At 41.9% G+C, this 132,500-nt stretch overlaps 1 protein-coding gene across 1 annotated transcript; it reads left to right on the top strand.

The window, feature by feature from the left end:
* Positions 1-23,565: 23,565 nt before the first annotated feature.
* Positions 23,566-122,374, top strand: LOC128685202 (mucin-2-like). The gene is made up of 7 exons (XM_070085767.1): positions 23,566-23,615; positions 23,839-24,014; positions 24,465-24,541; positions 104,255-104,454; positions 114,384-114,521; positions 116,100-116,193; positions 118,177-122,374. The coding sequence occupies exons 1-7, from the start codon at positions 23,566-23,568 to the stop codon at positions 120,856-120,858; spliced, it is 3,417 nt and encodes a 1,138-aa protein (XP_069941868.1). The 3' UTR covers positions 120,859-122,374.
* The last annotated feature ends 10,126 nt before the right edge of the window (positions 122,375-132,500 follow it).

Below are 132,500 nucleotides of genomic sequence, written 5' to 3'. Positions count from 1 at the left end.
CCTCGCTGCAACATTCATCACCCACGCTTCACACCCATATAAGAGCGTTGGTAAAACTATACTCTCATACATTCCCCTCTTTGCCTCCAAGGACAAAGTTCTTTGTCTCCACAGACTCCTAAGTGCACCACTCACTCTTTTTCCCTCATCAATTATATGATTCACCTCATCTTTCATAGACCCATCCGCTGACACGTCCACTCCCAAATATCTGAATACGTTCACCTCCTCCATACTCTCTCCCTCCAGTCTGATATTCAATCTTTCATCACCTAATCTTTTTGTTAACCTCATAACCTTACTCTTTCCTGAATTCACCTTTAATTTTCTTCTTTTGCACACCCTACCAAATTCATCCACCAATCTCTGCAACTTCTCTTCAGAATCTCCCAAGAGCACAGTGTCATCAGCAAAGAGCAGCTGTGACAACTCCCACTTTGTGTGTGATTCTTTATCTTTTAACTCCACGCCTCTTGCCAAGACCCTCGCATTTACTTCTCTTACAACCCCATCTATAAATATATTAAACAACCACGGTGACATCACACATCCTTGTCTAAGGCCTACTTTTACTGGGAAAAAATTTCCCTCTTTCCTACATACTCTAACTTGAGCCTCACTATCCTCGTAAAAGCTCTTCACTGCTTTCAGTAACCTACCTCCTACACCATACACTTGCAACATCTGCCACATTGCCCCGCTATCCACCCTGTCATACGCCTTTTCCAAATCCATAAATGCCACAAAGACCTCTTTAGCCTTATCTAAATACTGTTCACTTATATGTTTCACTGTAAACACCTGGTCCACACACCCCCTACCTTTCCTAAAGCCTCCTTGTTCATCGGCTATCCTATTCTCCGTCTTACTCTTAATTCTTTCAATTATAACTCTACCATACACTTTACCAGGTACACTCAACAGACTTATCCCCCTATAATTTTTGCACTCTCTTTTATCCCCTTTGCCTTTATACAAAGGAACTATGCATGCTCTCTGCCAATCCCTAGGTACCTTACCCTCTTCCATACATTTATTAAATAATTGCACCAACCACTCCAAAACTATATCCCCACCTGCTTTTAACATTTCTATCTTTATCCCATCAATCCCGGCTGCCTTACCCCCTTTCATTTTACCTACTGCCTCACGAACTTCCCCCACACTCACAACTGGCTCTTCCTCACTCCTACAAGATGTTATTCCTCCTTGCCCTATACACGAAATCACAGCTTCCCTATCTTCATCAACATTTAACAATTCCTCAAAATATTCCCTCCATCTTCCCAATACCTCTAACTCTCCATTTAATAACTCTCCTCTCCTATTTTTAACTGACAAATCCATTTGTTCTCTAGGCTTTCTTAACTTGTTAATCTCACTCCAAAACTTTTTCTTATTTTCAACAAAATTTGTTGATAACATCTCACCCACTCTCTCATTTGCTCTCTTTTTATATTGCTTCACCACTCTCTTAACCTCTCTCTTTTTCTCCATATACTCTTCCCTCCTTGCATCACTTCTACTTTGTAAAAACTTCTCATATGCTAACTTTTTCTCCCTTACTAATCTCTTTACATCATCATTCCACCAATCGCTCCTCTTCCCTCCTGCACCCACTTTCCTGTAACCACAAACTTCTGCTGAACACTCTAACACTACATTTTTAATCCTACCCCATACCTCTTCGACCCCATTGCCTATGCTCTCATTTGCCCATCTATCCTCCAATAGCTGTTTATATCTTACCCTAACTGCCTCCTCTTTTAGTTTATAAACCTTCACCTCTCTCTTCCCTGATGCTTCTATTCTCCTTGTATCCCATCTACCTTTTACTCTCAGTGTAGCTACAACTAGAAAGTGATCTGATATATCTGTGGCCCCTCTATAAACATGTACATCCTGAAGTCTACTCAGCAGTCTTTTATATACCAATACATAATCCAACAAACTACTGTCATTTCGCCCTACATCATATCTTGTATACTTATTTATCCTCTTTTTCTTAAAATATGTATTACCTATAACTAAACCCCTTTCTATACAAAGTTCAATCAAAGGGCTCCCATTATCATTTACACCTGGCACCCCAAACTTACCTACCACACCCTCTCTAAAAGTTTCTCCTACTTTAGCATTCAGATCCCCTACCACAATTACTCTCTCACTTGGTTCAAAGGCTCCTATACATTCACTTAACATCTCCCAAAATCTCTCTCTCTCCTCTGCATTCCTCTCTTCTCCAGGTGCATACACGCTTATTATGACCCACTTCTCGCATCCAACCTTTACTTTAATCCCCATTATTCTTGAATTTACACATTCATATTCTCTTTTCTCCTTCCATAACTGATCATTTAACATTACTGCTACCCCTTCCTTTGCTCTAACTCTCTCAGATACTCCAGATTTAATCCCATTTATTTCCCCCCACTGAAACTCTCCTACCCCCTTCAGCTTTGTTTCGCTTAGAGCCAGGACATCCAACTTCTTTTCATTCAAAACATCAGCAATCATCTGTTTCTTGTCATCTGCACTACATCCACGCACATTTAAGCAACCCAGTTTTATAAAGTTTTTCTTCTTCTCTTTTTAAGTAAATGTATACAGGAGAAGGGGTTACTAGCCCATTGCTCCCGGCATTTTAGTCGCCTCATACGACACGCATGGCTTACGGAGGAAAGATTCTTTTCCACTTCCCCATGGACAATAGAAGAAATAAAAAAGGACAAGAGCTATTTAGAAAAAGGAGAAAAACCTAGATGTATGTATATATATATATATATGCATGTGCGTGTCTGTGAAGTGTGACCAAAGTGTAAGTAGGAGTAGCAAGATATCCCTGTTATCTAGCGTGTTTATGAGACAGAAAAAGAAACCAGCAATCCTACCATCATGCAAAACTGTTACAGGTTTTTGTTTCACAGTCATCTGGCAGGACGGTAGTACTTCCCTGGGTGGTTGCTGTCTACCAACCTACTACCTACGATATATATATATATATATATATATATATATATATATATTTTTTTTTTTATTATCACACTGGCCGATTCCCACCAAGGCAAGGTGGCCCAAAAAAGAAAAACTTTCACCATCATTCACTCCATCACTGTCTTGCCAGAAGGGTGCTTTACACTACAGTTTTTAAACTGCAACATTAACACCCCTCCTTCAGAGTGCAGGCACTGTACTTCCCATCTCCAGGACTCAAGTCCGGCCTGCCGGTTTCCCTGAATCCCTTCATAAATGTTACTTTGCTCACACTCCAACAGCACGTCAAGTATTAAAAACCATTTGTCTCCATTCACTCCTATCAAACACGCTCACGCATGCCTGCTGGAAGTCCAAGCCCCTCGCACACAAAACCTCCTTTACCCCCTCCCTCCAACCCTTCCTAGGCCGACCCCTACCCCGCCTTCCTTCCACTACAGACTGATACACTCTTGAAGTTATTCTGTTTCGCTCCATTCTCTCTACATGTCCGAACCACCTCAACAACCCTTCCTCAGCCCTCTGGACAACAGTTTTGGTAATCCCGCACCTCCTCCTAACTTCCAAACTACGAATTCTCTGCATTATATTCACACCACACATTGCCCTCAGACATGACATCTCCACTGCCTCCAGCCTTCTCCTCGCTGCAACATTCATCACCCATGCTTCACACCCATATAAGAGCATTGGTAAAACTATACTCTCATACATTCCCCTCTTTGCCTCCAAGGACAAAGTTCTCTGTCTCCACAGACTCCTAAGTGCACCACTCACTCTTTTTCCCTCATCAATTCTATGATTCACCTCATCTTTCATAGACCCATCCGCTGACACGTCCACTCCCAAATATCTGAATACGTTCACCTCCTCCATACTCTCTCCCTCCAATCTGATATTCAATCTTTCATCACCTAATCTTTTTGTTATCCTCATAACCTTACTCTTTCCTGTATTCACCTTTAATTTTCTTCTATTGCACACCCTACCAAATTCATCCACCAATCTCTGCAGCTTCTCTTCAGAATCTCCCAAGAGCACAGTGTCATCAGCAAAGAGCAGCTGTGACAACTCCCACCCTGTGTGTGATTCATTATCTTTTAACTCCACGCCTCTTGCCAAGACCCTCGCATTTACTTCTCTTACAACCCCATCTATAAATATATTAAACAACCACGGTGACATCACACATCCTTGTCTAAGGCCTACTTTTACTGGGAAAAAATTTCCCTCTTTTCTACATACTCTAACTTGAGCCTCACTATCCTCGTAAAAACTCTTCACTGCTTTCAGTAACCTACCTCCTACACCATACACTTGCAACATCTGCCACATTGCCCCCCTATCCACCCTGTCATACGCCTTTTCCAAATCCATAAATGCCACAAAGACCTCTTTAGCCTTATCTAAATACTGTTCACTTATATGTTTCACTGTAAACACCTGGTCCACACACCCCCTACCTTTCCTAAAGCCTCCTTGTTCATCTGCTATCCTATTCTCCGTCTTACTCTTAATTCTTTCAATTATAACTCTACCATACACTTTACCAGGTACACTCAACAGACTTATCCCCCTATAATTTTTGCACTCTCTTTTATCCCCTTTGCCTTTATACAAAGGAACTATGCATGCTCTCTGCCAATCCCTAGGTACCTTACCCTCTTCCATACATTTATTAAATAATTGCACCAACCACTCCAAAACTATATCCCCACCTGCTTTTAACATTTCTATCTTTATCCCATCAATCCCGGCTGCCTTACCCCCTTTCATTTTACCTACTGCCTCACGAACTTCCCCCACACTCACAACTGGCTCTTCCTCACTCCTACAAGATGTTATTCCTCCTTGCCCTATACACGAAATCACAGCTTCCCTATCTTCATCAACATTTAACAATTCCTCAAAATATTCCCTCCATCTTCCCAATACCTCTAACTCTCCATTTAATAACTCTCCTCTCCTATTTTTAACTGACAAATCCATTTGTTCTCTAGGCTTCCTTAACTTGTTAATCTCACTCCAAAACTTTTTCTTATTTTCAACAAAATTTGTTGATAACAGCTCACCCACTCTCTCATTTGCTCTCTTTTTACATTGCTTCACCACTCTCTTAACCTCTCTCTTTTTCTCCATATACTCTTCCCTCCTTGCATCACTTCTACTTTGTAAAAACTTCTCATATGCTAACTTTTTCTCCCTTACTACTCTCTTTACATCATCATTCCACCAATCGCTCCTCTTCCCTTCTGCACCCACTTTCCTGTAACCACAAACTTCTGCTGAACACTCTAACACTACATTTTTAAACCTACCCCATTCCTCTTCGACCCCATTGCCTATGCTCTCATTAGCCCATCTATCCTCCAATAGCTGTTTATATAATATATATATATATATATATATATACATATATATATATATATATATATATATATATATATATATATATATATATATATATATAATGTATATATATATATATATATATATATATATATATATATATATATATATATATATATATATATATATATATATATGAATGGTACGTGCATAGCATGTGTAGTGTATAGCGGTGTGTCGTTGATAGTGGGGGCTGTGCACAGAACATTGTGGTGTATAGTGACTTGTCCTGAGAGGGAATGAGTGCTTTACTCCGCCTCATTACACACCTTCCACTCCTCTCTTTCTTCCACCGCCCACCACAAGGACGGGAGACCCCTCTCCTTCCCCCACCACCATGTGCCATTTTCCCTTCAGCCCGGGCTTACCACACAGTTTGAGGTATGGCAGATGATGAAGCCAGCCAGCCACAAAACCAGGGAAACAATGCACCCAACAATGAAAGAAGAGGCACATGTGGAGAGTTTCGAGCACGCAACAGGGATGGCAGCATTCGTGCACACAATGGGTGTGCGGGATTACATACGCCCCCAGCAGAGAGCAGCCCACAGCCTCCACAGGCAAATGACAATTCCAATGGCAACCTCGTCACTTGCGATAACCTTCTGTTGGCATTCAAATCCACTGCTAGCAGTACACTATCCCACATCCCTAAAGTGGCTTGCCCATATGCAGCAGTGAAATTCACAGACCTTCTTAAGTGGGTGAATGGAGGTTCCACCAACTTAGAAGCCCGAGGCACCATCCATGCATGGCGCAACCTACTCTTGTTCGGCAATGTCTGTCTTGCAGTTCCTGAAAGACGAGGCAAACTGCTAACCACGTCAGTTGTCAAGGCAGTGCGCAACTACCCAAGAATGGATAATTGTGTCCCTCTGCCCCATCATCGCAGGAATCAAAGAGGTAGACCCAAGAAAAGTCCCAATGAAAACGAGAAAATTTGTGCACAGGTGAGCAAAAAAATCGAAGAAGGTAACACAGTGGGAGCAATAAGAATAATTACAAGTGACGACACTGTAGCCCCCAAGGACGAGACCACGGCCCAAGCACTAAGAGACAAGCATCTAACGAGGGACACCATAGCCATCAGCGACAACCCTGAGGAAGACCCCATCACTGAACAATTAATTCTGCCAGAATCGGAAGTCTATAAGGCGATCGTGTCATTTCCAGCAGGATCTGCAGGAGGTTACACTGGAATTCGACCTCAGCACCTCAAAGAGATGGTTAATAAAGTACTCGGTGAATTTGCATCAATTTTTCTCACCGAGTTAACAACTTTCGTCAACAATTGCCTGCCTGGCTGGGCGAATATATATATATATATATATATATATATATATATATATATATATATATATATATATATATATATATATATATATATATATATATATATATATATATAAATATTCGTGCCGAATATGTAAAACTGGTCAATTAGCAAGAACTCATTTAAAATTAAGCCCTTTCTAAAATTTTCTCTTATACGTTTAAAGATATATTTTTTTCATTAATGTTGATGTAAAAATTTATAATTTAGCACCAGAAGAATCTTAGAAAACTTACCTAACCTTATTATAACAAGAACAATTTATTTTAGCCTAACCCAACCAAATATATTTTAGATTTGTTTACAATAATTTAATACTAAACAAACACAGTGAAATATATTTTTTCCGTTAGGTTCAGAATGATTTTGGCGAAATTATTGCATACACAAATTTTCGCTTATCCTATATGGCAAGATGAGCGTTGCTATTTAAGCCAAGATCGCAAGTTCTGCCTATTCGGCACGACATATAATATAAATATATATATATATATATATATATATATATATATATATATATATATATATGTCGTGCCGAATATGTAAAACTGGTCAATTAGCAATAACTCATTTAAAATTAAGTCCTTTCTAAAAAATTCTCTTATACGTTTAAAGATATATTTTTTTCATTAATGTTGCTGTAAAAATTTATAATTTTGCACCAAAAGGAACTTAGAAAACTTACCTAACCTTATTATAACAAGGGCAATTTATTTTAGCCTAACCCAACTAAATATATTTTAGATTTGTTTACAATAATTTAATACTAAACAAACACACTGAAATATATTTTTTTCGTTAGGTTCAGAATGATTTTGGCGAAATTATTGCATACGCAAATTTTCACTTGTACTATATGGCAAGATGAGCGTTGCTATTTAAGCCAAGATCGCAAGTTCTGCCTATTCGGCACGACATATATATATATATATATATATATATATATATATATATATATATATATATATATATATATATAGGGAGGAACCACCTCTAGAACTGTCCTGGGGACCCTCATCCTCAGAGAAAAGAATAAACTTGCTTCAGGGAAAACTCAAGGTTTTCCCTGAAGCTATTTGAGAATTTTCTCCTACCACCTCCTATATTTCAAGTATGTTTTGTTTAAAGACATTGGCCAAACATTCACAAAAATACAACAGAAAGTAAAACAACATAGGTAACTCATAGCTACATCTCAAATACTTCGTCCAGCTCCCCTGCGGTGGGCCACATGCCCAGAATGCTGCAGGCATTTCCTCTCTGGATCACAACACTGAGTCTCTGAAAGAGGAAGCTGGTCGCCCTGTGGTCCTTGGTTTCTATGATGAGCTTTTCACCCAGCTCTTTGAGGAACTTTGGAGCACACTTGCCCCATGCTCCAAGGGTCTCCGACCCTATTGGAATGAAGATATAACATGAGGGAAGGTCTTCATATTTTCGGATCTTCTGGGTCTCCCTGTGGCTGGCAGCTCCACCCACTTCCACTATGGAGTATGGCAAATAGGTGTCTGCCAATGTTGCGGCACAGGTGTAGTCCCAGGCAATCTGCTTTACATCCTTCCAGGGTAGCATAGTGGCTCCATCAGGATGCTTTTGACTTCCATCAGACCTCTGTGCTTGGGGTTCCGGTTGAGTTGGGCAACGGGCTGTGGCGAGGCTTCTCTTTATGATGTTATTGACCTCCTCATGTCTGGAATACTTCCCTTCTGCTGTGTGACACACGAGACCATGAAGTCCGAATTGATTAGCTGTCGCCCTGCCGCATATACACCTATGTTCGGTGAGGATGGGGGCGGCTAGGCGAAGAGCAACACCAATCCGAATGGCCTGTGGGTCGAGACGGGTGCCCAGGGAGGAAATGGGAACAGCTAACAAGAAAATCTTCTGAGTGTAGTGCCTTCACTGCCAGGAGACGAGCTTTGTCCTTTCCTGAAGCATTGGAGAGCATTGTGTTGGCGATTTTTTCCATGATCGGTTTGTCCCAGTGGTACTGTTTGTGCTCTTTGGGAGGAGCTGGTCTACTGGAGGAGTCTGTAAGGGTGTCCCACCGAATCGCTGCTTCAGTAAACATGGGGTCTTGAGCTCCTACCACGTCTCTCAAGCGTTCAGGAACTATCTTCTTGACTAATGCACTGGAAGCCAAACACGAAGACAGAAAAGCAGGTTAAGCAACATGTGTTGCTTTGCACACCCCTTTACCTCCCAGTCACACTTGGAGGGTTGCCTGATCCCATTGCTGATCCTCTAGTGACAGGTTCAGTACCTTCTTAAAAGTTGATCTCATGTGTGCGTCATATTCATTGAGTGTTGAGTTGTCAAAAGAGGGTGCACACCTCAGGAAGTAAGTGAGTCTTGGCATAGTAAGACACCTTGTGAGGAGATACAGAGCATCATGGGCATCACGATCGCTTATTCTCTCCTCCATTCTCATCAGGCCATTCAATTTGTCCCTGAGGACAGTGTCGATGGCCTGGTGACCCAGCGGTGCTCCCAAGAGGGTACTGTTGGACTGAGTGCTAGTAGAGACTTCCGGGAAGATTCTTTGCACAGCACTGATTATTTCCTGGTTTGCTGTGATGATTTCACACTTGGAGGGATTGAGGATGAGTCCCAAGTCTTCTCCCTGTGTTTTCACCAGTTGTAGGTCCCCCACCAGGGACTCTTCAGTACCTGCCAGAGTGCCATCATCCAAGTACTAGATATTGAGCTCACTGTGTAGGCTGGAAGTTAGTTCTCTTACTGCCAAGCAGAAGAGAAGTGGAGCGAGTGGGTCACCCTACTGAACACCCTCTGATGATTGAATTTCATGTTCTCCAAACAAAAGAATTGAGGGTTTGCTGTAGCCGGCTGAAATGAAGGGAAAAAGACTGGGGAACCAATCCCGAACAGCTGGCAAGACAGCATCTCTCTTCACCATATTAAAGGCATTTCTAAAATTAAGTTTGACTATGGCCTTGTCTTCTGGTAGGTCCCTGATGTAGGCCCTTGCCGCATGAGCTGCGGCTTCACTGCCTTGAGAGACCCCAAAGCCCAGTTGGCGTGGCTGGAGTAAAGTGGCAGCTTCTAGGCGAATGTTTCTTACTGCTGCTTTGGCAACGAGACGGCAAAGAGTGTTTCCAACCACAATGGGTCTGATTCCCCCATCCCTCTTCTTCAAACCACATAGTGAGGCTCCAAAAAAGAATGGTTTAATTTCTTCTGGGATTCGCCCAGCCAGGCAATTGTTGACGAAAGTCGTTAACTCGGTGAGAAGAATTGATGAAGACACCGAGTACTAGATTTACCATCTCTTTGAGGTGCTGAGGTCGAATTCCAGTGTAACCTCCTGCAGATCATGCTGGAAATGACACGATCGCCTTATAGACTTCCGATTCTGGCAAAATTTATTGTTCAGTAAAGGGGTCTTCCTCAGGGTTGTCGTTGATGGCTATGGTGTCCCTGGTTGGATGCTTGTCTCTTAGTGCTTGGGCCGTGGTCTCATCTTTGGGAGCTACAGTGTCGTCACTTGTAATTATCCTTATTGCTCCCACTGTGTTACCTTCTTTGATTTTTTTGCTCACCTGTGCACAAATTTTCTCGTTTTCAGTGGGACTTTTCTTGGGTCTACCTCTTTGATTCCTGCGATGATGGGGCAGAGGGACACAATTATCCATTCTTGGGTAGTTGCGCACTGCCTTGATAACTGACGTGGTTAGCAGTTTGCCTCGTCTTTCAGGAACTGCAAGACAGACATTGCCGAACAAGAGTAGGTTCCGCCATGCTTGGATGGTGCCTCGAGCTTCTAAGTTGGTGGAACCTCCATTCACCCACTTAAGAAGGTCTGTGAATTTCACTGCTGCATATGGGCAAGCCACTTTAGGGATGTGGGATAGTGTACTGCTAGCAGTGGATTTGAATGCCAACAGAAGGTTGTGGCAAGTGACGAGGTTGCCATTGGAATTGTCATCTGCCTGTGGAGGCTGTGGGCTGCTCTCTGCTGGGGGCATATGTGATCTCGCACACCCATTGTGTGCACGAATGCGGCCATCCCTGTTTGCGTGATCGAAACTCTCCGCACACCTGACATGTGCCTCTTCTTTCATTGTTGGGTACATTGTTTCCCTGGTTTTGTGGCTGGCTGGCTTCATCATCTGCCATACCTGAAACTGTGTGGTAAGCCCAGGCTGAAGGGAAAATGGTGCATGGCACATACCGCATGTGGTTCATGGTGGTGGTGGGGGAGGAGAGGGGTCTCCCGTCCTTGTGGTGGGTGGTGGAAGAAAGGGAGGAGTGGAAAATGTGTGATGAGGCGAAGTAGGGTACTCACTCCCTCCCAGGACAAGTCACTATACACCACAATGCTCTGTGCACATGTTACTATACACCACTCTGCTCTGTGCACAGCCCCCACTATCAACGACACAATGCTCTAGTTCGTAGCCTTAATTTGCTGAATCATCGCCATCTTTCATCCCATGCGTACGTATGGTAAATCCCTTCTACCGGCGCCACTGCCCTACCCACTATCATTTTACACAAAATTCCCACCCTTACTTTTCCAGGTTCCCTAGCTAACACTAATGCACGTAACACCTTTTTATATTCCTTCAACTCTGCTCCCCCCGTACCATCTCCTCAGTTGATCGTGTATCCTCTCTAGCTGCCCCTCCCCTCCATCCTCCTGCATGCATCACTTCCTTCTTAATGTACACACAACAACCCTAACCCACCCTTACGTACCGGTAATGTCACTACCTTCCTTTGCAACCATTTGCCTCCAGTACCCCACAAGAGTTTAAACACCATTCTGAGAATACTAGTGATCGCCATTCCTGTCAACGGCAACAGTGCCAATACAAACCAGACTTCACTATATAATATGTTGATCACAATCGCCCTTTGTATAAGTGTTAAATGGTAAGGTCACAGCATTCCTAAGCATTGTTGCTCCCGTTCCACCATCCTATTCGAATTTGCCTCTCTTGCTTTTCTCAGGTCAGCCTCATAGAGAACACCATAGATTTTCAGACTGGCAGCCTGCTGCTGAACGACATCACATCCCCAAGCCACCCTCCCTGACCATTCTCCCAGCCCCATGATCATCGACTTCTCCAAGTTTGCTTTCATCCCTGTAGCTTCCCCACACATGCGCACGACCTCCCCCAATGCCCCTAACCTCGTCTCCTCACACACCAGAATACTTGTTTTGTCCACATAACCTACCAAACCAGGCCAAAGCTGCCCCTCACCAACCCCTTCTCCATTTCCTATACGATCCTCCACCATCCTATAAAAGGGGTCCTGAACACATGCAAACAATAGTTGTAACATAGGGCATCCTGCCTAAGATCACGCCCTATGTTGACTGCCTCCCCCATGCACCCGTTTATTTACACCTACGCTCTCACTCCCCAGTACAATGTTTTTACCCACCGCACAATTTCTTCCCCGAATTGATGAATTTTCATCAGACTTCCCCTGTCTGATGAAAATATTCCACAATGCTTCCCTTTCCACCCTGTCATATGCTCCCTGCCAATCCAATGTCAACAACCCCCCTTTCCCCTCCTCCATTTTTTTCCACAAACCTCTTAATGATTTCATTTCCTGTGACCATTGACACCCGACAACCTGAATTGAGACTCAGACACCACCCTCCCCACAGCACATTTAAGCCTGTTTCCCAGAACTTTCACAAACAACTTATAATCAGCACAGAGCAACGAAATGGCTTGGTAATCCCTAAGGGTACTCTGCTGTTTTCCCTTTGGGACCAACACCACCATCGCCGTTGACTACGTGTCTCCCATCTTACCTCCTTCTTTCATTGCATTCATTAACTAAACCAGAAATCCCCTCAGCAGCCTCAAATGTTGCACAAAAATCACACGGTAAACCATCACTCCTGGGCACCTTTCTCTTACTCATTTCCATAAGTGCTTTCCATATCTCCTGTTCTTCAATGAACCCCCTTCCCCCCAGTGTCTTTCGATCACTCCTTCCCACTTTACATGGCTCGTACCCACACACTAGCATTAGATCCTCCCCTTCCACCCCACGACTTTTCCAATACCCCTCATACCATCTATCTGCATACACACTCATCCCCTTTGTGTCCCTTAATACCTGACATTCTTGAAATCTCCCCACCGAAGATGTGACTTCTATGCCCGGGATTGCAGCTTCTGGCCTCCCAGCATGCAAGCCGACGGCCTGTCCCCCCATAGAACCTCCTCCATCCCCGCCAGCACCTGCACTGCTGCAAAACCCTCCTGCAACTCCCTTATCCTCCCCTTCAACATTTGTATATCCTATACTGAATAATTCCCCGCCACTGCCCTACTCCCACATAACATCCCAATAATCTATCTTATAAGTATTTTGTTAGGCCAAACCACAATTGATTAATTTGCTTACCCTCCCTCATGTAAAATTAACGGATCCTTACTTTTGCCACACTATCCCACCATCCCACCACATACTCCACAGTCCTCCCCTCTGCAAGCAGCTGTTCCCATAACACTGCAAAACCTTCCAGTCCCTCCTCATCCCCCAGAACCCTCGTATTCAGCTTCCAATAACTTCCATGCCTATACACCAATGCCGCCCACCCCACCTTCACCATTACAGCCCTATGATCAGAATACGCCATCTCAATATTCTTAAAAGATTCGACCATTACCCTCTGCAATAGATATAATCTGTCTAATCATGCCGCATATCCCCGCCATACAGAAGTATGTGCCACCTCCCACAGCCCTCCCCCAAATGCATCCCTTAACTGGATATCCCTAAAAAAGCCCCCTATGACTGTAGAAAAATACCCTGCCCCCCTGGGCTCCACATCTGCCCTCTTGATAACACAATTCCAGTACCCCCCCCCAAATTGCCATGGACAGTAACGTGCATAGGAAGTACACAAGTTCTTCAAGCACAAAATCCATCTTTACTTTCGCATCACTTTCAGCTGGCCTATATACACATACGAAGGCGACTCTCTCACCCATTCACCAACCTTCCACATGCATGACCCACCTCCTCCCTCACTCCTATGCAAAACAACTGGGCCTGCCTCCCTGATCAACACCCCTACTCCCCTTTTCAACTGATCAGATGGCAACACAAATGCCTGATATCAACTCGTCACTAATTCACGACCAATCTTAAAGTTGTGTTCCTGTACAAATGCTACATCCACGTTATATCTGTTCAAAAACATTCTAAACCATTCACGTTTCACGCCTTCACACAACACATTTATATTTATAGTTACACACCTGAGGCCGGCTTAAGGTTTCCATCCCCACTGCCTCTCACCACTTTTCCCATTCCGAACAGTCCCCTAGGCACTACCTTTGCCACTCTCTCTCCACACTCCTTCCCAACCTTTCCCCCACAACCTGCTGGTGTTGCCCTCCATGAGGGTCTCCTCATTTCTCATGTCCCTATGTCTTCTTCCCTGTCCTTTGCACCGGCGTCAGAACATCGTCTGAATCTGACACCGCCGCCCTTTTCCTTGTTATGACCTCCTCCTCCATGGCATTTTCCTGAGAGGCCACACAATGGATTTCCACCTCCACCATCCTGTATTCCACTTCACATTCCTCTGTGGCATTAGCACAGGCCACTGCAGGCACCACTTGGTCCTCCCTCCTCTCACACACTACTTCCTCCACCTCAACCCAGTCACTTGCCCCATGTGACCCTCCTCCTCGTTAGGCTGTAACATAGTCCTCAACACCCTCGCAAGCTCCGCCTCTATAACCGTCACCTGGGTGCACACTTGCACCTACTCACTCATCATCTGTACTGATGTTAGGCTGGTTAACCCTTGGGGCTCAAAGCCCTCACCCGTTTCCATGGGTGTAACCTCCACCTCCTTACTCCAATAACGACCATGCCCTCCATCTTGACTTTAGTCTTCCTCTGGCACCTCACGCCTATTAGCAGGCGCTCCTCCTCTTGCCGGTTCAGGAGTACATTTCTGCTTTCCACACTCTGTTGCCATATGTTCATATGCTCCACACAGGTGGCACATACGCCTCTGCCTGGCATACACCACCATTACCTGTGTTTTAAACTCCTTAAGGTAGGCATATGAGGGTATAGAGTGTCTCGATGTCATTTTAAGGTTAAAGGTGCCTTCTGTTAATCCCACGTAGGCCCTTGTCACCCACTTTCCTGGTTGGTCCATATGAACAGTCCCATATTTGTCGAATACACGTTGGATGTCTGCTTCATCCACTTCAAATGGCACGTTGCGAATCTTGACCCACGTGTAATGTTGCGAATCTTGACCCACGTGTAATGTTGCGAATCTTGACCCATGCGCAATGTTGCGAATCTTGACCCACGTGTAATGACGCGATACATCTGTCAGCTTGACCTTCACTGCCCATGTCACGTCAACACAGACCCAGCAAAGCTAGGTGTTTTACCTCAATTCGAGGACATACAGTGGAGTGGGTGCCTCTGTGTTAATTTCATTCTATTCCCCATTTGGTGAACTAGCCTCCACGAGCAGTATTTTATACTATTGTGACCACAAACGAGTGGTAGTGAATCAATAATGACACTGCGACTAGCCGAGGATTCGAACCCATGTTGTTTTGGCCCGCCTCATGGTGAGCAAAAATCACATGACGCTCTAACCCAACATATGTCCTCAGATCAAGGGAAAACACCTAGCTCTGCTGGGTGCTCGGCTCTTGTAGGATTGCGTGGTCCTGTGGGTTAGAGCGTCATGTGTGAGTTTTGCTCACCACGAAGCGGGCCAAAACGACATGGGTTAGAATCCTCAGCTTGTCGCAGTGTTGTTATTGATTCAATACCACTCGTTCGTGGTTACAGTAATGTATATACTGCTTGTGAAGGCTTGTATGCCAAACGGGGATTATAATGAAATTACCCCAGAGGCACCCCCACCACCATATGTCCTCGGTTCATTTGTCCTGTGGTTCAGTGGGTTAGACCAACATGTGATTTTCGCCCACCACAAGGCTGGCAAAAACGACATGGGATCGAATCCTCGATTCCATGTTAATATATATATATATATATATATATATATATATATATATATATATATATATATATATATATATATATATATATATATATATACAAGGAATTCGCGAGAGCATGCGAAATATACACAAACACTGATCTCTGGCTGAAGGAGACTCGAACCTACGAACCTTAGGACAAGGTACGCAGTGCTTTACCAATCTACCCACACTGGACCAATACCTTGGCGTGTAGCATGCGCTACACGTTTGATCCAAGGCATCCAGCTTTCAGGGAGAAGGCTTACAGCTTTTCATCTCATCCCCTGCATGCATCAGCCTTACTAGAGATTTGAACAATGCAAGGAATTCGCGAGAGCATGCGAAATATACACAAACACTGATCTCTGGCTGAAGGAGACTCGAACCTACGAACCTTAGGACAAGGTACGCAGTGCTTTACCAATCTACCCACACTGGACCAATACCTTGGCGTGTAGAATGCGCTACACGTTTGATCCAAGGCAGCCAGCTTTCAGGGAGAAGGCTTACAGCTTTTCATCTCATCCCCTGCATGCATCAGCCTTACTAGAGATTTGAACAATGCAAGGAATTCGCGAGAGCATGCGAAATATACACAAATACTGATCTCTGGCTGAAGGAGACTCGAACCTACGAACCTTAGGACAAGGTACGCAGTGCTGTACCAATCTACCCACACTGGACTAATACCTTGGTGTGTAGCATTCGCTACACGTTTGATCCAAGGCAGCCAGCTTTCAGGGAGAAGGCTTACAACTTTTCATCTCATCCCCTGCATGCATCAGCCTTACTAGAGATTTGAACAATGCAAGGAATTCGCGAGAGCATGCGAAATATACACAAACACTGATTTCTGGCTGAAGGAGACTCGAACCTACGAACCTTAGGACAAGGTACGCAGTGCTTTACCAATCTACCCACACTGGACCAATACCTTGGCGTGTAGCATGCGCTACACGTTTGATCCAAGGCAGCCAGCTTTCAGGGAGAAGGCTTACAGCTTTTCATCTCATCCCCTGCATGCATCAGCCTTACTAGAGTCTCCTTCAGCCAGAGATCAGTGTTTATATATATATATATATATATATATATATATATATATATATATATATATATATATATATATATATATATATATATATATACATATATATATATTTATATATATATATATATATATATATATATATATATATATATATATATATATATATATATATATATATATATATTTTATATATATATATTAACAAGTCGGCCGTCTCTCACCGAGGCAGGGTGACCCAAAAAAGAACGAAAATCCCCATAAAGAAAATACTTTCATCATCATTCAACACTTTCACCTCACTCACACATAATCACTGTTTTTGCAGAGGTGCTCAGAACACAACAGTTTAGAAGCATATACGTATAAAGATACACAACATATCCCTCCAAACTGCTAATATCCCGAACCCCTCCTTTAGAGTGCAGGCATTGTACTTCCCATTTCCAGGACTCAAGTCTGGCTATATAAAATTAACTGGTTTCCCTGAATCCCTTCACTAAATATTACACTGCTCACATTCCACAAGATCGTCAGGCCCCAAATACCATTCGTGTCCATTCACTCCTATCGAACACGGTCATGCACGCCTGCTGGAAGTCCAAGCCGATCGCCCACAAAACCTCCTTTACCCCATCCTTCCAACCTTTTCGAGGACGACCCCTACCCCGCCTTCCTTTCCCTACAGATTTACATGCTCTCCATGTCATTCTACTTTGACCCATTCTCTCTAAATGACCAAACCACCTCAACAACCCCTCTTCTGCCCTCTGACTAATACTTTTATTAACTCCACACTTTCTCCTAATTTCTACACTCCGAATTTTCTGCATAATATTTACACCACACATTGCCCTTAGACAGGACATCTCCACTGCCTCCAACCGTCTCCTCGCTGCTGCATTCACAACCCAAGTTTCACACCCATATAAGAGTGTTGGTACTACAATACTTTCATACATTCCCTTCTTTACCTCCATAGATAACGTTTTTTTGTCTCCACATATACCTCAACACACCACTCACCTTTTTTCCCTCATCAATTCTATGATTAACCTCATCCTTCAAAAATCCATCCGCCAACACGTCACCTCCCAAGTATCTGAAAACATTCACTTCTTCCATACTCCTCCTCCCCAATTTGATATCCAATTTTTCTTTATTTAAATCATTTGATACCCTCATCACCTTACTCTTTTCCATGTTCACTTTCAACTTTCTACCTTTACACACACTCCCAAACTCATCCACTAACCATTGCAATTTTTCTTTAGAATCTCCCATAAGCACAGTATCATCAGCAAAAAGCAACTGTGTCAATTCCCATTTTGTATTTGATTCCCCATAATTTAATTCCGCCCGTCTCCTGAACACCCTAGCATTTACTTCTTTTACAACCCCATTTATAAATATATTAAACCGCAATGGTGACATTAGACATCCCTGTCTAAGATCTACTTTTGCTGGGAAGTAGTCTCCCTCTCTTCTACACACCCTAACCTGAGCCTCACTATCCTCATAAAAACTCTTTACAGCATTTAGTAACTTACCACCTATTCCATATACTTGCAACATCTGCCACATTGCTCCCCTATCCACTCTATCATATGCCTTTTCTAAATCCATAAATGCAATAAAAACTTCCTACCTTTATCTAAATACTGTTCACATATATGCTTCAATGCAAACACTTGATCCACACATCCCCTACCCACTATGAAACCTCCTTGCTCATCCGCAATCCTACATTCTGTCTTACCTCTAATTCTTTCAATTATAACCCTACCGTACACTTTTCCTGGTAAACTTAGTAAACTTATTCCTCTATAATTTTTACAATCTCTTTTGTCCCCCTTCCCTTTATATAAAGGGACTATACATGCTCTCTGCCAATCCCTAGGTACCTTCCCCTCTTTCATACATTTATTAAACAAAAATACAAACCACTCCAACACTATATCCCCCCCTGCTTTTAACAATTCTGTCATGATCCCGTCAGTTCCAGCTGCTTTACCCCCTTTCATTCTACATAATGCCTCACGCACCTCCCCCACACTCACATCCTGTTCTTCTTCACTCCTAAAAGATGGTATACCTCTCTGGCCAGTGCATGAAATTACTGCCTCTGTTTCTTCCTTAACATTTAAAAGTTCCTCAAAATATTCTCGCCATCTACCTAATACCTCCATCTCCCCATCTACTCTGTTTTTAACTGACAAATCCATACTTTCCCTAGGCTTTCTTAGCTTGTTTAACTCACTCCAAAAATTTTTCTTATTTTCATTAAAATTTCTTGACAGTGCGTCTCACACTCTATCATCTGCTCTCCTTTTGCACTCTCTCACCACTCTCTTCACCTTTCTTTTACTCTCCATATACTCTACTCTTCTTATAACACTTCTGCTTTGTAAAAACCTCTTATAAGGTAACTTTTTCTCTTTTATCACACCCTTTACTTCATCATTCCACCAATCACTCCTCTTTCCTCCTGCACCCACCCTCCTATAACCACAAACTTCTGCCCCACATTCTAATACTGCATTTTTAAAACTATTCCAACCCTCTTCAACCCCCCCCCCCATTACTCATACTTGCACCAGCCCACCTTTCTGCCAATAGTCGCTTATATCTCACCCGACCTTCCTCCTCCCTTAGTTTATACACTTTCACCTCTCTCTTGCTTGTTGTTGTCATTTTCCTCTTTTCCCATCTACCTCTTGCTCTAACTGTAGCTACAAATAAATAATGATCCGATATATCAGTTGCCCCTCTATAAACGTGTACATCCTGGAGCCTACCCATCAACCTTTTATCCACTAATACATAATCTAACAAACTACTTTCATTACGTGCTATATCATGCCTTGTATATTTATTTATCCTCTAAAATATGTATTACTTATTACCAAACCTCTTTCTACACATAGCTCAATTAAAGGCTCCCCATTTTCATTTACCCCTGGCACCCCAAATTTACCTACTACTCCCTCCACAACATTTTTGCCCACTTTAGAATTGAAATCCCCAACCACCATTACTCTCACACTTAGTTCAAAACTCCCCACCCATTCACTCAACATTTACCAAAATCTCTCTCTCTCCTCTACACTTCTCTCTTCTCCAGGTGCATATACGCTTGCTATAACCCACTTTTCACATCCAATCTTTATTTTACTCCATATAATCCTTGAATTAATACATTTATAGTCCCTTTTTTTTCCTGCCACAACTTATCCTTCAACATTATTGCTACTCCTTCTTTAGCTCTAACGCTATTTGAAACCCCTGACCTAATCCCATTTATTCCTCTCCATTGAAACTCTCCCACCCCCTTCAGCTTTGTTTCACTTAAAGCCAGGATATCCAGCTTCTTCTCATTCATAACATCTACAGTCATCTCTTTCTCATCATTTGCACAACATCCACGCACATTCAGACTTCCCACTTTGACAATTATATATATATATATATATATATATATATATATATATATATATATATATATATATATATATATATATATATATATATATAGAACTGTCATATTTCAGTTGAATAAAGCGGCTGCTCCTCGCCATAGCAGCTTAGCAATTTTTAAAGATTTAGTCATTCACATTTCTGGGTATTTTGCATCAGTACTTCATTTCATACTTGGATATCATTCAACTTCAGACCATGTTCTGTAAAAGCTCAAAACAGCGGATGAGAAAAACAGACGAAAGCTTGACTTACTCTGATGCGAGGAATAATATGACATAGAACAGTTACTCGTAGGTTTTCTTCTGTAAATTTAAATTTGAATTATTACTTCAATAATAAAATGATCACAGCAATGAGTTATCAAACAATAGTAAAATTAGTAGACTGGGCTGGTTATTTGGTTTTCCAAGAAAATGGTAAGAGCCCAGATTTTACATAAGACACAAAATAGTCATCAACATATTCGAATTATTTAGTTTATTAGAGGATTAGAAGAGCAATTCTGTTTCAAAAATCTCCATGTATAGTTCACAAGAACAGGCAGAAAGAGGATTTCCCATTGCCATACCAAACTTCTTAGTGTAAAACTTATCATTAAATACAAATTAAGTTTCTTATCTGAAGAACTCGTTAACTATGATTTACCATTGCCAGTTCCTACTATCATTAAACTTATTAAACTTTGCATTGTTGATGCAAAATTTGTATTTAATGATAAGTTTTACACTCAGAAGTTTGGTATGGCAATGGGAAATCCTCTTTCACCTGTTCTTAGTAACCTATACATGGATTTTTTTGAAACAAGGTTGCTTAACACAATCCTCCCTAATAGAGCTAAATGGTTCAGATATGTTGATGATATTTTGTGTCTTATGCCCAAAAATGTAGATATACACCATTTTCTTGGAAAATTAAATAGCTTAGCCCATTCTATAAACTTTACTGTTGAGTTTGAAGAAAATAACTCATTGCCTTTTCTAGATGTTTTAATTATTAAGGGTATTAATGAATTCAAATTTAAAATTTACAGAAAACCTACAAATAACTGTTCCTATGTCCACTATTATTCCTCGCATCAAGATAGAGTCAAACTGTCTGTTTTCTCATCAATGTTTTTGAGAGCTTTACGAATTTGTAGTCCTGAGTTCATAGATGAGGAAATATCCAAAATTTATGAAATAGATACTGATCTAAAATACCCAAGAAATGTAATTGATAAATCTTTTAAAGTTGCTAGAAACACGTTTTATAATCCAAAAAGGGGCAACCAGCCTTATTCAACTAAAAATATGTTGGTTCTCCCTTACCATGAAAACTTGGTTGATATGCCTTCTCTTCTTAAGACTTTTAATATTAAAGTTGTATTCAAAAATCTTGATACAGTAAAAAAACTTTTGATAAAGAATTCCCCCCAAAATGCTGATGGATGTGTCTATAAGATTCCTTGTAAAATTTGCGATAAAGTTTATTACGGTCAAACTGGTAAAAATCTCGAACTAAGATTAAAACAACATAAATATAGCATTAGAACTGGACAAGATTCCAATGCTCTATTTATTCATGTAAGAGATTTTAACCATCCAATTGATTTTCAAAAAGTTGAGAAAGTAGTATCAAGCAAGTCCATGGTCGACAGGAATATAATTGAATCTTGTTTCATAAAAAGCAGTTTTGACAATAATATGAATATTTCCTTTGGTTTATATAAATTAGATCCATTTATAATTAATAGAATTTGGGAAGAATTTAATAATACACTGGACAAATAATTTTTAAATTTTCTTGGGTAGAATAGCTTGGGGGTGAGTTGTGCAAAGAACCTATCCAAGTTGGCTCGCCGCGCGTCACGTGTTTAACCGTTGTGGGATCTGATAGTGAGGTGCTGGCCGGACCCCTTATATAGCTTCCTTGGATGCTTCACTTTCATAGTTCCTTGATAATGTGAGTAGTCACGAAAGCGCTTGGAATTTCTCTATTCTTTCAGAGTGGTTGTTTTGCATATATATATATATATATATATATATATATATATATATATATATATATATATATATATATATATATATATATATATATATATATAAACTATCTAGTTACTATAGTGTTTTAAGATATATCAGCCTTCATTGACTGAAGTCACTTAAATGAGGCACATTAAGTTCTATTTAACGTGATATAATGAAAAAAAATTCCATACTATTTTGCAAATAAAAATAGGAAATGTGCTCCTTTAAGTTTGAAGCCAAACAGAAGAGGCTTTATATCAATCATTTCTGTTACAAGAACATTGGATGGGTTATATACCAGTCATCACAGGGTGCTTGCACATGCCATTGTATCATGAACCTGCTCACTTTTATAATGCACAAGTGTTAAATATTTTAAGTCGATCGGATGAGACATTCCTAAGGTTTAAACGAAATAAAAATGAAACTGGAGTAAGACAAAATTCAGAAGCTCTTCGAGACACCTTCTTTGAAGACACTTGAAGAAAACACAGTTTTCTTGATTGTAACGTTAAACTGCTGAAGGGAATATCGTAAACCTTAATACAATCTAGAATTAAGTGAAAGGATGCTGTTTAAAATTTCAGTTTGATGTAATATTATTTTAGTACGCCAGTGAGTTAAGTTTGAACATGATAAGCGAGACACATATGCAATAGTTGGGTTTCTTTAGTCAAATTCAGAGAATGAATTGTAAGCAGCAGATGTGACATGGTAAGGATGGTGTAATCAGGCCATCAACCTTGGAGAAATAGTTTGAGGTGGTCAGTCCTTCAGCCTAGAGAAGAGTTAACTCCATGATCTGGAACAATTAAGATACATAACTATTGTACATGTCTCTTACTCATCAACCTGTTGGTATTATATTCCATTTTCATAGTTTGGAACATGTTCTCCAGTTCAAGTCTTCGTTATTTGCTTAGTTTAGTTTTTGCTCAATTTTTTCTGTATTAACTATGTTCATTATAGTAGAAATAATAGTGACTTTTTCAATCTTACTTAAACTGAAAAACCATTCAAGGCAAAATTTTTATTCAATAACGGCCATGAATTGTACACTAATGTCATTGTCTCTTCGGTGTCACAACCAGAAATTTCAATATTTATTAATCCCATTTATAGGTTATAACGGAAAAAAAATCATGGGTCAGGGTACAGCTTACTGTAGAATCTTGAATTTTATTTTTTTTGTGAGTGTTAAATAAGTCTGAGGTTAGGTTAAGTAAGGTTGGTCAGGAAGCAGGACAAGTGTTTCCTGACGCGGGTGTTACGATGACCCGCCGCTGGACCTTCCGGTCATCTGACCGAGGTCTTCCGCTGAGGTATGACTCTCTCCACCTCACTCCCTCCCTTCCATTCTCTCTTTCCACCACCCAACAAAAAAGGCAAATTGGCAACTTGCTCTCTCTCCATCCAGATACCTTTCTCTATGTCTCTTTGTTTTTGACACAAGGTTTACAAGATTAACTTAAGGATTCCTAACTTTATTTACAAGTTAGGAGTTGTTACCTATATCAGCTAATTTCAAAGCTTTTTTATTGTTAGGAGATTGAGTCAACTGTGTTCCAGCAATTTCATTTTATCAACTAACTTTATTTTGGTGATATCATTATGCTGTACGAACATGTTCCAGACTCGAATCAACTTGGGAATAAAAGATCTCAGATCAAGTGATGCTCTGGAGAAGGATACAGCCAGAGTGAAGTTGATGTTTGCTGCCCGTCTTGTTGTGTAGAAGCTCGCTCTTCTCGCTGTCCTCGGAGTGGGACCAAGTGTGATACTTTGACAATGTTGGCCTTGTATTAACAGTAAGGCCACCCACTTCCCTCCTGCTGAAATGACAGATCTATCCAGGATGGGTCCAGGAGAGAGACAAGGCGTCTCTATCCTTTTTAGCTCTTGCTCTTGTTCTCTCTTTTCTTCCTTCCTCCCTCTCTACTTCCCACTTTCTCTCTCTCTCTCTCTCTCTCTCTCTCTCTCTCTCTCTCTCTCTCTCTCTCTCTCTCTCTCTCTCTCTCTCTCTCTCTCTCTCTCTCTCTCTCACTCAAAAAATGCCACCCTTGACTGACTTTACCTTTTAACCCAGATATGTCAGTTTTGCCACGTGCGACATTAATCTAAGTGTCAGTGTTGCCAGACGCAGCAGTAACTCTTGTGCTTCCTCCCCACAGGACCGTCAACAGCGGTGTCTCCCACGTCCACGGATGGAGAGAGCCTCAGGAGATACCTGAAGGAGCAGGAACTGGAGGTGAGTGACTCTAAGAAAGTAGTGGGCAGGTGAGGTAGGAGAGAGAGACGAGGAGAGGTGCTGGCTAGCATATACTAAGGAGATAAGACAAGGATGTAGATCCGTGTACCAGATACGTGATAATCGCATGACAGGGACGACAACGGGGTTAACCTTGGAGATTCTGAGTGTCAATAATGTTTTAAAGAAAGAATTTGCTGCAGAGAATAAGTACTGAATTACATTACTAACAACAAAAAAATAGTCCGTTATGTGAGCGATAAAAAAAATGAACAATCAACAAGATACGTTTAATTAACAACCAAGTTGCTTAGCAGCGATAATGTGAACAAGATATTTGTTTGTCATGCACTGGCAGACCCTCTCTACCATCCCACCCAGCTTAAGTACTGGCAGACCCTCTCTACCATCCCACCCAGCTTAAGTACTGGCAGACCCTCTCTACCATCCCACCCAGCTTAAGTACTGGCAGACCCTCTCTACCATCCCACCCAGCTTAAGTACTGGCAGACCCTCTCTCCCATCCCACCCAGCTTAAGTACTGGCAGACCCTCTCTACCATCCCACCCAGCTTAAGTACTGGCAGACCCTCTCTACCATCCCACCCAGCTTAAGTACTGGCAGACCCTCTCTCCCATCCCACCCAGCTTAAGTACTGGCAGACCCTATCTACCATCCCACCCAGCTTAAGTACTGGCAGACCCTCTCTACCATCCCACCCAGCTTAAGTACCGGCAGACCCTCTCTACCATCCCACCCAGCTTAAGTACTGGCAAACCCTCTCTACCATCCCACCCAGCTTAAGTACTGGCAGACCCTCTCTACCATCCCACCCAGCTTAAGTACCGGCAGACCCTCTCTACCATCCCACCCAGCTTAAGTACTGGCAAACCCTCTCTACCATCCCACCCAGCTTAAGTACTGGCAGACCCTCTCTACCATCCCACCCAGCTTAAGTACTGGCAGACCCTCTCTACCATCCCACCCAGCTTAAGTACTGGCAGACCCTCTCTACCATCCCACCCAGCTTAAGTACTGGCAGACCCTCTCTCCCATCCCACCCAGCTTAAGTACTGGCAGACCCTCTCTACCATCCCACCCAGCTTAAGTACTGGCAGACCCTCTCTACCATCCCACCCAGCTTAAGTACTGGCAGACCCTCTCTCCCATCCCACCCAGCTTAAGTACTGGCAGACCCTATCTACCATCCCACCCAGCTTAAGTACTGGCAGACCCTCTCTACCATCCCACCCAGCTTAAGTACCGGCAGACCCTCTCTACCATCCCACCCAGCTTAAGTACTGGCAGACCCTCTCTACCATCCCACCCAGCTTAAGTACCGGCAGACCTTCTCTACCATCCCACCCAGCTTAAGTACCGGCAGACCCTCTCTACCATCCCACCCAGCTTAAGTACTGGCAGACCCTCTCTACCATCCCACCCAGCTTAAGTACCGGCAGACCCTCTCTACCATCCCACCCAGCTTAAGTACTGGCAGACCCTCTCTCCCATCCCACCCAGCTTAAGCACCGGCAGACCCTCTCTACCATCCCACCCAGCTTAAGAACTGGCAGACCCACTCTACCATCCCACCCAGCTTAAGTACTGGCAGACCCTCTCTCCCATCCCACCCAGCTTAAGTACCGGCAGATCCTCTCTCCCATCCCACCCAGCTTAAGTACTGGCAGACCCTCTCTCCCATCCCACCCAGCTAAAGTACTGGCTGACCCTCTCTCCCATCCCACCCAGCTTAAGTACTGGCAGACCCTCTCTCCCATCCCACCCAGCTTAAGTACTGGCAGACCCTCTCTCCCATCCCACCCAGCTTAAGTACTGGCAGACCCTCTCTCCCATCCCACCCAGCTTAAGCACCGGCAGACCCTCTCTACCATCCCACCCAGCTTAAGTACTGGCAGACCCTCTCTACCATCCCACCCAGCTTAAGTACTGGCAGACCCTCTCTCCCATCCCACCCAGCTTAAGTACTGGCAGACCCTCTCTACCATCCCACCCAGCTTAAGTACTGGCAGACCCTCTCTACCATCCCACCCAGCTTAAGTACTGGCAGACCCTCTCTACCATCCCACCCAGCTTAAGTACTGGCAGACCCTCTCTCCCATCCCACCCAGCTTAAGTACTGGCAGACCCTCTCTACCATCCCACCCGGCTTAAGTACTGGCAGACCCTCTCTCCCATCCCACCCAGCTTAAGCACCGGCAGACCCTCTCTACCATCCCACCCAGCTTAAGAACTGGCAGACCCACTCTACCATCCCACCCAGCTTAAGTACTGGCAGACCCTCTCTCCCATCCCACCCAGCTTAAGTACCGGCAGATCCTCTCTCCCATCCCACCCAGCTTAAGTACTGGCAGACCCTCTCTCCCATCCCACCCAGCTAAAGTACTGGCTGACCCTCTCTCCCATCCCACCCAGCTTAAGTACTGGCAGACCCTCTCTCCCATCCCACCCAGCTTAAGTACCGGCAGACCCTCTCTACCATCCCACCCAGCTTAAGTACTAGCAGATCCTCTCTCCCTTCCCACCCAGCTTTAATACTGGCAGACCCTCTCTCCCATCCCACCCAGCTTAAGTACTGGCAGACCCTCTCTCCCATCCCACCCAGCTTAAGTACTGGCAGACCCTCTCTCCCATCCAACCCAGCTTAAGTACTGGCAGACCCTCTCTCCCATCCAACCCAGCTTAAGTACTGGCAGACCCTCTCTCCCATCCCACCCAGCTTAAGTACTGGCAGACCCTCTCTCCCATCCCACCCAGCTTAAGCACCGGCAGACCCTCTCTACCATCCCACCCAGCTTAAGTACTGGCAGACCCTCTCTACCATCCCACCCAGCTTAAGTACTGGCAGACCCTCTCTCCCATCCCACCCAGCTTAAGTACTGGCAGACCCTCTCTACCATCCCACCCAGCTTAAGTACTGGCAGACCCTCTCTACCATCCCACCCAGCTTAAGTACTGGCAGACCCTCTCTACCATCCCACCCAGCTTAAGTACTGGCAGACCCTCTCTCCCATCCCACCCAGCTTAAGTACTGGCAGACCCTCTCTACCATCCCACCCAGCTTAAGTACTGGCAGACCCTCTCTACCATCCCACCCAGCTTAAGTACCGGCAGACCCTCTCTACCATCCCACCCAGGTTAAGTACTGGCAGACCCTCTCTACCATCCCACCCAGCTTAAGTACCGGCAGACCTTCTCTACCATCCCACCCAGCTTAAGTACCGGCAGACCCTCTCTACCATCCCACCCAGCTTAAGTACTGGCAGACCCTCTCTACCATCCCACCCAGCTTAAGTACCGGCAGACCCTCTCTACCATCCCACCCAGCTTAAGTACTGGCAGACCCTCTCTCCCATCCCACCCAGCTTAAGTACCGGCAGACCCTCTCTACCATCCCACCCAGCTTAAGTACTGGCAGACCCTCTCTCCCATCCCACCCAGCTTAAGCACCGGCAGACCCTCTCTACCATCCCACCCAGCTTAAGAACTGGCAGACCCACTCTACCATCCCACCCAGCTTAAGTACTGGCAGACCCTCTCTCCCATCCCACCCAGCTTAAGTACCGGCAGATCCTCTCTCCCATCCCACCCAGCTTAAGTACTGGCAGACCCTCTCTCCCATCCCACCCAGCTAAAGTACTGGCTGACCCTCTCTCCCATCCCACCCAGCTTAAGTACTGGCAGACCCTCTCTCCCATCCCACCCAGCTTAAGTACTGGCAGACCCTCTCTCCCATCCAACCCAGCTTAAGTACTGGCAGACCCTCTCTCCCATCCCACCCAGCTTAAGTACTGGCAGACCCTCTCTCCCATCCCACCCAGCTTAAGCACCGGCAGACCCTCTCTACCATCCCACCCAGCTTAAGAACTGGCAGACCCACTCTACCATCCCACCCAGCTTAAGTACTGGCAGACCCTCTCTCCCATCCCACCCAGCTTAAGTACCGGCAGATCCTCTCTCCCATCCCACCCAGCTTAAGTACTGGCAGACCCTCTCTCCCATCCCACCCAGCTAAAGTACTGGCTGACCCTCTCTCCCATCCCACCCAGCTTAAGTACTGGCAGACCCTCTCTCCCATCCCACCCAGCTTAAGTACTGGCAGACCCTCTCTCCCATCCAACCCAGCTTAAGTACTGGCAGACCCTCTCTCCCATCCCACCCAGCTTAAGTACTGGCAGACCCTCTCTCCCATCCCACCCAGCTTAAGTACTGGCAGACCCTCTCTCCCATCCCACCCAGCTTAAGTACTGGCAGACCCTCTCTCCCATCCCACCCAGCTTAAGTACTGGCAGACCCTCTCTACCATCCCACCCAGCTTAAGTACTGGCAGATCCTCTCTCCCATCCCACCCAGCTTAAGTACTGGCAGACCCTCTCTCCCATCCCACCCAGCTTAAGTACTGGCAGACCCTCTCTCCCATCCCACCCAGCTTAAGTACCGGCAGACCCTCTCTACCATCCCACCCAGCTTAAGAACTGGCAGACCCTCTCTCCCATCCCACCTAGCTTATGTACGGGAAGATCCTCTCTCCCATCCCACCCAGCTTAAGTACTGGCAGACCCTCTCTCCCATCCCACCTAGCTTATGTACTGGAAGATCCTCTCTCCCATCCCACCCAGCTTAAGTACTATCGTAAAGGGTTCTTGAATGGAGATATCGCAGGTTGAAAGTAGACACACTTGTAGGATGGTAGGTGTATTGTCAGACTGAGATGAGGAATAGAGCCACAGTTGCCTTGCCTGTCTACGCCTGGAAGGTCTGCCGCCGAGTGAGGACGGGACAGAGGGATCACTGCCCATGTGTATCCCATGACGTCACACCAAGCCAAAGGCCTACAAGGGATCTCGTGTCTAAAGCACAGGGATGATACTAATATGCTATGCTATATAATACTGGGAATACAGGGATCAGCAACTATGCTGACAGCTCGGTCATGTTACGTATGTCGTCCCGACATACACTACTATACTATAGGCTGAACAGGCAGGCGGATCTGGGCTGATTCTATACAATAACAAATTCATATATAACTTAGAACTAATGGATGGTATCATAATGGATATTACATAGTGGGTGTTAACGTAATGCATTACACACTATAAGAACAAATCATTATACAATATGGGTGGAATTGATCGATCGATCTGTATTCATGCACTCTACGGATTCTGAGGAAGAATAATTATATACAAAGAAGTGTTTAACAGAAAGGCAGATTCGGTGCACACAAATCTAGACTGTTAATTCTCAGAATACGGAGGGAACGTGAACACGAAAATTTCTGACAAACTGATCAGCTAATAATAAACACACAGTTGACAATTTCATTCATCTCGGACATCTAATTATACAGACTATGTACATTTAAACCCAATTCTGCGAGGGTAAGGTTTACATATGCAGAATGGTTATCATCTCTGGGAGGATCGAATTCCTCTGCAATGGCTAACACATGCCTTGACTGAGAGAGATCTGAAGGAATATCTACAAAAGATACTTGCGGGTTTCTCATTACTTGTCGAGTACGCAAGGAGTAACGACATTCAGGTTGAGTATCTGACTGAGTATCTGAGGTAGAGAGTACAGGATCAGGAGGATTGTCAGAGTCTGTCTCATTAGTCTGGGTAGCAATATCCTCAACATCGCATACTAATTTCATATGATCTAAATGCGATTCTTTGTATTTGCCAGTACTAATTTCTCTAACCTTATACTTATTTCCAGAGATATGTTCTACAACTCGATAAGGTCCGACAAACTTTTGATCAAGCTTTGGCATTGCAGACGTTTTGTTAAAGTTAATCAGCATAACTCTCGAACCTACTTTGATTTTGGATGGCTTAGCACGGCTATTAGTTACTCTAGTAAATTCTGCTGTTGCTTTATGAAGTGTTTCACGGATTCTTCTAAAAACACTTTGAGCTAAGCTGGTACGAGTTGCTACGAAATCATCAGGGTTGTAATTAGGTTTCGGAGTGGAATATAACAACTCATAGGGTAACCGCTTGTCTACACCATACAATGCATAATGTGGAGTATCACCTATGGAAGCATTGTAAGCAGAATTTATGGCACACTGGACATCTGGTATAACTTCATCCCAAGTTTCACTATTGGGGTTGATAGTGGCTCTCAAGACATCAAGTACTTTCTTATTGGTTCGTTCCGCTAACCCATTGCTGGCAGGATGATGAGGAACAATGGTGGATTTAGAGATCTTGTATAAAGTACACAAATTTTCAAGAATCTCATTACAGAATTCACCTCCATTATCTGTTACTAAGGACTTTGGGGTGGTATGCCTGCAGATAATGCGTTCTTTAAACGCTTTAGCTACTGTCTCTGCAGTCTTATCTGCAATAGGAACTAACTCACAATATCTGGTGAAATGGTCTACCATAACACACAGATGTTTGTTGCCTTGGAGGGAACATTTAAAATTAGTTAACAAATCAAGGGCAACTCTTTCCCACGGTTCGCTAGTGGTTGGGTACACTTGGATTGGGTTAGGACCATTGACATTTCCTTTATGCTGCATACAGACACTACATTTCTTAACATACTCGGAAATGTCAGTTGCCATACGTGGCCAAAAGTATTTCATTCTGGCTTGTTTCACAGAACGATCCATACCAGGGTGTGCAACACCTGGTGCATCATGAACTAGCTGTAGAGCTACGTTCACTAGTGACTGTGGAATTACTAACTGGTAAACTCTTCTGCTTGGAGTACCCAACTCGGCTGTTCGATACAGTAATTCTTGACTCATCACAAAGTCACTAATGGGTGCTGGTGGCTTTACAGTAAGAATGGGATCTTCCTGGAGAAGGAATCGAATCACACCAGACCACATGGGATCTATTCTTTGTGCAGTTTTGACATCCTCGACAGTAAATGGAGGATCTGCAGTAACTACACTAACGTGTCGCGATAAAGCATCAGCGACTACATTTGACTTGCCAGGTAAATGTTCAAAAGTGGGATTGAACTCTTGGATAGTCAAGGTCCATCTGGCTAACCTTCCAGTAGGCTGTTTGTTCTGGAATAAAGGTAACAGTTCTTCCTTACTGGAGGAAAGAACAAACTCGGTGGAATGGATGACTCCCCCCGGTTGAAAAATTAACGCTATAACACTCAATATGAGCAAGGGAGAACGAATCTACTATCTCAAACTGCAAGCACAGGAGAAAAGAAATGAACACGGTGAACAATGCTGATATTCAATCTGAGTCGCACACAGTGACAAGAGGTATCAGCTATAAAGAAACTACACTTACAACGTTAACATGTGAAAGTTATTCGAGAAATAACTTCTTACAATGCACTGATTACTGTCAACTAGGATGGGACCACCATCTGAAACACAAGGGACAACAACAACACTCAAGTGAGCACACTAGCCACAGAAACGTCTTTCTGCAACGGCTTGTGGCATCAGCAAGAGATGGCATAACTCGTTGCAAGTAAAGTTCTTCTCAAAGCGTCCCCTGGGAAGGAACGAGTACTTGAACAAGTCGCCATCGCAAGGATAGTAGTCTCAGCACTATCCTGCGTGCACGATATTGTGGCTGGAGTCCAGACAGGAGTGACAGTATTACTAGTGCCTGACCGCTCGGCTACGTTAATAAGTAATTCACGGATCTATAGGAACTTAATCTGAACTTCACATTTCGCAGCACTTTAACAAATCTCAGATACAAGCTGTGAGAACAAACACATTGCTCAAGGGCTAGATATTGTCTTTCAGTCAGTAAGGGAATGTTGGTACTGTGGACTGATTCATATTGACTTTGACTGGAATGATACACTAAGTGAACGTTCAAAAGTGACTGGGACATCTTCTCGGTGAAAATACTGAAGTACATAAGGCAAGAAAAATGGAAAGAATGACACAATAAGCTTAAATGGAAGAAAATGCTTAACTATTCTGCATAAGTAATTAAAAATTGACAAGTTACACAGTAAGCAAAGAACTCACACAAGAATAATATGCAACTTAACAAACACTGAAAATCAAGAGAACTTGTACTTTGCTCAAATCTAATATGCTCAACTTTTACTTTAAATTGAATAAATGGCACAGTGAGTTGTCTTTACTTTCAATGCAACAAGGAAATACACAATAAAATAATAAAATGGACTCAATAAACTTGTGCAAAAATTAAAACAAACACACAATTCACTGAATTAAAAATTAAAATGACAGACAGAATAAAATACTATGCACAGAACAGAGCATAAGAAACTGCACTGTAATAAACTGTATTGCACAACACTGCATAAAATTTTCTGCAAGAAAAACTTTAATAGCAACACAATATTTGCACAAGAATTATTGCAAAATGAGTCAATGTGCAATAATTAAAATTATAACACACAAGAAAAGAAATATATCAAGGAATGAACACTTTAACTCTTAACTGCACTTAAACAACACTTAACAAGCAAAAGAACAATTTACTTTAAAAGGGGAACTTAAAAATTGCACTAAGAGTGAATTTGTTCAATAAAAACATGAAAAATAATAGGTGCTAAAACACACAACAAAAGGAACACAACACTTACAGTGATGCAGAACACAACACATCAACATAAACACAGTACTAGAATTTTCTTGCAATGAAACTTGATGTGTTAAAAATTTTGTAAAAGTGAGTTCTTGCTGGGACTTTAAAAATGGCACTATTGTCTGTGGAAATAAGACAAATTAAACACTGGCTGAATAAAAGAATATGAACACAAGAATGTTCAACACACAGGGAACAAAATAAAATACACAAATGCTGGGAAGAAAAAAAAATTAACAGACAACACTGAGTTGTGATGCAGAATATGAGGTGAAAAATTACTGAATTAATTCACTGGAATACTGAGAACTCTAGGTGATTCTGAAGTTTAAACACAAGTTCTATATTGCTCATATGTTGCACACACAACAAAGGAAACACTAAGTACTTACTTCAAGTGTATAAAAAGATACACAACACAACAGATATAAAATAATGCACGAAAATTAACACTGAATTAAGGAGATTAAAAGAAATTTATGCAATCAGTACATGATAAACACTGAGTCTGATCAAGAGTCACTGAATGTCACTAAGAGAAAAATTCACTGGGAACACAAAAGAAATGTCTCAACACTCGCAAATGTCTCTAAAAAAAAAATATTCTCGCTGTAACACTTGAAAAATGAGATTGATGGATTGTTTATATTGTCTTGCTGCTGTCCTCTGCACAGATGATCGTAGAATTGCGCTTAAATCGGCGATAGACAACACATAGGAGATAGGAGGCTTTTAAAGATGGCGCGACACACTCTAGCTCTTGACCCCCTATGTGGTCCTTAAAATATGGTGCTACAACCCTTAGCAGTGCACCAAAACACTGATGAGGTAGGTGAGATGTAATGGCCGACTGTAGTTGGGTTTGTGGGTTAATGGCTGAGCGAGGCGTCTGAAACCGGCAATGGTGCGACACACGTGATCGTGAGTGGCTGGGCTTATGGGTTGAACGTCATAAGCCTCACTGAGAACACCCACACTGCCGCGAAGATAATTCTAAGCCGACTGGCTTAAAATAAACCCACGAAATACTACAACACCACAAGGATGACAAAGAGCACTCAGAATGCTTGGAGCTTGAATCACAAGCGATGGAGACTACTCATGTGGCTTGCTTGAGTACTGGGGTAAGACACCTGGGTTAGTTGCTAGCTGGCTTATCTTAACCCTTCACACAGAATAGCTTGATAACTTCACACGAGGAGCACAGCAGGGGTGGAAGCTGGCTTGGCAGGCAAAATAATTGGATGGAGTAGGCTAGGCTGGACTGGGCTCGGGTGTTCTGACTCCCCCACCACAGACTGGAAGCTGGCTTATTTTGCAAACTCGGGTCAACCCCTCGTGAGTGATGCAAAAAAGCAGGAAACACTAATACAAAGAGACTGACCAGTGAATAATGTAGAAGCTGGTAGAGTAGCTGGCTTGAGGTAGCTGGCTGGGTGAATCTCGGTAGTCGGTAGGCCTACTGGTCACACGAAATGGCCGTCTTGCTGGTCGAAATTTTATCTCCAGAAATCGCTGTAATCGTTAGACTTACAGGCCCTCCGCTGGCACCATTTATCGTAAAGGGTTCTTGAATGGAGATATCGCAGGTTGAAAGTAGACACACTTGTAGGATGGTAGGTGTATTGTCAGACTGAGATGAGGAATAGAGCCACAGTTGCCTTGCCTGTCTACGCCTGGAAGGTCTGCCGCCGAGTGAGGACGGGACAGAGGGATCACTGCCCATGTGTATCCCATGACGTCACACCAAGCCAAAGGCCTACAAGGGATCTCGTGTCTAAAGCACAGGGATGATACTAATATGCTATGCTATATAATACTGGGAATACAGGGATCAGCAACTATGCTGACAGTACTGGCAGACCCTCTCTACCATCCCACCCAGCTTAAGTACTGGCAGACAATCTCTCCCATCCCACCCAGCTTAAGTACCGGCAGATCCTCTCTCCCATCTCACCCAGCTTAAGTATTGGCAGACCCACTCTACCATCCCTCCCAGCTTAAATACTGGTGGACCATCTCTCCCATCCCACCCAGCATAAGTACTGGCAGACCCACTCTCCCATCCCACCCAGCTTAAGTACTGGCAGACCCTCTCTCCCATCCCACCCAGCTTAAGTACTGGCAGACCCTCTCTCCCATCCCACCCAGCTTAAGTACTCGCAGACCCTCTATCCCATCACACCCAGCTTAAGTACTGGCAGACCCTCTCTCCCATCCCACCCAGCTTAAGTACTGGCAGACCCTCTATCCCATCACACCCAGATTAAGTACTGGCAGACCCTCTCTCCCATCACACCCAGCTTAAGTACTGGCAGACCCTCTCTCCCATCCCACCCAGCTTAAGTACTGGCAGACCCTCTATCCCATCCCACCCAGCTTAAGTACTGGCAGACCCTCTCTCCCATCCCACCCTGCTTAAATACCGGCAGACCCTCTCTACCATCCCACCCAGCTTAAGTACTAGCAGATCCTCTCTCCCTTCCCACCCAGCTTTAATACTGGCAGACCCTCTCTCCCATCCCACCCAGCTTAAGTACTGGCAGACCCTCTCTCCCATCCCATCCTGCTTAAGTACTGGCAGACCCTCTCTACCATCCCACCCAGCTTAAGTACTAGCAGATCCTCTCTCCCTTCCCACCCAGCTTAAATACTGGCAGACCCTCTCTCGCATCCCACCCAGCTTAAGTACTGGCAGACCCACTCTCCCATCCCACCCAGCTTAAGTACTGGCAGACCCTCTCTCCCATCCCACCAAGCTTAAGTACTGGCAGACCCTCTCTCCCATCCCACCCAGCTTAAGTACTCGCAGACCCTCTATCCCATCACACCCAGCTTAAGTACTGGCAGACCCTCTCTCCCATCCCACCCAGCTTAAGTACTGGCAGACCCTCTATCCCATCACACCCAGATTAAGTACTGGCAGACCCTCTCTCCCATCACACCCAGCTTAAGTACTGGCAGACCCTCTCTCCCATCCCACCCAGCTTAAGTACTGGCAGACCCTCTATCCCATCCCACCCAGCTTAAGTAGTGGCAGACCCTCTCTCCCATCCCACCCTGCTTAAATACAGGCAGACCCTCTCTACCATCCCACCCAGCTTAAGTACTAGCAGATCCTCTCTCCCTTCCCACCCAGCTTTAATACTGGCAGACCCTCTCTCCCATCCCACCCAGCTTAAGTACTGGCAGACCCTCTCTCCCATCCCATCCTGCTTAAGTACTGGCAGACCCTCTCTACCATCCCACCCAGCTTAAGTACTAGCAGATCCTCTCTCCCTTCCCACCCAGCTTAAATACTGGCAGACCCTCTCTCGCATCCCACCCAGCTTAAGTACTGGCAGACCCTCTCTCCCATCCCACCCAGCTTAAGTACTGGCAGACCCTCTCTCCCATCCCACCCAGCTTAAGTACCGGCAGACCCTCTCTACCATCCCACCCAGCTTAAGTACTGGCAGACCCTCTCTACCATCCCACCCAGCTTAAGTACTGGCAGACCCTCTCTCCCATCTCACCCAGCTTAAGTACTGGCAGACCCTCTCTCCCATCCCACCCAGCTTAAGTACTGGCAGACCCTCTCTCCCATCCCACCCAGCTTAAGTACTGGCAGACCCTCTCTACCATCCCACCCAGCTTAAGTACTGGAAGATCCTCTCTCCCATCCCACCCAGCTTAAGTACCGGCAGATCCTCTCTCCCATCCCACCCAGCTTAAGTACTGGCAGACCCTCTCTACCATCCCACCCAGCTTAAATACTGGCGGACCATCTCTCCCATCCCACCCAGCTTAAGTACTGGCAGACCCTCTCTCCCATCCCACCCAGCTTAAGTACTGGCAGACCCTCTCTCCCATCCCACCCAGCTTAAGTACTGGCAGACCCTCTCTCCCATCCCACCCAGCTTAAGTACTGGCAGACCCTCTCTACCATCCCACCCAGCTTAAGTACTGGCAGACCCTCTCTCCCATCCCCCCCAGCTTAAGTACTGGAAGATCCTCTCTCCCATCCCACCCAGCTTAAGTACTGGCAGACCCTCTCTACCATCCCACCCAGCTTAAGTACTGGCAGACCCTCTCTCCCATCCCACCCAGCTTAAGTACTGGCAGACCCTCTCTCCAATCCCACCCAGCTTAAGTACTGGCAGACCCTCTCTCCCATCCCACCCAGCTTAAGTACTGGCAGACCCTCTCTACCATCCCACCCAGCTTAAGTACTGGCAGACCCTCTCTCCCATCCCCCCCAGCTTAAGTACTGGAAGATCCTCTCTCCCATCCCACCCAGCTTAAGTACTGGCAGACCCTCTCTACCATCCCACCCAGCTTAAGTACTGGCAGACCCTCTCTCCCATCCCACCCAGCTTAAGTACTGGCAGACCCTCTCTACCATCCCACCCAGCTTAAATACTGGCGGACCATCTCTCCCATCCCACCCAGCATAAGTACTGGCAGACCCTCTCTCCCATCCCACCCAGCTTAAGTACTGGCAGACCCTCTCTCCCATCCCACCCAGCTTAAGTACTGGCAGACCCTCTCTCCCATCCCAACCAGCTTAAGTACTGGCAGACCCTCTATCCCATCACACCCAGCTTAAGTACTGGCAGACCCTCTCTCCCATCCCACCCAGCTTAAGTACTGGCAGACCCTCTATCCCATCACACCCAGCTTAAGTACTGGCAGACCCTCTCTCCCATCCCACCCAGCTTAAGTACTGGCAGATCCTCTCTCCCATCCCACCCAGCTTAAGTACTGGCAGACCCTCTCTCCCATCCCACCCAGCTTAAGTACTGGCAGACCCTCTATCCCATCCCACCCAACTTAAGTACTGGCAGACCCTCTCTCCCATCCCACCCAGCTTAAGTACCGGCAGACCCTCTCTACCATCCCACCCAGCTTAAGTACTAGCAGATCCTCTCTCCCTTCCCACCCAGCTTTAATACTGGCAGACCCTCTCTCCCATCCCACCCAGCTTAAGTACTGGCAGACCCTCTCTCCCATCCCACCCAGCTTAAGTTCTGGCAGACCCTCTCTCCCATCCCACCCAGCTTAAGTACTGGCAGACCCTCTCTCCCATCCCACCCAGCTTAACTTGTCTACAATGACAAGTAAAAATGTCTATACACGTATTGTGATATCAACTGTTTAATGTGGTCTTATTGTATATATATATATATATATATATATATATATATATATATATATATATATATATATATATATATATATATATATATATATATATATATATATATATATATATATATATATATATATATATATATATATATATATATATATATATATATATATATATATATATATATATATATATATATATATATATATATATATATATATATATATATATATAGGGAAGTACCACCTCTATAGCTGGAATGGGGACCCTCATCCTCAGAGAAGACAATAAACGTACCTCAGAGAAATCTCAAGGTTCTCCCCGGAGCTGTTTGAATATTTTCTTCTTCTACCACCCCCTATATATTTTTTATTCTATATGAACATTTATTAATAAACAAAATACATTTACAGAAAAAAACATAAACATGAATACAACGGCACAATGTATCAATGATCATGAATTTCCTCCAGCTCCTCCGAGGCTGGACGTGAGCCAAGTACGCAGCAAGCATTTCCCCTCTGGATGGCGATGCTGAGGCGCTGGAACATGAAAGTGGCTGTCCTTGGGTCCCTGGTGGTGTCGATGAGTCTGGAACCCAATTCTTTAAGGAAATGTGTGGCATTTTTTCCCCCATGATCCCAAGGTCTCTGATCCCACTGGGACAAATTGATACTGATGGCTAATGTCCCTGTACTTGCTGATCTTGTACTCCTCAATGTGGTCAGCAGCTCCTCCCTGTCGCCCCACACTGTGATGGATATAGGTGTCAGCCAGTGTGGACACACAGGTATAGTCCCATGCTAAGAGCTTGCCATTCTTCCAAGGATAGATGGTGATCCCGTCGGGGCGGTTTGCTGGGTTGTAGGTATTGTTTGCTGCAAGTGATCGTGGCTCCCTCTCGGCAGGGCATCCAGCTGTAGCAAGGGTTCTCTTAATGATGTCGTTGACCTCATTGTGTCTTGCATGCCAGCCCTTGGTTTTGGAACAGTTAAGACCATGTAGACCGTATTGGTCTGCTTGCACTTTGCCGCAAATACACATATATTCTGTGTGAATTGGGGCAGCAAGGCGCAGAGCCACTGCAATACGGAGGGTCTTAGGGTCGAGTCGCGTTCCCATTGCCGATATGGGAACTGTTTGGAGGAAGTCCCCGGAGTGATGTGCACTCACAGCCTGGAGACGAGCAATCTCCCTATCTGATGTTGCAGCCCTGAGCATGTTGGCAAGCACCTTTTCAGCAATTGGGCTATCCCAGCTTGACTGTTTGTGAGCCAGTGCTGCACTAGGGTTTGGTGCTGGAGCAGCAAGAGTCTCCCATTCGGTGATGGCACTGACATAGCTAGGGTCTTCTATTCCTGCTGAGTCACTGAGGGGGTCAGGAAGAACTTGTCTTATCAACTCGTTTGATGCAATGGAAGAGGATAGGAAAGCTGGTAGAGCAATCTGGGAGGATCTGTGTACTCCTAGCCCTCCAAGCCTGACCGGAAGTGAGGCTTGCAACCACTGTCCATCGTCAACGGAAAGATTCAATACACTCTCTAGCATGGCCTTCAGGAGAGAGTCATATTCCTTGAGTTTTGGACTGCTGAAGGCTGGGGAGCATCTCAGAAAATAGGTAAGTTTTGGGGTTGACAGGCACCTGGCGAGTAGGTAGAAGGCATCGTGTGTGTCAATGTCTTTCATCCTGCTTTCCATCGTCCGGAGGTCTGAGACTTTTTTTCCTAGGATCAGATCGATGGCATTGGACCCAAGAGGAGCACCGAGGAGAGTGCTATTGGCTGGATCAATGGCTCGTGCTCCTGGTAAAATGGTACTAATATTCTGGATCAACTGTTGATTGGTAGAAACTATTTCACATTTGGTGGGGTTTAAAGAAAGGCCCAGGCTTTCTCCCATGTCTTTAATTTTACTGATGTCCTCCAGGAGAGATTCTGTTGTGCCAGCTAGGGTACCGTCGTCCAGGAACCAGATATTGAGGTCGCTGGAGAGTGCCTCCGTGACTTCCTTGATGACCAAACAAAATAGAAAGGGGGCGAGAGGGTCCCCCTGTTGCACACCCTCACACGAGTCAATTTCATGGTTCCCAAACAATAGTTTGGAAGTCACACTATAACACGATTCTATGAAGGGATAAAGGGAAGGGAAGTTTCTATAAACTGCTTGGAGAGCAGCATCCCTTCTGACTGAGTTGAAAGCATTGGCAAAGTCCAATTTGACCAAGGCTTTTTCATAGGACATGTTTTTAATATATACTCGTGCTGCGTGGGCAGCTGCTTCACAGCCCTGTTGAACGCCGAAACCGAGCTGAGTTGGTTTCAGCATTGCAGCAGCCTCTTGACTCACCCTTCTTACTGCAGCCTTGGCGACTAGGCGCCGAAGGATGTTACCCACTGCAATGGGCCTGATTCCGCCATCATTTTTCCGGAGGGCACACAATGAGGCACCAAAGAAAAAGGGTCTGATGGCCTCTGGGACACCGCCAGCCAGGCACAGGTTGGAAAATTTGGTGAGTTCAGACAGCAGCCTCTCTGAAACCTCACCAAGTGCTGGATTGAGTATTTGTTTTAAGTGTTGAGGCCTTAAACCGGTGAAACCTCCTGCTGAACCCTGTGGAAATGACATAGCAGCTTTATACACATCAGCATCCTGTAAGGTTAGATGTTCTTCGCCTGCTGCAATGTCAGGGAGGTCAATGTTGGTACTAGGAGCCCTGGGTGGATGTTTGTCCTTCAGAGCTTGCGCCGTGCTGACGTCCTTGGGAGCGATGGTATCCTCACTGGTTATAAGTCTCAAAGCTCCAATAGAATTACCCTCTTCTATTTTTTTGCTAATTTGGGCTCTGATTTTTGAGGTGTCGGGTGTCCTGTTGTTGGCATTTGCCCAGCGGGTGTTTGTCGCCCTAGGGGGGAGACGGACGAGGTTGTCATCCCTTGGGAATGCATTTATTGCCCTAATAACATGTGTTGCTAGTGACTTGTCCCTCCTTGGTGGGACAGCCAAACAGGCATTGCCAAAAAGCAGCAAGTTGTGCCAGGATCTGTTGTTTGAAGGAGCATCATTGACTTTCTTCAGAAGGTCAGTGAATTTGCTAGCAGCTTGAGGGCGAGCTGCTTTGGGGATGTGTGTCAGAGTCCTGGTGGATGTTAATTTGATTGCAGATTTGAGGTCCTCTGTAGAGGTGAAGTCACGGTAGCTGTCAGCCCTGTCTGCTGGGGGAGGCTGTTGGTTGTTCTCATTTGGAGCTCTCCTGGAGCCTAGACATCTATTGTGTGCACGGATGTTGCCAGATGTGGGATTGAGTGCACATTCCCTGTGGCACACCCGGCAGATGCCTCGTGAACGACAGCTTTGGCTCTGTCGTGAAGATTCCTTGGAACCCGCGACTACTTGTGACATTGCTGATATCGTGGGGGTGGGAGGGCGCCAGCAGTGGGGTGACGGGTGAAGGTCAGCATGGATGCATGGGGGATGAGGGTGGGGGAGTAGCGAGGGGCGGAACTTGTAATTGGTGGGGAACTAAACGGCAACACCCTTGGTCAGGAAGTCAGTGGGCCTAGGCTGGGATGAGGGGAGGGGATCTGGGATGGGGGAGGGGGGACGGAGTGGCCCTGTGTGTTCGCTCAAGACGCACATCACTGACTAACTTTTGCTAATTGTTATACACTTATTGTTCCATTAAGAAAAAACCCCTCGCCATTTGGCACACTAATCACCATGCTCACACTATTAACCGAGGTGTTCTGTTCACCATCCAATGACCGTGTCGTGGGCGGCCACTTCCTTCCCCAACCCACGACCCCGGCGGATCACAGATGTAAACAAAACCTCCTCCACACCTCCACTGCCAGGATCCCCTCACCACCGCTACTTCCCAAATCCCAACATGCACACTGCACTTTCACTGATACAGAAGCAATGGTATATGTATATATATATATATATATATATATATATATATATATATATATATATATATATATATATATATATATATATATATATATATATATATATATATATATATATATATATATATATATATATATATATATATATATATATATATATATATATATATATATATATATATATATATATATATATATATATATATATATATATATATATATATATATATATATATATATATATATATATGCAATAAGATCACAGTAAACAGGTGATTTCAAAATATGCAAAACAACCACTCTGAAAGAATTTGCATATATATATATATATATATATATATATATATATATATATATATATATATATATATATATATATATATATATATATATATATATATATATATATATATATATATATATAGGTACCTAGGGATTGGCAGAGAGCATGCATAGTTCCTCCGTATAAAGGCAAAGGGGACAAAAGAGGGTGCAAAAATTATGGGGGAATAAGTTTGTTGAGTATACCTGGTAAAGTGTATGGTAGAGTTATTATTGAAAGAATTATGAGTAAGACGGAGAATAGGATAGCAGATGAACAAGGAGGCTTTAGGAAAGGTAGGGGGTGTGTGGACCAGGTGTTTACAGTGAAACACGTAAGTGAACAGTATTTAGATAAGGCTAAAGAGGTCTTTGTGGCATTTATGGATTTGGAAAAGGCGTATGATAGGGTGGATAGGGGGGCAATGTGGCAGATGTTGCAGGTGTATGGTATAGGAGGTAAGTTACTGAAAGCAGTGAAGAGAAAAATTTTTACGAGGATAGTGAGACTCAAGTTAGAGTATGTAGGAAAGAGGGAAATTATTTCCCAGTAAAAGTAGGCCTTAGACAAGGATGTGTGATGTCACCGTGGTTGTTTAATATATTTATAGATGGGGTTGTAAGAGAAGTAAATGCGAGGGTCTTGGAGGGGCTTGGAGTTCAAAGATAAAGAATCACACATAAAGTGGGAGTTGTCACAGTTGTTCTTTGCTGATGACATTGTGCTCTTGGGAGATTCTGAAGAGAAGTTGCAGAGATTTGTGGATGAATTTGGTAGGGTATGCAAAAGAAGAAAATTAAAAGTGAATACAGGAAAGAGTAAGGTTATGAGGATAACAAAAAGATTAGGTGATGAAAGATTGGATATCAGATTGGAGGGAGAGAGTATGGAGGAGGTGAATGTATTCAGATATTTGGGAGTGGACGTGTCAGTGGATGGGTCTATGAAAGATGAGGTGAATCATAGAATTGATGAGGGGAAAAGGGTGAGTGGTGCACTTAGGAGTCTGTGGAGACAAAGAACTTTGTCCTTGGAGGCAAAGAGGGAAATGTATGAGAGTATAGTTTTACCAACGCTCTTATATGGGTGTGAAGCATGGGTGATGAATGTTGCAGCGAGAAGAAGGCTGGAGGCAGTGGAAATGTCATGTCTGAGGGCAATGTGTGGTGTGAATATAATGCAGAGAATTCGTAGTTTGGAAGTTAGGAGGAGGTGCGGGATTACCAAAACTGTTGTCCAGAGGGCTGAGGAAGGGTTGTTGAGGTGGTTCGGACATGTAGAGAGAATGGAGCCAAACAGAATGACTTCAAGAGTGTATCAGTCTGTAGTGGAAGGAAGGCTGGGTAGGGGTCGGCCTAGGAAAGGTTGGAGGGTGGGGGTAAAGGAGGTTTTGTGTGAGTGGGGCTTGGACTCCAGCAGGCATGCGTGAGCGTGTTTGATAGGAGTGAATGGAGACAAATGGTTTTTAATACTTGACGTGCTGTTGGAGTGTGAGCAAAGTAACATTTATGAAGGGGTTCAGGGAAACCGGCAGGCCGGACTTGAGTCCTGGAGATGGGAAGTACAGTGCCTGCACTGTAAATCACCCTTCTGGCAAGACAGTGATGGAGCGATTGATGGTGAAAGTTTTTCTTTTTCGGGCCACCCTGCCTTGGTGGGAATCGGCCAGTGTGATAATAAAAAAAAATAATTGTACCCACGGAACAAGTGGTATTGATCACGAACCCATGCTGTTTTGGCATGCCTCATGGAGAGAGAAAATGCGTGACACCTTAGACCGCTAGACCACACAATACTTAACAATGGTGCATCCAGTCAAGCTAGAGTTTGTACCCACCATCGAAAGACATATGGTGGCGTGGACGCCTCTGAGCTAATTTCATTCTACTTCTTGTTCGTGTATTAGCTCAACAAGCATTATATTATATTATTGTACCCACGGAACAAGTAGTATTGATCAGTAACAACACTGCGGGCCAAAACAGCAAGGGTTCAAGTCCTTGGCTAGTGCAGTGTTGTTATATATATATATATATATATATATATATATATATATATATATATATATATATATATATATATATATATATATATATATACATATATATACATATATATATATATATATATATATATATATATATATATATATATATATATATATATATATATATATATATATATATATATATATATATATCGTGCCGAATAGGCAGAACTTACGATCTTGGCTTAAATAGCAACGCTCATGTTGCCATATAGTACAAGTGAAAATTTGTGTATGCAATAAGTTCGCCAAAATCATTCTGAACCTAACGAAAAAAAAATATATTTGATTGTGTTTGTTTAGTACTAAATTATTGTAAACGTATTTAAAATATATTTAGTTGGGTTAGGCTAAAATAAATTGCTCTTGTTATAATAAGGTTAGGTAAGTTTTCTAAGATTCTTTTGGTGCAAAATTAAAAATTTTTACATGAACATTTATGAAAAAAAATATATCTTTAAATGTATAAGAAAAAAAATTCAGGAAGGACTTAATTTTAAAAGAGTTCTTGCTAATAGACCAGTTTTACATATTCGGTACGACATATGTATATATATATATATATATATATATATATATATATATATATATATATATATATATATATACATATCAATAGCAGCACTGAAACTAGACTAGCCGAGGATTCGAACTCATGTTGATTTAGCCCGCCTCATGGTGAGCAAAAATTCACGATGCTCTAACCCACTGCACCATCCAGTCTTACAAAGAATCACGCACCCAGCAGAGCTAGGTGTTCTACGGTGATCCGAGAACATTCGATTGTGTGGCTGCTTCAGAGCTAATTTCGTCCTCTTCTCCGGTTGATATACTAGCCTCCACGAGCAGTATTTTATATTATTGTAACCCAAACGGGGAAGAGGATGAAATTAGCTCTGAAGCAGCCACACTATCGAATGTCCTCGGATCACGGTACAACACCTAGCTCTGCTGGGTGTGTGATTCTTTGTAGATTGTATGGTCCTGTGGGTTAGAGCGTCATGGAATTTTCGCTCACCATGAGGCGGGCTAAAACAACATGAGATCGAATGGGTTCAAATTCGTGACTAGTTGCAGTGTTGTTATTGATATATATATATATATATATATATATATATATATATATATATATATATATATATATATATATATATATATATTATTGTGCCAACGAACGAGTGGTATTGATCAATAACAACACTGCGACTAGCCAAGGACTCGAACCCATGCTGCTTTGGCCTGCCTCATGGTGGGCGAAAACTCATGACGCCTTAATCCACTGGACCAAACAATCCTTAAGAGTAGCACATCCATCGGAACTGGATGTTGTACTCGCTACCCAAGGACATAGGGTGGTGTGGATGACTAGGCTAATTTCATTCTAGTCTCTGTTTGGTGTACTAGTACAACGATCAGTATTTTATATTATTGTGCCGAACAGGCCAAAGCAGCATGGGTTCGAGTCCTTGGCTAGTCGCAGTGTTGTTATTGATCAATATCACTCGTTCGTTGGCCCAATAATATAAAATACCTTGGTCATGCAGGACAGCTGCCGGACATGGAGGGTGAAAATCTTGGGCACGCAGGACAACTGCCGGACATGGAGGGTGAAAACCTTGGCCACACAGGACAGCTGCCAGACATGGAGGGTGAAAACCTTGGCCACGCAGGACAACTGCCGGACATGAAGGGTGAAAACCTTAGCCACGCAGGACAACTGCCGGACATGGAGGGTGAAAACCTTGGCCACACAGGACAGCTGCCGGACATGGAGGGTGAAAACCTTGGCCACACAGGACAGCTGCCGGACATGAAGGGTGAAAACCTTGGCCACGCAGGACAACTGCCGGACATGGAGGGTGAAAACCTTGGCCACGCAGGACAACTGCCGGACATGGAGGGTGAAAACCTTGGCCACGCAGGACAACTGCCGGACATGAAGGGTGAAAACCTTGGCCACACAGGACAGCTGCCGGACATGGAGGGTGAAAACCTTGGCCACGCAGGACAACTGCCGGACATGAAGGGTGAAAACCTTGGCCACGCAGCCGTGATGCTTATTACTGAAGAATAAATGGAGGTATAAAAGAGCGTCAAGAATATTTCTGACAAGTGTCCTGTAGAGCGTCTCACCTTGACTACTGATGGAGACGTCGGATATACTGTAAAGTACAGTAACAAGAATCTACAGGAAGAATAAAAAAGTCACAATACCGTGACTGGAACAATACACAAATAACCCTCACATAGGAGAGGGAAACTTATGACGACGTTTCGGTCCGACCTGAACCACTGACTAGTTACTTGATCATTATACTCGTGAGAATTACCTGAAACATTGAGAATTATAACTATTTTGACGATTAAAAAAAATGACAAGAGATGCCAACTCCTGATTTGGATATCCGACACGACGACCCCTTAAAGCAATAAATAATTGTTTAATAAACCACCTACAAAACACAAACATTATTATATACATCATAGGTTTATAGAGTGATATAACTGCCTATCTAACTTAGCTAAATTCTTTACCGAGATAAAAAGATCAGACATGAGAGAGAAGTTTGGGTGGACTGCATGCACCTTGAAAATGGTATAAATCTTGGTAATAAATACCGACAAGTTGGATTAGAAAAACATTTAAGCGAACACTAGGACATATTTATTAGAAAACGTTTCGGTCTTGGGACCTTGATCAAGGTCCCAGGACCGAAACATTTTCTAATAAATATGACCTAGTGTTTGCTTACGTGTTTTTCTAATCCACCTTGAAAATCATGATGTAAAAACTGGGAGGATATTATATTGCATGAGTGAATATCTAGTAAAGAGACGGCAAGGTTACTGTATAAGTAAGAACAATCCGTTCTCATTTACCGTATTTTGCGCCTTATTATACGCATTTTTCCGTAAAATGTCTCCAAAAACCAGCCTGCGTCCTTTAAACTGAAGGTCAGTGACGGGAGGTATAAGTTTGGGGTGTGGAGGGAGGGGGGCTGTAGCTCTCCCAGTTACGTCCGTTGCCGAGCCATTAAAACTAAAACAAGTCTTATAAGCTGCGTCTTATAAGCCGCGAAATACGGTAAGCTGCGTATTATAAGCCGCGACATACGGTAATACCCAGTATATATGTTTGCGAACGTTTCTCGCCTACAATATTGTTTCCGTTTTATTTTTTCTTATTTAGCATGAGCGAATATTAAAACGCAAATGAGCTAAAGGAAAAAAATATGGTAGTTAATTCTGATAACTGATAATGGTGGATCAAAGACATAAATAGAACAGGCCTTTTATTTAAAGACTTTTGCCCTCAATTGGGACTTTCCACGTGTTTTAAAAATCACGAAACAGTATAAGAGACTGTTTAAGTGTCTTTTCTTCAAGTTAATAATAAAAATAGGAACAACACATGTTGCAGCTCAGTGACTAAGAGATCTCAGGCAACGTTGAAATCAGCACATTTCTGACTTGTTGTGTGAGTTAAGTTTAATATGTTTATTATGCACCCCATACCCATCCTGTGGGCGGTAGTCAAAAGATTACAGAGGTACATAATGGGTCCAGGGACTGGGCCTCAAAGTTTTGATAGCTGAGCAAGTTACAGAGGCAATGAATTCACAATTTACAAAGGTAATGAACTCACAATTTACAAAGGTAATGAACTCCAGGTAGGTCTAGTCACAATCATTACAAGTTACAAAGGTATTTACAGATTACAGAGGTACACAATGGGTCCAGGGACCGGGCTCCAAAGTTTTGATGGCTGAACTAGGTACAAGGTAATGAACTCACAAGTTACAAAGGTAATGAACTCACAAGTTACAAAGGTAATGAATACTGTAAGAATGGTTACTTACGTTTATACATGGCTGCAATCATGAACAAATTTTAGAGTAATGAGCAATTCACACTTCCACACCCGGTCACAACTGTAGTGAGTTATTGGTGCAAATGTTGATTGCTGAGTCTCTCTCTCTCACACACACACACACACACACACACACACACACACATACAAATTCATACACACACACACATAAACACACACACACACACACACACACAAACTCATACACACACGCACACACACTCATACTCACACACACTCATACACACACTCACACTCATACACACACACACTCATACTCACACACACACACACACACACACACACACACACACACACACACACACACACACATGCACACATGTGGTAATGCTTTATTTACAGCTAGCAAAGTCAGGGTATTTCTCCAGAATGGTCTGTAATATACCACTGTGGATAAAATACTTAGCCATTTCTTGAACACTTCTGAGTGAGTTGTTTCTAAATTCATTAATTTTATCGCACTCCAGTACATAATGACGCAGGGTGTGACAATAATCCATCTGGCAAAGTTTACATTTCGTTTGGTCTACATCTGGTGGTGGTGATTTAACCTGCCAAAGATACTTGTAACCCAGCCGGAGCCGGGCGGTAGTGACATCCAAGAGTCTGCTTATTTTGTTGGATGCACCATAGACATGTGGCTCCTCCTGCATGATAGAATGATGATAGATGGACTCACTGGTGTCAATCTCCCTGAGCCTTAAGTCCATAAAATTCAGCTGAAGTTCTTTTCGTATTATTGTTCTCAAACTACTACCTGACAAGCCAAGATTGTAATCTACTCCCTCTTTGAAAGCATACAGCTTAGCCAATTTATCAGTTCTATCATGCATCTGAAGACCAATGTGAGATGGAATCCACAGCATGTGCACTCTGACTGTTGTGTGAAGACTGGTTTAAAACGCTTAGTGCTGCTATATGCAGCATTAAGCGTTTTAAACCTTATTTTCCGTGCTGTTCCTGATATATGTAAATGGCCTGCGAGATAAATAGACTTTTACATTTCAGTGGTTGCAGTTGACACAGTATCTTCCAGGATAGCTGTAACAAGCTCCAGGAATTGCCCAATAAATATCGAATGAAATTCAGCCCTTTCAAATTGAATGTTATGAGGATGGGATCAGGAGATAGGATACCAGAGGAAGAGTATCATTTGTAAGGGAGGTATTTTATAGAATCAGAAAGATAAAAGGATCAGGAGTAGTTATTATTATTATTATTAAAGATTAGCCGGTATTCTCCCGGCCCGGGCCTTTTCCAAGTGGTGGCCCGGCCTTGGCTCCCTCTTTAGGGAGTGTCTGAGACCTAAGTCTCCCATGGGAGGAGGCACAAGCACCTCCTCATCTTTGGGACCAACTGTCCCCAGGCCTAGCCACAAGCTAGGCCTCTCTGGTCTGCCATGCCCGCCACAAGTAGGCAAATGGGAATGACAGTCTTATGAGCTAAAGGCTCGGGCTCAGGCACCTACCCTACCCTAGAAGGGCTGGGCATGGTGTCGATCATCTGGAGTAGATATCGCAAAAAAAAAAAAAATATGTAGGAGGCACAGAACGGTATTATATCGTTGGCAATGAATTTATAAGAATATTATTTAAGAATCTGAGCAATGAAGAATTTAGATCACTATACAACATATATATTTTTTGAAACGCAAGATTAGCATGGAACTCTTGTCTCATCAAACACTAAAACAAGTCTGACATACTTTAAAAGCTTAGGTCACAAGAACCCTGGAGAAAAAGACGAACACAGACTTTAAAAGACTGTAAACAGAGCGAGAGGAAGCTAAAGCAAACTAAAACTTCAAAGCTTCCAAGAATAAATTAAATGTATTAGAAATATACCTACTGAAGGCTGATTAATTACATATATTTAAAAGGACATCAAAAAGCCACATCAGTTAATTGAAGTGATAATGCGAGGCTCAAGAGCTAGACTTCAGACCTAGAAAAGACAACTAGGAGAGTTTGCTGCGTGTCACCACACAGTCATAGCCCTCCAGCTTGCCTTGTGGCCTCTCAGTGTGCGACTCTCCTAGATTCTGAAAAAATTCTCCCTCGTAGATGTCACGAACTTCTTACACTCGCTGAACATCAATACAAATCCTGAGTTATATTTTGTTTTAGTTTCAGCATAAATATCTGCTCAAATTTTTTATTAAGTCTCGCTGATGTATTCCGGTTATCACAGGAATAGATATATATATATATATATATATATATATATATATATATATATATATATATATATATATATATATATATATATATATATATATATATATATATATATATATATATATATATATATATATATATATATATATATATATATATATATATATATATATATATGTCGTGCTGAATATGTAAAACTGGTCAATTAGCAAGAACTCATTTAAAATTAAGTCCTTTCTAAAATTTTCTCTTATACTATTAAAGATATATTTTTTTCATTAATGTTAATGTAAAAAATTTTAATTTTGCAACAAAAGAATCTTAGAAAACTTACCTAACGTTATTATAACACGAGCAATTTATTTTAGCCTAACCCAACTAAACATATTTTAGATTTGTTTACAGTAATTTAATACTAAACAAACACAGTGAAATACATTTTTTTCGTTAGGTTCAGAATGGAATGATTTTGGTGAAATTATTGCATACACAAATTTTCACTTGTCCTATATGGCAAGATGAGCGTTGCTATTTAAGCCAAGATCGCAAGTTCTGCCTATTCGGCACGACATATATATATATATATATATATATATATATATATATATATATATATATATATATATATATATATATATATATTATTGTAACCACAAACGACTGGTATTGATCAATAACAACTCTGCACTATCCAAGGACTCGAACCCATGCTGTACTGGCTCGCATAGCGGTGAGCTAGAACCACATGACACCTTACCCCACAGGACCACCCAATCCTACAAAGATGGCGCAGCTAGCAGAGCTGCTGCTCGTGAACTAGTACACCAAACAGGGATGAGAATGAAAATTAGCCTAGAAACTCCCACGACAACGAAAGTCCTCGGATGGCGGTAAAACAACTAGCTCTGCTCTCTTCACCATCTTTGTAGGATTGGGTGGTCCTGTGGGTTAAGGCATCACGTGGTTCTGGCTCACCATGAGGCAGGTCAGCACAGCATGGGTTCGAGTCCTTGGCTAGTGCAGTGTTGTTATTGATCAATACCACTCGTTTGTAGTTACAATAATATATATATATATATATATATATATATATATATATATATATATATATATATATATATATATATATATAAATTGCCAGGCATACCATCTAAAGGGGACAAAAAGATACAAAACATCCAGGCCATGGGAAAACCTGGGTAGCCACAGCCACTCAAGAGGGAGAGGTTTTTTAGTGCCAGGAAGGAAAAAAAACTGGCAGGAAATGGCAGAAATCGTACACCAAATCCAGTCATTCCTGGAGTGGAACCACAGTTGATGGCCTCCACTCCAAACCAACAGATACAGATACTAATGCCGGAAAAAAAATCCCCCCCCAGTACCAACAATACCACCAGTCCGATAACATTCTTCTTTGCAAATATACAGGGTCTAAAGCCAGCAACAAACAACAAAATACCTTTCATCCGTGGACTGCTTGCAGAGGCAAAGGCAATGTTTGCGGCTTTCACTGAGACCCACATAAAGGATCACTTGGACAATGAAATATGGATCCGAGGTTACAACCTATACAGATGTGACAGAGTGAACAGGCAAAAGGGGGGGGGGTTGGCCTGTACATTGCAGAGTCACTTGTTTGCACAGAAATGCTTAATGCCTCAAATGACGTAGTGGAAGTTTTAGCAGTAAAGGTCGAGAACCAAAACCTAGTCATTGTGGTAGTCTACAAGCCTCCGGATGCAACATCCCAGCAATTCCAGGAACAGCTGTTAAAAATTGACCACTGTCTGGAAAATCTTCCAGCTCCTGCACCCAACATCTTGCTCCTGGGGGATTTCAACTTAAGGCACCTAAAATGGAGGAATATAGCAAATAATATTGTTGCAGTAATAACACCAGGAGGCAGCTCTGATGAAAACTCACACTCACACGAGCTTTTAAATCTCTGCACAAAATTCAATTTAAACCAGCAAATAATAGAGCCTACTAGACTGAAGAATACACTAGACCTCATATTCACTAACAATGATGATCTGATAAGAAATGTCACCATATCAAAAACAATATACTCAGATCACAACATAATTGAGGTTCAGACATGTATGCGAGGAGCCCCAGACCGACAAAATGAGACTAGTCACGAGGGAGCATTCACCAAATTCAACTTCAATAACAAAAACATAAAGTGGGACCAAGTAAACCAAGTCCTAACCGATATAAGCTGGGAAGATATACTAAGCAACACAGACCCAAACTTATGCCTAGAACAGATTAACTCGGTGGCACTCGATGTATGCACAAGGCTTATTCCTCTAAGAAAAAGGAGGAGTAGATGTAAAATAGAAAGAGACAGGCGCTCCCTTTACAGGCGACGGAAAAGAATAACAGAGCGGCTAAAAGAGGTCAATATATCTGAAATGCGCAGGGAGACACTGGTCAGAGAAATAGCAAGCATCGAACTTAAGCTAAAAGAATCCTTTAGGAGTCAGGAATCGCGGGAAGAACTAAAAGCTATAAATGAAATCGAAAGAAACCCAAAGTATTTCTTCTCCTATGCCAAATCAAAATCGAGAACAACGCCCAGTATTGGGCCCCTACTTAAACAAGATGGGTCCTACACAGATGACAGCAAGGAAATGAGTGAGCTACTCAAGTCCCAATATGACTCAGTTTTTAGCAAGCCGCTAACCAGACTGAGAGTCGAAGATCAAAATGAATTTTTTATGAGAGAGCCACAAAATTTGATTAACACAAGCCTATCCGATGTTATCCTGACGCCAAATGACTTCGAACAGGCGATAAATGACATGCCCATGCACTCTGCCCCAGGGCCAGACTCATGGAACTCTGTGTTCATCAAGAACTGCAAGAAGCCCCTATCACGAGCCTTTTCCATCCTATGGAGAGGGAGCATGGACACGGGGGTCGTCCCTCAGTTACTAAAAACAACAGACATAGCCCCACTCCACAAAGGGGGCAGTAAAGCAACAGCAAAGAACTACAGACCAATAGCACTAACATCCCATATCATAAAAATCTTTGAAAGGGTCCTAAGAAGCAAGATCACCACCCATCTAGAAACCCATCAGTTACACAACCCAGGGCAACATGGGTTTAGAACAGGTCGCTCCTGTCTGTCTCAACTACTGGATCACTACGACAAGGTCCTAAATGCACTAGAAGACAAAAAGAATGCAGATGTAATATATACAGACTTTGCAAAAGCCTTCGACAAGTGTGACCATGGCGTAATAGCGCACAAAATGCGCGCTAAAGGAATAACAGGAAAAGTCGGTCGATGGATCTATAATTTCCTCACTAACAGAACACAGAGAGTAGTCGTCAACAGAGTAAAGTCCGAGGCAGCTACGGTGAAAAGCTCTGTTCCACAAGGCACAGTACTAGCTCCCATCTTGTTCCTCATCCTCATATCCGACATAGACAAGGATGTCAGCCACAGCACCGTGTCTTCCTTTGCAGATGACACCCGAATCTGCATGACAGTGTCTTCCATTGCAGACACTGCAAGGCTCCAGGCGGACATCAACCAAATCTTTCAGTGGGCTGCAGAAAACAATATGAAGTTCAACGATGAGAAATTTCAATTACTCAGATATGGTAAACATGAGGAAATTAAATCTTCATCAGAGTACAAAACAAATTCTGGCCACAAAATAGAGCGAAACACCAACGTCAAAGACCTGGGAGTGATTATGTCGGAGGATCTCACCTTCCAGGACAATAACATTGTATCAATCGCATCTGCTAGAAAAATGACAGGATGGGGAGGCCAAGCCCATGATGACACTCTTCAGGTCACTTGTTCTATCTAGGCTGGAATATTGCTGCACTCTAACAGCACCTTTCAAGGCAGGTGAAATTGCCGACCTAGAAAATGTACAGAGAACTTTCACGGCGCGCATAACGGAGATAAAACACCTCAATTACTGGGAGCGCTTGAGGTTTCTAAGCCTGTATTCCCTGGAATGCAGGAGGGAGAGATACATGATTATATACACCTGGAAAATCCTAGAGGGACTAGTACCGAACTTGCACACGAAAATCACTCACTACGAAAGCAAAAGACTTGGCAGACGATGCACCATCCCCCCAATGAAAAGCAGGGGTGTCACTAGCACGTTAAGAGACCATACAATAAGTGTCAGGGGCCCGAGACTGTTCAACTGCCTCCCAGCACACATAAGGGGGTTTACCAACAGACCCCTGGCAGTCTTCAAGCTGGCACTGGACAAGCACCTAAAGTCAGTTCCTGATCAGCCGGGCTGTGGCTCGTACGTTGGTTTGCGTGCAGCCAGCAGCAACAGCCTGGTTGATCAGGCGCTGATCCACCAGGAGGCCTGGTCACAGACCGGGCCACGGGGGCATTGACCCCCGAAACTCTCTCCAGGTAAACTCCAGGTAAATATATATTTATATTTATATATATATATATATATATATATATATATATATATATATATATATATATATATATATATATATATATATATAGAGAGAGAGAGAGAGAGAGAGAGAGAGAGAGAGAGTAAAACAACATAGATAACTCAGAACTACATCTTGAATACTTCGTCCAGCTCCCTGGCGGTGGGCCGCGTGCCCAGAATGCTGCAGGCATTTCCTCTCTGGATCGCAACATTGAGTCTCTGAAAGAGGAAGTTGGTCGTCCCGTGGTCCTTGGTTTCTATGATGAATTTTTCAACCAGCTCTTTGAGGAACTTTAGAGCACACTTGCCCAATGCTCCAAGGGTCTCCGACCCTATTGGGATGAAGTTATAGCAAGGGGGAAGGTCTTTATATTTGCGAGTCTTCTGGGTCTCTTTGTGACTGGCTGCTCCACTCACTTCAGCTTCGGAGTATGGCAAGTAGGTGTTTGCCATTGTGGAGGCACAGGTGTAGTCCCAGGCAATCTCCTTTCCATCCTTCCAGGGTAGCATAGTGGCTCCATCAGCACGCTTTTGACTTCCATCAGACCTCTGTGCTTGGGGTTCCCGTTGAGCTGGGCAACGGGCTGTGGCGATGCCTCTCTTTTATGATGTCAATGTCCCCCTCATGTCTGGTAAACTTTCCTTCTGCTGTGTGACACACGAGACTATGAAGTCCGAATAGATCAGCAAATACACCTATGTTCGGTGAGGATGGGGACGGCTAGGCGAAGAGCAACACCAATTCGAATGGCCTGTGGGTCGAGTCGAGAGCCCAGGGAGGAATTGGGAATAGCCAATTATATATATATATATATATATATATATATATATATATATATATATATATATATATATATATATATATATATATATATATATATATATATATATAAGTAGTGCTGAAGGCGGCTGAGCACCGTATTCTACAGAGCGGTCTCTTCTACAGAGCGGTCTCCCACGGTACGGTCTCTTTTCCTGAGCGCTGTATTCCTGAGACGACTCCTTTTGACACCTTTATGCTAATGACCTTAACCTCACCCTCGACCACCTCACCCTCGACCACCTCACCCTTGACCACCTCACCCTCGACCACCTCACCCTCGACCACCTCGCCCTCGACCACCTCGCCCTCAACCACCTCGCCCTCAACCCCCGTCCCCGCCACCCCCCCCCCCCGCCCCCCAGCCGTCCCGCCCATGCGCCCGCCCGACCAGGGCCCTGCCCATGCCCTCGCGCCCCACCCACCGCGCCTGACCCCGCCTTCTGCAGCGCCTTCTGCAGCGTCGTCCGGATCGCCCCCGCTCCACGAAATTTTTTCCGATTTTTTTCGAATTTTTTTTTAATTTCTTGTGCTCTCCAATTCCTCGGATCAAGTTTTTCTCAATATCAATAATACAAAGACTCCACTTCCTTGGATCAAGTTTTTTTGGATTCCCCCCTCTGGGGGGTTAGCATTCAAAATGGACTCCCACTTGCATCCCAAATTCCCTGCTCCATCTCCTCGGATCAAGTTTTTCTCAATAACAATAATACAAAGACTCCACTTCCTTGGATCAAGTTTTTTGGGTTCCCCTCTCTGGGGGTAAGCATTCAAAATGGTCTCCCCCATATTGGGTTTCGAATTTTCTTGTATTCTCCAATTCCTCGGATCAAGTTTTTCTCGATATCAATAATACCAAGTCTCCACTTCCTCGAATCAAGTTTTTTGGATTCCCCCCTCTGGGGGTAAGCATTCAAAATGGACTCTCACTTGCATCCCAAATTCCCTGCTCCAATTCCTCGGATCAAGTTTTTCTCGATATCAATAATACAAAGATTTCCCCCCCACACCTCCCACCACCCACTTCCATCCCAAATATTCCTGCTCCATCTCCTCGGATCAGCTCCCTCTAAACCATGTATTTCTCCTCCACTTCCTTGGATCAAGTTTTTTTGGATTCCTCCCTATGGGGTTTCGAATTTCTTATGATCTTGGATCAAGGTTTTTGGGTTCCCCCCTATGGGGGTAAGCATTCAAAATGGACTCCCACTGGGTTTCCCCGTCTGGGGGTAAGCATTCAAAATGGACTCCCACTGGGTTTCCCCGTCTGGGGGTAAGCATTCAAAATGGACTCCCCCTATGGGGTTTCGAATTTTCTTGTATTCTCCAATTCCTCGGATCAACACCCTCCCCCACACCTCCCACCACCCACTTCCACCCCAAGTATTTCTCCTCCATCTCCTTGGATCAATTTTTTTTCGATAATACAAAGACTCCATCTCCTTGGATCAAGTTTTTTTGGATTCCCCCCTCTGGGGGTAACCATTCAAATGAACTCCTCCTATGGGGCATGGTACTTTCTCTTACTACAGGTCTAAACAAGTGTGACGTCACCCCACCTGTCTTTACTCGGTGGGTCAGTGACGTCATGTGATGACCTCACACACAGGCTGAATCTTGTCGACTTCCCCCTATGTCAGTGACGTCACGTGATGACCCCACACACACACACTTTTCTCAATATCTCTTAAGAAATATTCATCGACTACCTTTATCATCTCACTACAGAACAACCCCCAGATTACTTCAAACACTCTCATAAATCATTGAATACCCACAAAAAAAAAAAAAACTTTGAACATTTCCAAACAACACCGAAACACTTCCAAAATATCATTTTGAATACTCCCAAATAAGATTTGACATCTCTAATTTATCTACACTTACATTATTTCATTAAATTACAACTCACTACCCAAACTCCTCCCTCAGTCTCCAGACTTCACAACATTACCACAAAAACTAACTCAGACACTTTACTTTGAGCAACACCAAAAATACCATCAATTACCTTTGAATACTCCAAAAACATCATTCGAACACAGCCAAATCACCACTGAATACTCCCAGAACACCTTCATAAGTACTCTTGCACATCATTTGAACACCTTCAAAAACACCTTTGAATAGTCTCAAACACCATTTGAGTACTCAAAAATACACCACTGAATACTACCAAAACAACAACGAATACTGCCCAAACAACACTAAAAGTCACCAGAAACTAAGATCAACATCACAGACTAACACCCATTTTTCACACAAATCCCCTCAAATCACTATAACCAAGACGATTACCAATTTCTACGAGTACACTCTCCTCCAACTAAGATATAACATGTGCGCAAAAAACATGAACACAAACCAAACACACACGAACACTTACAACAGAATCATCTGTTTTTCGGTATCTCTAGTTCGACAACAACACCCACAACCCACAACACCCACATCCCACAACACCCACAACCCACATCACCCACACCCCACAACACCCACAACAACAACCCACAACTTATAACAACTTTTCAGCATCTCTAGTTCGACAACAACACCCACAACCCACAACACCCACATCCCACAACACCCACAACCCACAACACTCACAACCCACAACACCCACAACAACAACCCACTTATAACATCATCTTTTTTGGTATCTCTAGTTCGACAACAATACCCACAACCCACAACACCCACAACCCACAACACCCACAACCCACATCACCCACAACAACAACCCACTTATAACATCTTTTCGGTATCTCTAGTTCGACAACAACACCCACAACCCACAACACCCACAACCCACAACACCCCACAACCCACAACACCCACAACAACCCACTTATAACATCTTTTTCGATATCTCTAGTTCGAGAACAATACCCACAACTCTCATCACTTGCCAATTTATTCACAATTTTTCCTCTTTCGATACAAATTTTTCCCCTTCTTTTTATTGAATCTTAAAATGTAATGCACATTCCTCCCTACATTACTAAAATTCTAATAAAATCCTCTCCATACCCATCTCCTTGTATCCACATAAATTAATATTATACTCACAACATCTAATCATCTCACTACCCAACTACTGCGACATGTTTCTACACACTCCAATCTTTTCCAGTGTATCATAACTTTTCACTTCTATAATTTCTTTTATAATATTCACACATTACCTTTATTTTCAGTAAAATCCCCCCATATTTCATTAAATTTTTAATACAACCCTCCCCATACCCCTCTCCATCTCACCCACATTTCTTCACACCCAATCACCCGTCTCCCAACACACCTCTTCAGAACACAAAAATCACATTTCACATCCATAAATGCATCTCATCACCCATCTCAAATCCACTAAAATCACTGTATCCAAGATATTCACAAAATTCTATGACCACCTAACTCACACATACAACTCACTTTACTTTGAACACCTTCAAAACACTCTCATACATCATCATTTGAGACTACCTTTTCTCAATATCTCTTAAGAAATATTCTCTCATCGACAACCTTTATCATCTCACTACAGAACAACCCCAAGATTACTTCGAACACTCTCATAAATCATTTGAATACTCACATAAACACCTTTGAACATTTCCAAACAACACTGAAGCACTTCCAAAATATCATTTTGAATACTCCCAAATAAGATTTGACATCTCTAATTTATCTACACTTACATATTTCATTAAATTACAACTCATCCACCACACTACTCCCTCAGTCTCCAGACTTTACATCATTGTCACAAAAACTAACTCATACACTTATGTCATGAGACATTACCAACACAAACACACCCACACACACACCCCACTTTACTTTGTACAACACCAAAAAACAACATCAGTTACCTTTGATTACTCCAAAAACATCATTTGAACACATTCAAAAACATCAACAAACTCCTCTGAATACTCCCAAAACACCACTGAATACTACCAAAACAGCACCGAATACTGCCCAAACAACACTAAAAATCACCAGAAACTAAGATCAACACCACCAACTAACTCCCATTTTATAGAAATCCCCTCAAATCACTATAACCAAGACGATCCCACTCACCTCAGACTATTATATAACATGAGCGCAAAAAAAAAAAATTACTTAAAAATCATTTTGAATACTCAAAAAAAAAACCTTTGAACATTTCCAAACATCACTGAAACACTTACAACAGGATCACCACCAACTGAAAACATAACATGTACACACACACTCACAAAAAAAAAAAAACTAAGACATCCATCAACTATCATCAATGAGAGGCCTAGCTTCTCCCTACGAGCCCCGTGAGGGCGGGGAATGTGGCTAGGCCTGGGGACAGTTGGTCCCAAAGATGAGGGGGTACTTGTACCTCCTCCCATGGGAGACTTAAGTCTCGAGACACTCCCCAGATAGGGAGCCAAGGCTGGGTCACCACTACTTGGAAAAGACCCGGGCCGGGAGAATACCGGCGAATAAAAAAAAAAAATAAAAAAAAACCACTCACCTCAAAACCACTAAGATCGCAGAAAACACTCGCAAAAAACACCTTTGGACATTTCCAAACATCACCGAAACACTTACAACAGGATCACCACCAACTGAAAACATGACATATACACACACACAAAAAAAACTAAGACATCCATCAACTATCATCAATGAACACTCATTTTTTATAAACATTCGCACAAAAAAATCACAATCACCAACTCCATACAATATCTAATACACTCCTCTCACTACCACCAACACATACCAGCACAGATAGGGATACCTCTCATGACATCACACTCCATCCTGTGTTTACTTGGCGATCAGCAACGTCACACCCCACTTTTACTTCATTTAACTTAACGAGAGGAAGTTACTTGTTTCAACCTGTTATATCTCCAATATCTAAGATCCCCACAATCAAGACGTTTACCAAATTCTATAACCCAAACACTATGATCACACATTTTTGTACACATTCTCTTAAAACATCATCATTACGAAGATCACTAAAACTAACTATACTTTTACTAAGATCACATAACATTTTGTCTTCTCTAACTCACCCACCAATTTACATTCTCATTCACACATTTCATTAACCGAAATTACATCTCATCCACCAAACTTCTCCCTCATTCTCCAGACTTTACATCATTAGCACAAAAAAAAAAAACTAACTCATACACTTATGACATGAGACAAAACCATAACTAACACTGACTAGCTTTGAACCAACTCTGAACAACACCAAAACACCACTGAACATCTTCAAAAAAATACTCTGCACATCATTTGAACACCTTCAAAAACACCATCAAACACCTCCGAATACTCCCATAACACTACTGATTACTACCAAATCACCACTGAATACTACCAAAACACCGTCAAAATCACCAGTAACTAAGTTTAACATCACCAACTAACACCCATTTTATATAAACCCCCTCAAATCACTATATCCAAGAACTCCCTCCCCATGGGCACAAAAAAAAACAAAAAACAAAAAAAAAGAAAACATGAACACATACCTAATACACAGACACTTAGTACATGATCACCATCAAGTGAAAACATATCTTGTACACACATAAATCTAAGACAACCACCAACAACAATCACCCATATTCACTTACCTCAAAAACCACTAATGTCACAGAAAACACTCATTTTTTATACACATTCACACAAAAAAATCATATTTGACTATATCTAAGCGCACTCACCTCACTACCACCAACACACGATGTCACACCCCACAGGACCGGCGAGGTCACCTCCAGTGACGTCACACTCCCATCTGTGTTTACTTGGTGGTTGGTAACATCACACCCAACCCACCTTGTTTCAACCTGTTGTACCCACAATATCTAAGAACACTATAACCAAGACGATTACCAGATTTTATGACCCCACCACTTAGATCACAGAAAACACTCATTTTTATAAACATTCACACAAAAATCACAATCACCAATTCCATATAATGTTCACCGTCATCTATCAACACTCATCACCAAGATCACCAAAAATCTAAGATCATGCATCTCAAAATTACTATGATCACTGAAAACACTTATTTTTTTAAACATTCGCACAAAAATAAGACATACACAAAAATACCACGACACTTCCACCAACATCTATAACATAACATGAGCACTATAACATATCACCATCACCAAAAAAAAAAAAAATAATAATACACAGACACCCACAACTTATAACAAATACAAGATAAGCTTCATAACAAATACAAGATAAGCAGTATAAGTTGTACCTCTCCATGCATTACAATTTTATGTGCATTTAAAATAATTAAGGTTGTGAGATGACGGGGTATGGGCAGCAGGATGTTTTACATGCTGACTCAGTTCAGCATTTTGCAGTCTACCTCTACATCAAATTATATCATCGTCTAAATATAGTCGTAACTTATCTATTAAAGAACCTTTTTCATTTTTTTCTATTACCAAAAATTTAATTTTCTCTTCTTATATTTCCTCCTGGACTCTCCTAATTCAGCATTTTAGAGTATGTGGTAAATTATAGGAAATATTTATTTTATTTATAAGTTAGAACACAAACAAAGTTATATTAATATGTTTAGGCAAAGAATACATATTAATATTAATGGCTAATGTGGGAGAAATTATTGTAGCGGTGGTCACAGTAATTTCAGCAGGTGCAATATGGGTCTTTTGTAATAAATATCCAGTTAACTTTCTTTACTAACCAACTCGGTCCCTTAAACCATGAGGTTGCCTTCACAAATTTATTATACGTTAATCCCCGTGACAAGAAATCAGTTGGATTTTCTTCTCCAGGCATATGATTAAATATTGATAAATATTGACCTAAACCTTTATATTTCTCTTGTATCTGATTAATTTTAGTGACTATGTTTTGTATATACACAATTTTACTATACATTGTAAGGATACCTCATTATTAGACCAAATTTACAGTGTAGTTAATATTTATCTCCTGCATTTTATCTCTTATACAATTAGCTAATTGGACACCTATGTAAATAGCTATTAATTCCAACTGGGGATCTTCATTGACTTACGTAAAGCTTTTGATACAGTTGACCATGACTTGCTCCACATAAAATTGTCACACTATGGTATTAGAGGGCACTCCCTCAACTACCTCAAGTCTTACCTCAGCAACAGAAGCCAATATGTGTACGCAAATGGGGCAAGCTCTTCCGCACAACCAATTACAGTTGGTGTCCCACAGGGAAGTGTCCTTGGCCCTCTTCTCTTTCTCCTATACATAAATGACCTACCAAATGCTTCACAACTACTCAAACCCACACTTTTTGCAGATGACACCACATACGTCTTCTCTCACCCGAGCCCAGTCACGCTAGCCAATACTGTAAACACCGAATTACAGAAAATATCTACCTGGATAGTAGGTTGGTAGACAGCAACCACCCAGGGAAGTACTACCGTCCTGCCAGATGACTGTGAAACAAAAACCTGTAACTGTTTTGCATGATGGTAGGATTGCTGGTTTCTTTTTCTGTCTCATAAACACGCTAAGATAACAGGGATATCTTGCTACTCCTACTTACACTTTGGTCACACTTCATAGACACGCACATGCATATATATATATACATACATCTAGGTTTTTCTCCTTTTTCTAAATAGCTCTTGTTCTTTTTTATTTCTTCTATTGTCCATGGGGAAGTGGAAAAGAATCTTTCCTCCGTAAGCCATGCGTGTCGTATGAGGCGACTAAAATGCCGGGAGCAATGGGCTAGTAACCCCTTCTCCTGTATACAATTACTAAAAAAGAGAAGAAGAAAAACTTTATAAAACTGGGTTGCTTAAATGTGCGTGGATGTAGTGCGGATGACAAGAAACAGATGATTGCTGATGTTATGAATGAAAAGAAGTTGGATGTCCTGGCCCTAAGCGAAACAAAGCTGAAGGGGGTAGGAGAGTTTCAGTGGGGGGAAATAAATGGGATTAAATCTGGAGTATCTGAGAGAGTTAGAGCAAAGGAAGGGGTAGCAGTAATGTTAAATGATCAGTTATGGAAGGAGAAAAGAGAATATGAATGTGTAAATTCAAGAATTATGTGGATTAAAGTAAAGGTTGGATGCGAGAAGTGGGTCATAATAAGTGTGTATGCACCTGGAGAAGAGAGGAATGCAGAGGAGAGAGAGAGATTTTGGGAGATGTTAAGTGAATGTATAGGAGCCTTTGAACCAAGTGAGAGAGTAATTGTGGTAGGGGACTTGAATGCTAAAGTAGGAGAAACTTTTAGAGAGGGTGTGGTAGGTAAGTTTGGGGTGCCAGGTGTAAATGATAATGGGAGCCCTTTGATTGAACTTTGTATAGAAAGGGGTTTAGTTATAGGTAATACATATTTTAAGAAAAAGAGGATAAATAAGTATACACGATATGATGTAGGGGGAAATGACAGTAGTTTGTTGGATTATGTATTGGTAGATAAAAGACTGTTGAGTAGACTTCAGGATGTACATGTTTATAGAGGGGCCACAGATATATCAGATCACTTTCTAGTTGTAGCTACACTGAGAGTAAAAGGTAGATGGGATACAAGGAGAATAGAAGCATCAGGGAAGAGAGAGGTAAAGGTTTATAAACTAAAAGAGGAGGCAGTTAGGGTAAGATATAAACAGCTATTGGAGGATAGATGGGCTAATGAGAGCATAGGCAATGGGGTCGAAGAGGTATGGGGTAGGTTTAAAAATGTAGTGTTAGAGTGTTCAGCAGAAGTTTGTGGTTACAGGAAAGTGGGTGCAGGAGGGAAGAGGAGCGATTGGTGGAATGATGATGTAAAGAGAGTAGTAAGGGAGAAAAAGTTAGCATATGAGAAGTTTTTACAAAGTAGAAGTGATGCAAGGAGGGAAGAGTATATGGAGAAAAAGAGAGAAGTTAAGAGAGTGGTGAAGCAATGTAAAAAGAGAGCAAATGAGAGAGTGGGTGAGATGTTATCAACAAATTTTGTTGAAAATAAGAAAAAGTTTTGGAGTGAGATTAACAAGTTAAGAAAGCCTAGAGAACAAATGGATTTGTCAGTTAAAAATAGGAGAGGAGAGTTATTAAATGGAGAGTTAGAGGTATTGGGAAGATGGAAGGAATATTTTGAGGAATTGTTAAATGTTGATGAAGATAGGGAAGCTGTGATTTCGTGTATAGGGCAAGGAGGAATAACATCTTGTAGGAGTGAGGAAGAGCCAGTTGTGAGTGTGGGGGAAGTTCGTGAGGCAGTAGGTAAAATGAAAGGGGGTAAGGCAGCCGGGATTGATGGGATAAAGATAGAAATGTTAAAAGCAGGTGGGGATATAGTTTTGGAGTGGTTGGTGCAATTATTTAATAAATGTATGGAAGAGGGTAAGGTACCTAGGGATTGGCAGAGAGCATGCATAGTTCCTTTGTATAAAGGCAAAGGGGATAAAAGAGAGTGCAAAAATTATAGGGGGATAAGTCTGTTGAGTGTACCTGGTAAAGTGTATGGTAGAGTTATAATTGAAAGAATTAAGAGTAAGACGGAGAATAGGATAGCAGATGAACAAGGAGGCTTTAGGAAAGGTAGGGGGTGTGTGGACCAGGTGTTTACAGTGAAACATATAAGTGAACAGTATTTAGATAAGGCTAAAGAGGTCTTTGTGGCATTTATGGATTTGGAAAAGGCGTATGACAGGGTGGATAGGGGGGCAATGTGGCAGATGTTGCAAGTGTATGGTGTAGGAGGTAGGTTACTGAAAGCAGTGAAGAGTTTTTACGAGGATAGTGAGGCTCAAGTTAGAGTATGTAGGAAAGAGGGAAATTTTTTCCCAGTAAAAGTAGGCCTTAGACAAGGATGTGTGATGTCACCGTGGTTGTTTAATATATTTATAGATGGGGTTGTAAGAGAAGTAAATGCGAGGGTCTTGGCAAGAGGCGTGGAGTTAAAAGATAAAGAATCACACACAAAGTGGGAGTTGTCACAGCTGCTCTTTGCTGATGACACTGTGCTCTTGGGAGATTCTGAAGAGAAGTTGCAGAGATTGGTGGATGAATTTGGTAGGGTGTGCAAAAGAAGAAAATTAAAGGTGAATACAGGAAAGAGTAAGGTTATGAGGATAACAAAAAGATTAGGTGATGAAAGATTGAATATCAGATTGGAGGGAGAGAGTATGGAGGAGGTGAACTATTACAAAAAAGTAATTTTTTAAAGAAGATGGTAAGATTTACTTCTTTTGTAATAAAGAGTTCGGGATACATAAATACACACATTAATATAAATTAATCTTTAATATATAAAAATCAACTATCTTTGGTCTAGAGGTATTTGAACTATGATATAATAATAATATGTACATGTTACTATAATAAATTATAATCAGCATTTTACTAAAATATAATTAATAACCCTACACAGGGTACAACTCTTGACACTACTGTCACTATATATATATATCTCTATGCTAAAACAATAAATTATAAATAACATTTTTATAATAATAAATTACAATCAACTGCCTCTCACGACACGAAGTCAGTCACACGACACTGTTCAGTGTACACTACAACCAGGCCATCTTCAGTGTCCCACGACACCCTTTTCATCTCAGTGTTCCACTACGGTCCTGTGCATATCTCAGTGTTCCACTCCATCGTACGTCCCTCAGTGTCACACTACGGTCCTGGCCCAGTTCAGTGTAACACTCCAACCTTTTCTTCATGTAATGTCTCACTAAACAGCATCTGACGACTCCGGCCCACAGTTGATCAACGTAGACGGTGAGTCCACAGACATCACCGGTAGTCCAGTAAATCCTCTCCAAAGGCGGTTGACACACCGCTAGCCGAACACCATGCTGCAAGCTCACTGAATGCGGCCGTCAAATAACTGAGGCCAACAGACTCAGTGAGCTGCGGTGAGCGGTTCTTCTAACGCCAGTAGATAGGTACGATTCGGTGGTCAGGTACCTACTGCATAGACGTGTACCCTGAGGAGTTCAGGTACTTAATGTTGAAGCCAGTAGACGTGTACCCTTCGGTGGTCAGGTACCTACTGCTTAGGTGTGTACAGCGAGGCGCTCAGGTACATAATATTTCTAAAGCCAGTAGACGTGTACCCTTCGGTGGTCAGGTACCTACTGCTTAGGTGTGTACAGCGAGGCGCTCTGGTACATACTGTTACTAAAGCCAGTAGACGTGTACCCTTCGGTGGTCAGGTACCTACTGCTTAGGTGTGTACAGCGAGGCGCTCTGGTACATACTGTTACTAAAGCCAGTAGACGTGTACCCTTCGGTGGTCAGGTACCTACTGCTTAGGTGTGTACCGTGAGGCACTCAGGCTCTTACTGCTCTAAGGCCGGCCCAGCAGTCCCCACATTGGGTTTGATGACGCACTCAGTGGTACTGCCGGCCGGCAGGTTAACTATTTAACCGCTAGTTTGGCAGGGGGCCGCAACACCCCCACCACAAAAGGACCGACACACAAAGATCAATGTAATATGTATCCCGAACCGTCATCCCGGATATGATCATCCAGAAATCATTCTTGATAATCATTATCCTCCCGGACAGGCCACTCATATATTACAAAAAAGTAATTTTTTAAAGAAGATGGTAAGATTTACTTCTTTTGTAATAAAGAGTTCGGGATACATAAATACACACATTAATATAAATTAATCTTTAATATATAAAAATCAACTATCTTTGGTCTAGAGGTATTTGAACTATGATATAATAATAATATGTACATGTTACTATAATAAATTATAATCAGCATTTTACTAAAATATAATTAATAACCCTACACAGGGTACAACTCTTGACACTACTGTCACTATATATATATATCTCTATGCTAAAACAATAAATTATAAATAACATTTTTATAATAATAAATTACAATCAACTGCCTCTCACGACACGAAGTCAGTCACACGACACTGTTCAGTGTACACTACAACCAGGCCATCTTCAGTGTCCCACGACACCCTTTTCATCTCAGTGTTCCACTACGGTCCTGTGCATATCTCAGTGTTCCACTCCATCGTACGTCCCTCAGTGTCACACTACGGTCCTGGCCCAGTTCAGTGTAACACTCCAACCTTTTCTTCATGTAATGTCTCACTAAACAGCATCTGACGACTCCGGCCCACAGTTGATCAACGTAGACGGTGAGTCCACAGACATCACCGGTAGTCCAGTAAATCCTCTCCAAAAGGCGGTTGACACACCGCTAGCCGAACACCATGCTGCAAGCTCACTGAATGCGGCCGTCAAATAACTGAGGCCAACAGACTCAGTGAGCTGCGGTGAGCGGTTCTTCTAACGCCAGTAGATAGGTACGATTCGGTGGTCAGGTACCTACTGCATAGACGTGTACCCTGAGGAGTTCAGGTACTTAATGTTGAAGCCAGTAGACGTGTACCCTTCGGTGGTCAGGTACCTACTGCTTAGGTGTGTACAGCGAGGCGCTCAGGTACATAATATTTCTAAAGCCAGTAGACGTGTACCCTTCGGTGGTCAGGTACCTACTGCTTAGGTGTGTACAGCGAGGCGCTCTGGTACATACTGTTACTAAAGCCAGTAGACGTGTACCCTTCGGTGGTCAGGTACCTACTGCTTAGGTGTGTACAGCGAGGCGCTCTGGTACATACTGTTACTAAAGCCAGTAGACGTGTACCCTTCGGTGGTCAGGTACCTACTGCTTAGGTGTGTACCGTGAGGCACTCAGGCTCTTACTGCTCTAAGGCCGGCCCAGCAGTCCCCACATTGGGTTTGATGACGCACTCAGTGGTACTGCCGGCCGGCAGGTTAACTATTTAACCGCTAGTTTGGCAGGGGGCCGCAACATGAACGTATTCAGATATTTGGGAGTGGACGTGTCAGCGGATGGGTCTATGAAAGATGAGGTGAATCATAGAATTGATGAGGGAAAAAGAGTGAGTGGTGCACTTAGGAGTCTGTGGAGACAAAGAACTTTGTCCTTGGAGGCAAAGAGGGGAATGTATGAGAGTATAGTTTTACCAACGCTCTTATATGGGAGTGAAGCGTGGGTGATGAATGTTGCAGCGAGGAGAAGGCTGGAGGCAGTGGAGATGTCATGTCTGAGGGCAATGTGTGGTGTGAATATAATGCAGAGAATTCGTAGTTTGGAAGTTAGGAGGAGGTGCGGGATTACCAAAACTGTTGTCCAGAGGGCTGAGGAAGGGTTGTTGAGGTGGTTCGGACATGTAGAGAGAATGGAGCGAAACAGAATGACTTCAAGAGTGTATCAGTCTGTAGTGGAAGGAAGGCGGGGTAGGGGTCGGCCTAGGAAGGGTTGGAGGGAGGGGGTAAAGGAGGTTTTGTGTGCGAGGGGCTTGGACTTCCAGCAGGCATGCGTGAGCGTGTTTGATAGGAGTGAATGGAGACAAATGGTTTTTAATACTTGACGTGCTGTTGGAGTGTGAGCAAAGTAACATTTATGAAGGGATTCAGGGAAACCGGCAGGCCGGACTTGAGTCCTGGAGATGGGAAGTACAGTGCCTGCACTCTGAAGGAGGGGTGTTAATGTTGCAGTTTAAAAACTGTAGTGTAAAGCACCCTTCTGGCAAGACAGTGATGGAGTGAATGATGGTGAAAGTTTTTCTTTTTCGGGCCACCCTGCCTTGGTGGGAATCGGCCGGTGTGATAATAAAAATAAAAAATATCTACCTGGATGAAGACTAACAAACTTACACTAAACATTGACAAAACCTACTTCATTCAGTTTGGTAGCAGAGCTACAGATGTACCTCTTAACAGAATGATAAATGGATCACCTATCACAAAGCTAACAGAGGGAAAATTCTTAGGAATCCACCTCGATAATAGACTCAAATTTCATACACATATACAACAAATTTCTAAGAAAATTTCCAAGACTGTAGGCATACTATCGAAGATACGGTACTATGTTCCACAGTCAGCCCTCCTGGCCCTTTATCACTCTCTTATTTACCCCTATCTCACCTATGGAATTTGTGCATGGGGCTCAACAACAACTAACCATCTCAGACCACTAATTACCCAACAAAAGGCTGCAGTTAGAATGATAACAAATTCTCACTACAGGCAGCACACTCCACCAATATTCAAAACACTCAACCTACTCACCATACAAAACATCCATACTTATTATTGCACTTAGTACATACATAGAACACTTAACTCTGATATTAACCCTCCCCTCAAACATCTCCTTGCCAACCTCAACAGAACACATGACCATAATACAAGGCACAGATCACTCTTTGATGTTCCTCGTGTCCATCTCACGCTATGCAAAAACTCAATGCACATAAAAGGCCCTAAAATCTGGAATTCATTACCTGTAAATATAAAAGAAACACTACCTGTTTATAAATTCAAGTCTCTTCTCAAAGTTCACTTACTCACTCAAAACCAAATAAATACTGAATAACTGAACCATATAAATTGTATATCCTAAATGTTACTCACATTTATATCACACAAATGTTAAACCTAACAGAATACTCCATTCTACTGAATGAACAGCAATGCATGCAACCATATGACATATCTTTGTAATACTCATTTGTATTTTATAGTTATCTGTTTACAATAATGTCTTATCACTGATTTCATCATTGCTTAGTTAATCTTAAGTTAATTTTAAGCCAGCCCATAATGCTATGCATGTAAGTGGCTTTGGCATGCTGCTCTTACCTGTATTTTTTGTACCTCTGTATGTATGCTAAAATTTATAAATAAATAAAATAAATAAAGTATGTGCATTAATGGGAGCTGCCTTTGATTAGACATTACAAGAAAAATAGATTTATAACCCTGATTTCATCATTGCTTAGTTAATCTTAAGTTAATTTTAAGCCAGCCCATAATGCTATGCATATAAGTGGCTTTGGCATGCTGCTCTTACCTGTATTTTTTTGTACCTCTGTATGTATGCTAAAATTTATAAATAAATAAAATAAATAAAGTATGTGCATTAATGGGAGCTGCCTTTGATTAGACATTACAAGAAAAATAGATTTATAACCCTGCAAATAAGTGACCACTCCATATGCCAATTTTGAAGCATTACAAAAAAATATTTAACGCATTATCTTCTTGAATTGCTACATTACATTGATATTTGAACATAATCTCAGATTAATTCTTCCCAATTTTTAATAAATTCCTTAGGCTGTGCTTAATCCAGAGCACTTTTAACTTACCATGCTTCTTATATTAACAATTTCCCTCTTATTGTAAGGAGTGATACCAAGCCTAGTGAATCGAAGCATTTGGAAATCTCAGAAAGCACTTTAGTTACTTTATTGGGCATACCATAATTATTAAGTTTAAACGATAACAAATCTCTTACTCTTTTAGCCATTCATTATTAGAGCCGGGAATCCTACCATATACAACATGGCCTCCTGCTGTTTTTAGGAGGGTGATGTTACATTCTTTCACCACACCTTTTACAAATGAGGCATAATAATGATTCCTTATTAAAATATTTATTGGCCTCACTGAGTTATTATCTACAGAGGAGGGGCCAATTCTTCCTCATTCTGTGAAGGCCATCTAGTAGCTATACTAAACCCAAATGGTGATAACCTCTCTGGCAGCCTATCCACAAAGACTGCATTAATACGTTTCCTCTCACTTCCCAGGCTGACACTAATATACATATACACAGTGACGTACAACTGGGACTTTCTCTCCAATAAAAATCTAGTCATTTTAAATTTTTAAGATTTCCTATTTTGCACTGTCATACCTCTAAGGCAACTGTTTCAGAAATGTGCACTGGGATCCCTAATCTAACAAATTACTTACATTTTTTTAATGTATGCCTCTTATCCCGACTAATCACATTCACCACAGATAAGGTTACTTCAGAAATTCCATCATCATTTACATTAGCTGCTACTTTTATATTAGTAACAAATATCCCATGGTTATCATTAATATTATCATTATACAAACCCTTGCACATTACAATATGGTGACTTCCTTTCTGACACTGATAACAAATATTTAATTTAGCATAGCAGTTCTTCACATTATGATTCCCCAAACACTTGATACACCTGTTAAGTTCTTTCAGTTTATCCACCCTAACATTCCAGGTATCATATGCATTACAGTTTCTTGAGGAATCAGTGCCTTGCCAAAATAAAGACAATCCCTTTTTTGCTTCTCTTCAACATTATTAACTGGGCCACCCCTATTTAAGTACTAATTCCTCTTAATTTCCTGGGGTGAACCTCTATTCCTGGTTCCTACCACTTGATATGTTCCAATATGATTTTTATTTTGAGATGAGTCATTATCTATTACATCATTATACAGTGGACCCCCGTCTTAAGATATTAATCCGTTCCTGAGAGCTCATCGTAAGCCGAAATTAGCATTAGCCGAATTAATTTTCCCCATAAGAAATAATGGAAATCAAATCAATCCGTTCCTGACACCCCAAAGTATGAAAAAAAAAACTTTTTACTACATGAAATATTAATTTTAATACATACAAACTGAAGAAGACATGCACAATTACTACTCTACTAAGAATAGAATACATGACACTTACCTTTATTGAAGATCTGATGATGATTGATGGGATGGGAGGAGAGGAGAGTGTGGAAGTTATTGTTTAGAAGGGGAATCCCCTTCCATTAGGACTTGAGGTAACAAGTCCTTTTCTGGGGTTACTTCCCTTCTTTTAATGCCACTACGACCAGCTTGAGAGTCACTGGACCTCTGTCGCACAACAAATCACTCACGAAAATCACTCACTACGAAAGCAAAAGACTTGGCAGACGATGCACCATCCCCCCAATGAAAAGCAGGGGTGTCACTAGCACGTTAAGAGACCATACAATAAGTGTCAGGGGCCCGAGACTGTTCAACTGCCTCCCAGCACACATAAGGGGGATTACCAACAGACCCCTGGCAGTCTTCAAGCTGGCACTGGACAAGCACCTAAAGTCAGTTCCTGATCAGCTGGGCTGTGGCTCGTACGTTGGTTTGCGTGCAGCCAGCAGCAACAGCCTGGTTGATCAGGCGCTGATCCACCAGGAGGCCTGGTCACAGACCGGGCCGCGGGGGCGTTGACCCCCGAAACTCTCTCCAGGTAAACTCCAGGTAATAGAGCTCTGTATCTCCCATTCCTTTAAGATTTTCCTATAATGGGCCATAACATCGTCATTGTACAGGTTGCCAACATGTCCTGCAGTAGCTGTGCCAGGGTGATTTTCATCCATAAAGGTTTGCAGTTCAGCCCACTTTGCACACATTTCCTTAATCTCTTTTTTCAATTCCATGCTAATTCTTGCCCTTTTTACACAGGGATGGCACTAGAAGCTTTCTTGGGGTTCATGGTGACTTATTTTGCAGTTACAAGCACTAAAAACCTTGGGATAATGTGAAATGTACCGAATGTTTGCATAGATGTGATTGCACTGGCTGGCTTGTAAACACTGGTGCTGAGGCCACACGTGGGACGCGTCCCGGGCGAATCACATAAGGCGAGTTTTTATCATGAGGCGAGGCAAAATTTTTGTGTTCAAATGCTTTATATGGCAGATTTAACATAACACAATGCATTCGTAAGGCGGGGGTCCACTGTAATTATTTAGTTGACTAGTTTATAATTGGACAATTGACTCTTGGATACCTACTCTTATCCTCCAAAGAGAATCATCCTTAATGGTATTTATTAGATAATTATTCAACAGTCTTACTAATAAATTTATTCTGTATAATAGCACTCAATAGCCAATCTAGTCCTTCTAGATCATACTTTTTAATCAAGGTTTTATTCCAATTTCACTCTTAATTGCTGTAAACTTTTATAATTGTGTATTGAGTATTAAATAAACTACAATAGTTACTAGGTCCAACCTCCATTCCTCTAAATTGCCATAGGTGACCTCCAACAAATCATATGTTTCTGTGTAACTTGTCAGCATTTGGAAACCCTTGTATCAAAATGTGGGCATCACCTCTTACCGGTCCTTCAAGAAAAAATAATTTTGTGACACATGCAAGATCATTCCCATTATGTACAACCACCTAAAATATAGACCAAAATTCTTCCCAGTTGTCTCTTGGATTAAATATAGGTAGACATAGTTGTTGAAGTTTGGGGAAAGACATTATTATTCACATTACTAGACTGGCCAAGTGCATTGTTTAACCTCTTTATTTTGAACATTAAAATGGTATAAAATACCGACAGGTTGTTAGGTAAGACACATATGCAATGGTTAGGTATCTTTATTTTGAAACGTTTCGCCTACACAGTAGGCTTCTTCAGTCGAGTACAGAAGTCTGAAACAATATTGTTTCAGACTTCGGAACAATGCTCTTCTCCAGACTGAGGGACTGACCACCTCAAAACTTTAAGGGTGATGGACTGATTACATCGTCTTCAAGTCTCTTCTGCTTCTATCAACTTTTCTGTACTCGACTGAAGAAGCCTACTGTGTAGGCAAAACGTTTCAAAATAAAGATACCTAACCGTTGCATATGTGTCTTACCTAACAACCTCTTTATTTTATTTAAGACTAAACCTTTGCAGTACAATATGTTCTCTTCTAGGTCATAATATTCATTGATTAATAATTCCAGTTCTTGTTCATCTGCACAATTTCATAACAGATTTCCCTCATGATGTTTATACACAAATCTGCATGAATCATATCTATTTTCTAATGAATCTAAATAGAGTTACAAATCAACAATGTTCACAGTTTCACCAGACATTAGTTCCAAGCACTTATTATGTACCTTGGTCATGCAACCTTTCCTTGCATTCAGTGATGTTTTTATTCCTCTAATATCAATGAATTTACCATTAACATTAGTTTGTTTATAATCTTCCATAGTTCATATCTGGATTAAATCTCAAACACTTAATAAACATCGTTATACACAAAATATTGGCAATGACATGCTCCATAAAGGTAATTATTGCAATTTACCTTGAATAAATCAGAGCCAATTTTCTGACTGAGCAAATCATTTATCAAACAATTATAATTCATAGCTCCATCTGAGCTTAGCAAATTGAATTTGTATGGCAATTACAATCCTAGCCAATCTAGGTTTAGCATCTTAATGACAATCACAAATCCTAGCCAAATCTTCCGGCTTAGCATATTCATAAAACAATTATAAATTCTAGCCGGCTTCAGGCTTAGCAATCACACACTTATATTAATTACACAATAAATATTAAACATTAATTTTGTTGTGAACCATTCTCTTTTCAGTAATACAATGTACATTACTATATTATTAAATTAATTTTTTTAGACATTACTTCTTTCTAGTCAAGTCACATTTATATTTTTAATTTACTTGAGCTTTACGGATCATATCCAGTTTGAAGGGCCAACGACTTATTTGAGAAATTGTGTACGAATTTCACAGGTAAATCCTGAATTAATATCTCACACACATAACTGGAAAGAACTCTGGTACATGAAAAACACTTATTGATATTGTTGTACCTAGGAGACACATGGGACTTTAGCAACAGTGGGTCACTACACTCTCCCTCCTTCGATGTCCACTGTCCCAGCTCCCCAACTCGTGTTTGCACTTTAATGTGAATACAGTAGACCATCATTTAGCATGAGTTTATTTGGCATGATTCAGGTATAGCATGATTGAAGAATTGCAGCACAATCTTATGTGACACGTCATAAAATTTCAGTTTGCGGGAAGGAAAAAAAATCGCCTTTTCCTAAAGAGGCCACCTTGTTGTGGATCAGCGGGGTACACCTCCCGTCATCCTCTGCCACCCTCAACACCACCTCACCATCCCAGCATTCGTACTTCATACGCGTCCAGTCTTTCTTCTCTGCTACAAACTACCTGTGTTTGTGAATTAGGTTTTGATCTTTTAATTACTATATCTGGTATCTGTCAAGCAGTCATGGCACCCAGTAGGCATACCAGTGTTGCTGAAAGTGGCAAGAAAAGGTATAAGCATTTAAGTCTTAGAATTAACAAAGAAAACAAGATATTAGACAAGAGATAACCTGTGGTGTAATGAATTGTTACTTTGTACACATAAAAAGAGGTAAACATAAGTTTGTGTGACTGACTGACTGGCTTACTGAATGACTTACTGACTTGAGTGAATAGCTTTCTGACTTAACTGAATAACTTACTGACTTGACTGAATAACTTACTTGACTTACTTGACTGACTGACTTACTTACTGACTGACTGACTAGCCTTACTGACTGAATGACTTGACAGACTTATTGAATGACTTGATTGAATGAATGGCTTGACTGACTCAGTGACTTGACTGACTCACTGAATGATTTGACTGACTGACTTACTGCCTTGACTGACTGAATGACTTGACTTACTGACTGACTGAATGACTTGACTGACTTAATAAATGATTTGACTGACTGAGTTATTAACTTGACTGACTCACTTGACTGAATAACTTGACTGACTTAATGAATGACTTGACTGGCTTGCTGAATGACTTAACTGACTGACTTACTGACTTGACTTACTGACTTGACTGATTGAATGACTTGACTTACTGACTTGACTTACTGACTTGACTGACTGAATGACTTGACTTACTGACTTGACTGACTGAGTGACTTGACTGGCTGACTTAATGATTTGACTGACTGAATGACTTAATGTTAGACACTCTACTATAACCATCGACTTCAGTACCAGAACCTCTACCATCTACCTCAGCCCAGTAGGGCCACAACATAACTCTCCACTCTCTTCACAATCATCCATAAACACCAGCACCCAAAATTTAAGGTAAGAAATACCATTATTTCTCTTACATTTGTAGTCTTAAGCAGCAAAAACATAATGCATCACAACAATGAACTACAATTACATATTCACTTTTATTTTTGTAAGACGTGGAGGCCTAAAAAAAAGTTGTTTGGCTTTTTTGGGGCTCTCAGGAACGTAACCCTATTTTTCTCATAAGTTTTTCAGTTCGTCTAACGTGGTTTTACCTAGCATGGCATTTTCAGGAATGTAACTACAGTGTTAAAATGACGGTCTACTGTATAGTTCTTGAATTTATTAAATACAATAATTCAAGCCAGTAACACTGGGTGTATTAAATTTGGTTATGAAATGTACATATTATTGAAAAGCTACTTGACAAATTTTACATAATTTGTTAGTATCTTATTATTTATGTAACACAATTAAAATAATTATAAATGCACAAAAAATTAAAAGACATCCAATTATTCTTTGTGTGAGTGTGATATAATCTAATGCCTCTCTGTTGTTAGGCAACTAATATTGGCCATATATATAAATAGCTACCTTACCTGTAGTGGGATGTAATACGAACTGGGAGGCATACATTAAAAATAGATGATACATGTGGGAGGCAATGTACAATCTCCAGCAACAGCTCCCGTTTTTTCATAAAATTTCATTTTTATTTTAATAGATTCACTATACTATATCTAGACCCTTCCTGATACAAGTTATGTTCATTTATCTTCCCCTTATGAGAGTCAACTGATAATTTTCCTAGTGGGCCCAATGATATTCGATTAATTACAAAACTCATTAGTTCAATGCACACGTTATGCCATTTTGAAAGTCATACTCCCAGCCCCCCAAGCCTGACTGGAAGTCAGGCTTGGGGGGCTGGGAGTATGCAGATCCTCCCAGATTGCCCTACCAGCTTTCCTATCCTCTTCCATAGCATCAAACGAGTTAAGACAAACTCTTTCTGATAACCTCAGTGACTCAGCAGGAATACAGGACCCTAACCATGCCAGCGCCATCACTGAATGGGAGACTCTTGCTGCTCCAGCACCAAACCCTAGTGCAGCACTGGCTTACAAACAGTCAAGCTGGGATGGCCCCATCGCTGAAAAGGTGCTTGCCAACATGCTCACGGCTACAACATCAGACAGGGAGATTGCCTGTCTCCAAGCTGCGAGCGCACCTCACTCCAGGGACTTCCTTCAAACAGTTCCCATATCGGCAATGGGAATGCACCTCTACCCTTAGACCCTCCATACTGCAGTGGCTCTTAGCCTTGCTGCCCCAATTCACACGGAATGTACGTGTATTTGCGGTACTGTGGAAGCTGACCAATAAGGTCAACATGGTCTTAAATGTTCCAAAACCAAGGGCTGGCATGCAAGACACAATGAGGTCAACGACATCATAAAGAGAACCCTTGCTACAGCTGGCTGCTCAGCCGAGAGGGAGCCCCGATCACTAGCAGCCAACAATACCCACAACCCAGCAAACTGCCCTGATGGGATCACCATCTATCCTTAGAAGAATGGCAAGCTTTTAGCATGGGACTATACCTGTGTGTAGACACTGGCTGACACCTATATCTATCACAGTGTTGGGCGACAGGGAGGAGCTGCTGACCACAGGGAGGAGTACAAGATCGGCAAGTACAGGGACATAAGCCAACAGTATCAATTTGTCCCAGTGGGATCAGAGACCTTGGGATCAAGGGGAAAACATGCCACACGTTTCCTTAAAGAACTGGGTTCCAGACTCATGGACACCACCAGAGACCCAAGGGCAGCCACTTTCATGTTCCAGCACCTCAGCATGGCCATCCAGAAGGGAAATACATGCTGCATACTGGGTTCGTGTCTGGCTTCGGAGGAGCTGGAGGAGATTCATAACATTTGATATATTGTACCAATGTACTCATGCTTGTGTTTTCTGTCAATGTATTCTGTTTATTAATAAAGTACATATATAATATAAATTATATGGGGTGGTAGGAGAAGAAAATATTTAAACAGCTCCAGGGAGAACCTTGAGTTTTCCCTGAGGTACGTTTATTGTCTTCTCTGAGGATGAGAGTCCCCAGTAAAGTTCTAGAGGTGATATCTCCCTATATATATATATATATATATATATATATATATATATATATATATATATATATATATATATATATATATATATATATATATATATATATATATATATATATATATATATATATATATATATATTCTTAACTTGTTAATCTCACTCCAAAACTTTTTCTTATTTTCAACATATATATATATATATATATATATATATATATATATATATATATATATATATATATATATATATATATATATATATATATATATATATATATATATATATATATATATATATATATATATATATATATATATATATATATATATAGTGGGTGCAGGAGGGAAGAGGAGCGATTGGTGGAATAATGATGTAAAGAGAGTAGTAAGGGAGAAAAAGTTAGCATATGAGAAGTTTTTACAAAGTAGAAGTGATGCAAGGAGGGAAGAGTATATGGAGAAAAAGAGAGAAGTTAAGAGAGTGGTGAAGCAATGTAAAAAGAGAGCAAATGAGAGAGTGGGTGAGATGTTATCAACAAATTTTGTTGAAAATAAGAAAAAGTTTTGGAGTGAGATTAACAAGTTAAGAAAGCCTAGAGAACAAATGGATTTGTCAGTTAAAAATAGGAGAGGAGAGTTATTAAATGGAGAGTTAGAGGTATTGGGAAGATGGAAGGAATATTTTGAGGAATTGTTAAATGTTGATGAAGATAGGGAAGCTGTGATTTCGTGTATAGGGCAAGGAGGAATAACATCTTGTAGGAGTGAGGAAGAGCCAGTTGTGAGTGTGGGGGAAGTTCGTGAGGCAGTAGGTAAAATGAAAGGGGGTAAGGCAGCCGGGATTGATGGGATAAAGATAGAAATGTTAAAAGCAGGTGGGGATATAGTTTTGGAGTGGTTGGTGCAATTATTTAATAAATGTATGGAAGAGGGTAAGGTACCTAGGGATTGGCAGAGAGCATGCATAGTTCCTTTGTATAAAGGCAAAGGGGATAAAAGAGAGTGCAAAAATTATAGGGGGATAAGTCTGTTGAGTGTACCTGGTAAAGTGTATGGTAGAGTTATAATTGAAAGAATTAAGAGTAAGACGGAGAATAGGATAGCAGATGAACAAGGAGGCTTTAGGAAAGGTAGGGGGTGTGTGGACCAGGTGTTTACAGTGAAACATATAAGTGAACAGTATTTAGATAAGGCTAAAGAGGTCTTTGTGGCATTTATGGATTTGGAAAAGGCGTATGACAGGGTGGATAGGGGGGCAATGTGGCAGATGTTGCAAGTGTATGGTGTAGGAGGTGGGTTACTGAAGGCAGTGAAGAGTTTTTACGAGTATAGTGAGGCTCAAGTTAGAGTATGTAGGAAAGAGGGAAATTTTTTCCCAGTAAAAGTAGGCCTTAGACAAGGATGTGTGATGTCACCGTGGTTGTTTAATATATTTATAGATGGGGTTGTAAGAGAAGTAAATGCGAGGGTCTTGGCAAGAGGCGTGGAGTTAAAAGATAAAGAATCACACACAAAGTGGGAGTTGTCACAGCTGCTCTTTGCTGATGACACTGTGCTCTTGGGAGATTCTGAAGAGAAGTTGCAGAGATTGGTGGATGAATTTGGTAGGGTGTGCAAAAGAAGAAAATTAAAGGTGAATACAGGAAAGAGTAAGGTTATGAGGATAACAAAAAGATTAGGTGATGAAAGATTGAATATCAGATTGGAGGGAGAGAGTATGGAGGAGGTGAACGTATTCAGATATTTGGGAGTGGACGTGTCAGCGGATGGGTCTATGAAAGATGAGGTGAATCATAGAATTGATGAGGGAAAAAGAGTGAGTGGTGCACTTAGGAGTCTGTGGAGACAAAGAACTTTGTCCTTGGAGGCAAAGAGGGGAATGTATGAGAGTATAGTTTTACCAACGCTCTTATATGGGTGTGAAGCGTGGGTGATGAATGTTGCAGCGAGGAGAAGGCTGGAGGCAGTGGAGATGTCATGTCTGAGGGCAATGTGTGGTGTGAATATAATGCAGAGAATTCGTAGTTTGGACGTTCGGAGGAGGTGCGGGATTACCAAAACTGTTGTCCAGAGGGCTGAGGAAGGGTTGTTGAGGTGGTTCGGACATGTAGAGAGAATGGAGCGAAACAGAATGACTTCAAGAGTGTATCAGTCTGTAGTGGAAGGAAGGCGGGGTAGGGGTCGGCCTAGGAAGGGTTGGAGGGAGGGGGTAAAGGAGGTTTTGTGTGCGAGGGGCTTGGACTTCCAGCAGGCATGCGTGAGCGTGTTTGATAGGAGTGAATGGAGACAAATGGTTTTTAATACTTGACGTGCTGTTGGAGTGTGAGCAAAGTAACATTTATGAAGGGATTCAGGGAAACCGGCAGGCCGGACTTGAGTCCTGGAGATGGGAAGTACAGTGCCTGCACTCTGAAGGAGGGGTGTTAATTTTTCAGTTTAAAAACTGTAGTGTAAAGCACCCTTCTGGCAAGACAGTGATGGAGTGAATGATGGTGAAAGTTTTTCTTTTTCGGGCCACCCTGCCTTGGTGGGAATCGGCCGGTGTGATAATAAAAAAATAATAAATATATATATATATATATATATATATATATATATATATATATATATATATATACGGTTTATAAGCTGCTTCTCCGCTGATATGCCGTATTCTATTCAAGATTGATGGACTGAACACATCGACTCAAGGTTGAGGGACTGATTACCTCATTCTCCTCCTGTTCTTCAAGTTTCTCCTACGTATGGACTGATGAAGCCACTGTGTGGCGAAACGTTTCCTCAATAAAGTTACCCAAGAGTTGCACATGTGTCTAATTTATCAACATGTCGGTTCTCTGAACCATTCATCTACAAAATATATACATATATATATATATATATATATATATATATATATATATATATATATATATATATATATATATATATATATATATATATATATATATATATATGTATGTATATATGTCGTGCCGAATAGGCAGAACTTGCGATCTTGGCTTAAATAGCAACGCTTATCTTGCCAAATAGGATAAGTGAAAATTTGTGTATGCAATAATTTCGCCAAAATCATTCTGAACCTAACGAAAAAAATATATTTCACTGAGTTTGTTTAGTATTAAATTACTGTAAACAAATCTAAAATATATTTAGTTGGGTTAGGCTAAAATAAATTGCGCTTGTTATAATAAGGTTAGGTAAGTTTTCAAAGATTCTTTTGGTGCAAAATTAAAAATTTTTACATTAACATTAATGAAAAAAATATATCTTTAAACGTATAAGAGAAAATTTCAGAAAGGACTTAATTTTAAATGAGTTCTTGCTAATTAACCAGTTTTACATATTCGGCACGACATATATATATATATATATATATATATATATATATATATATATATATATATATATATATATATATATATATATATACAGTGGACCCCCGGTTAACGATTTTAATCCGTGCAAGAGGGGTAATTGTTATGCGAAATAATCGTTATGTGAATGAATTTTCCCCATAAGAAATAATGGAAATAAAATTAATCCGTGCAAGACACCCAAAAGTATGAAAAAAAAAATTTTTTACCACATGAAATGTTAATTTTAATACACACAAACTGAAAAAGGCATGCACACTTACATGACACTTACTTTTATTGAAGATCTGGTGATGATTGATGGTATGGGAGGAGGGGAGAGCATTATCTTCTTACTGTTTAGAAGGGGAATCCCCTTCCATTAGGACTTGAGGTAGCAAGTCCTTTTCCGGGGTTACTTCCCTTCTTCTTTTAATGCCACTAGGACCAGCTTGAGAGTCACTGGACCTCTGTCGCACAACAAATCTGTCCATAGAGCTCTGTACCTCCCGTTCCTTTACGATTTGTCTAAAATGGGCCACAACATTGTCATTGAAATAGTCACCAGCACGGCTTGCAACAGCTGTGTCAGGGTTGATTTTCATCCATAAAGGTTTGCAGTTCAACCCACTGTGCACACATTTCCTTAATCTTTGAAGTAGGCACAATGGATTCCACAACTGGCATAGGCTTCTCAGGGTTAGCCCCAAACCCTTCAAAATCTTTCTTAATTTCCATACTAATTCTCACCCTTTTTACCACAGGGTTGGCACTAGAAGCTTTCTTGGGGCCCATGGTCACTTATTTTCCAGAAACACCACCGAAAACACTGTAATAATACGAAATATTCCGAGTGTATGCTTGGATGTTAGCGCGGAGGCTGCCTGGTAAACAATGGCATGGGCGGCACATGTGAGGCTGGGTGAGGGCGCACATTGGACGCGTCTCGGACGAAAATCGGTGAGCGGGTTTTTAATCGGTATGCGGGGCAAAAATTTTGCGATTAAAGTAAGCGGTATGCGAAATAATCGCTATGTGATGCCATCGTTATGCGGGGGTCCACTGTATATATATATAAATTAAAGGTGAGTACAGGAAAGAGTAAGGTTATGAGGATAACAAAAAGATTAGGTGATGAAAGATTGGATATCAGATTGGAGAGAGAGAGTATGGAGGAGGTGAAGGTATTCAAATATTTGGGAGTGGACGTGTCAGCGAATGGGTCTATGAAAGATGAGGTGAATCATAGAATTGATGAGGGAAAAAGAGTGAGTGGTGCACTTAGGAGTCTGTGGAGACAAAGAACTTTGTCCTTGGAGGCAAAGAGGGGAATGTATGAGAGTATAGTTTTACCAACGCTCTTATATGGGTGTGAAGCGTGGGTGATGAATGTTGCAGCGAGGAGAAGGCTGGAGGCAGTGGAGATGTCATATCTGAGGGCAATGTGTGGTGTGAATATAATGCAGAGAATTCGTAGTTTGGAAGTTAGGAGGAGGTGCGGGATTACCAAAACTGTTGTCCAGAGGGCTGAGGAAGGGTTGTTGAGGTGGTTCGGACATGTAGAGAGAATGGAGCGAAACAGAATGACTTCAAGAGTGTATCAGTCTGTAGTGGAAGGAAGGCGGGGTAGGGGTCGGCCTAGGAAAGGTTGGAGGGAGGGGGTGAAGGAGGTTTTGTGTGCGAGGGGCTTGGACTTCCAGCAGGCATGCATGAGCGTGTTTGATAGGAGTGAATGGAGACAAATGGTTTTTAATACTTGACGTGCTGTTGGAGTGTGAGCAAAGTAACATTTATGAAGGGATTCAGGGAAACCGGCAGGCCGGACTTGAGTCCTGGAGATGGGAAGTACAGTGCCTGCACTCTGAAGGAGGGGTGTTAATGTTGCAGTTTAAAAACTGTAGTGTAAAGCGCCCTTCTGGCAAGACAGTGATGGAGTGAATGATGGTGAAAGTTTTTCTTTTTCTGGCCACCCTGCCTTGGTGGGAATCGGCCAGTGTGATAATAAAATAAAAAAAAATATATATATATATATATATATATATATATATATATATATATATATATATATATATATATATATATATATATATATATATATATATATATTTATATATATATATATATATGTGTGTGTGTGTGTGTGTGTGTGTGTGTGGACTTTGGGTCCACTTATCACCAAGGCTTATGATAAGTTACTAATTCGTAACTTTCTACTCAACTGCGCAGTCAATCGTACTCATTGCGTAATAGTACACTTACCTGGGTATATGTATCTGACCCGTAGTTACACCCAGATATCCAATGACTTAATTGAAGAATAGTGTTCTTTGAAGAATGTCGCACTACACTCTGTTGAATTGCAACTTGTTGTTACACTGTTAATCAAGATTTGTTCATTTATTCACAATCTGCTTAATAGAGAAGTTGATCACACTTCTCCATAAGTGTTTATTGTGTTTTATGAGACACTTTATTCACACTAACATACGGATAAGTGTTCTTAGTTGGTTATTCCAGCGTCAGTGTGAGTCCCAGTCTCTGCAGGGTCAAAAGCAATCTGGCCTTACAGCGTGTCCCCACACGCCACTGCCCCTAGCACATAAAGGAAAAGCTGACCTAGTATTTTTTGCTTCCTTGCCAAACTTTCAATAAGAAGCAATGCAGAATGCTTGATTCTTGCTGTCATAAGCATAGACAACAATGTCCACATCTTTAACATGGTAATATAGTAGGAGCAGGATTTTCCTTAATTGTCCTGCTAAGGTAAGAGATGGACCGTCTCTTATTAAACTACACTTTGCAATGCTGGACTCATGCAAGGAGCAGCGGCTGCGTGACCATACTCATACTGCATCTGGGATCAATTACTTGATATGACAATAAATAAGATGCTTTGCCCCTTCTGACAGATCTGGGCCCCTCAGGGCTGAAAGAGGCTGAAAGGGACTGAAGAGGGCTGATAACCCCCTCCTGGAGAAAATTTCTCCACACACACACACAAATATTACCTCTACATCCACAGCAGAACTCAAACCTGCAAACTCTGAATCAGAGTGCAGAGTACTTTACGATGGGGCCAGACCCCAGATAAGAATGGGCGCCTAGCAGGAACTAGATGAGGTTTTCCCATACCCAGGAGCACCAGCCATGTTTTCAAAGTTATTTCATCAAATCCTGCCACATGCAGTGGTCAATGAAAGAGATTTGAAATGCTTAATAATTCACAAACAGGCGAAATTGTTTACAAACATTGTCTCTATATCCGCAGCAGGACTCGAACCTGCAAATTCTGTATCAGAGTCCACAGTATTTTTCCACAGAGCCAGACCCCAGATAAGTCGTTCCTGCTGGGCACTCATGCCTATCTGGGGTCTGGCTATGTGGTAAAGCACTGTGGACTCTGTTACAGAGTTCATATGTGGCAGGATTTAATGAAATAGCTTTGAAAACAAAGCTGGTGCTCCGGGGTAAGGGGAAACATCGTCTAGTTCAGGCTAGGCACCCATACTTATCTGGGGTCTGGCCCCATCGTAAAGTACTGTGTACTCTGATTAAGAGTTTGCAGGTTCAAGTTCTGCTGTGGACGTAGAGACAATATGTGTGTGTGTGTATATATATATATATATATATATATATATATATATATATATATATATATATATATATATATATATATATGTCGTGCCGAATATGTAAAACTGGTCAATTAGCAAGAACTCATTTAAAATTAAGTCCTTTCTAAAATTTTCTCTTATACGTTGAAAGACATATTTTTTTCATTAATGTTGATGCAAAAATTTATAATTTTGCACCAAAAGGAACTTAGAAAACTTACCTAACCTTATTATAACAAGAACAATTTATTTTAGCCTAACCCAACTAAATATATTTTAGATTTGTTTACAATAATTTAATACTAAACAAACACAGTGAAATATATTTTTTTCGTTAGGTTCAGAATGATTTTGGCGAAATTATTGCATACACAAATTTTCACTTGTCCTATATGGCAAGATGAGCGTTGCTATTTAAGCCAAGATCGCAAGTTCTGCCTATTCGGCACGACATATATATATATATATATATATATATATATATATATATATATATATATATATATATATATATATATATATATATATATATGTCGTGCCGAATAGGCAGAACTTGCGATCTCGGCTAAAATAGCAACGCTCATTTTGCCATATAGGACAAGTGAAAGTTTGTGTATGCAATAATTTCGCCAAAATCATTCTGAACCTGACGAAAAAAATATATTTCACTGTGTTTGTTTAGTATTAAATTATTATAAACAAATCTAAAATATATTTAGTTGGGTTAGACTAAAATAAATTGTTCTTGTTATAATAAGGTTAGGTAAGTTTTCTAAGTTTCTTTTGGTGCAAAATTAAAAATTTTTACATTAACATTAATGAAAAAAATATATCTTTAAACGTATAAGAGAAAATTTTAGAAAGGACTTTATTTTAAATGAGTTCTTGCTAATTGACCAGTTTTACATATTCGGCACGACATATATATATATATATATATGTCGTGCCGAATAGGCAGAATTTGCGATCTTGGCTTAAATAGCAACGCTCATCTTGCCATATAGGACAAGTGAAAATTTGTGTATGCAATAATTTCGCCAAAATCATTCTGAACCTAACGAAAAAAATATATTTCACTGTGTTTGTTTAGTATTAAATTATTGTAAACAAATCTAAAATATATTTAGTTGGGTTAGGCTAAAATAAATTGCTCTTGTTATAATAAGGTTAGGTAAGTTTTCTAATATTCTTTTGGTGCAAAATTAAAATTTTTTACATTAACATTAATGAAAAAAATATATCTTTAAATGTGTAAGAGAAAATTTCAGAGAGAACTTAATTTTAAATGAGTTCTTGCTAATTGACCAGTTTTACATATTCGGCACGACATATATATATATATATACATATATATATATATGTATATATATATATATATATATATATATATATATATATATATATATATATATTTATATATATATATATATATATATATATATATATATATATATATATATATATATATATATATATATATATATATATATGTTTTTATTAGTCCATACATGTAAGGTATATATATATATATATATATATATATATATATATATATATATATATATATATATATATATATATATATATATATATATATATATATATATATATATATATGTATATATATATATATATATATATATATATATATATATATGTGTTTTTATTAGTCCATACATGTAAGGTATATATATATATATATATATATATATATATATATATATATATATATATATATATATATATATATATATATATATATATATATATATATATATATATATATATATATATATATATATATATATATATATATATATATATATATATATATATATATGTATATATACATAAATATATATATATATATATATATATATATATATATATATATATATATATATATATATATATATATATATATATATATATATATATATATGTACAGTCGACCCTTAACCAACGGCGATAAATTTAACCAACGACGTTTGTCCAGAACATGTCGATGTGCCGGGAGTGCCACTCCAAGAGTCAGTGTGCTGATAAATTAGACACATGTGCAACTCTTGGGTATCTTTATTGAGGAAACGTTTCGCCACACAGTGGCTTCATCAGTCCATACAAAGGAGAATCTTGAAGAACAGGAGGAGAATGAGGTAATCAGTCCCTCAACCTTGAGTCGATGTGGTCAGTCCATCAATCTTGAATAGAATACGGCATACATGCTGAGAAGGAGCTTATAAACCGTTGGCAGGAGAGGTGCAGCAGTCATAGGTCGTGTAACATTTGTTCAATGTTGAAGTAGGTCGTGCCCAAGAATTAGGCAAGCGAAGAATTCCCAAGTATTAAGATCCCAAGAAGTTGCAGTGTCTGCCACTGTGTGGCGAAACGTTTCCTCAATAAAGATACCCAAGAGTTGCACATGTGTCTAATTTATCAACATGTCGGTTCTCTGAACCATTCATCTACAAACCTGTCAGACACTGCAACTTCTTGGGATCTTAATACTTGGGAATTCTTCGCTTGCCTAATTCTTGGGCACGACCTACTTCAACATTGAACAAATGTTACACGACCTATGACTGCTGCACCTCTCCTGCCAACGGTTTATAAGCTCCTTCTCAGCATGTATGCCGTATTCTATTCAAGATTGATGGACTGACCACATCGACTCAAGGTTGAGGGACTGATTACCTCATTCTCCTCCTGTTCTTCAAGATTCTCCTTTGTATGGACTGATGAAGCCACTGTGTGGCGAAACGTTTCCTCAATAAAGATACCCAAGAGTTGCACATGTGTCTAATTTATCAACATGTCGGTTCTCTGAACCATTCATCTACAAACCTGTCAGACACTGCAACTTCTTGGGATCTTAATACTTGGGAATTCTTCGCTTGCCTAATTCTTGGGCACGACCTACTTCAACATTGAACAAATGTTACACGACCTATGACTGCTGCACCTCTCCTGCCAACGGTTTATAAGCTCCTTCTCAGCATGTATGCCGTATTCTATTCAAGATTGATGGACTGACCACATCGACTCAAGGTTGAGGGACTGATTACCTCATTCTCCTCATGTTCTTCAAGATTCTCCTTTGTATGGACTGATAAAGCCACTGTGTGGCGAAACGTTTCCTCAATAAAGATACCCAAGAGTTGCACATGTGTCTAATTTATCAACATGTCGGTTCTCTGAACCATTCATCTACAAACCTGTCAGACACTGCAACTTCTTTGTTATCTTAATACTTGGGAATTCTTCGCTTGCCTAATTCTTGGGCACGACCTACTTCAACATTGAACAAATGTTACACGACCTATGACTGCTGCACCTCTCCTGCCAACGGTTTATAAGCTCCTTCTCAGCATGTATGCCGTATTCTATTCAAGATTGATGGACTGACCACATCGACTCAAGGTTGAGGGACTGATTACCTCATTCTCCTCCTGTTCTTCAAGATTCTCCTTTGTATGGACTGATGAAGCCACTGTGTGGCGAAACGTTTCCTCAATAAAGATACCCAAGAGTTGCACATGTGTCTAATTTATCAACATGTCGGTTCTCTGAACCATTCATCTACAAACCTGTCAGACACTGCAACTTCTTGGGATCTTAATACTTGGGAATTCTTCGCTTGCCTAATTCTTGGGCACGACCTACTTCAACATTGAACAAATGTTACACGACCTATGACTGCTGCACCTCTCCTGCCAACGGTTTATAAGCTCCTTCTCAGCATGTATGCCGTATTCTATTCAAGATTAATGGACTGACCACATCGACTCAAGGTTGAGGGACTGATTACCTCATTCTCCTCCTGTTCTTCAAGATTCTCCTTTGTATGGACTGATGAAGCCACTGTGTGGCGAAACGTTTCCTCAATAAAGATACCCAAGAGTTGCACATGTGTCTAATTTATCAACATGTCGGTTCTCTGAACCTTTCATCTACAAGTCAGTGTGCCATTGTTTACAAGTTGTTGCAGTCGGTTTCCACGTGTGTCTCACATATATTTTGGATTATTCCACTATTTTTAGTGCTTGTAACCTCTAAATAAGCCAACATGGGTCCCAAGAAAGCTTCTAGTGCCAAGCCTGTGTTAAAAATGGTGAGAATTACGATGGAAATCTACATGTACAATGACGCTCTTGTTTACCACTCTAGGGAAATCCTAAGGGCACATGAGAAACAGAGCTCTCTGGACAGCTATTTGGTGCGACAGGAGTCCAGTGACTCTCAAGCTGGTCCTAGTGGCATTAAAAAACCAAGGAGGGAGGTAACCCCACCAAAGGACTTGGTAAACCATACCACGGGGGGGATTTGAACAAGCGGTCAGAGAGTCTCAAAACTCCAGACTGTCGCGTTAGCCACTGGGCCAGCGATGGGCTAACGCGACGGTCTGGAGTTTTGAGACTCTGACCGCGGGTTCAAATCCCTCCCGTGGTATGGTTTGTTTGCAATCGTGTCATTACGGTTTCGTGAGTCAAAGGACTTGGTAAATGAAGTCCTTCTGGAAGGGGATTCTCCTTCCAAGTAATAAACAATCCTAAATCTCCCCTGCTGCTGGCACATCACTCATCAACAATTCCACAATAAAGGTAAGTGGCATTTAATTATTTTTTATTTTGCATGTCCCATTCCTTTCCAAATAAGGAAATGTATATTTCATGTAAAAAAAAAAATCATACTTTGGGGGTGTCAGGAACGGATTAATTCTATTTCCCTCTGGAACGGATTAATGCCGTTGGTTGAGGGTCCACTGTATATATATATATATATATATATATATATATATATATATATATATATATATATATATATATATATATATATATATATATATAGAGAGAGAGAGAGAGAGAGAGAGAGAGAGAGACCTACATCCCTGCATATGGAAAATTTTCTAGGGTGCTTATCTGTATGTACCTCAACATTATATACATACAAGTAATCTCATTGGGAGACAACCATATTGTTTACCGTAGTCACCCCGTGTAGACATGTGAGAAAACTTAACCACCTCTGGTCACTACAGGTGGTCCCTTCGACCTCACAATCTTATCCATATCTATCCGAGACCAGTATGGATTGGATAGCACCCACAAGTACGGTGCTACTAATTAATTGTGGACTGTATAGATTATATTAGTTTAGCTGAATGAAGGGGGGGGGGGTAGGATACACACGGATACATCCATCAAGGAAAAACATTTGTACATAATCCCACCACTTACCAGATGTTCTCTGGTGGTCACTTGATGTAGCTGGATCACTCATAACCTATCCAATTACAACATAACCTAACTGGCCAGCATGAGTCTGTTATAACTAGAAGGGTTACTTAACTGTGGGTGATTGATACTCCTTATTTCCTCCATTCACCATCTCATTTCGATGTCCTGCTACACCGACACGGTTCTCATTCCGGCAGGACGAGGTATCCGTCGGTTTGTCCCGGTTTAGAAGTCGTGATTCCATAAATCTTCATTATCCCCGGTACGAGAGTCACACGTTCACTCGGAGCAGGGCGCTCTATTTCACATCCCGCATTCTCTTAACTCAATGTTATTATCACTGATTACATTACCATTCACAAGACGATTTAACGTCTCATAACTATTATACACGTTAGAGATCACTCCATTAAGATCTGAGACCGATGAGTGATGATTAAACCAAGGGTAATTTTCCCCGGGACACAGTCCATGGTGACGCGCCAGTCACCATCGGTCCTACCCTTATTCACTCATTTTACCACTCTATTACCGTGGTCCCGTAAATCACGTTCCCTCACTCTCCACCAGGAACAGTTACGACACTTCCTATTATGAAATGAGGCCTATATTAATCCTTAGGCCGCCGTGAATGCCAATTTCGTGGTTCCATGCTTTCCCAGCTTCCTCACCACATTCAAAACAATCCGCCTCTCCCCATGGCCCGCGTCCACCTCAAACTCCCCGCACATCCGCGCATGCGCAAAGGGAACTCTTGGTTCTACTCTATTTTCAAATACATTTTTGACCCATATAGACACATTAAACACCTATTAGGCACTATAGTTTCGGAAAATTAAAATATTTTCCACACTGCGGCCGGGCGGAGGTCGTTGCTAGACGACTTACATAATGTGGAGTACAATTTTCCCATCTTCACTGGCCACCTGGCTTGGGAACTCCAACATTGATATTTACATAATCACCCATTAATTCTTTCCACCTGTTAACTCCTCAGGTAGGGCTCCATCCAAAGCACACTCAAGCCTCCATGCTTCTGGTATTAACAATTTCCCTCTTATTGTAAGGTACGACACTAAGTCTATGCTCTCGGGGCTAATTTGTTGGGCATACTGGAATTATGAGACTTTACAATAACAAGTCTCTCTCAGTATCCCAAGTCAGCCCCAGCACATTACTGCATATAGGCACCAACTCCATGGCCATCCATATTTATTGAACCCTCAAAATGGACTAATTAGTGTTCCATTCTCTCAGGGGCATAAGCCTATGCTCCCTGGATTAATTTATTGGGCATACTGGAATTATGAGACTTTAACAATAACAAGTCTCTCTCAGTATCCCAAGTCAGCCCCAGCACATTACTGCATATAGGCACCAACTCCATGGCCATCCATATTTATTGAACCCTCAAAATGGACTAATTAGTGTTCCATTCTCTCAGGGGCATAAGCCTATGCTCCCTGGATTAATTTATTGGGCATACTGGAATTATGAGACTTTAACAATAACAAGTCTCTCTCAGTATCCCAAGTCAGCCCCAGCACATTACTGCATATAGGCACCAACTCCATGGCCATCCATATTTATTGATCCCTCAAAATGGACTAATTAGTGTTCCATTCTCTCAGGGGCATAAGCCTATGCTCCCTGGATTAATTTATTGGGCATACTGGAATTTTGAGACTTTAACAATAACAAGTCTCTCTCAGTATCCCAAGTCAGTCCCAGCACCTTACTGCATTATTTCATTAACCCCTTCACATATCCTCATTAGTTCCTCTTCAGTTGACGTCACACCCGGAAATTGTCCACATAAGATTATTTACCCAATTACTTCGCTCAGTGGACCACCTGTGCACTTAAGGTGTGCATTTATCGTCGCCTGAAGTAAGAACAATTTATTATTTAACTGTTTATTAATTATATCATTATAAGCAGTCAACAATTTTGGTGTCTTGCTCAGTTCGCAGAGCTGGGCCCTTTAACTGTCCATACGCCATCCTATAATTAGTAGGTAATTCTGGACGGTCGAGCTTCCACGGAAGTCGCACCCAGTAATGTCCAGATTCACATTTAACATCCTTCAGGTATTGTTCCTGAGTAAAGGAATCATTTGGACTTTCCTCATTTATATTAATCCCTATGCTGTCCAGCTCCCACAAATTAGACTGGTTCAACATCATTCTCGATAGAAGAATACTTGTACTGGGTTGACCTTTTATGAGTAAGACACCGTGACCGTATTCACTACTTCCTCTAGTCATTATTACTAGGCGGTAGTCTGCCATATATTACATGGCCCGTACCAGTGTTGAGGAGAGTGACGCCGCATGGTTTTGGATTTATGCCCTTTATCCTGAATTATTACATCCAACACCGGCAAGGCTACCTCAGCTAGGCCATCATTATTGCCATTAGCTGCAACCTTTACATCAGTCACTGTAGTGTCAGGGTTATTAACATTATCATTATTGTCACCATTATTATAAGAATCACATACAACCCTGCACATAACTGTATGGTGCCTTCCCTTGTTGCATTGATAGCAACTGTTCAATTTGGTATGACAATCCTTTACATTATGATTGTCTAGACATCTGATAAATCTGTCAAGTTCTTTCATTCTTTCCACTTTAATATCCCATGAATTACAGGCATTACAATTTTTAGTGAAATGAGTACCCTGGCAGAAGAGGCAGTCTCTCTTTTCCTTGCCTGACCTCTTATTAACTGGGTTACACTTACTGAGGTACTTATTCCTCTTACCTTGATGTGAGGAACCACTATTACTGATTCCTGACTTGATATGTGCCTATTTAACTCTTAACTATGATTATTACCACTGGGATTATTTTTCCCTTTTGAGACTTGACAGATACTTCAGAGTCATTATGTGTTATATCCTTAGAACTGTTTGGCTGACTGGTCTGCAATTGAACAATTAATTCCTGCCGACCTAGTCTGATTTCCTCCAGACCGTACTATGGAGGTTTTGGCAAACCCACCCTTTGCATTAATAGGTTGATCAACTGCCTGGCTTACACCCTTTAATTTATTCAAAGCCTTACTTTTACAAGACAGTTTTTCTTCCAATTCGTAATGTTGATTAATTAAAACATTCATTTCCATTCCATCTGCACAATTCTCTAGCAGATCTCTTTCACAGTCTTTAAACCACAATTTGTACCAATCAAATCTACTCTCTAAAGCATCTAAATATAACTTTAATTCATTAGGGTTCACGGTTCTTTGATTCACTAAATCAAATGCCTTCGTCACATGGCTTTTAATAGCCTGTAATGATGCTTTCATTACTCTAAAATTCACGGACTTGTCAGCCACATTAACTCCATTAGATCCAGTCATGGTTAGAGAATTATTAATCACTGATTATACAACTTAAGTAGGCGCCTTATAAGAGTAATTCTTGCACTTTACTCTTGTATAAATCCTAGCCACCCATGTGCTAGCAATTAATTGGGCTAATTATCATCCATCACACGATCGATTAAACTTGTGCACCCTACACCCACTTCCTTCAATCAGTCACTTAATTATTAAGTAATTAATTCAATTAATTTTTTCACTGATTGCATCCGGTTCAGGAAGGACCAACGGGCAGATATGGAAAATTTTCTAGGGTGCTTATCTGTATGTACCTCAACATTATATACATACAAGTAATCTCATTGGGAGACAACCATATTGTTTACCGTAGTCACCCCGTGTAGACATGTGAGAAAACTTAACCACCTCTGGTCACTACAGGTGGTCCCTTCGACCTCACAATCTTATCCATATCTATCCGAGACCAGTATGGATTGGATAGCACCCACAAGTACGGTGCTACTAATTAATTGTGGACTGTATATATTATATTAGTTTAGCTGAATGAAGGGGGGGGGGGGTAGGATACACATGGATACATCCATCAAGGAAAAACATTTGTACATAATCCCACCACTTACCAGATGTTCTCTGGTGGTCACTTGATGTAGCTGGATCACTCATAACCTATCCAATTACAACATAACCTAACTGGCCAGCATGAGTCTGTTATAACTAGAAGGGTTACTTAACTGTGGGTGATTGATACTCCTTATTTCCTCCATTCACCATCTCATTTCGATGTCCTGCTACACCGACACGGTTCTCATTCCGGCAGGACGAGGTATCCGTCGGTTTGTCCCGGTTTAGAAGTCGTGATTCCATAAATCTTCATTATCCCCGGTACGAGAGTCACACGTTCACTCGGAGCAGGGCGCTCTATTTCACATCCCGCATTCTCTTAACTCAATGTTATTATCACTGATTACATTACCATTCACAAGACGATTTAACGTCTCATAACTATTATACACGTTAGAGATCACTCCATTAAGATCTGAGACCGATGAGTGATGATTAATCCAAGGGTAATTTTCCCCGGGACACAGTCCATGGTGACGCGACAGTCACCATCGGTCCTACCCTTATTCACTCATTTTACCACTCTATTACAGTGGTCCCGTAAATCACGTTCCCTCACTCTCCACCAGGAACAGTTACGACACTTCCTATTATGAAATGAGGCCTAAATTAATCCTTAGGCCGCCGTGAATGCCAATTTCGTGGTTCCATGCTTTCCCAGCTTCCTCACCACATTCAAAACAATCCACCTCTCCCCATGGCCCGCGTCCACCTCAAACTCCCCGCACATCCGCGCATGCGCAAAGGGAACTCTTGGTTCTACTCTACCACCACCTCAAGCTGACCACATCATGAGGAGCCAGTCTATCAACATCCTGTCGGCCAACATTAGAGGTTTCATAACTAATGTTGGAGAGCTCACACATAGTTTTGTGAACACTCGACATCCCGACATGATAGCTGTTGTTGAAACATATTTGGACGACAGGACTCCAGAAAATTTTGCAAGAATTGCTGGCTACACCTCATGGATGAGAAGAGGCAGGCAAGGGTGAGGAGGAGGTGTTGCTGTGTGCTTCTCTAAAAGTGTTCATGCCCAGCACATTGATGTTGCCACCCCAACTCATCTTGAAATGATGTTCTTCTAGCTCTGCATAAACACTAGTACCTCTGTACTAGCATGTGCAATGTATATACCTCAGTGGCAACATGAAGACCCCATCAACTTCCTAATGGAAAATATTGACTCCCTTCTGCTACAACACAACTGTCAACATATCATAATTGTTGGTGACCTCAACCAACACCTTATACAGAGGGACTTTGATGACCTTCTTACAGTATTTGACATAAGACACTTTGCTGATTTCCCTACTCACATCTCTAGCTCCTCCCTTGACCCAGTAGTGAGTGATCTGGCAGAAGGCATAGTCACTTGTCAACCCCTCGGCTACGTTGTATCATCTGACCACAAGGCTGTTTTTATGATACTTAAGATCCCAACAGAACGAGGTGGGGAGTCCACACGCACAACCTGGCTATGGGAAAGAGGTAATTGGCCAGCCCCCTGCTCTGAGCTCGCCACCACCGATTGGAATGCTCTTCTCCAAGGGGATGTTGACAACCAAGTGAAAGCCTTCACTGGACGCATCCTTAAGCTACAACAAGAGCACATTCCTCTCCGGCAATATGTGACGAAGCCTACAGATCAGCCTTGGTTTGGCTTTCGTTGTAGAGAGGCTGCTACTGCCAAGTACAGAGCATGGCGAAGGTATAAGAGACATCCTACCACCTATAACAGGAACTTGCACAGGCAAGCCTGTAGGCATATGGGTGACGTTCAAAAGTGGGCCATTGCTAAATGGGAGGTGTACACAAAAAGAAAGCTAGCATCAGGTAGGGTAGGCTCCAAAACCTGGTGGTCCCTGGTCAAGGACAGACAAGGTTATCTGCCTGATGAACTCATTCCACATCTAAATCGACAGGATGGGACCACCTCTACTAGTAGTAAAGAGAAGGCGGACCTCTTTGCCGAACACTTTGCTACCAAAATGCAAGTTCCTGATCCAGCAAGGGACCCTCCTTGGCTAGCTGCAAGAACTGTGTCAAAACTGTCAGTGGTGACAATAAGGCGGGAGGAGGTGCATTTTCTTCTTAAATCGCTTGACCAAGAAAAGGCTGTGGGCCCAGACAAGTTGAGCCCAAGACTGCTGAGAAGATGTGCAGACCAGCTAGCAGCACCTCTAACTCGTATCTTTCAGCACTGCCTAGTACAGTGTAAATGGCCCTCTCTGTGGAAAGAGGAAAATGTAGTCCCTGTTCACAAAAAGAAGAGCAGAGCAGAAATCAGCAACTACAGACCAGTGTTACTCCTGTCAATCACTGGTAAGATCCTTGAGACAATAATCTCAAGACAAATGACAGAGTTTTTTGACTACCACTCACTACTTTCTGATCGTCAATATGGCTTCAGGAAAGGTTACTCTGCTGCTGATCTGTTGTTAAACCTCTCCACTAAGTGGCACCAGTCACTGGATGAATCCAAAGTCAGCTGTGTGGTAGCACTGGACATTGCTGGCGCTTTCGACCGGGTGTGGCACCAGGGCCTCTTAGCAAAACTTCAAGCACTGGGAATTGCAGGCTCTACGCTATGTCTCCTCAGTGATTACCTTCATGATAGATCTCTAAGTGTAGTTCTCAATGGAACGGAATCAGCAAGACATCCTATTGGGGCAAGTGTTCCACAATGAAGCGTTCTGGGACCATTGTTATGGAATGTCTACTTCAACGACCTTCTTCATCTTATCCCAGAATCCCATGCATATGCAGACGACTGTACACTGACATTCATTTATCCAAGAGAAGAAATGCCAGCTGCTCTAAGCTACATCAATCACCAGCTAAGAGCTATATCGGCTTGGGGAAATAGATGGCAAGTAACATTTGCACCTGAGAAAACGCAAATAATGATGATCTCTAGGCACCATGATGGTAATGCTGGTGCAGTAGTAAGGATGAATGGGAGGGTGTTGGCACCTGGAGAAGAAGTTGATATCCTTGGGGTGAAATTTGACTCCAAACTAACCATGAAGAACCATGTTGTAAATCTTGCAAACAAGGCAGCCAGGAAGCTTACAGCACTTCGCCGTATCTCGCATCTGCTTGATAGTAGGGGTTGCAAGAATCTGTACGAGGCACAAGTACGCTCACACCTTGAGTATGCTCCACTTTCTTGGTTTGCCTGCCCCCCCTCTCATCTGCTACTGCTCGACAAAGTAGAGAACAGAGCAAGACATCTCATCTCTCGCATGAACCCATCCTGGATAGATCTATCATTTCAGCAGAGCCTTCAACACAGGAGGGATGTGGGTGGCCTTACTGTTATGTACAAGGCCAATATTGTCAAATTACCACACTTGGATCCACTTCGAGGACAGCGAGAAACAAGCTTTTATGCCACAAGACGGGCAGTCAGCAGCAACTTCACTCTGGTTGTACCCTTCTCCAGAACATCACTCCATCTGAGATCATATATATCCAGGATGACTCGAGTCTGGAAAACATTCGTACAGCATAATGATGTCAACGAGATAAAGTCAGTTGATCAAATGAAAATGCTGGCCCACAGATGGCTCCAACTTCATCCTGTTCCCTACTTGCATGTCTCATAACAATAAAAATCCTTTCAAATGAGCTGATGTAGGTAACAGCTCTTAGCTTGTCAATAAAGTTAGGAATCCTTAACCTGTAAATAGCTTGTCAATAAAGCTAGGGATCCTTAACCTAACCACCTTTTCAAACCCTGTGTAAAAAAAAAGAGAGAGAGAGAAAGAGAGAGAGAGACAGAGAGAGAGAGAGAGAGAGAGAGAGAGAGAGAGAGAGAGAGAGAGAGAGAGAGAGAGAGAGAGAGAGAGGGAGGTACCACCTCTAGAACTTTACTGGGGACTCTCATTCTCAGAGAAGACAATAATTGTACCTCAGGGAAAACAATATTTGTAAACAATTTCGCCTGTTTGCGAAACAGGCCTGCCGGTTTCCCCTGAGTCCTTTCATAAATATTACCTTGCTCACACTCCAACAGCATGTCATGTCCTAGGAACCATTTGTCTCCATTCGCTTATGCATGCTTGCTGAAAGTCACAGCCCCTCGCACACGAAGCCTCCTTTATCCCTCCCCCCACAAACTTTTCCTATGCCGACCCCTAACCCGCCACTACAGATTTATACACTCTCGAAGTCATTTTATTTTGTTCCACCCTCTCTATATGTCCAAACTACCTCATCAACCCCTCCTCAGCCCTCTGGATAATAGTTTTGGCAATCCCGCATTTCCTCCTAATTTCCAAACTACAAATTATCTGCATTTTATTCACACCACACATTGCCCGCAGACACGACATCTCCACTGCCTTCAGCCTTCTCCTTGTTGCAAAATTCACCATCCATGCTTCACACTCGTATAAGAGCGTTGGTATAACTATACTCTCATACATTCCCCTCATTACATCCATAGACAAAGTTTTCTGTCTCCACGGTCTCCTCATTGCACCACTCACATTTTTCCTCTCGTCAGTTCTATGATTCACCTCATCTTCCATAGACCCATCAGCTTACACGTCCACTCCCAAATATCCGAATACATTCATCTCCTCCATACGCTCTCCCTTCAATCTGATATCCAGTCTTCCGTTACCTCATCACCTTACTCTTTCCTATATTAACTTTTGACTCCTACTTTTACATACCCTACCAAACTCATCCACCAACCTCTGCAACTTCTCTTCAGAATCTCCCAAAAGCACAGTGTCATCAGCAAAGAGCAACTGTGACAACTCTTACTTTGTGTTAGATTCTTTATCTTTTAACCCCACACGTCTTGCCAACACCCGAGCATTCACTTTTCTTACAACTCCGTTTATAAATATATTAAACAACCACGGTGACATCACACGTCCTTGTCTAAGGCCTACTTGTACTGGGAAATAATCTCCTTCTCTCTTACATACTCTAACCTGAGCCTCACTATCCTCGTAAAAACTCTTCACTGCTTTCAATAACCTACCTCTTATTCAATGCATTTGAAACATCTGCCACATTGCCCCCTTATCCACCCTGTCATACGCCTTTTCCAAATCAATTAATGCCACGAAACCTCTTTACCCTTGTCTAAATATTATTTACCTATATGTTTCACTGTAAACACCTGGTCCACACATCCCCTACCTTTCCTAAAGCCTCCTTGTTCATCTGCTATCCTATTCTCCGTCTTTCTCTTAATTCTTTCAATAATAACTCTACCATACACTTTACCAGGTATACTCAACAGACTTATTCCCCTATAATTTTTGTACTCTCTTTTATCTCCTTTGCCTTTATACAAAGGAACTATGCATGCTCTCTGCCAGTCCCTAGGTACCTTACCCTCTTCCATACATTTATTAAATAAAAACACTAATAATTCCAAAACTAATGTTTATTATTATAACCATTTTAGAAAACATCAGTAATGTTTGTTTCTTCATAATATATGATTTTACTTGGCGGAACTCCATCATTGGCTCAGTGTAACGTCGAAAGCATCCACCTCTCTTTTTCCAGACACAGGAGCTCTCTTTCTTCCAACATTTTACACTGTGTTTGTACCAGATGGCTGCAATTACGCTCAAAGATAGCAAATATCCAGTTCTGGCCAGGCAGATTATTATTAAATTTTGAAATGTGCCTTTCATACCTTTTCATATATCGTGAATGAAATTGGGCATTCATGTAGAGTTAAAGTTAGGTCAGGATCCTCTAACTTGGCAACATTTTGGGTTATAACTTTTTCCCGTGAATGACCTAAAGCCGTTTTCTTCTAATTCATCCCGGCTTCTTTGTGCTACTAGAACGAATATGTTGAAAAATTGTCTTGGGAATCTCAAATTTAGCTACAGCTTCACTAATGGACATTCCATTTTCAGTATGATTTAAGAGACTCTTGAACATCCTCATCAGAAGAAGTGTTTTTCTTTTAAAGCGCCGAAAATTGTCTGAAAAAATATGGGAAACTGTCACTTAAAATGAAGCAGATAAAAATATTATTGGACTCAGTTTATCATCTATCTACATTCAAACTACTTGTCGAACTCTTTTAATTTTTTAGTAAAAACTATCTTAACATAGTTCCTATTTGTGGTTAAAAAAACAATTATGCATCTTCTAAACTCTTCTGTTGATAACCATTGCCACTGACTAATTACAATGTGAAAAGAAACACAGAATACTTTAAATAATTTTTTCCGACTCTTTGTATTACATATATATATTTAGTGCCTAGACGTTCATAAATACATTCCTATGATTTATTTAAGGCAAATATTTTTTTTATTTATTGTAAAGTGGACTCAATTTCTCTACGGTGGACTCGATAACCTTACGCCACGGTTCTGGGAGGCCATCATCATTTCCCTACATAACACGAACCCCCTCCCCCAGGAAATATAGAGGTCAGGTGTATTAGATGGAGTTAAGTCTTGTGAGATCAGATGCCGGTATAAGAGTAACCCTTTTTGTATCTTGTGGTGAGGTAGAATCGGTTTAGCAAGAACTCTTGATATGGGTAAGTTTCTGGAGTTCTAGGCCACCGTGTTGGATACAGCAATTTGGAGGTCACTTGAAACAACGACACTTGCGCCAGTGATGCATCCTCCTTTAAAACCTCTCTAGCTTCTTTCCATTTCATCAAGTGCCCTTGCATGTTAATAAAGTAGTCTCTGCTGTACCAAACGTGTTCCCTCACTCGCTAGTCTAGACTTATGGTGGTTTCACTGTTTCAACCCCTGAATGGGTTGCAATGATTAATATGTATATATATATATAATTATTACCTTTTCATATAATTTTATATTGCTTATATTTGCGATAATAGCTAAATCGTAAGTGTATTGCTTTATATTATTATTTGACTTAGCTTCCTTTTGTTAGGTAGGATGTAACATATTATGTGCTCAGTTCAAGTCTTGATTGTCTAACTACTGTAATTATCGCTCTTTGCTCGTTTTCCTGCCGGCTTCTTGCTGGGCAGCGACCCACGGAGCTATCATGTGATCGAGGGGGGGTGTCCTCATCTCGCCTGAAGTATTCAGTCTGATCTAGACTCTCTTGGTGGTTGGACAGATCGTCTGTCTCATTATTCTTGTAGGTTCTGTGATACTCTGTTTACAGAACATTGTATAGACTTAGTGATTTTCGACGTTGTACTGAGGTTGTGTGTCGCTTAGACACTCTGAGCAACTCAGGTCCTGAGCTGTAGCTTCTGACCTAACTTGTACTGGTATCTGTGTATTATCACATTCGGGGATTTTCTTATGCTGAGCTTAGATTCAGTAGTATGGGAGTTTTGTGACTTTTGTGGAGGATCTGCTGATGGTTCCTACTTAGTGTCGTTATATTATCTCCTTGTTCCTGAGTCTGTGTCGCAGTTGCTTGTTATATTGCTATTGGGCTTAGCATTCTTTTTGTTGTTCAAGCAGACTGTTCTGATTGCCAGTTGGTCAAGAACTTAGTTTATTTGAGCACTTTGTCAGTCACTTGTTTAAGTCTAGTCGAGTCTTGAGACATAGCGAACTACTTAGAGCACTTACACACATACACAAACTTACTTGTACATATTTGTAATACCTTATTAAATGTTAATGTACCAGACGGTACTTAAGAATTATAAATGTGATATGTGCTTTCAGCACAATACTATTGCATACGAGAGAAGTGATTATTATTAATTTGTTTGAATTGATTAATTTAATTTAATTTGATGATATACCTCTAGACGATACTTAATAAATTTATTAAATTTTAATTTCTCTAGTTAGTAGCCTACCAGTTGTAATCCTGAAGCACTATTGAATTATACTGAATTCTAATGGATAATTGGACAAGGATACTGACTACTTGTTACAAAAACCCAGTAACAGGCTGGATACTAGAAGGACAGTCCTTTCTAGTAATCACTGGAGATCTCTAAGCTTTTAGAATCGCGTTTTTTGTAACATTCACATAAGTATACCTAGTCCCATTCTGCATGGGATGACAAATACACCTGCACTGATTTCCATCATCCTGCCTTGTCTTTTCTTCACTAATTCCCTAATAGTGGGCTACGAGACAGAGGCTACACTCATCTAGTGATCCACGAATGTTGTTTGATACCTCCTCTGCTGGAAGCATAACATACGCAGTTGGTGATCGCTCTTAGGCAGTCATGTGTATGATGCTGTGGGAACATCTGCAGCCAGAGATGAATTGTGGAGGAAACTGAAGGCATGTAAGCACTTGGAGAATGTGGTCACATTCCTTTTCCAGAAACTATGGGCTGGAAATCATGTTCTCTTTGCGGAAAATTTCAATGACTATCCCTGCCTCAGTCTGGGTCATGATGTGAGTGAAGTGAAGGACGTCTTACTTGTTTGTGGTTTTTATGAGCACCTTGAAGGTCAGCCTATGTAGACGTCTGCCTAGAAGAATTTCTTAGAATGGGCCACCATCAGTTAAATTCATGCAAGGACCTTCGTCCTTGTATGAATTTAACGGATGGTGCCTTGTTGTTGATTTTATATAGCACTGTATCCAGGTTGAGCAATGTTTGAAGGGAGCCACTGATCACAATGTCAGACACGGTGTCCCTGATCACAGTGTCAGAAACAGTGGCCCTGATCAGGCCACCGTTTCTGACACTGTGATCATTGTTAATTCATCTCTACTCCACGAACGCAACACGAACAGATGACTCATGTACGAACACTTGATCTTAACGAACTTGATCCCACCAACTCACCTGAATTAGATAATCAGTGTTTGTACACCTAATGGTTGCTATATTAACCATATTTTTTAAAGAAGTGGATTGGTAAGCCAGTGGAAGGCCTCGGTCAGATGACCAAAAGTCTAGCAACGGTCATCATTTGACTAGGACCCGCATCAGGAAACACTTGTCTTGGTTCCTGACAAACTTGACGCAACCTAATCAGTGTTTGTTCCAGGCTTTTTACTGGATTGATAAAAACCCCAATAACCGTAACGTCTGTTATGAAATCTCCACAGTGTTTCGTTCATGTCTTTATTTCCACGGTTTGCTAGTAGTGATAGACCAATGAATATTCGATAATTGTTAGTCACTAGCTCATGGTCACTCATACTCTGTCAGCAAGAGTTTCACTCTACCTTCGACGTGTAGTAAGGGAATCTAATTTACAAAAAAAAAAAAAATGTAAATTAATCACATTATTCAGAAGACAGCCTTATTACAAGCCAATCATTATATTCGGCAATTAAATGACATGTCTCACGTCGTCCCCTAAACCTGGAATACGTTAAAATGATGGCTGGAATAGCTTTCTAAATCTACGCTTCTCAACAGGAGTTCTACTCGACCTATGACGTGTGGACGGGGATTCGAACCGCCGTTACTTTGGCCCTCTTCTTCATCTTTACGGTTACTCTCATCCTGTACAAGAGCAAGTGCAAGCCTCACCGGAAATACGAGCCATACCCCAGCCTGGAGGACATGCCCGGCCGACCACTAGACTACTGCGACTATTGGTGCCCCAGCCCACTCAGGTCAGTATTGTTTGCTACCATTATTATTTATCAAAGTTAGGCACACTAGCAGTGTGTAGCTATTTAACTTCTGTTTCATAAATTTATTATATTCTGTTATATTGTCTCACATTATTGGTTACATACGTGGAGTAATGAAATCTATCAACCTGAGCTGTGAAGCTTCAGAACCTTGTTAGTGTCAGTACTGGGAAAGCAAGGGAGGCAGGGAGAGAGGCAGGGAAGGAGGCACGGAGGGAGACAGGGAGGGAGACAGGGAGGGAGACAGGGAGGGAGACAGGGAGGGAGACAGGGAGGGAGACAGGGAGGGAGACAGGGATGGAGAAAGTAAAGGGAAATGTTTGGTGTTTGACGGGACGATGTCAGAGGCGTGACATAGATCAGTACTGAGAGAAATTCTTCGTTGACACAACCTGCGTGAGGAAGGTACGTCAAAGACACCGAAAGCGCCAGTAAGATCGGTAACTGAAGATTCTGTCTGTATGTCTTGATGATACCAGCGGTATGAGCAGGTTGATACCAGAGGTGTGAGCAGGTTGATACCAGCGGTGTGAGCAGGTTGACGCTAGCGGTATGAGCAGGTTGATACCAGCAGAATGAGCAGGTTGATATCAGCGGTACGAGCAAGTTGATACCAGCAGTATGAGCAGGTTGATGCCAGCGGTATGAGCAAGTTGATACCAGCAGTATGAGCAGGTTGATGCCAGCGGTATGAGCAAGTTGATACCAGCAGTATGAGCAGGTTGATACCAGCAGTATGAGCAGGTTGACACTAGTGGTATGAGCAGGTTGATACCAGCAGTATGAGCAGGTTGATACCAGCAGTATGAGCAGCTTGGCAGCAGCGGTATGAGCAAGTTGATACCAGCAGTATGAGCAGGTTGATACCAGCAGTATGAGCAGGTTGATACCAGCGGAGTGAGCAGGCTCATACCAGCAGTATGAGCAGGTTGATACCAGCGGTGTGAGCAGGCTCATACCAGCAGTATGAGCAGGTTGATAATAGCGGTGTGAGCAGGCTCATACCAACAGTATGAGTAGCTTGATACCAGCGGTGTGAGCAGGCTCATACCAGCAATATGAAGAGCTTGATGCCAGCGGTGTGAGCAGGTTCATACCAGTAGTATAAGCAGGTTGATACCAGCGGTGTTAGCAGGCTCATACCAGCAGTATGAGCAGGTTGATAATAGCGGTGTGAGCAGGCTCATACCAACAGTATGAGTAGCTTGATACCAGCGGTGTGAGCAGGCTCATACCAGCAATATGAGGAGCTTGATGCCAGTGATGTGAGCAGGCTCATACCAGCAGTATGAGTAGCTTGATACCAGCGGTGTGAGCAGGCTCATACCAGCAGTATGAGCAGCAGGTTACAGAAATGGATGATTGCTGACCATAGAAATGATAGTAGCAGTGTGAAGGAGGTGAAGGATCAAGAGTGTTTACTAGGAGAGGATCAGACATGTTTAAAGGATCAAGAGAGTTTACTAGAAGATCAGACATGTTTAAAGGATCAAGAGTGTTTACTAGGAGAAGATCAGACATGTTTAAAGGATCAAGAGAGTTTACTAGGAGAGGATCAGACATGTTTTAAGGGACGGGAGGATCAATAGTGTTGAGATGATAAGCATGATCGTCACTCTGACTACCAGTCTTCCTAACTCCAACGAGTTAGAAGCACTACAAGTGATTTTGAATTATTAACGAAACTGCGGTTGGCCGGAATTCGATCCCGCGAAACCTTGTCCAGTTTTCCTTGTGTGCGGATAAATTTGTCAGTGCAATGAATATATATTTTGAAAACTTAGAATCCTTTTAGCTTTTGTCAAATTAGACTCTTAAAAAATGCGAAATCATCTTAATTCTTGAATGAGTGCAAAGAATTTTAAAAAAATATTACAAATGCAAATAAAAAAAATTATAAATACTGAAATATTGAGTATTAGATTTTCTGAGTGAGTGAAGCTTTACATGATGGCCGGAGCCTTCCCTCTGTCAGCACCAGTTTCCTTATACTACTGAGGCGGCTTGCATTTATAGCTTCACAAAGCTTTATTCAATCAGCTTGGCATTTTAAATTCTGGTCAACTATTTCTTGGCGAAGGTTTGCAAAGAAATGAAACGTTTGGTATATTTAAGAAAATATGCTGTTTATAACTCTTCATTATTTCTTAAGCTATGAACTCTGGGCTGCAAATGTGCAGAGCTTCAAGAACATGAAGTACACAGTACGTTTAACTTTTGTCTCATTTAATAATTAAAACATATAAAAAGAGCTAAGAGTTGTAGTGTCTAAACTCAATAATAAACTTTATATATAGTGTTAAATGATTTAATTCAAGTGGAATTGGTTGATAAATATATTCCCGAGCATTAAGCTTTGTACGTCAACCACTTATCTGTCTATTAGATTCTCCTTAAAAATACAAGAAAAAGTCTTGAAGAAAGATTACAACAACATAAATAAACTTGTAACATTAAACCCGGGGCAGAGACTAATGCTCTGTTCAAGTGAAAGATTTTAATCACCTTATTGATTTTCAAAAGTCCACGAGAGTTGGACTAAGTAAATCCATAGTTGAACGAAATATAATAGAATCGAGCTTTATAAAAAAAATAGTACTGATTGCAGTATGAATGCAAGTCCATAACTGAATAAATTAGATTCATTTACAATGAATAGAATTTCTGAGGATAAGCAGTGTTGAAAAGAATTTCCCTTTACCTGACATGTCCCTCTTAAATTTTAAGTCACGCTGAGTAAGGTCATATGTGAGGTCACATGTGGGATCATATTTTAGCTTTACAACTCCTCTGTTGTCTCATTATTTTTATTCTTCCTTGATAATGTGAGACAACATGAATGCATTTACAATATTCCTGTTTTTCATTCTGATTATATTTACATATTAAGATATTTATTTCCTGTAATGTTATTGCATGAACATGTAATATATGTATAACATTAACAGAACTACGGCTTGGTCAGGACTCGATCCTGCGTTCCCATGCCCAGCCCTGTGTGAACTGAACAAAATACTCATCCCTGTATCCACTGGACCACCACCCTGTAAACACCAGGCGCTCAGCAATACTGAGCATGTTATCCTGGTGGAAGGATATTCGTGGACGTGGATCCTCAGATACTAATTTCAACCTTATCCTGTTTGGTGTGTAGACTGCTACTGAAGGCTGGTACACCAAACAGGATGAGATTGAAATTAGTCTCTGAGGATCCACGACGACGAATGTCCTTGTACCAGGATAACACGTTCAGTACTGCTGAGTGCCTGGTGTTTACAGGGCGGTGGTCCAGTGGACAGAGTGCTCCGTACTTTGTTCAATTCACACAGGGATGGGTATATATATATATATATATATATATATATATATATATATATATATATATATATATATATATATATATATATATATATATATATATACATATACATACACACACACACACACACACACACACACACACACACACACACACACACATATATATATACATATATATATATATATATATATATATATAAACACTGATCTCTGGCTGAAGGAGACTCGAACCTACGAACCTTGGAACAAGGTACGCAGTGTTTTACCAATCTACCCACACTGGACCAATACCTTGGAGTCCAGTGTGGGTAGATTCGTAGGTTCGAGTCTCCTTCAGCCAGAGATCAGTGTTTGTATATATATATATATATATATATATATATATATATATATATATATATATATATATATATATATATATAAATTTATGTATAAATGTATATAAATATATATATATATACATATATATAAATATATGTATATATAAATATGTATATATATTTATATATAATATATATCAATATATATATATATATAAATATATATATATATATATATATATATATATATATATATATATATATAGAGAGAGAGAGAGAGAGAGAGAGAGAGAGAGAGAGAGAAAGACCCATACATTCTCAAAAATTCATATACATTCATTCACTCTCACACATGGACAAATAGATGTATACAGAAGACTGCATAATTATGCATGCATCAATATGCACATGCATGCATTCACAGATAAATGCACAAATAAATAAATACTTATCACACGCACTTATACACACATATACATATGCATAAATATACATCTGCGCACACATTGATATAAAAAATTACATATGTAAGTACACAAATGCATACTTATGCACACAAATACATAAACAAATGTACTGCATATATATGAAAGTGCACATACGTATACAAATTCATAAGCACAAAAGTGCACATATACATATTTTTATAGCTTGCTGCATGGGAATTTTATGACCACCTACCCATAATTCTTTTGCATGAGTTGAGGTAGAGGAGACTAGGCTTGTTGTTTACGGGGATACCCATCTTGGATCGGGCAGCGACTGAAATACATGTAGTTATTATTAGTAGTATTATTATATTTATTATTATTATTATTATTATTATTATTATTATTATTATTATTATTATTATTATTATTATTATTATTATTATTATTATTATTATTTATTTTTGTTATTTATTATTATTATTATTATTTACTATTATTATTATTAACAATATACAACAACAATAGCAAGTATAATAATAATAATAATAATAATAATAATAATAATAATAATAATAATAATAATAATAATAATAATAATAATAATAATAATAATAATAATAATAATAATAATAATAATAATAATAATAATAATAATAATAATAATAGCCTACAAAGTTTAACTATTTTATTCATTACAGAACCCAATTGTTTGCTTTATTAAGTTAACTTTGATGCGCTGATCACAAATATAACTTGAAAGTTTCTATCACATAAGATTTTTGAGATCGTAAGATCAATATTTTGGCTACTTAAGTTTGAAGAATCACTTGATAAATGTTACCTAACAGGTATAGATATTATATTATGAATAGATATTAATTGTGGCTTATACGGTGATAAAAAAAAAGTAATCTCTCTTTACGTAAATTTACTATAAATAAGCCTAGCATATATATAATAAACTTTTACATCGTAGTTCTTAGGCTTTCTGGCTTGTGTTCAATATCTCGCTTCCGCGCCAGTGACCAGCGCTCGTCGTTCATCAAACTGATCGTCAGGTTTCCCAAATATCTCTTCTCCATGATGACTTTGTCTTGATGAAGTCGTTTACTCTCTTCATTATTTACGTCAAGGAGGTTTAATGGGACAAAATCTTTGTGAGAATGGAGGAAATGATTCTTGAGGAATATCCGACTTCCCAGAAGATGATATGCTGTCACTTGCTTTTTTGCAATATTTCTCTAATCACGACCGTGATTACTGACCAAGAAATCTTACCTACCTACCTGAAGGGTGTTCCAGGGGTCAACGCCCAGGTGGATCAAGGCCTCTATTTGCTGGCAGCAAGTAGTCCAATGTATGAACCACAGATCCGTTGGTCGGATACTGACTTCGGGAATCTGTGCAACTCCATCTTGAAGGCAGACAGGAGTGTATTGGTGATTCCCCTTTTGCAGGGTGGTAGGATGTTGACCAGTCATGTACCCCTAATACTTATTGTGTTTTCTCCTAGTGTACTCACAGTACCCCTGCCTTTTATTGCAGGGTAACCGCCTGCCTAGTTCTTTCTTTCGCAGGGAGTCATTTCTGTACGCATGTTTTGGACAGTCCCTCTAGGATTTTCCAGGGGTATATTATGTTGTATCTTTTTCGCTTGAGCTCTAGGAAGTGCAAGTCAAGTGACTCCAAACATTACCAGTAATTAAAGTGCATGACTGAACTTATAAATGCAGTGAAGGTTCTCTGTATATTCTCTAGATCTGTGATTTCACCTGCCTTGAATGGAACTGTTAATGTACAGCGGTATTCCAGTGATTGAAAAAAGGTCAGCATTGACATGGCATCCCTTATTCTGAATCTTCTCATTATCCATCCTATCATTTTCCTCATAGATGTGATAGTGACAGTGGCATACGAAGTAAGTACTTTGAATTTTTTTTCATTTTATTAAAGGCTTTTTTACCACCTCCTGTCTCTCCTGTATCCTGTATGAATCATTTAACTCAAGTTCACTTTCCTAGTCAATGATTTCTTCCGTATTTCAGATAATCTAGCCTCCTAGAGAAGCTCAGTGATTCTTCCCTTCCCCTGAAGAGAGAGTGTCTTTCTCCCTTCCGTTGACTTTTTCTCTTCTTTTTTCTTAGGGGAATATGCCTTGAACATACTTCAGCTGCCAGAAAGTTGATCCTTTCAAGGCACCGGTTTGGATCCATGTTATTTAAGATATCCTCCCAACATGTTTCATTTAGGAAATGATTTATTTGACCCCAATTGTTGTTCTTGTTGTTGAAGTTGAATTTGTCAGTTAAAAGGACACAAGTGCAGCTAATGTGACATTTTACTGTGGCATCGTTTCGCTCTCTAGGAGCTTTGTCAAGCCGTTACAAAGAATACATGGACACAGAGGGTATATATAGGCTTAGAGTGAGGTGCAATACTAGTGATAGTAGTAGTATTAGTATTAGTAGTAGTAGTATTAGTATTAGTATTAGTAGTAGTAGTACCACTAGTATTACACCTAACATATTGTCGGTAATTCTACCAACATTCATGCAAGCTGAATTTGGTGAAGACAACCTCGTAACTTTCTGCATTTTGCTGGCCAGGACTCTAGTGCATATAAGTTTGGATTTCGATTAGATTGTGATCCGAATTATTTGTTTTCGATAGGTGAAGGGTTTTCCAGTCTAGTTCGCTCCACTTTCTGTTGGCTTAGGATGTATTTGTTACAGAGATTTAGCAAGTCATGTGTATGGGACTTTTTTTTTTATCTGAACTGCCTCCAGGGTTTGTCTCTGTTATAACATTATTTGCTACATTTTCCATTCTTACGTCTTAAATTTAAATTACTAAGCAGCAAAATGTTTGGTGCTGGGGTTGGAAGGTTTTCCAGATAGTAATCAGTTTTCAGTAACATGTTCCTTGAACTGTTGGGAAGTTGCATCTGGTGGCTTATATACAACCAAAATAACTAAGTTTTGATTGTCGATCTTTATTGCTAAAACTTCAACTACATCATTTGTGGGGTTCAGTAACTGTGCAAATGAGAGCATCTTGGATATACAGGTAAATTCCCTCTTGTTGCCTGATCTTTCTGTCTCCTCTAAGTTGTACCTTGTTTTGTTATCCATAGTTGCATGAGGTCTCTGTGAAGGCTGCGAGCATCGCATTTAGGTATGGTTCGTCAGAAAACAGGACAAGATTTTCCTGACGCGGGTCTTAGTCAGAAGATGACTCGTTATTGGAGCTTTTGGTCATCTGACCGAGGCCTTCCGCTTGCCCACCAGTCCAACCCTTTAAAAATTATGGTCATAGTTATAACCATTTTTACATCGCATTTGACTCCACTAGGAGTCCACTGATGAAAAGTGTTGTTGGTGGATGACTTAAGGTCATCCATCGTAAGTGTTCTTGAATGCCACTCATGCTCTCAGCTCAGCATCATGGAGACTTTCTTGTAAACGAGAATCAATTAGTTACCTCCGAATCTGAGGTTCAGTAAAGCCGTCTTCCTACAATTTGGCGTCATTAACGTAGGGAAGCCTCTTCATCAGAGGGGCAAATTCTGCATTTTCGCTGTTCAAAGCTTTGACGAACTTTTTAATGGGCCCTGGCTTAACGTGTAAAGGTGAAAGAAGAATGATCTCTCGATCGACTAATTACCTGAACGTCCTTCACGCCTGCCTCGTACAGTTCTCTAGTTGGCCACGAATGTTGAATATAGTGCTGGTTTGTATCTTAATTGTCCCACCATCACAGAAAACAGCAGTTCTTTGTAAATGCACATTACAGCCCTTATAACAAACCTGGTACATTTAGGTTACAACAGATTTTCCATTGAAACATCTCATATTCAATCGAAGTGAGAGGTTTTTGGATTGATTCATTTGTTTCTTTTGATTCTCTAGCGAAAGCTGTAAGCAAACTTTGGAGGGTGTTGCTATCGTTTTGTATTGTTGGAATCAATAGGTAAACGTCACTTTGCAGTATCATGGTGTTTACCCAAAGTCCTGAAGAGTCCATTAACATCACAACAGCAACATGCTATTTTTTTCTAATTTAAAGTTAGTTTCTTAGCTTTTCTGTTTCTAAATAAACTGATTTTTGTGACTGGGTGCAGTAAATTCCACTGGCGTAATCATGCACCAAGCAGCTCTGACTGTGCCTTTGATAAGTTAAGATTACGCATTAGGTCGTTAAGTTCATTTTGAGTCACTGGATATAGTTCCTGATTGTTGACTCAGAGTGGTTCAAACTCGGAATCTGAGTTAGCGGCTTCATCATCATCCAAGATAAATATACCGCTACAGGGTGGAGGTACTGGAACAGAAAGATCCTCTGAATGTTCCATCGGTCCGATGGCAGAAGAAAGATCTGGATATGATATTTAGGATTTGATTTTTGGTGAAAATTCCGGCACTTTTGTGATACCAAAACAACAATCCGTGGTGTGATCCTTTGGTTCCCTCCATGCTGGAAGGAACTCATACATGTAAATACCATGCATGACTTTCTTCCAGCAAACCCCTCGCGTAAGGACTTGGAGCAAGTCACACAACAGCGATGAGATGCCCACAGCTTGCCCTAGCCTCCGACCTTCACTCCAAAGTAGTGAAAATTCTCTGTTTTCACGATTCGTGACGTTTAGTCTCTGTTTTGTCGGAGTAAAGAGGCCACATAAATAACTAAAAAATTAGTCGTTTATGCAGTTAAAAATACCATTTATTTTGAAAAGAAGGAATCATACAATTCACTGGTGATAAAACATATATCCACAAAAATCAAACAAAGCCATAAATCATCTTCTATAAAATGACCAATATCTCAATAGACAACGATTTAGTTAAATTATTATTGTTATAATCAAGGGGAAAGCGCTAAACCCGTAGGATTATACAGCCCCTGTGGGAAGGGGAGGATGTGGAAGGTATTCAGGCTTAATTCAGGGAACTAGAGCACAGATCCAGTTCCCAAGATCAAGAGCCCCTCACCAGCGTCAAGGAACCTTCCTTGAGGGGAATTTAGTTAAAACGTAACAGGGCGGGTGAGGGTAGAGTCCTAGTTCACAGAAACTATAAGTGTTGGTGCGAAACTAAGTTCCGATTAGAATTCAGTGTCCTAAAATCTTTGTCGACCAGTGTAATATAATAATTAATGTCATATTTACACGTGATTCATAATGTTTACAAAACTGGATAACACTAACATTGCACAAGAAAAGTCCCTGGTTATGACGAACATTTTGGGAAATGTCACAGTGAGGCTCAAATTACTTGAATCAAGAGCCCTTCACAGTATCAAGGAATTCCCCCTTGGAGGGTATCATTTACAATAACACCAATAAAGTACACTTCAAAAAACTTTTCAACTGAATCCTTGAACTCAAAGTCATAAACCAACGTTTTGTTAGAAGGATTGTTATGTGGGAGAGTTTGGAAATGGGTTGCAATGTGGGTGAGCTTGGAGGATGAGTAACAATGTGAAACAGCTGGGAGGATGAGTTACACTGTGAAAGAGGATGGAGGATGAGTAGCACTGTGGAAGAGGATGGAGGATGAGTTACACTGTGGAAGAGGATGGAGGATGAGTTACACTTTGGAAGAGGGTGGAGGATGAGTTACACTGTGGAAGAGGATGGAGGATGAGTTACACTGTGGAAGAGGATGGAGGATGAGTTACACTTTGGAAGAGGATGGAGGATGAGTAACACTGTGGAAGAGGATGGAGGATGAGTTACACTGTGGAAGAGGATGGAGGATGAGTTACGATGTAGGTGAGTTAGGAAAATGAGTTACACTGTGGGTGAGTTACAACTCCCTTCCCTCGACTGCTACAGTCAGGAGAGGCTACAGAAGGTGAATGAGACGGAACCGCTGGGTTGGTGTTACAACCATGACCGAGGAGAGACTGGCTCAGCACCCCTTCCCATCCAACGTCTCGCCGGCTCCTACTCCAGCCTCAACAACTCCTTCAGGTGAGTCCTCGGGGTGGCCAGATCTGTTTACCAGGTCCTGGATCAAGTCAGTTAACAAGTCATAGGTCAGGTCAGCTTACTAGGCCGTGTTTTATCTCGTAAAATTTCCTGGATTTTTTTCTCTAAATTAATGTCGGGACCTAAATTTAGTACATTTTCCAAATATTAAAAAATCCTAAACTTTCTGGAAAATCAATACGGAATTAATTTGACTTCAGGCGCTGCCTCTCAGCCTTCTGAGCCGCGATAACACTTGTACATTGATTTTTAATACAATTAACTGAAATAATGGAGGAAGTGTTGAACTGTAAATATATTGTAGTGTTCCCCCCCCCCCCTCTCTCTCTCTCTCTCTCTCTCTCTCTCTCTCTTCTACATAAAGGCTTTTACTGAGTTTAAAGCTCCTTCCATTATTTTCAAGCTAATTTCTGTTATCTAGTTCAACTCATTTGCAAGCCCTGCCTAATATTACTTTTTGTTAAATTTCATCATTACGAAACACATATGTAAGAAACAGGATAAAGCTGGAACCAGCTGTGTGCCAGGGAATTCATTTCTTCTATGTTGTCATGTTGTACGAACATGTCCCAGGCTCGCGTCAATCTAGAACTGAGTTATCTCAGATGAAGTAATGTTCTTCAGAAGGGAACAGCCAGAGGGTAATTGCTTTTTGCTGCCTGTCTTGTAGTGTAGAAGCCGTCTTCTCGCTGTCTTCGGAGTTGAGCCAAGTATGGTACATTAACAATATTCACCCTGTATTTAACAATAAGGCCGCTCACATCTCTCTAGTGTCGAAGGCCCTACTGACATGACAGATCAGCCGTGGTCGGGTATAGGAGTGAGATGAGTCGGTCTCTATTCTGCCCTGAAAGCATAGGTGGAACAGGGAAAACCAAGAAAGTGGTGATTCATACAATGTTTTGCAGCCCCAACTGTCAAACCTTAGTGCTGTTAGCTTCGTAGCTGCCTTGTTTGTAAGATTTACCATGTGATTCTTCATTGACATTCTGGAGTCAGATTTTCCCTCTAAAGTATCACCTCATTCAAGCTGCTTAGAGGCCATCATCATTTATGTGTACTCAAAAGCAAATGTAACCTGGGTTACATTGGATTCTCTGTCTCTCTCTCTCTCTGTCTCTCTCTCTCTCTCTCTCTCTCTGTCCCTCTCTCTCTCTGTCTCTCTCTCTCTGTCTCTCTCCCTCTGTCTCTCTCTGTCTGTCTCTCTCTCTCTCTCTCTCTCTCTCTCTCTCTCTCTCTCTCTCTCTCTCTCTCTCTCTCTCTCTCTCTCTCTCTCTCTCTCTCTCTCTCTCTCTCTCTCTCTCTCTCTCTCTCTCGCTCTCTCTCTCTCTCTCCCCCACCTCCTTTTCCATTTCCGACTTCCCGTAATACATATATCTTTTATGATCCTCTCCCTCCCTCAACCTTCTATATATCACTCTCTATTCCCTCCCCTTCCATTTCTCCTGAATGTTTCCCGTCTCTCCATCATTATTCTTTCCTGCTTTAATGAGCCCTTTCCTCCCTCAATCTCTTCTTTCCATCGTTCCACCGCCTCTCTCACTCCTCCATATCCCGCAGGGTGAAGAGTTTGCCGGGTAGTGTTATGCGGATCAACTCCTCCCGCAATTCTTCCTTTGAGGGAGATGACGCATCCCAGGTCACCGGGCACTCGGTAAGTCAGGTCACGGGGCACTCGGTAAGTCAGGTGACTAGGCACTTGGTAAGTCAGGTCATCAGGCACTTGGTAGGTCAAGTCATCAGGTACCTGGTAAGTCAGAGAGAGAGGCTGCAGACGGTGACATACCCACACTGCGCTACTCTGAGAAAAACTTCCCCTCCTTCTGCTGCTGCCTTGCAACATTGCATAACTCCTGATGACGCACTGAGAAGTTCGAAAGTACTTGAGCTAAAGATTTCCACCCCCCCCTCACCCCTCGTGGCTTGTCTTACATAAGTTAAGATCGCCTGTCTGCGAATGTTTGAATAGATCACAAAAGCAACTAAAATAACGCTGTAGAATTTGGATTAGTTTTAAGCTCACAATCTCAGGAAAATTCTTCTTTAAATGAGCAAACAGTGAGGGTTAAAAATTTCACTGGTATTACAGTGTAAAGTAGTGAAGTGTAAAGTAGTGAAGTGTAAAGTAGTGAAGTGTAAAGTAGTGAAGTGTAAGGATCATACACAAACAAATTCACATCCAATAAACCTAAATTTCACTACCAACTACACTCAGTGGAAGTAATTCAACCTTACATTTTAATGTCAGGTAATAATAACTGGCAGTGACTTACCGGAATGAAGAATCATTCTGGGCCCAGTTAACCTCTCACAGCAGGAAGTGAAATAACGACACGTTGACTACTGGCTGGTGCGTATTTAAGGTAATCAATACAACCTTCTTACATTTCATAATAGCCCAAAGAGTAGCACTCTTGGTTAAGTCTTTATAAGGTGAGGACCGTAACTCTTTCCATGACACTCCAGTATTCAAATTAATGTTATATGATAAAATAAATGAACCCCGCTTAGGTTGAGACGTCATGTATTTTTTTCTTGTGGCTGTAAGCTAAGCAGTTATGAGTTTGTCAGTATGCTTAATTAAGAAAAAGATTTATATATATATATATATATATATATATATATATATATATATATATATATATATATATATATATATATATATATATATATATATATATATATATATTCCAAATTCATTTTCTCGTTAGGTATTGAATAAACACGCTTTTACTTAGACATTGCGAAACCATTTGCTTTCTTTCACTCTGTCTGGCTTAATACGATTCACGTATTAACAACAGAGTACTCAGTAACTTTTAAATTTGTGTTTTGAGATACTCATTACTAGGTTCATTACAAAACCAATATTATTCTCAACTATTAACCAAGTTTCAAGCTTGTGTAGTTTTATAGGAGAACTTTTATGCACCCCATGGCACCGACTGTTCAAGTCTCGCTGAGAAACTTTGTTAAGGTCAAGCCAACTCTCACCCGAAGTATTTCCATTGATGTGCTTCCGTATCCCTCAGATTTAGGCGTCGGAGACACGTATAAACCTTTATGTCTTTCATTTCACTATTCAGGTGTGCGTCTAACATGTGCTATTGTCATACTAGTAAGTCATTGCAAGAACAACGTATAGAAAAAAAATTATATGCAATATCGCAATAACGAGGCTGCAAACAAATCACATAAGACAGTGTACACAGCACAACTTACAAAATTTATTTCTTGAAATTAAGATAAGTGAAAGGTATGGAAAATAAAAATTATGAAAAATTCAGGGCAGTGAGGTGACTTATAAAGTAGTTGTAAGTTATGGAAACTTATATAAACAAATACTAAATTCCAAAGAAATTAAAATTATGTTTTAAAAAATTAAATCACAGAAGGGTTGGGGTTCGAACCCATGGTAAGTGAACCCCTAACACTGTTAATAGTGAACAAAAGTGGGCGGACTACATGTTATGTTATTATACTGGTGATACACGAATTTCTAACCAAATCAAAAGTGAGTGTCTTGTAATGTTATGATCATAAGATTTCTTTATTGAATCGCAAACACAAAAGTTTTCTTCCAGAAATGCTTACTACTACAGTAGCACGTTGGTAAAACTTGCATCAACTTTTGCAGGTTCGCTCGGAGTTCCTGTCTGTGCCAGGAGTAAGACTACAGTCAACTGGATCCAGCAGTGATGGATACAGTGCGGGATCCTCTACGCATGATTTGTCAGGGGAAATGACGGCAATGGCCCTACTTGGCGTTCCAGGCCTAGGTCCCCGTGGCAACAAGCCGGTGCTCCAGCTGGGTGGGATGGATTGGGATAGCGACCATGCCACCGCTGAGTGGATCCAGACCATCGATATCAACGTCATTCAACCCACGCCTAACATCTCCCCATGCGGGTCAGTTCGCAGCGTCTCTGACAACACTGAATTGTCTCGGTTGCCACTACCTGGTCGGGTTCGTGTTGCTTCCGTGGTTTCCTTAGATTCGCCAGAATTTGACAATCGGTCTATTGGATCTGATTCAGTTTTCATGGAAGATTCAATGGGCGATTTCAGCAGTTTGTCAGAAAGTATAGATAGCGGAACCCCTTCGCTCCAGGCATCATCACGCTCAATGCTCACTCCATCACCCAGGAGCTCACTTCGCAAGGTCCAATCATTCCGTCTAGGCATTAACCCATCTGCTTCTGCTGCTTCTTCAGCCTCGCCTGTGCCCACCCGTGTCCCAACTCTTGCTGATCTGCATCGCCCACGCGACCAACGGAGTCGCCAGAAACTTCTTAAGCGACAACAGGTGCAAGACATTCCTGTGCCTAGTATTACACGTTCTGGTCCCGCCTTGTCGTCACTGCTTGTGCCTAATCTAGGAGGTCACTTAAATGCCTCCTGTGAGCGCTTAGCAGCTCATTCTGCAGTGTTGGCTGAAAGCGAAATGGGCAGCAGCTTCGGATCCAATTCTTTAACTCCAGCTGGCAGTACTGAGGAAGAGCCCATGTGCGCTGTATACACAGTGCCGTCGTTACGTCGGTGTAACTCAGCCACGACACCTGGCCAGAAGGAAGAGGCAGCAGGTTGGAAAAGGGCGGACAGTGCCCAGAATCCTTCTGTGCGACGAGCAGACAGCGCCTCAGGTCCTCAACGGCAATCAAGTGAGTCATCCAGTGGATCTGATGATGCTAGTGAGTCTGTATCATTTCATTTGATGGTGCCAGCACTTAGTATAGACAACCCTAGTAACGACACCAGTCGAGCCTCCTCTCCAACTCTCTCTCCACCCAGTTCACCGAATACTTCGCCACCTCCAACTGTATTTCCTGCAAGTCCACAGCATCCACGTGTTTCAGAAGGGCCAGTCACAGACACGCTCACACCAACATCGGGTCTAGGGAGGGGTCTGAGAGGCAATGGTGGACGACGAGTGCTACGACGGCAGTACAGCCAGTGCATACCACCGAGTCCTGCACTGTCACGTGAGATTCCTGCCCCCACGTCTCTCCCGACATATGTTGAGGAAAATGATGCCGACGAAGAATTTTCCTTTCCAGCAGCACCACCTCCCTCGCCCTTCAGAGCCGGTCATTCTTTATTTTTCCGTCGAGATTCTGGGCCTCCCTCCCCCCTTGTTGCAGCTCACCATGTCAACCGCCAGGACTCAGGCCCCTCCCCGCCTCTCTTATCTCCACATTACCTCAATCGTCAAGACTCCGGCCCTTCACCACCTCTCTTAACCCCTTATTACATTAACCGGCAAGATTCTGGTCCCTCGCCGCCCATTTTATCTCCTCATCACCTTAACCGGCAAGACTCTGGTCCTTCACCCCCTCCTCCATCTCCATATTATCTGAACCTTCAAGAACCTGGGGTATCTCCACCCGTTTTATCTCCCAACCACTTAAGGCGTCAAGACAGTGGAATGTCACCATCCCCAAACCACTTCCTTCGTCAAGAATACAGATCTTCCCCTTCTCCTAATCAATTTCACCGGCAAGAGTTCGGTATTTCTCCATCCCCTAACCACTTCCACCGTCAAGATTTTGGAATCTCACCTTCGCCTAACCACTTCCACCGTCAAGAATACGGAAGTTCACCTTCACCTAACAACTTCTACCATCATGAATTTGGAATGTCTTCATCCCCTAGCCACATCCACCGTCAGGACTATGGAACTTCTCCATCCCTTATACTTTTCCATCGTCAAGAGTTCGGCCTTTCACCATCCCCTAACTACTTCCACCGTCAGGACTACGGATCGTCTCCTTCCCCTAACCACTTCCACCGTCAGGACTACGGATCTTCTCCATCCCCTAACCATTTCCACCGTCAAGACTCAGGAACTTCCCCGTCTCCTAGCACTTTTAGCAGCCATCTTGACTCCGAAACTTCCCCTTCTCCTAACAATTTCAGCAACCTCCAAGACTCAAGCTCATCATCACCCCGCTCAAAAAGCTGTCAGCACTCCCAACAAGATTCCAGCCCATCATCGTCCCTTCGTTCACCTCCATATGAGCTTCACCATGGAGACTCCAGCCCACCCTCGCCCACTCCTCCCAGAGGTCGCTCTCTTCATCGTGATGATTCCAGTCCACTTTCACCCACCGAGCTTCACAGTAGTGAATCAAGTCCGGTGCCAGTGGAACAACTAGCAACAAGCCCACCAGCTCTAGAACAACTAGCAGCAGGCACACCATCTATGGATCAAACATTAACAAGCCCGTCTTCTATGGAGCAGACAGATACCCATAAAAAAGAATCCAAGGAATCCCGCCCGTCTTCGCCCACCTGTTCTGTCATGGAGACCTCCTGCTAACACTCAGTAAACCCAGTATAGGCCCTTTGTAAAATTTTCCATGTAACTGTAGCGAGGTTTAAGGTATAGCAACATCGCGCCAAGAACCTCATATGATAAACACTACGTACCCAGCGAATTAGTTGTATTAGGTGTATTGTATTTACAGTGTGCAAAAAAACAATCTCTATAAATATGTTTCTAATTCTATAAACATCTTCAATAGCCCACTAAACTTTATGTTGAAGTTACCCCTTAAAGCATTGTCATTCTCTGTAGCGATCATTTGCTTTCGTTTTCTGTTACTGTTTCTGGGATAACACTGGTAATTAAGGATATATAATTTTTTTCCTGTGCTAAGCTACTGATTTGTATTTGTGTATATTAATGGTTAGCTGACCGGTCAGTGGTACAAGGTGGCCATCTTGCGACTCCCTCGTTTGTTATTCGGTGGTATTAAAGTAGATGAATATTATTATTTTGTCGCTGTTATATGCTAACGTTAATAATGTGTTTTAATGTAATAATAATAATAATAATATCTTTATTTACTACAAGTACATGTACAAGGTATACAGACCATAGCTGACATCAGTGACATACTACTACTCACAAGCTCTACTCACAACAGTGTCCTTGATGAAGCTCTACTCACAACAGTGTCCTTGATGAAGCTCTACTCACAACAGTGTCTTTGATGAAGCTCTACTCACAACAGTGCCCTTGATGAAGCTCTATTCACACCAGTATCCTTGATGAAGCTCTACTCACAACAGTGTCTTTGATGAAGCTCTACTCACAACAGTGCCCTTGATGAAGCTCTATTCACACCAGTATCCTTGATGAAGCTCTACTCACAACAGTGACCTTGATGAAGCTCTACTCACAACAGTGTCCTTGATGAAGCTCTACTCACAGCAGTGTCCTTGATGAAGCTCTACTCACAACAGTGTCCTTGATGAAGCTCTACTCACAACAATGTCCTTAAGGAAGCTCTACTCAACAATGTCCTTAAGGAAGCTCTACTCACAGCAGTGTCCTTGATGAAGCTCTACTCACAACAGTGTCCTTGATGAAGCTCTACTCACAACAATGTCCTTAAGGAAGCTCTACTCACAACAGTGTCCTTGATGAAGCTCTACTCACAACAATGTCCTTGATGAAGCTCTACTCACAACAATGTCCTTAAGGAAGCTCTACTCACAACACTGTCCTTGATGAAGCTCTACTCACAACAGTGTCCTTGATGAAGCTCTACTCACAACAATGTCCTTAAGGAAGCTCTACTCACAACAATGTCCTTGATGAAGCTCTACTCACAGCAGTGTCCTTGTTGAAGCTCTACTCACAACAATGTCCTTAAGGAAGCTCTACTCACAACAATGTCCTTGATGAAGCTCTACTCACAACAGTGTCCTTGATGAAGCTCTACTCACAACAATGTCCTTAAGGAAGCTCTACTCACAACAATGTCCTTGATGAAGCTCTACTCACAACAGTGTCCTTGATGAAGCTCTACTCACAACAGTGTCCTTGATGAAACTCTACTCACAACAATGTCCTTAAGGAAGCTCTACTCACAACAGTGTCCTTGATGAAGCTCTACTCACAACAATGTCCTTGATGAAGCTCTACTCACAACAATGTCCTTAAGGAAGCTCTACTCACAACACTGTCCTTGATGAAGCTCTACTCACAACAGTGTCCTTGATGAAGCTCTACTCACAACAATGTCCTTAAGGAAGCTCTACTCACAACAGTGTCCTTGATGAAGCTCTACTCACAGCAGTGTCCTTGATGAAGCTCTACTCACAACAATGTCCTTAAGGAAGCTCTACTCACAACAGTGTCCTTGATGAAGCTCTACTCACAACAGTGTCCTTGATGAAGCTCTACTCACAACAATGTCCTTAAGGAAGCTCTACTCACAACAGTGTCCTTGATGAAGCTCTACTCACAACAGTGTCCTTGGTGAAGCTCTGCCAGGATCATAATGATGTCCCAAGAAAACCTTGTTTCCCATTGTTTGTCTTTTTCCATAATGTCAGCAATAAGATATTTGTACACAAATGCGCAGTAGCTAACATTATTCACACTGTTCTAGAGTGTTCTGCCTGAGGTGGTAAGTAGGGAAACTCTTGCGTTCCTAGTCTGTTACCCACATTTACGTCGCAGATGGTCACGAGACCTTCATACCCGTGGCCTGGTATGCAACGCCCTCGCTTCACACGCTGAGTGTCTGTGGTTCGATCCCTGGTAAGGGTGGAAAAAATATCTGGAGTCTACCTGGAGGGTATTCCGGGGATCAACGCTCCCGCGGCCCGGTCCACGACCAGGTCTCCCGGTGGATCAGGGCCTGATCAGCCAGGCTGTTACTGTTGGCCACACGTAGTCCACCGTACGAACCAGAGCCCGGCTGATCCGGCACCGACTTCAAGTATCTGTCCAGCTCCCTCTTGAAGGCAGCCAGGGGTGGTAACATTGGGCGTGTTTCCTTACACCTGTCGTCCTGTTCACTTAACAAGCAAGTAGGTACCTGAGTGTTAGTCGACTTGTGTGGATCGCATCCTGGGGGTGACAAGCTTGAGGACCCCAATGGAAATAAGACAGTCCCTTGATGACTTTTTTGGGTTATCTAGGGTGCCTAACCCTCCTGAGTTAAAAATCCGAACAAAAATATTATCTCTAGAACAGGAGCCGCCCTGCCCAACCTCAGATCAATCCTCATTAACTCTCGTACCTCAGGCACTATATGACGTATTAAAGGTTAAGTGTTTTCCAGTGGATATCATGTCGATTAATGGGGTGTTAATGTTGCAGTTTTATAAACTGGCAAGACCCTGCCTTGGTGGGAATCGGCCAGTGTGTCAATAAAAATAAAAAAAAATGTCGATTACAAGACTAGAGGCACAAATTCGTCAGCTAAAAAAACCAAGTTATCACACGGAGGTTAACTAGTACGTGGGAAAATTTGTGATAACAGTAATGTATAACTTATAGTTAATGTGAATTATATACCATATAATTAGTGGTTGACAATATTAACAAGATGTTGAATTAAACACATGTGCAATACCTGGGCATCTTTATTCTGAAATAGATTCACCAACAAAAGTATATATCTTCTGCAACCTATTTACTAAGTTTATTCAGGTATGTACAAATGCAGTTACATAGATTATCGTACATAGCAGAATTATTGCATGACCTACTTTGAACATTTGTGGCGATACCTTCAACTGCTGCACTTTATCTGACTCATTACTCAAGCGCCCTCCATCCTACCTATGCTTCAGATTAATCAAGACAAAGGTATCAAACACCTGCTTCAAGGCTAAGTGACTGACTATTTAATCGTCTAGTATCTCCAGCTTCATTAACTTCAAAGCTGTGGGACTGATTTCCTTATCATCTACTGTCTACAGTGTATAAGCTCTTTAAAAGTGTATAGATAAAGCCACAGACTGACGAAATGTCTTCCAAATACAGATACCCAGGAGTTGGTTATGTATCTGTTTCATCATTATAATATATGACTGAAAGATACAGTATATTAAATTTTGGCAAAATGTTGACCAATAAGTTTGACAGTCTGAAGCTTAAGAGTCATAAATCTCACTGAATATAAGAGCGAAGAGGAAAAATAGAGTATTTAATGTGACCAGTTCAGGGAATGAGAACCACACAAGGGAATGAGAACCACACAAGGGAATGAGAACTACACAAGGGAATGAGAACTACATAAGAGAATGAGAACCACACAAGGGAATGAGAACTACATAAGAAAATGAAAACCACACGTAATCTATATTCCCTTACATTAATTTAGTTAAAACTCATTTTATCAACATCATCCCTATTTATCTAATTCATTTTACCATTCATATTGTTGTTATTAATACCACCAATTTATTTCAACCTGAGTTATAACCACTAAAGGCATTATAACAAATTGTTTTACTAAATTAATACGAAAATGTCATGATCATAGACCAAATTGTTAATGATTAGATTTTTTTTTTTTAGAGTTTGCTACCGAAGTGGCTAGTTTATTGGGCCTCTTATACCCCTCTTATACCCCTCCTATGGACGGTAGTACAAGAGGATATGGAAACTGGGCTCCATAAGGGTTTACAGGATCATCTGGATTTATATCAGTTCAGTCACCCGTTACAAACAAATTTAGGAAATTTGCTTAATATATCCGGTATCTTATTTTTATTAACAAGATATCTTGATATGTCACATTAGTTATTATACTGTCTATCTCTATATTCCTGAATAAGTGGACAATTTGGAATATAGTGTTCAAGATAGTGACCATAGGGCTGGCCATATAGTTTGCCTCTGGTTTGATCAACATCTGTGTCTCCCAAACTGCCAGAAGTACTTGTAACCAAGCCTAAGCCTGGCCACTACAACATCAGTCAGTCTGTTCACATTGTAAGTTGCTTGTGGCATGCAGAGAGTACGTAACCTTTATTCGGCGCATGTACACACCCTCATTTACAGGCTATCTCCCCCAACCAGCGAACCAGGTGACTGAGGGTTGACGATAGGGCCCCGTCGTTCAACCAGTACCCAGGTTCCAGCCAATGAGAAGATGGTTTTGGCAATCGCAGAGGTTATGTGGGTACCACTCTCCTGTCTGCCCTTGTCATTCCCATTCTAGAGCTGGTTGAAGCACGGTCTGCTCTCTAGTGGCTTCTATTCTGCCTTGCTTACCGTGGAGTGCACTAATACCTATCACTGTACATAGTGTATATAGTGTACATACTTCTGTTCTAAATTGGTGAAGGATAATACAAGTCAAAAGTTTTCTGCTGTGTTTATTTTGCTCCCATTACACCCAGGATAACAGGCCATTTGGACTCCTGGGTTGTAATATTGCTCCATAAACATACTTATCTACGTTCATGTTATCATAGTGGGTTATAGATCTATTCAGGCTTTTAACTGCATTACTATAGCAATCATTTTCATTATTTACTTCTCTCCTAATATTATTCCTAATGCTAGACACAGTTATACCAAAGTTATATTATACATTCTTCTTCAGGGTACTTTTCTTGGCTAACACTTCAATTTTATCATGAATTAGTAATCCAATGTGTGATGGAATCCATAGCAATTGTACATTAATTACTTTATCCCGGACATTTGAGGATCAATACGTGGCTTCGCCAACGAGCATGTTGTTAGTCTTTATATGAGTCAAGAGCCTTCAGTGATGACACAGAATCATTAACAATGAGAGAGTGAAGCTTTGTGTCATAAGTTAACTCTAGTGCCATTAGGATGGCAAACAGTGCAGTTTACAGTGTAGACGCCTAGTTCTTAATACTTAATGCCTAACTCAACAAAGTTCCCATCGTTCTTAACAAGGGAGGTTGCAACAAGAGCAGATGTAGCCCTGCCAGCATCCCATCGTTTTTAACTAGGGAGGATGCAACAAGAGCAGATGCAGCACTGCCAGCATCCCATCGTTCTTAACAAGGGAGGCTGCAACAAGAGCAGATGTAGTCCTGCCAGCATCCCATCGTTTTTAACTAGGCAGGATGCAACAAGAGCAGTTGCAGCCCTGCCAGCATCCCATCGTTCTTAACTAGGGAGGATGTGAAAAGAGCAGATGAAGTTCTGCCTGCATCCCATCCTTCTTAACTAGGGAGGATGTGACAAGAGCAGATGCAGCTCTGCCAGCATCCCATCGTTCTTAATTAGGGAGGATGCAACATGCGAGGGAGCCACACATGCGAGGGAGTCACACAGACGAGGGAGTCACACATGCGAGGGAGCCACACATGCGAGGGAGCCACACATGCGAGGGAGCCACACATGCGAGGGAGTCACACATGCGAGTGAGCCACACATGCGAGGGAGCCACACATGCGAGTGAGCCACACGTACTAGGGAGCCACATATACGAGGGAGTCACACATACGAGGGAGCCACACATGCGAGGGAGTCACACATGCCAGGGAGCCAAACATGAGAGGGAGCCACACATGAGAGGGAGCCACACATGCGAGGGAGCCACACAGACGAGGGGGTCACACATACGAGGGAGCCACACATGCGAGGGAGCCACACATGCGAGGGAGCCACACATGCGAGGAAGCCACACATGCGAGGGAGTCACACATGCGAGGGAGCCACACAGGCGAGGGAGTCACACATGCGAGGAAGCCACACATGCGAGGGAGCCACACAGGTGAGGGAGCCACACATGCGAGGGAGTCACACATGCGAGGGAGCCACACAGGCGAGGGAGCTACACAGGCGAGGGAGTCACGCAGGCGAGGAAGTCACACATGCGAGGGAGCCACACAGGCGAGGGAGTCACACATACGAGGGAGCCACACAGGCGAGGGAGCCACACATGCGAGGGAGCCACACAGGCGAGGGAGCCACACATGCGAGGGAGCCACACAGGCGAGGGAGCCACACATGCGAGGGAGTCACACATGCGAGGGAGCTACACATGCGAGGGAGTCACACATGCGAGGGAGCCACACAAAAGAAAGTTAAACAAATGGTAGCCATGCAAATTAGAGGGAGTCAAAACAGTGGGAGCCATATAAGACAGAGAACCACACAAGACAGAAAGAACCACACAAGAAAGATAGAACCACACTAAAGTGAGAGGGAGTCAGTGACCACATAAGTGAGAGGGAGTCAGGGTGACCACACAAGTGAGAGGGAGTCACGGTGACCACACAAGTGAGAGGGAGTCAGGCTGACCACACAAGTGAAAGGGAGTCAGGGTGACCACACAAGTGAGAGGGAGTAAGGGTGACCACACAAGTGAGAGGGAGCCAGGGTGACCACACAAGTGAGAGGGAGCCAGGGTGACCACACAAGTGAGAGGGAGTAAGGGTGACCACACAAGTCAGAGGGAGCCAGGGTGACCACACAAGTGAGAGGGAGCCAGGGTGACCACACAAGTGAGAGTGAGTCAAGGTGACCACACAAGTGAGAGGGAGCCAGGGTGACCACACAGATGAGAGGGAGTCTGGGTGACCACACAAGTGAGAGGAAGCCAGGGTGACCACACAAGTGAGAGGAAGCCAGGGTGACCACACAAGTGAGAGGGAGTCAGGATGACCACACAGGTGAGAGGGAGCCAGGGTGACCACACAAGTGAGAGGGAGCCAGGGTGACCACACACGTGAGAGGGAGCCAGGGTGACCACACAAGTGAGAGGGAGTCAGGGTGACCTCACAAGTGAGACGGAGTCATGGTGACCACACAAGTGAGAGGGAGCCAGGGTGACCACACAAGTGAGAGGGAGCCAGGGTGACCACACAAGTGAGAGGGAGCCAGTGTGACCATACAAGTGAGAGGGAGTCAGGGTGACCTCACAAGTGAGACGGAGTCAGGGTGACTACACAAGTGAGAGGGAGCCAGGGTGACCACGCAAGTGAGAGGGAGCCAGGGTGACCACACAAGTGAGAGGGAGTCAGGGTGACCTCACAAGTGAGACGGAGTCAGGGTGACCACACAAGTGAGAGGGAGCCAGGGTGACCACACAAGTGAGAGGGAGCCAGGATGACCACACAGGTGAGAGGGAGCCAGGGTGACCACACAAGTGAGAGGGAGCCAGGGTGACCACACAAGTGAGAGGGAGCCAGGGTGACCACACAAGTGAGAGGGAGTCAGGGTGACCTCACAAGTGAGACGGAGTCAGGGTGACCACACAAGTGAGAGGGAGCCAGGGTGACACACAAGTGAGAGGGAGCCAGGGTGACCACACAAGTGAGAGGGAGTCAGGGTGACCACACAAGTGAGAGGGAGCCAGGGTGACCACACAAGTGAGAGGGAGTCAGGGTGACCACACAAGTGAGAGGGAGCCAGGGTGACCACACAAGTGAGAGGGAGTTAGGGTGACCACACAAGTGAGAGGGAGTCAGGGTGACCACACAAGTGAGAGGGAGCCAGGGTGACCACACAAGTGAGAGGGAGTCAGGGTGACCACACAAGTGAGAGGGAGTCAGGGTGACCACACAAGTGAGAGGGAGTCAGGGTGACCACACAAGTGAGAGGGAGTCAGGGTGACCACACAAGTGAGAGGGAGCCAGGGTGACCACACAAGTGAGAGGGAGTCAGGGTGACCACACAAGTGAGAGGGAGCCAGGGTGACCACACAAGTGAGAGGGAGCCAGGGTGACCACACAAGTGAGAGGGAGTCAGGGTGACCACACATGTGAGAGGGAGCCAGGGTGACCACACAAGTGAGAGGGAGCCAGGGTGACCACACAAGTGAAAGGGAGCCAGGGTGACCACACAAATGAGAGGGAGCCAGGGTGACCACACAAATGAGAGGGAGCCAGGGTGACCACACAAATGAGAGGGAGCCAGGGTGACCACACAATATATTCTGTATTTTCTCTCAGTGTGTACTTACTGTGTCATTTAAGTTTTCGACATTATCATTTAAACTTTGTCCAGCAAGATTCTTTCTGGGAAAATTATGGATGGTGAGAGAATATACTTTGTAATCCCAGCAGTCACCGCGACGGCAAAGTTGTCTTAAGACAATGCCGAAGTCTGGAGTTACCTGGAGTTTACCTGGAGAGAGTTTCGGGGGTCAACGCCCCCGCGGCCCGGTCTGTGACCAGGCCTCCTGTGATGATATGGGAGTTTTAATTCTTTGCAAAGTTCCTTTTTACAATTTTCAAAATTTTAAACTGTATTGTAGGTTCTTGTAGTGTACTCGTCAACTAATATACTGTAACATAGTACAGTATCAAGAGGGTATACTGAATGATATTTTTAATTTTTAATCAACAAATTCAGCATTACATGATCTTAAAGCTCTACGAAACATAACAGTGAAATTATGGCCATATTTAATGATCTTCTTACATCAAAAAGCTTGTGCTCTTAATAGATATTATGACATATTTTTTGAAGTAACTACTCATAATTCATAAATACTACTAAAACTCAAGGTTACAATATTTAACCACTGTGACTTACCGCTGTGACTTAAGGGGGCCGTCGGGCAAAATCTGTAACTCCGTTGTTTACTGTCCGATTTTCTCCAGTTTTGGTACACAAGACAAAGTCGTTTCACTCTTTCTTGAAAATATTTATCAAAAATATACCTCAAACAACAACTGAGAAATGACTGATTTACTGAAAATGCCATAGTGTTAAACTTTTCTCCTATATGGGACTACGTGAGGTTGTTTGGACACTTGGTGCCGAGAGAACAATGCTTATTCTTATATTCTGTGACTACTTTTCTTTAAATGAACGTATCTTTATTTCACAAAAAAATAAAGTTTGTTAGTTCCTGGAATATTGCAAAAACATCTGCCTTTTACTCCTATGGCTCTCATGTGATAGACTGTTTAAGTCAATGAGATAAACATCATGTTGCACACCCTGATATCAGACCCAGGCAGTATGGCACACTATACCTTTATTACTGCTCTCTTGACTTGTACTCACTGGAGTGCAGGCGACAGAGATACATCATAACCTATACCTGGAAAATTCTAGAGGGACTGGTCCCAAATTTACACACAGAAATCACTCCCTACGAAATCTAAAGACTGGACAGACGGTGCAACATACCCCCAATGAAAAGTAGGGGAGCCATGAGATCACTAAGAGAAAACACATTATGTGTCCGGGGCCCAAGACTGTTCAACAGCCTCCCACTATACATAAGGGGGATTACCAATAGACCCCTGCCTGCCCTCAAGAGGGAGCTGGGCAAATACCTAAAGTTACTAACCGATCAGCCGAGCTGTGGATCGTACGTTGGGCTACACGCGGCCAGCATTAACAGCCTGGTTGATCAGGCCTTGATCCAACGGGAGGCCTGGTCAAGAACTGGGTCGCGGGGGCGTTGATCCCCGACCCAGTCCTGGACCTGTGAGAAGGTACAGGACAGTAGGGTCACAGCTGGTGGCTGATGACCAGCCACCAGTTATGACGAGCCACCAGCTATGACCAGCCACCAGCTATGACCAGCCACCAGCTATAACCAGCCACCAACTATGACCAGCCACCAGCTATGACTAGTCACCAGCTATGGCCAGCCACCATCTATGACCAGCCACCAGCTATGGCCTTCCACCAGCTATGGCCAGCCACCAGCTATGGTCAGCCACCAGTTATGACCAGCCACCAGTTATGACCAGCCACCAGTTATGACCAGCCACCAGCTATGACCAGCCACCAGTTATGACCAGCCACCAGTTATGACGAGCCACCAGCTATGACCAGCCACCAGCTATGACCAGCCACCAGCTATAACCAGCCACCAACTATGACCAGCCACCAGCTATGACTAGTCACCAGCTATGGCCAGCCACCAGCTATGGCCTTCCACCAGCTGTGGCCAGCCACCAGCTATGGTCAGCCACCAGCTATGACCAGCCACCAGCTATGGCCAGCCACTAGATATGGCCATCCACCAGCTATGACCATCCACAAGCTATGGTTAGCCACCAGCTATGGCCAGCCACCAGCTATGACCAGCCACCAGCTATGACCATCCACCAGCTATGGTCAGCCACGAGCTATGGCCAGCCACCAGCTATGGCCATCCACCAGCTATGACCATCCACCAGCTATGGTCAGCCACCAACTATTGCCAGCCACCAGCTATGGTCAGCCACCAGCTATGGCCAGCCACCAGCTATGGTCATCCACCAGCTATGACCATCCACCAGCTATGGTCAGCCACCAGCTATGGCCAGCAACCAGCTATGGCCATCCACCATAGCTGGTCAGCCACCAGCTATGGCCAGCCACCAGCTATGGTCAGCCACCAGCTATGGTCAGCCACCAGCTATGGTCAGCCACCAGCTATGGCCATCCACCAACTATGACCAGCCACCAGCTATGGCCAGCCACCAGCTATGACCAACCACCAGCTATGAGCAGCCACCAGCTATGACCAGCTGGGCCTTGGGGGCGTTGACCCCCGGCCCAGACCTGGGGCTGTGAGAAGGAACAGGACAGTAGGGTCACCGCTGGAGGCTGATGACCACCCAGCAGTTATGACCAGCAACCAGTTATGACCAGCCACCAGTTATGACCAGCCACCAGTTATGACCAGCCACCAGTTATAACTAGCCACCAGCTATGACCACCCACCAGTTATGACCAGCCACCAGCTATGACCAGCCACCAGCTATGAGCATCCACCAGCTATGACCGGCCACGAACTATGACCAGCCACCAGCTATGACCATCCACAAGCTATGACCAGCCACCAGCTCTGGCAAGCCACCAGCTGTGACCAGCCAACAGCTATGACCAGCCACCAGCTATGACCAGCCACCACTTATAACCAGCCACCATCTATAACCAGCCACCAGCTATAACCAGCCACCACCTATAACCAGCCACCATCTATAACCAGCCACCAGGTATAACCAGCCGCCAACTATAACCAGCCACCAACTATAACCAGCCACCAACTATAACCAGCCACCAACTATGACCAGCCACCAGCTATAACCAGCCACCAACTATGGCCAGCCACCAGCTTTAACCAGCCACCAGCTATACCCAGCCGCCAACTATAACCAGCCACCAACTATAACCAGCCACCAACTATAACCAGCCACCAACTATGACCAGCCACCAGCTATAACCAGCCACCAACTATGGCCAGCCACCAGCTTTAACCAGCCACAAGC

The sequence above is a fragment of the Cherax quadricarinatus genome, chromosome 1 (assembly GCF_038502225.1).
Source record: "Cherax quadricarinatus isolate ZL_2023a chromosome 1, ASM3850222v1, whole genome shotgun sequence".
NCBI classification, from domain to species: Eukaryota; Metazoa; Arthropoda; class Malacostraca; order Decapoda; family Parastacidae; genus Cherax; species Cherax quadricarinatus.
This window is presented reverse-complemented; position numbering and strand designations above follow the sequence as displayed.

What these genes read in the sequence shown, in the direction of transcription:
- LOC128685202 (XM_070085767.1), top strand. Translation starts at nt 23,566, where the DNA reads ATGACCCGCCGCTGGACCTTCCGGTCATCTGACCGAGGTCTTCCGCTG. An exon ending in TGGTGCCCCAGCCCACTCAG is followed by an intron (nt 104,455 to 114,383) that starts GTCAGTATTGTT and finishes CGACTGCTACAG; the next exon opens with TCAGGAGAGGCTACAGAAGG. An exon ending in CCCAGGTCACCGGGCACTCG is followed by an intron (nt 116,194 to 118,176) that starts GTAAGTCAGGTC and finishes CAACTTTTGCAG; the next exon opens with GTTCGCTCGGAGTTCCTGTC.